At 44.0% G+C, this 143,578-nt stretch overlaps 1 protein-coding gene across 1 annotated transcript; it reads right to left on the bottom strand.

Annotated features, from left to right (window-relative positions):
* Nucleotides 1–24,891: 24,891 nt before the first annotated feature.
* Nucleotides 24,892–128,597, bottom strand: LOC141989498 (cytoplasmic dynein 1 heavy chain 1-like). Its single transcript, XM_074956253.1, has 78 exons — nt 128,330–128,597; nt 118,361–118,448; nt 117,619–117,792; nt 117,107–117,362; nt 112,102–112,288; nt 111,628–111,899; nt 111,293–111,520; nt 109,137–110,213; nt 108,271–108,450; nt 105,313–105,462; nt 100,760–100,906; nt 100,436–100,576; nt 100,044–100,220; nt 99,804–99,914; nt 99,597–99,716; nt 99,036–99,275; nt 98,283–98,438; nt 96,669–96,782; nt 95,557–95,667; nt 95,267–95,476; nt 94,340–94,486; nt 93,837–94,003; nt 92,805–92,978; nt 91,795–91,960; nt 91,518–91,706; nt 91,224–91,418; nt 89,258–89,540; nt 88,696–88,796; nt 87,677–87,836; nt 86,040–86,283; nt 85,646–85,829; nt 83,045–83,257; nt 82,594–82,832; nt 82,298–82,454; nt 71,655–71,882; nt 71,163–71,393; nt 70,862–71,002; nt 70,191–70,424; nt 69,260–69,466; nt 69,056–69,177; nt 65,720–65,885; nt 65,338–65,501; nt 64,870–64,999; nt 63,169–63,302; nt 62,733–62,847; nt 62,412–62,573; nt 62,113–62,327; nt 61,763–61,967; nt 61,415–61,588; nt 61,191–61,310; nt 60,985–61,105; nt 59,127–59,322; nt 58,886–59,003; nt 57,506–57,721; nt 54,464–54,676; nt 54,161–54,288; nt 53,463–53,616; nt 49,899–50,045; nt 49,660–49,810; nt 43,515–43,768; nt 43,186–43,320; nt 42,980–43,074; nt 42,658–42,832; nt 42,042–42,117; nt 40,215–40,375; nt 37,362–37,473; nt 36,835–36,895; nt 36,633–36,756; nt 35,981–36,094; nt 35,441–35,611; nt 34,975–35,192; nt 34,680–34,783; nt 34,013–34,224; nt 32,933–33,086; nt 31,596–31,738; nt 26,445–26,613; nt 25,732–25,859; nt 24,892–25,196 (listed from the first exon to the last, which is right to left on the bottom strand). The coding sequence occupies exons 1-78, from the start codon at nt 128,595–128,597 to the stop codon at nt 25,068–25,070; spliced, it is 13,953 nt and encodes a 4,650-aa protein (XP_074812354.1). The 3' UTR covers nt 24,892–25,067.
* Between the last annotated feature and the right edge of the window lie 14,981 nt (nt 128,598–143,578).

The following is a 143,578-nucleotide window of genomic DNA, read 5'->3' as shown; positions in this document are numbered from 1 at the left end:
AATTACCTTTTCCATAACTGGTGTTCTTCGAGATGCGTTGCTCATGTCTATTCCACATCCCACCCTCCTTCCCCTCTGTCAGAGTTGTCTGGCAAGAAGGAACTGAGGGTGGGGGGAGCGTGCAGCTCCCCTTATACCATGCCAGGCAGGCACCACTCGAGGGGCCGCGGGGGGCGCTCCCCCCTGTGGGTACTGCTAGGGGAAAAATTTCCGGCACCGGTGCACATGGCGAGCACGCACACCGATTGTAGTCTTTTCTTCACTGCCATTTTCTGTAGAGGGTTGTAGAGGACTGTTCACAGGCTCGCTCGCTGTCAAGTAAGTGCTAGTTATAGTTAAAATCATGTGATCAGAAGTCCAGCGTTTGTGGTACTGAAACCGCTATGGTGACAGTACTTTCACACCAAAATGTCACTGGGCATATAATCACCCTTGCCAAAATAACTTACTGCATCCTTGGGTCTGCTTCTGCTGGTACTGATGGCAAACAACACCAGAGATTTTAAGGGAAGCCTGCATTAATATTGTAACCCTAGCTATTGTTCCAGTACTGACTGAAATAACTGATGTTTATTTACAAAAGAGCTTATCAGTTCTTCATATTTGCAGTGGAAGTGATAATACAGTATTTGTCTCATTTACTTAGAGCTATTTTGTTGTTACAGTTTTTAGATCCGTATCGTGGTTATTCAGAAGACATGTCAACTCAGTCAGATTGTAGTTTGAATTTCATTAACAACATAAATTGTAGAAGAGTTAACCGTTGGCTGACACACAAAATACCAGAGATGGTAGCTTTGGAAGACATCTTCCCTTCGGAAGACCAAGAGTTCCTCCATACATCTTCAAACTGGGTGTCTCCAGCAACAGAAACCCATGGTGATGTTTCTATGGAAACAGTAATCGATTTTAAAATGCCAGGGGATACAATCAGTAAAGAGAAGAGGGATTTTCCAACAAGATTTGTAATGCCATTTGAACTACCTAGGAACTCTGAAGTAATTGCTGATGCAATGTGGCTGACACCTGATCATTCCTTACTTATGGATATTGGTCCTTCAAAATCCAGGGGATTCCTAGAAAGCTCAGTCACAGCTGCTCTGCAACAACCCATGCTAACAGAGTATGAGGGTGACGTTACCATGTGTGAGCAACCAATAATCAAGAGCAAACAAGTATTTCCAATTCTAGAGTGTGTTGGTGAAAAACTAAGAGAAAAACTGCATGTTGACCTAAACTGAGGTATGACTAGGCTAATTATGATCTGGACTTGCCAAAATGTTCCCACTATTAAATATATACTATCAATAATGCAAAAAGATATTTCTAAACAACTTATTCTAGATGTTGTGTTAACCTGTGGGGCATTTGTACTTGGGTAGTAGTATTAAGGCTTTTAGTTAGGGCCTTGCAACCCTTGTGGGTAAGACGAGGTTCTACTCAATTTATGAATTGCAGATTGTAGTCTTAGGTTGAATCTGTACACACAGTCACACCCCCACCACAAAACTAGGACCCTCTTAACATCAGATGGCTTCATGAGGGACAGAACCTGTTCCAGTGTCTGAGAGGTCAGGTGCTCCCTCTCTCCTTTCTCAGGTTTTCAAAGAGATGTTGGTTGTCAGGGTTGGGGGTGGGAGCCGCTGGAAAGTGCCCCAAATCCTATAGAGATTTTTCTGAGGGATTGGGAGCGCAGCTCTGCTGGATTTGGGAAATACTCCCACTGGTTTTTTTGGCCCATTCCTGTGACTAGAAAACAGAGATAGAAATTAACATTCTTCTTTGGGTGGCCTCTGCACATTCCCAGTCATGGGATGCATGGGCTGTGCAGCTCCAGCGATGGAATGTTTCAAAGCAGTGCCCATTGTGGCACTCTCTTGCCCCGTTCGGTCCCTTCCCTCACTGTTTCTTAACATTCTGAGGGCAAGGCTGTAAAAGGGGGTGTGGTGCTCTGGCTGCCTTAGATCCTTCCAAATGGACCAGGAACCCCTCCAGGCTGATCCAATCTCTTCAAAGACCCAGTACCTTAGTTAGATTTCATAGTTAGGTAGGAATAGGGTTTGAAACTTTAGCTTGCATATTTTCTTTAAGAAAGATTTTCTTTTATTCATTTTTATTAGTTCCCACATCTCTGGGTGGGCTTAAAGATCCTGTGGCAGATCCGAAGAGGAAGTGGCCAGGAGTTAAGAGGTGTGCCTCTTATCCTGCTGTATTTCCACTTTGGATGCCCATTGTGACAAAGCTCTGACCTTGACTCAGTGGGTCCCATGCTTCTTGGCGGATTACGCTAGCCTCAAAGGCTCACTGTGACCCTCCACATAGCCCTTCTCTCTCTAGAGGCAAGGGTCACAGCCTACTGAGCCATTTTCATCATAAGCCAGCAAGGGAGGTGAGGAGAAGCTCTCCTCCCTCTCACAGTCTCTGTTGTCTCCCAGTCTCAGTAATAAGTCGGGGAGAGGAGAGGGGAGCCTGGGCCCACCCTCTACTCCGGGCTCCAGCCCAGGACCTGGATAGTAGCAGCTTTTGGTAGCTGACTTTTTGGAAACAGGACAAGTACAATTCCCTGCGTCACTTCCCCACAGCAGCCCCCACTTCCTCAATATCTTCGTCACCCTTACCTCAGGGCCTCCTTTCTTGTGCCTGATAAGGTTTGTACTGCTCCATTTCTCCAGCAGCGTGGCTCCCTTCTACAGCTCCTGACACACATGCCCCCCACCTGACTAAGTGAGAGGCTTTTAACTAGTTTCAGCCAGCCCCTGATTGGCTTCAGGTGTCCCAATCAACCTAGCTGTCTCCACTACTTTCTGGAAGGAACTTAATTGGCCCCAGGTGTCTTGATTAACCTGGAGCAACTGCCATTTGGTTACCATGGTAACAGGGATTTGTTTAGCCCGGGGCTAACATGCCTGTGTCTCACTACTTTCCTATTAGCCATCTGGCCTTGCCCCGTCACACCATACAAGATACTTGGTTTGCTTCGATGAAGGACACTCTTCTTCCTGGTGCATGATCTGCAGCACTTTCAGTCCAAGAGCTCACAAGGAGCATCAGAGCTGGCTTCAAGCCATACGACTGCAAGAGGCACTCGTGGCCTAACCTTCTGGTTCCATAACCACTTGTTCCATGAGTCCCAGGTGGCCTGTGTTGGCCCTTAGCCCCTCAGGGGATAAAAAGCCCAAGATCTCGATAAAAGTACGCTGCTCCTCTCCTAGAATGAAAACAAAACCTTTGATATTGAAAGATCCTAAGCCATTGGGATCCTAATTCTAGATACAGCAGAACCCCACAGATGTCCGCTTATGTTACCAGAACCAATCCTAGTGGGGCATCTCTTGGATCCAACACCTCTGGTTCTAGTTTGGAGTTTGGTCCGAGATATGATCAGTCCTAGCAGAGCCAAGCACTACTCTGGGTCCCTCTTGGATCCCTCAGGGTCAGTTCCGAAAACACCCTCAGAACCTAGGCTAAAGGTTAAGGCCACAGAAGAGGGAAAATACCTAAAGAAAGGTCATACCCCTAATACAACAAGACTGAGGAGTCGTTTCTGACTCTGATGCTGGCACCGTCTACCATAATGACAGCTGTTCAGGTACATCACTTGGATCAACAATTCAAATCTGATCTGAAGGTTATGAAGATTCCTATGTCCTCTTGGTGGAGTGATAAGGGGAATAAAAGAAACACCACGGGTCCACTTCCTACTCCCACTTCCCTGATGGGAAAAGACAAAAGATCAAGGAGCAGATTCAGATATCCCCAGATGTTTGGCTCCCTACCCCTAGAACCAGGGAGGTCTGTCTCCCCGTTTTCAGTTTTAAGGATGCAGAGTCACTGATTTCCCTTTTATTTATTGAATAGATATTGAATAGAACCAGACCCAGAACTGATCCCAGTAGGACCCCAGGTGATATGCCCTTCCAGCTTGACTGTGAACCACTGATAACGACTATCTGGGAACGGTTTTCCAACCAGTGATGCACCCAACTTATAGTAGCTCCATCTAGGCTATATTTCCCTAGTTTGTTTATGAGACGGTCATGTGAGACAGTATCAAAAGCCTTAACAAAGTTAAGATATACCACATCTACCCCTTCTCCCCATACTCCGTCTAAGAAAGCTATTATGTTGGTTTGACATGATTTATTTTTGAAAAATCCATGCTGACTGTTACTTATCATCTTATTATCTTCTAGGTGTCTGCAAATTGATTGCTTCATCATTTGCTCCATTATCTTTCTGGCTACTGAAGTTAAACTGACTGGTCTGTAATTCCCTGGGTTGTCTTTATTTCCCTTTTTATAGATTGGCAGTATATTTGCCTTTTTCCAGTCCTCTGCAATCTCTTGCATCTTACATGACTTTTGTAATCGCTAATGGCTCAGGTATCTCCTCAGCCAGCTCCTGGAATATTCTAGGATGTATTTCATCAGGCCCTGGTGACTTGAAGACATCTAACGAGTCTAACTTGGAATACCTTTCCAACAATGTAAAGGCAGCCTCCTTGGCACGCCTTAGGCATATTTCCACTGTAGAAATTGCAGAGCTGCAACATGGACCTCTATTCATATGTTCACAAAACATTATGTGATAGACCTAATCAGTTGGATTTTAGAGAGTGGTACTTCAGTCACCGTTTAATAAGGACTCCATGTCCCACCTTCCTCAGATGACAGTACTATTTATCAAAGTATCCCATGACTCTGAATGTGCAGAGGCCACTCAAAGAAGAAATTAAGGTTGCTTGCCTATAACCAGAGTTCTTTGAGAGGGACTCTGCACATTCATACTCCCTGCCTAGCTTCCCCTCTTCCCGGGAGTCCTAATTATAATCTTGGACCTGAGGAGGCAGAGGAAGGAACTCGGGTGGCCAGAGTACTAAACCCTCTTTTATAGCCTCACCCTCAGAATGTTTAGGAACAATAAGGGGAGGGGCGGGAGTGAGCACAAGAGTGCTACAATGGGCACTGCTTGCAGAGCTGCCCCACCTGTGTATCCCAGGAGTGTGAGTATGCAGAGTCCATCTCAAAAAACTCCAGTTACTGGTGAATAACCCTCATTTAAAGTCAGACAAAATCTCCCATATATTCTCCAGGGGGCAATCATTTTCGTGCTCTAGTGATACAAAGAAAAAGCATGTTTTTGAAAATATAATAGCAATATTTTAAACTGTCTTTATAAATGAAGTTTATTTTCCTAGTCAACTTGTGTACTGGGTCATTGATTCATTTCTCAGGTGACAGAATGCTCTCTCTTCCCAGGTTCATTCCCCACAAGACACCCACCATCTGCATTTGTGACTCAGGAACTCATGCCAGGTTGTAGCATTCCCCTTAAAGTGCCAATGGGTATCAGCATATTGCTGGAGTCTTGGCATCTGATTGAACAGTTTCCAGGAAACAGCAAACATGGCACCATAACTAAGCAGAAATGTTAGCAGCAAAATTCTGCATAAGTGATGCTGCATTTTGTAGTCAAACTGTAGCTTAACGGTGTAACTGTTAAATGCATAATGAACAGTAGGCATCATATCACATTTCATTTTACAGTGACCCATCATTCAGATAATCGAGTCCTGAGACTACTATCTGTGGCCACTTCACTCTGGGCATGAATGATCTTTCACAGCTTCAACTATGGATGACTTTTAAAATAGCTCAAATGAAATAAAGCACAAAGAAACAAATAACCCTGATCTAGTCTTATTTTATAGGGATAAACTGATTATTGTGACTAATATGTAATAGAATGCTAATGTATCATTGACTTGCCTTGATGCAGCACCAGATGTATTTTGAATATATTTTTACATATAAAATCCATAAAAATTTGCATGCAGTATTGGATTTACAATGGAAATATCAAACAGCCATTTTGTTACGAGATGTTTACTTTTACTTTTGCTTTGTGAAAATTGAGTAACTTCCCCCTTCCCTGGCCAATTACTAGTAATTAGCTCTTGCAAGCACTTTTCATCTATCTAGGTCAAGTTGCTTTACAAAGAAAGGTAATATCATTATCTACAGTTTACAGGTGGGGAAATGAGGCATAGAGATGTATAAAGTGACTTGTCTGTGGTCACACAGCAGGCCAGCAGAAGATCTAGCAATAGACCTAGTCTAGTGCCCTATCCACTGGCTCATACTGCCTCCCACTAAACAGAAGAAAACTGAGTCTTAACTGGTTTCAGAGTAGCAGCCGTGTTAGTCTGTATTCGCAAAAAGAAAAGGGGTACTTGTGGCACCTTAGAGACTAACAAATTTATTCGAGCATAAGCTTTTGTGAGCTACAGCTCACTTCATCGGATGCATAAAGTGGAAAATACAGTGAGGAAATTTATATACACGCAGACCATGAAAAAATGGGTGTTTATCATACACATTGTAAGGAGAGTGATCACTTAAATTGAGCTATTACCAGCAGGAGAGTGGGGTGGGGGGAGAGAAAACCTTTTGAAGTGATAATCAAGGTGGGCCATTTCCAGCACATTTCCAGGAGTTAACAAGAACGTCTGAGGAACAGTGGGAGGGGGAGGGGGAGGAATAAACAAGGGGAAATAGTTTTACTTTGTATAATGACTCAACCACTCCCAGTCTCTATTCAAGCCTAAGTTAATTGTATCCAATTTGCAAATTAATTCCAATTCAGCAGTCTCTCGCTGGAGTCTGTTTTCGAAGTTTTTTTGTTGAAGAATAGTCACTTTTAGATCAGAAATCGAGTGACCAGAGAGATTGAAGTGTTCTCCGACTGGTTTATGAATGTTATAATTCTTGACATCTGATTTGTGTCCATTTATTCTTTTACGTAGAGACTGTCCAGTTTGACCAATGTACATGGCAGAGGGGCATTGCTGGCACATGATGGCATATATCACATTGGTAGATGTGCAGGTGAACGAGCCTCTGATAGTGTGGTATATAAATCTCCTCACTGTATTTTCCACTTTATGCATCCGATGAAGTGAGCTGTAGCTCACGAAAGCTTATGCTCAAATAAATTGGTTAGTCTCTAAGGTGCCACAAGTACTCCTTTTCTTTTTGAGTCTTAACTGATTATCTTTGCTCATTTTCCTTTTCTCCACCTTTCCTGTAATATAGGGAGGATTTGTGCCATGTGCAACCTAGACTCCTTAGAACTGATTTCTACCACAAAAGACTCTACTTCTTCCATGTCCATAGAATAGAGAAGAAGCTGAGTGAGTTTTCTTTTACAGTGGCAAAGAAAAGGCTTTCCATATCACGTGGGGCCAGATTTTAAAAGATATTTAGGTCCCTAACTCAGGAGTTAGGGATCTAACTACTTTTAAAAATCTGGCTCTTGGTCATGCGTAGTAGTGAGAGGGTTTAAAATTTGCATTTCTCATCTTAGGCCTAACCTTGTGTTGTTTTTTGAATAATCAACTGTCATATTAGCCACCATAATGATATCTAGCTCTTATATAGTGCTTTCCATCAGTTGATCTGGAAGTGCTTTACAAAAGAGGTATTGTCACCCCCATTTTACAGATGGGGAAATTGAGGCATAGAGCAGTGATGTGCCCAGCATCACCCAGTGGCTGAGGTGAAACCCAGGTCTCCTGAACCCCTGTCCAGCATGCTCTTCACAAGGCCACACTGCCCCCCTTACAGTAGATATTGCTAAACATATGAAGAAAATATAAGTCAATAAGAAAACATATTACTCTTAACTAAAACAACTGCAAACTCTATCGTGGTCGCTTATTCACTGTATCTCTTTGTTCACAATCTGGGTGGATTTAGTAGGAAGTCGCATATTCTGAAGAATTTCCTACACCATTAGGGTGACCAGATGTCCCGATTTTATAGGGACAGTCCCGATTTTGGGGGCTTTTTCTTATATAGGCTCCTGTTACCCCCCACTCCCATCCTGATTTTTTACACTCGCTATCTGGTCACCCTATACACCATGCAGGTAGATGGAGACATTTCTGTTACATAGTATGAGTAGGGAGCCCTTTGGTCTTTGTCTATTCCGGCTTCTAGCTTCCACACACCACCATTTTATCTGAGTGCATGTCGAGCAAAAGGTATCTTTATTAGCATGCCCCAAAGGGTTGCCAAAATTCCCATTTGTTTATATAGCTACAGTAACATTGTACACAGTCTAATGTACAGCTTCTTGTAATGAGGGGACTGGCACAACTTGCACCTTTCCCATACACCTTGAATCTTGACACTTGGTAAGACATTTATTATGCGTCACTGACTGCAGGAGCAAAACCTCCCAGATTTGAAATGCAATTTTTCTCTAGTAGGTCACCAGAAGAGTCCAGCCCAACAATTTACACAAATTATATTAATTTCTGCTATGAGGCTTTATGTTGGGTAAGAGGCCTCCACTGTGGAGAAGTGAAGGCCACCTGAAGGCTAGTTGTATTTATATTGGACTTTTAACCAAGTAACTTTTGAAGAAACATCAGTTATCTAAAACTTCCTCTTCAAAGCCATTATGCTTGTAGCTACTACCACAGACAATTCCACTAATGGTTTTTTAAGCAAAAAGTCTGTACTTTCTGCAGAAGCTGATTTACCAGCACACAGCAGTGATTGTGCCCAAGGTCACCCAATGGCATCTGGAAAGGTGGCTGCAGTTGTGTCATAGTTTATATTTTAAAAGTCAGCTTTGTTTATATTAGGACTTTGTCTTTGTATGACACACACACAGTTTAGTGGTCAGGTCCAAATTACTAACCTGTCTGACTCCTCCATGCTTGAGCTGGTCTGGGCTTGTGTATGTTACATCTGTTTCCAATGAATTCAGATAATTGTGATGCATTACGTTGTCTTATTGTGCCTCATTGTGCACTTACTGTACTTTTACTGCAGTATAGACCCATTTTACAATTTTTTAAAAAGTGCCATGATGATGAATGGCAGATGTATAAAGATTCCTAATACCTGATGAGCACAAGAAATAATGGTATTCAGCACTACATCAGGGGGACTGAGAGGAGCAAGTCAGTGCCAGCCCTGCTATGTGAACCAGTAGACAAGTCTCTTTTAGCTCCAGTCCATCTGTGAGGGGCCCTATGATGGAGCATACACACATGCTGTCTGTAGGTTGATGGGGAAACAGTTAACCTTCTTAGCAGAAGGACCACAGCAGGATAGCAGCTGTGAAAAGTTAATTTTCCAGCATACACAGTATACATGACCTGGCCTGAGAGGAAAGGGAGAAAGGAGCTTTAGAAGTTGCTGCTGGTGTCATTGAAGTAGTCTGGATTTTATGTGGGGAACTGTGGCTAAAGAAAGTCTAGTAATGCTTAGGCCTAACTTGAAGACAGAAACATGTTCTGTTTTCTTTACAATAAAGTACATCTCCCAGCTCTTTGAATTCTCTCCAGCTCGATGAATCCTTCCTTGACCACTTCTTCTTGGCCTGCCATAGACCCCAAACCTGGTTACCCACAGCCAATGGTTGATGAGTTGTGTAAGGAGTACTAAAGTTTTAACATCATGCTGCACCTTAAGAATTCTTTTTGTGTGTGTGTGTGTGCGCGTGTGTGGGTGGAGTGGAAACAAGCTGTCTTTGAGCCCCTTGCCTCCCAAACAGATAGTGAGTTGGAAGTCTTGTTCACTGTTATGTCTCCAGGTACTAATTAAGCCAAAACATGTTCCTTTAGTAAAACTAAATGACTTTAATTGGCTCAGCAAAACAAACAAGGCAACAACAACAAACCAAGGTCTCAAGTAAGCACAAATGTAACATTACAAGTTGCCATTCAAATCCACTCTGAAAGGCTTCAATTGGGACCAGGGTCCCACTGCCTTGGTATAGACATGGAGGGAGACATGGTCCTTCCTGAAAAACGTACAGTCTAGAGTCAGTCTCAGCTGCAGTTCTGTTAACTCCTACCTCTCAAGTCTTGAACTCTGCCCTCCAGCCAGTTCTAGAGCTGCAACTTGGTGCAACAGCACAGATAAAGTTAATTTCCTACAGCTGCATACATTACCTTCCTCACTGCTTGCCTTTCATAGTAGGCAGACTAACATCATACAGATAGCCTGTATGTTTAATGTGCCAGATACTGTTCCATCAAACCAAGGGATACTCTACAGCTGAGGCACAGCTGTGCCATATTTCCAGTAAGCAGAGTGTGATGATCCATGTGTGTGGTGTTCAAACAGAAAGGTGCAATGGAAGTTGTAGTTCCAAACTGGACCACTGGGAGAGCTGTTCCTTGCAGTTCCCATCTGTCAGACCACTCGGGGAAATATGGGGAGGTAACTGGTTTGTTCAATGTGACTGGGGGACTTTACTGGCTAGGCTGTTGGAAAAGCAGAGAGTACCAGGGCCAATCATGGTTGACAGAGCTCTGTATGGAGAGGACAGTCCTTCCCAGTCCCAAGGAAGATAAGGAACCACCAGGAGTGACAGTAAGTGATTGTTTCAATCTTATTACTACCATAATTTTCGGTGCAGCTATACAAAGTGTTTCTGTGCCTGTATATCCCTGCTAGCCCTTCTTTCTGCTTAGTAGGCAAAACAAAATGCCATGATGCAACCCCACTTTATTTCAGTTTTGACCCCTCTACACTTGCAATTAGGACTTTTTTAAGAACCGGTTTACACGGACCAGTTGCTGACAACTGTTTTCACAATAGATTAGCTACCTACTGTAGACAGATCTTGTGAGATTCAGATAAACATTTTCACACAGAGCTGCATGACTGAAAGAAGAATAGTTGTAATTACAAACTTACTGAAATCAGCTGTAGGTCAAAGCACTTACCAGGGCATGCTTTAGCTCCCATATCCCAGCCTTGAGCCAAATTTGGGTATGTAAGTAAGTCTTGTGAAGGCTGCTTGCTAGCTGCTCCATCCTTGTTATTGCTTCTACCATCTCACCAATCTCTATGTTCCTGTGAAAGTAGTCAGAGAATTCAGAGGTGCAAAAGCACCATCAATCCAATCCCTAACTATTGCAGAAGGGGAAAGAGAAAATGGAGACAGAAAAGAAAGGTATAGGGGGAAGAAGAGAGATAGAGGCAGTGAGAAGAGCGGAAGGTAGCTGGAGGTCAGTTGGAAAAGGGAATTGGAAAGTGCAGGGGGAGCTGGGTAGAAGGAAGAAAAGAAGAAATGAGTACAAGGAATTAGAAAAGTGGCATGGTGTACATAGCTATGTGACTGTGGTATTCTTTTTCTGTGAGCTTCCCCTTTAAATTCCTAGTGAATTGCTGTCAGCAGCAGCCATTTTCAAAAGCAAAGTCAGCTGATCGGTACAGAGGGTGGGATCCAGGAAAGTACTGAAGCACCCCTGTCCCATTTGGGGTTCACTGTGATCTACAGAACCTGCCCAACCCTGTAGGTGCCTAAATTTTCTAGAATAAAAGTCTCCCAGATGCCTGTGTTTCTGCCTCTGGTGCCTCCTGCTAGGTGACTAGATGCCTGTCTCCCACCTAAGTCCCTGAGTGATCCATGAACCAGGGGAAGATGGCATAGGTGCCCACTCCGTGGGTGCTCCAGGGCTGCAGCAGTCATGGAGGGGAAGGGTGGGTGCAGGCACCCACTGGCAGTCCCCCTTAGGGTGACCAGAGGGCAAGTGTGAAAAATCGGGATGGGGGTGGGGGTAATAGGAACCTATATAAGAAAAAGCCCCAAATATCAGGACTGTCCCTATAAAATGGGAACATCTGGTCACCCTAGCCCCCCATCAGCTCCCCCCTCCCCCCAGCGCCTCCCCCCTGCTGGTGGGCCCTGCCAATCAGCACCTCCCTCTCCTTCCCAGTGCCTCCCACCCACCACGATCAGCTGTTTCGCGGCATGCAGGGGGTGTTGGTGGGGAGGGGGAATAGTGAGGGCACGGCGCTCAGTGAGGGGCTGGGAAGAGGTGAGGCAAAAAGAGGCATGGCGGGGGCATGAAGAGGCAGGGTGGGGTGGGGACCTTGGGGGAAGGAGTCAAGTACCCCCTGGCACATAGGAAAGTCCCTGCTTGTGGAAGATGGGCATTCATGTGTGGAGCCTGATCTGATAGGTGTGCTCAGAGCCCATCCAAAATCTAGAGTGGAGGCGCTACCCTTCACTTTATAAGGTGTAGCCCAGTGGTTAGAGCCCTCCTCTGGGATATGGGAGACCCAGGTCCAATTTCCCCCACTCTGCCAAAAGGGCAGAAAGGATTTGAATAAAGGGCTCCCCCCTCACAGGAGAGGGCTTTAAGCACCAAGCTACGGGATAGGCCAGTGTGGGGCTCCCTCAGCCTCTCCTGTTGAATCCTCTGTTGATAAATCCTTAAACGGTCGTTGGGCCAAGGAGCAGGAAGGACTCAGTATCCCAATGGTTAGGGCACCCACCTGGGTGGTGGGAGGTCCTGGGCCCAGTCCCCCTGATCTGCCACTCTTCATTACTTATCCACAATGGCTCCAGGCAGCAGGTGCCCATTTGTGGATCACTAGCAGGTGCCATCCTAGAGCCTGGACTTATGCAGCTCTCTCTGAGAGAGGGGCAGGGCAACCCCTTTTGTTGGCATTTCCCATTGGTTGGTTTAGGCAGATTCCCAACAAGCTTGCTGGCTTTTTGGTTTGCATTCCTAGGGTGACTGTCTCTCCCCATTCATTGTGTAGGAAACCGAGGCACCTAACTTGGCTTTGTGGATCACAGTGTTGTTCCTGTGATTTTCTAGACTCCTGAAAGTTAGGTGTTATGATGTTCAGCACTGCAATGCCTAAGTCCCTTTGTGGTCCCATCCAGAGTGAGACACAAAGTGAAGAAACTACTCTAAGGCAAGTTTCCTATCTAGTGAGAACGAACAAGAATCTGAAATATATTTGAAGAGACTTGTGCCCTGATCCTGCAGTGAGGTTCCAAGGGGGTACACAGGTCTCCTTTGCTGAACTTTTTGCAAAATATGGATCATGCAAATGTTGTAGAAAACAGTAGCAAGAAAAACAGTCTATTTTCCTAACACTAATGAGAAAGGTGTGCAGTACTTAGGCAATCAGCTGGGATAGATTTCAAGGACTTAATAAAAGTGCTTAGAAAGCATTATGTGCCAAACCCAAACTTTCTATCTGTGCAGATTTTCTGCAAAACTGAGCTTATATTAAAAACATATGGGGAAGAAGTGTGATGCATGTAAATATGAAACTGCAATGCCTTTTATTTTCTGTGTACTTCATCCGTGTATTACAGGGGTTTTCTGTCTTCAACAGCCATTTTCAAAAGCAGGGTCTCCAGCCTTTACCAGTGACACACCCACTTTGCGGTTTCATAGAAAGACTTCATTTTTTCCCCTTTTCATTGCTTCAGCTTACTCCAACCCCTCAGACAGAGACAAACACCTACAAGATCAAGATCGAGGGATCCAGATCGAGGGATGTGATCGTTCCCCTCTATTCGACACTGGTGAGGCCTCATCTGGAGTACTGTGTCCAGTTTTGGGCCCCACACTACAAGAAGGATGTGGATAAATTGGAGAGAGTCCAGCGAAGGGCAACAAAAATGATTAGGGGTCTAGAGCACATGACTTATGAGGAGAGGCTGAGGGAGCTGGGATTGTTTAGTCTGCAGAAGAGAAGAATGAGGGGGGATTTGATAGCTGCTTTCAACTACCTGAAAGGGGGTTCCAAAGAGGATGGCTCTAGACTGTTCTCAATGGTAGCAGATGACAGAACGAGGAGTAATGGTCTCAAGTTGCAATGGGGGAGGTTTAGATTGGATATTAGGAAAAACTTTTTCACTAAGAGGGTGGTGAAACACTGGAATGCGTTACCTAGGGAGGTGGTAGAATCTCCTTCCTTAGAGGTTTTTAAGGTCAGGCTTGACAAAGCCCTGGCTGGGATGATTTAACTGGGAATTGGTCCTGCTTCGAGCAGGGGGTTGGACTAGATGACCTTCTGGGGTCCCTTCCAACCCTGATATTCTATGATTCTATGATTCTATAAGAGCTCTATCAAGCATTCTTACAATGACAATACCCACCTGCTGAAGTGAAGAAACAGATTGACAGAGCCAGAAGAGTACCCAGAAGTTACCTACTACAGGACAGGCCCAACAAAGAAAATAACAGAACGCCACTAGCCGTAACCTTCAGCCCCCAACTAAAACCTCTCCAGCGATCATCAAGGATCTACAACCTAACCTGAAGGACGACCCATCACTCTCACAGATCTTGGGAGACAGGCCAGCCCTTGCTTACAGACAGCCCCCAACCTGAAGCAAATATTCACCAGCAACCACGCACCACACAACAAAAACACTAACCCAGGAGCCTATCCTTGCAACAAAGCCCCGTTGCCAACTGTGTCCACATATCTATTCAGGGAACACCATCATAGGGCCTAATCACATCAGCCACACTATCAGAGGTCGTTCACCTGCACATCTACCACTGTGATATATGCCATCATGTGCCAGCAATGCCCCTCTGCCATGTACATTGGCCAAACCGGATAGTCTCTACATAAAAGAATAAATGGACACAAATCAGAGGTGAAGAATTATAACATTCAAAAACCAGTCGGAGAACATTTCAATCTCTCTGGTCAATTGATTACAGACTTAAAAGTTGCAATATTACAACAAAAAAACTTCAAAAGCAGACTCCAACGAGAGACTGCTGAATTGGAATTAATTTGCAAACTGGACACCATTAAATTAGGCTTGAATAAAGACTGGGAGTGGATGGGTCATTACACAAAGTAAAACAATTTCCCCATGTTTATTTCCCCCACCCCCCTTACGGTTCCTCATACGTTCTTGTCAACTGCTGGAAATGGCCCACCTTGATTATCACTACAAAAGGTTTTTTTTCTCTCCTGCTGGTAATAGCTCACCTTCCCTGATCACTCTCATTACCCTGTGTATGGTAACACCCATCGTTTCATGTTCTCTGTGTATATAAAATCTCCCTACTGTATTTTCCACTGCATGCATCTGATGAAGTGGGCTGTAGCCCACAAAAGCTTATGCTCAAATAAATTTGTTAGTCTCTAAGGTGCCACAAGTCTCTAAGGTGCCACAAGTTCTGTCTTAAAAGCAATTTAAGTTGAGGTACAGTTTTGCTCTTTGTGTATGGAAACTGGTGGAGAGGTAGAGGAAAGCTGTGATACACAGGAGGAATGGTAAAGGAGATGGCTCTCTCTTTCAGGATCAAATCACTGCTTGTTTCCTGAAAAATTCTCATGAAAATTTGTTTATGGAATTTAAGGGTGGTGGGGGAAAGTAGCTGCAAGCATTAGGGAGGGGAGGGGCATGGCAGAAGTGGGAGGGGAAGTCATGCCTATAAAGCAGGAGTAGGTTGAGGCTGCTTGGAGTAGAATGGCTTCAGTGGAGAAAAGGCAAAGGAGAAGGAAGAAGTGCTGGGGTGGACAACCCAGAGCAGGTATGGATGGGGTTAGGATGATCCTGGAAAATGGAGTTATAGTGATAGTGGGGATAGAGACAGAACAGTGCAGCTTCCCTAACACCCCACTTTCCTTAAAGGCAAGTTTGTATTGCTGTTAACAGGACACACATCCAAGCAGTTTATTCTGTCTACTAGAGAGGGCAGTGGTACTAGTAAATATTAGTTTATTGCAGTTTTATATAAAAATGATTCCTTGCTTGCATTTCCTGCTAGTAATGTCCTATAAAAGTGCAATACCTCGCATTCACAAGCTAGAGTGGGCTGAAAATATGAGAGCTACAACTAATTCAAAACATGGCTTTACTTGAGCCTGACTGAAGAGTTCACTTGGGGAAGAGAAATGCCTTCTGTCTTATCTGGCTTCCTGGGTTAATGCAAGTTTTTCTCCACCTTCCAGTGATATACAATGCTTAAAAACCATGTTGTGCCCAAAATGACAGTCTTTGTGTCTTTTTTCTTTCTCATAACAGGATGATTAAATATTGAATGTCCTAATTTTTTTCCTTGCGCTATCCTCTTGGTAAGATATGAGATTTGTGGATGGTCACTGCTTTTAAGCTGTAGAAGCCAAACTTTATTAAATATTTAACTTAAAATGCAATTGTTAACATGGTAGGTAGATGTGTTTCTAGTATTAGGGGAGTTGCCATGTCTGGGTATCCTCTATTAGAAATGCTTTTCTAACACAACTTGTCTTTCCCCCCCTTTGTGGTAGACTCCTGTGATCTGATGGATTCTGATAAAAGTTCAGACTACGTAGAGAGACTAGCACACAAATACATGGTAAAATTTCTCTTTAAGTTATTGGCCTTTCTGATACATGTGTGATTCTCTAGCCTAAGATTTCAGACTAAATAGCTAAGTTGGAAAAATGCTGCCTAATGAGCATGTGTGGCTAATTGTCTGTGTTGGTAAATTGACACAAACTGATTCACCTGCAAAGAAATGAGGGTGGGTGGAAACTGCTTCTGATTTAACTCCTGTTACCACCTGCAGCGTGAAAAACTTTTTTTTTTTGGTAGTTTTGAGTAAATACAGCAGACACACTGTATCCTTTGGAAAAGCTGTGGCTGGGGGTGTTATAAATAGCTAAACTACATCTATAACTTGGATGCAATTTAACTTGATTTTTCTTTGGCCATTATTTTAACAAAGCTGAAAGTGCTGTTTCTGTTGCAGGCATAACTCTGAACCACTCTTTCTGCTACAACTTAAAAAAAAAAAAATCCCCTTGACCTGAAATTTCTTAGGTCAGCACAGATTTCCCCTCCTTCCCCCTCAAAATTTGAGGTTTTTCAGACAAGTTAGCTTTGTGTAATGGAAGTCTAGAAAAATACAGCATCAGCAAACTTCCTAAGTATATTAGAGAATATGTCCTATTTATAATGACTTCAAAATAAGCCCTGTGCTGTTTTATATTTACAAACATCTGGTTGTCCCCTCTCCCCCTTCTCTACAGCGAAAATGCACAGTGGAGTCCAGTACAGAGTCAGAATCTGAATCCAACAATGAGGTAATTTCTTTTGCTGTTTGATCCCTGGGGGCTGGGGTTCTCCTCTCTGACTATATGAAACAATGTCAGGGGACTCTCTCTCTCAGCATGTTGGCTGTGCTCCTTCCCACCTTCCTGCAGACTCTGTAGGGGAGAGAAGGCTTTCTTCACAGCCACCATTGTCTTCCCTTCAGAGCATCCTATGGTGGGGTGGTTTTTGGTGTGTGTTGTTTGTTTGTTTTTTTTTCTGGAATGGCTGACTTGGGGAGGGAGGCTTGGTATTGACAACAACAAATGTTTGGGGAGCTGAATGTAGTACTAGAGTTTCTCTGTTAAAAGGTACTTACAGCTGAACTGGGTTGTCTCTGAGGAGGTGACTGTTTGTTTTTTCCCTTAAGAGCTCAACTCTTGTGCAACTGGGCTCCAGCATGTTGTAGATTTCCTGCAGATAATTCTTGCATTATATGCTTTCAATGCATATTCTGTCATCAATAGAGTGCAGGAGAGAGTGGATTTGACTTTCCTACTTGCTGCAACAGTTGCCCCAAATGTCTGTCATTCAGCAAAGAATGTTTCCATCTACTACTATGTTGGGTACAACAAAGAAAACAGTAAACCCTGTGTTGTTGTGATGGTGTGAATATTTATCTGTGGGTATAGCACTCCAGAATCTAACTGTAAAGGTCCACCAGGTAAATATTGCCCACTCTGTTGTCTGGGGATGTAGTAGGTGTCTTGCTGCAGTCTGTCACCTCTTCCCCATGCTCTGTGGAGGGTTGCTGAGAGGAGAGACTGGGAGGAAGCAGAAATGAGTTCTACCAGGAATCTGACCAGAGGTAGATGACTTCTCTCTTTGAGAGCAGAAGATACAAAAGCTGCTCTTCTATGCAGCCATCTGTGACTGCTTCCATTGAGAACCACAGAAGCCCACAGTTTGGGCCATGGATGATGATAGGGATGGCTGAGGCAGACATGGTTGTCCACTTAAGAGAATTTGCACACTTTCATTGGAGCAGAAAGTGTATTTCCTCTTTGATATTCCTATGTTTCCCCACTTTTTTTTTTTGTTTTGCAGTACCTCCTCAGAGGCCCCAAATCAAAACAAGACTTGTTGGTGCCAAAATCCAGCTAAAAGTCACAAACAGACTTTGATAGGAATTTTCTGAGGTAAAATTTTTCAGAATAGGGTTTGAAAGGTCTGAACTCCTCTCCAGGCCTAAATAGGTTGGACTTTAGAAGAGACTTCTCTGAAAACATCCACTCAATGTGCAGCGGCAGTCAAAAAGGCAAACGGAATATTGGGAATCATTAAGAAAGGGATAGATAAGACAGAAAATATGATATTGCCTCTATATAAATCCATGGTACGCCCGCATCTTCAATACTGCATGCAAATGTGGTCGCTCCATCTAAAAAAAAAAAAATATATTGGACTTGGAAAAAGTTCAGAGAAGGGCAACAAAAATGATTAGGGGTATGGAAGGGCTGCTGTGTGAGGAGATTAATGACTGGGACTTTTCAGCTTGGAAAAGAGATAGAGGTCTATAAAATCATGACTGGTGTGGAGAAAGTAAATAAGGAAGTGTTGTTTACTCCTTCTTATAACACAAGAACTAGGAGCTACCAAATGAAATTAATAGGCAGCAGGTTTAAAACAAACAAAAAGAAGCATATTTTCACACAACGCACAGTCAACCTATGGAACGCCTTGCCAGAGGATGTTGTGAAGGCCAAGACTATAACAGGGTTCAAAAAAGAACTAGATAAATTCATGGAGGATAGGTCCATCAATGGCTATTAGCCAGGATGGGAAGGGATGGTGTCTCTAGCCTGTTTGCCAGAAGCTGGGAATGGGCGACAGGGGATGGATCACTTGATGATTACCTGTTCTGTTCATTCCTTCTGCGGCACCTGGCATTGGCCACTGTCAGAAGACAGGATCTGGGCTAGATGGACCTTTGGTCTAACCCAATATGGCCATTCTTATGTTCTTCTCATGACTTTCTGTGGTGGGTTTCTTTCATAGAGACTAACAGGTACTAATGCTTTGCAGACGAAGGCTTGTCTGTTTGAGCTGCTGAGAAGGAAGAGTAATAGTGACAGCTCCTCAGTGGAGTCTAGTCTGCAGTAGTGACTGACAGAATTAGACCAAGGAGAGACTGAAGATTGTCTAGGGTGCATGGGCTTGCCTGTGAAATACAATTGCTGCTGACAGTATTAGTTTTTAAAATGACAGAGCACTATAAACACCACTGGAGAAAAATCAGTTTTACAAACAGACTTTCCTCAGGAACATACCTAATTGTTTCCTTGGATCTGCACAAGTTCATATTATGCACACAGGAGATAGATGCAACTTGCTTATCACTGAAATGATTGTTAGGACTTGATTTAACTGATCTGACTTCAACAAAAATATCAACTCCTAGGTGGCAGCAGTATTTAATGTTATGGAGCAGCTCACAAGGGAGATAAAAGGAAAGAGAATGTATAGTTTCTAGCTTCTCTTAAGTAAGTTTCAGGGCTATAAAATACATTTCTCCACTTCATTCCCTCAAATATATTCTGTACAATAAAAAATACAGTACAAACACCCACAGTTAAAGTAGCTTAGATAAAAGGTTGTTTTTTTTTTTTTTAAATGGTACTTCACTTTCTTGTGTTTGACTAGACTCTTGCAGAAATTTTTAGAGCACTTAAACTGAATTCCAAGAGATGTCCAATGCTAGTTAAAACAAGAAAAACATCTCTGCTCTCTACATAAAAACGTCCAGAGAGAACTTGTGGCAACCATGTATGAGACCATTTGTAAATACATATGTCTGATGGGAATACTTCTTTAAACAGGGCCTGCCTAGCACACTTACTGAAGGAGTCTTCAAGAAAGCAAGGGACACGCTACTTCAGGTAGGTTTATTCACTTCTGCCATTTCATTATGTAGCGGCCTTGTTTAAATTTCCTTAAAAATAAACAGTTGTTCAAGTTGTGGAGTGGGTGGATGTGTTGATTCTAAATGATGCTGTTGCTTATGTTTTTCCAGTGTGATCTCTTAGTATTGCAGCAATGAAAGGTTGTGGGGAAACTGGATGGTTACCAAACTTTTTTTTCCAGAGAAATGTCAAGAAAAGTACAGTGGATAACATAGTGATCTGCTTTATTTAGACCTATTTGTTTTAGTTTTTAGATCCATATGATGGTGATTCAGAAGATGCATCAACCCACTCAGACTGTAGTTTGAATTCTCTTAATGATATAAACTATAACAGAGTTACACCTTTGGTGCACAATTTGCCAGAGATGGTGGAAGACATTTACTCTTCTGAAAACACAGAGTCCCTACATATGTCTTCAAATTGGGTCTCCCCAAAAACGGAAATCTGTGATGTCTATATGCAGCCAGTAAATGACCTTAAAATACAGATGGAAGTTATCACTAAAGAGAAAAGTGATCTTCCAATAAGACTTGCCAGGCCATGTGAACGGTCCGGAACCTCTGGAGTACTTGCCTCTGCAATGTGGCTGACATCTGACTGTTCCTTACTCATGAGTGTTGAGCCTTCAAAATATGCTGGAGTCCTAGAAAGCCCAGTCACCACAACTCTGCAACAACCCATGTTAGCAAAGTATGATGGTGAAAATACAATGTGTGACCAATCAATAATCAAGAGAAAACTAGGGCTTCCATTTCTAGAGGGTGTTGGTGAAAAGCTAAGAAGAAAGAAATTGCGTTCAACCTAATCTAAGGTACGTATAGGCTAATTATGATCTGGAATTCCGTCTGTTTAAATGTATATTATAGTAAATGAGAGATAAGACTTCAAAATGTCAACTAGGACTAGCAGTATCCTACAGAACATTAATGCTTATGTAGGGGAATTGGACCTAATTTAGAGCTGTACCAGTCATTGTGATCAAACGTGATCCCTTTCAGCATACAGTACTTTGCCTTCAGTCCTGTTCTTCCCCAGCAACCCAACTCCTGTACCTGTGGCCAAGTAATTATGCATTTCTTTAAGCAATAAGCAACAATAGATACTATGCCTTAGCATTGTATACATGCCTATGCTACTGCTGCAGGGGTCAGGCCTTCTCATGACATGGTGGTTGGAGAAATGCATAGCATCACAAATAACTAAACTGTAGGGTTGATAATTCTGTAAATGCAGAATAAATAGCACTCATCATATTGTTTCACCTTCACAGTGAGTGCACCATCTTCGGTGAGGTCTGTGCCTGCTTCCTGCAGCTGCTTTGTTCCCATCGTGAATGGTCACTTGCAGGTTCAGCCTTGGATGACTGCCAAAATAACTCAAATCACACAAACCAGAAGTTTGGGGGAGCAGATGATAATCCTCATCAACTTTCATTTTGCAGGGTCAAACTTACTTTCCCTTTTATTTGGTGTTGACAATCAACTCAACAGAGCCTGTTTCTCTAACCTTCTCTCCAGTACTGTGCATGCCAACGTGGTTTTATAATGTAAATACTAACAGTTGAAGTTCTTCTACAATGAGGGGTTTTTATTTTTCCTTTAGGAGAATGATTTTTCTTTCTCAAACCCGCTGTTAAATAGAGTGATCAGGGCCAGGAGAATAAATAACCATTTTAATTCACATGGTTACCTCTTTTTGTCTTCCCTTCCATATGGTATGGGGTAGATTTTGGGGGTGGGGGGAGTAATCTAGAGAAGGAGAAAGGGCTCCATGGAGCCCTGTTGCTCAGCACTAGTAAAACTGTCTCCTACTGAACAAATGTAGAGGTGTCGGACTTGCCTATAAGCAGGAAGAGAGTGGGAGAAGGGTATTTTGTTGCAGCACCACCCAGAGCTACAGGGATGTTTGTTTAAACTTCTTTTCAAATCTACTATCCCAGTATATAACCTGTTTTTTAGTACAATTGAAATAAACTACTTTAAACCAAGCCTGAACTTTATTGCTCTTCCTTATTAACTGTATGTTCTCAAGGTGGAGATGGGGGGGAGGGAGAAGTGTGGCAAGTGAAACATGTAAAATAAACCTACATCAAGTGTTCTATTAAACATCATCAGTTAGAACCTTTGTCTAGGTCCCTCTGTATCCTATCCCTACCCTCCAGCATATCCACCACTCCTCCCAGTGTCATCTGCAAACTTGCTGAGGGTGCAATCGACGCTATCCTCCAGATCATGAAACTGGCACTAGGATTAGTGCCTCCCACTACATCTATGGAGTATCTCCATAGCAGCATAAGCCTTGTTCTTTAGTCAGTGCTACATAAATTTTTTTTCTAAATTCCTCAATGTTTTTCAGTTCTTCTGTAAAAACTTTTTGGACGCATTTCGTTTTTTGCTCTCTAGATTTCATCTCAGACAAATTAGAGGTGGAAAAAGACCTTCTATGTCTAGCTCGCTGGGATTTATTTCTACAACTGCTAGTAAGCTGAAAGTTGCTACTGGAGACAGTGAACAAACACTCTTGAAATCTGGACCTCAGGGTCCGCCTTTTCAACCTGCCAAAGGCCAAAGCTGGGGCACAATGTCTGAAAACCCCTGAAGGGTGTGGTGAACACTATTTAAGCTTAAAATGCTGGAGGATTTCTCATAGCATAGATCAGTATCTACCTCTACCAAATCCTAGCCCCATGTTAAACAGAAAAAATTCAGAGCCCCCATCTAGCCATGTAGAATAGAAATGGGCTCAGGAGACCAGTAGCTCTGTTCATGACCCCTCAAGGCTGGCATTAAACATCTTTCAGCTTTTTGCTGCTGATTATTTTTGTTAATTTTAGAAGTGCATGTAACATAGATAACAGTGAGTGAAAAGAGTTATAGTCCTCACTTTTAGGGTCATTTGACACATGCAAGCCCAGATGTGTCAATCAGGGAAGGGAAGTAACCCAATCTCCTTCCATCTCTCCTGCATTTTATATCCATAATTGTGTCAGGGCTTACCTTTGATTTACTTCAACAACTGCATGAGACTATATATTTCAGGGTGAAGCTTTTCCTCACTTTAAATTATTTTCCATTTCACTGCCTCTAGCACCACCCTAAATAAATATTCGTGGATAGCCTTTAATATACTGTCAAGTGGTCTGAAACTCATAAGTTATCTATACAAGGCCTACATTTAACTTACAGCAAGGATCAGTTTAAGTATACTACAGCATCTTTAACATGTAGTTTAGGGGTCTATATCATGGCAGGTGTGAATGCACAACTCAGCTATTTTAATGGAAGCTGAGAGACTACTGACAGAACCTAGCTCTTAAAGCCTTTTTTCATTGGAGCTCTAGAATCTCTAAAGCAGTGCTCATCAACTGAATCGTAAAAGGGTTTCAGCTCAATTCCCCTGTAATTTTTTCTAAGTCTGGCACTCTGGAGAAAGTTGCACTTTCTTCATTCCTCCCTCAAGGCAGCAGGGCTCAGAGTCCTCACATAAGAATCTTAGTGAGGCTCCACCGAAAGCGGATACTACCCACCCTCCCAATGGAAGACACCCCGCACTCCAACAATCAGGCTGCTGGTCAATGACATGCTACTTGTACTGTTGCCAGAGTTGGCACACAGGTCACAAGCCATGTGGTGCCATCAGTCTGAGGTACCATTTCCCAATACAGTGCAGGTTGTGCTTTTATCCCCCAAGTATACTCCTGCATATGTACCTCTGTGTAAGCATGGCTCATTGAGTTCTTACACCCACATGATCAGCCCATCCAAGACCTGTGTTTCCCTGTGTACAGGAGTTCAGAGATCTCAAATGCCAAATGGGAATACAGAACAGCAAAGCTCTTTAATTACTAATGCAAATTTTGTTTGATATTCAAATTACCTGAAGACCACAGGAAGTTTAGACGGATACTCCATGTGGCAACATTCTGCAGTCCAAATACCAATCTCATTTGATGAGGCTTTTAGAAGGCTTAGGGGCCTTCTCGTAAGCTTTAGGGCACAAGGAAGTCATGTACTTCCCTGGAAGGAATGTTAGAGGCAACATCCATGTTCAGAACTCGCATCCCACAAAAAGCTCCTCAGAGGCAGAGAATGGCAGATTCTATGCATGAGGAACAGCGATCAAGTGAGACAGTATTCAGAAATTGCAGGTTGTTTTGCTGCCCTAGAATTTTCTGAAGATAAAGGAGCCAAACAAGTAAAAATCTAGTAAAGATGTATTTTGAGAGCAGCAGAGTTTTAAATGTTAGCAACTACTGTGTAACCAAAAGCTATTTGGTTGGGTGGGTCAGATTTTTGGGTCTGCCAGCTTTAAGTGTCCCTTTAAGGAATGAACAGAATAAAACCACTATCTTTAGCATATGCTATCAGAAGAGAGACACCTCAAGGTATTTGCCATAAGAAGTTTGGTAGGGCTATTCGCTTATGTCAATGCCGCCGCTCTCAGAGGTGGAAATAATACCCATTCAAAAAAAATCTCAAGTGGATCTAAATTCAAGTGTCTGCAGGCATGTTGATATTAATGCAAAGTTACAGTAATCAGCACAGTGGACATGTGTGAGGAAGTATCACTGGAGGTGATGAAACTGTTCTGAAAGTTAGCATTCTGTGTACAGGGTAGTTCTCACTTAAGTATGCAGGTGGTTCATATCTATTCCATGTAGATTAAGCAATGTGTGCAGTTCATCACGCCTGTGTAATAGTAATATTGGCATAACCTCTCCCTTGCGTTCCTTTTTAAAACCAGTGTTTGCTCAATTTCAACTTGTTCCACTGAATTAATTTTGGCTTTTCTTGTTTCTGGTTACAGGTGATTTATACAGGAGATCTGCAAGTTAAGTATCACAAATGGTAAGACTGGTTTCTTAGTAAGTTAGCATCATTCATTATTGAAGACCTGGGTAATGCTTCACCATCATTCTCCATTCCTTGAACATTTAAAAGCATTAATGGAAGTAATTCTCTAGAGCAAGTCATGGCAAGAACAATGCTTTTAGAAATGAAATAAAGAACCACAAATCATGCTACAGAATTTATTGAATGTAGTAGGAACCATCAAACATTACCACATGTAACTAGAGCCATCTAAAAACCACATCCAATTCTCCCTCAAAACCATCAGTATCACCAGAAACCCTGCCAAGAAGCCCAGCCTCTAGCAAGTCAACTTTACACCAATCCATCTGACAACTTAACCATGCCCTGGAGGTTAAAACTAACACTGTGGACTAGATTAAAGACACTGAATTTTACTACTGTTTATCAGTTAGAAAATGTTATTTTGTTACTCTGTGCAGAGGACTGCAACACCACGTTCATAGAAACTGCGAGGATCTTCCTTGGTGGCTATTTCAAAGTCAACAGTGAAGATCAGATCAGCACGGGTGAAGTTCAGATAAACTGGTAATGTAACCTGGAAAAGAAGTTAGGCATTTATTAAAATGTGGATAAGACAGATGAATGCAAGATAAAAGTCAAAGGGAAGACAGCAAAGGTCCCCACCACTGGAAATTATGAAGAGACATTCCATATTGAACTTTGCCCATCCTTCCCCAACCAAGATCAACTGTACTCCTAAAGAAAGAACTCCCAGCCTGCCAGGCTAAAGTGTACTTTTTATAATACATTTCTAAGGTGTTGTTCAGACTTCTCAGGACCCAATGCTTCATGAGTTTACATTTCTTGATACCCCCCAGCTAGTCACAAAGAGAGGGTGGTAGCAATACTGGATCTGTTTGCCAGACTCCTAGGAATTGTAACCCCCAGGTTGAAAACTCATATTGGAAAGGAACATCTGTGGTACCGCAAAATATGTAAGACTAATGAAATGGAAGCAGGTATTTCCCCATTTTTATTCTAGGGCACCAGAGAAAGTAGAATTTAAAGCTGATGAGCCACTACTGAAAGGAATCACAGAATAACAAAACATATGTCTCCACATTACTTACCACATTAGCCTTTTTATCTGCATTTGTCTCCTTGATCCAGCGAAGCTGTGTTATGGGCAATATAGTTGATATAGCATTTGAAAGGGACAGTTTATTGTTACTGCATGTAGCTCCCTGAAGCTTCAAACCTATGATTTAAGAAGTATGAAAATATGAGGTCTTTCCTGAAAGTAAAGTGTATGCACATTTAAAGGAAGTTTCCTTTTCCACTCCATTTTCAAGTCCAGAGGTAGATTCACCCATCTAAAATGTGGTAATTGATATTTAGACCTACTGTTAAAGTGGGAGACCTAATTTATACAAATGAAAAAATACTCCAGAAAAGGTAACAGTGAAGGCTACTAGAGGAATAAAAAAGCCACCAGAGCGCTATCTATCTCTAACATATTGACTGTTAGTTATTTGCATTTATCCATATTGCACTACTACTGACAATGTTCATTCATAAGGATTCTCAACCCCTATGCACTAGCATAGCAAAGTTTTCCATTAACGTGTTTTTAAATAATGCAGAATCCCCCCTAGAAATTGACTTCCAATGCTACTTCTAGTGCAACTGCAATCAAACTTTCACTGTGCTTGTTAACTCCCCTCGGTGTTATGTATCTGATATGGTCTGTACCAGCATTTTTACAGAAGATAAATACCCAGCGTTAAGGGCTAATAGCACCTATTTCCTTCTCTTCCACCTTGTAAAAAGCACATCAGCTAACCTGTGACTCCAAAACTGCAAGCATCCAGGACTGCATTCTGAGTAGTTGTAACATTGACTTCTAGACAAAGTTCTTCCAGGGACCAGCTGTTTGCTTGAGCCACATATTGTCTTGTAGCAGTAATATAAGCCTCAGGTACGAACAAGCCACCCAGGCACACATGGATGTTCTATTAAAAGAATTGTATGTTTTAGAAATTTCTATAATAGCTACTGCAATGGCACTTAGCTGCATTCAATATCTATTTAAACAAAAAGTTGCACTAAAATATGGACCATCTTGCAAACTATGTATGGCATGTTTCCTCAGATGAAGATTTACCCTCAAAGGGATAGTTTCCTACTAACATACACATGTAGAAACAATTTTATGAATCCTAAAGTCTGTTTTATAGGAAAAAATTAGCAGTTTCAGAAGAGTTCAAAATTTGTATGTAATTCTATTGCGTATATATAAGTAGAATTAGAAATACAAATTTCCTAATGTGTCAACATTTCCCACAAGGCTGTGCTATAAGGTATTGTCTTCTTTGAGTACATGCAGCGTATTCCATGCACGTGCCCAGCGCACCAAAGCCAGAGAACTTTGCCTAGCAGTATCTATAGAGGCTGTGCTCATGCCTTGGGACACCTCCTCTGGGTATTTAAAGGCAGCACCTCCCTGACCCTCCTCAGTTCCCTCTCACTGCCCATGGCTTGAATCGGAGCTCTGAGTGTTGTTCTCACCTCATGTTTTAGTATCAGTTTTCTGAGCGTTATTTCTTCTAGATCAGCGGTTCTCAAACTATGGGTTGGGACCTCAAAGTGGGTAGTGACCCCCTTTGAATGGGGTCGCCGGTGCTGGCTTAGACTTGCTGGGGCCCTGGGCTGAAGCATGAACCCCACTGCCCAGGGCCGAAGCCAAAGGGGCTCAGGCTTCGGTCACCCCTCTTGGAGTTGAGAAGTAATTTTTGTTGTCAGAGGGGGGTCACGGTGCAATGAAGTTTGAGAACCCCTGTTCTAGATAACAGTAGCTTAGATTTTGTTTAGTGTAATATAGTGTTTGAATAGCAGGCTGCCCCGTGTGATGCCCTCACCAGGGTTCAAGCACCATCTGTCATGTGAGGGGCCATCCTCACACAAAGTGTTTGTGGTGTCTCAGTGAGGGACACATTATGGACTAGTGCTCCATTTGTAAGGTTTTTGGGTTGTTTTGTTAAAAAAAGGATTCAGGTGGCGAGAGACTTATGGCGGAAGCAGCACTTTCTCGAGCAGGCCTTGAGGCCCTCTTCAGCACTGAGGCGCTTGTCTGATTGGTGGTCACCTTCGTAACTAGCAAGTAACTGTGCTCCATGTTCGGACTCTAGTGTTTCACTCAAGAGGAAGAGGAGTTACTCTCCATAACACTAATTGGGACCACTTCAGGGCTCAGGGAGACTCCTCCTCATCTTTTAAGAGGAGTGCTAACTGGCATCGTACTCCTGGCATGCAGAATGGAGCAGGTCCATCTAACTCAGGGGTTCTCAAACTGGGGGTCATGACCCCTCAGGGGGTCACAAGGTTATTACTGGGGCGGGGGGGGGTCGTAAGCTGTCAGTGTCACTGCAAGCCCCACTTCGCCTCCAGCATTTATAATAGTGTTAAATATAAAAAAATGTGTTTTTAACTTATAAAGTGGGGGGGGGGTCACACTCATAGGCTTGCTGTGTGAAAGGGGTCACCAGTACAAAAGTTTGAGAACCAATGGTCGAACTGCTCTCTGGTACCACGCTGAGACCAGCAAGAGCCTCTACCATTGACTCTGATTCTGGCCATGGGGTGTTCATTGAGTCCAGTACCAATGATGTCAGGACCGGAGCAGATTGTCTCCGTGCTGGTAGCATGTCAGGCAGCATCAGACCTGCTTTGCCTCTCAGTCCCTGACTCTCCACTAGTTCAGGAATTTTTCTGGGGCCGTAGCTTTTAATGCTTCGTTCTCAGTGGTGCCCATGGCACCTTCTAGCTGGGTTGCAGAACTGTTGGGTTTATTGGCAGTGCAGCTTGCACTGCCCATGTCCCAGACTGTGGAATTGAGGCAGATGCCATGCCTGGCCCCAAAAGCTCCCCGTCAATGCTTGTGCGCCGTTTAGTACAGTCATTGCCCTGACAATAGATCCTGTTGTTGACTTCAGTACCGCCCTTGACCTCAGTGCTGGCACCTCTTGTGGTACCGGGTAGGATTGTGTCTCATTCAATACCACCAGTGCCCAATTCCCCATTCCTCTTTAGTACTGATGCTGCCCCCGTGTTGGGACGCTATCAGTACACCATGTTCCCTTTTGCTCTATCTTCCACTCCCTGGGTTTTTAGCAATTGTATGATTGTGGTGACAGCATATCTCAGGAAGAGGGGATTTCATATCTTCCTGCATCTGGATGATTGGTACAGAGATGCAAGTCCAGAGAAGAAGTCCTCATGTTCAGTTCACACTACACTTACTCGATAGTCTAGGTCTCATCTTAACCAATGGGAAGTCAACACTGATTCCAGTACTGAGTTCACTGTGGCCCTGCTAGACTGAGTTTGAGAGCATTTCTGCCGACCGACTGATTTTGCATTATTCACCACCTGTGTCTGGAACTGCAGTCTCAACCCTCAACCACAGCCCAAGTATGCCTGAGATTGCTAGGCCATGTGGCTACATACACACAGATAGTCCAATACGTCAGGTTACACCTTTGTCCTCTTCAAATGTGTTTGACCTTGATCTATCATCTGAACCATCATCTGTTGGACAAACTGGTCTGACTTCCTCTGCCTGTCCGGACTCCTTATGGTGGACAACTGTTCAGGGAACGTGTGCCAGGGTGTTCCCTTCACCCAGTCCCCATCGAGCAGGACTACTGTCACTGATGCACATCCTTAAGAATATCACCATGATGTATTATGTGAACAGACGGGGGTGCATACTCCAATGTGCTGTGTCAGAAGGCGATCAGACTCTGCCAGTTTTGCATCAACAAAAACAATCACTGTGGCCTGTCATTTACCTAGGATCCAGAATCATCTGGCAGATCCCCTCAGTAGAAAATTTCTCCTTGAATTACAAGTGGTCTAAAAAGCCCTGTGTCCTGCGGTACCTCTTTGCAGTTTGAGAATTCTGATCTGTTCAAGACAGACAAGAAATGCCATCTATTTTGCTCTTGAGGGTGTGGGTCTCAGTCCAGGCCCCTGATTGATGCTTTCCACCTGATGCTGGGAATCAGCACTCCTGTATGCCCTTTCCTCCAATTCCAATCATCCTGGAGGTCATTCTCAAGCTGAAACTGGATCGTGCCAAGCTCATTCTCATTGCTCCAATGTGGCAGAAACAATATCAATTCTCTGACCTCAGGTTATTGTCCTCAGGTTATTGGTTTGGCCTTCCATATCTCTTTCTCTTCACCCTGACCTCTTTCTTTCTTCCTTTTTGTCAGAAAGCTCCTTTCCTTGTGGCAACATCATCTGCTAGGAGCACGTGTGAACTGCAAGCTCTGATGGCGGAGCATCCTGACACACAATTTTCCAAAAACAAAGTAACCCTGCAGTCACACCATAAATTTTTATCTAAAGTGGTTTCTCAGTTTTACTTGAAACAAATTATATATCTACCAGTGAAAGTGGCAAAGAGTCCTGTGGCACCTTATAGACTAACAGACATACATGACATGCACCTGAAGAAGTGGGTATTCACCCACGAAAGCTTATGCTCCAATACGTCTGTTAGTCTATAAGGTGCCACAGGACTCTTTGCCGCTTTCACAGATCCAGACTAACACGGCTACCCCTCCAATACATATCTACCCGTGTTCTTCCCTGAGCCGAATTCAACCTCAGATGAACAGCATCTTCACACGTTGGATGTCAGGTGATGTTTAGCCTTTTAGAGATAGAACTAAATGTTTCCTTTCTTCATCTCATCTGTTTCATATGTGAACCAAATGAAGGGGCAAGCGGTCTCTTCACAGATGATCTCAAGGTGGATTACTTTCTATATCATGACAGCATATGAAGCAGCTCAGATTGGGCCTCCACAAAGGGCCCGGGCAATGGTGATGGAATTTCCAAGTGATGCTCCTATATTAGGAATTTGCAGAGCTGCCACTGGAGCCTGTGTACATATGTTTAAAACCACTATGCCACTAATGCTAAATCCAGATCAGATGAAACCTTTGAGAAGGTAATCTTGCACTCTTTGTTTAAACATATTCCAAGCCCCACCTCCTGCAAATACTGCTTGAGAGTCACCTACACGAAATTCATGGCTGCGACTACTTGAAGAAGGAATTACAGTTCAGGTAAGTAACTGTTTCCATTCTTCTAGATGTGATGCAGATGTGTATTCCACAACTCACCCTCTGCATTGGAGTCTGTACTCTTGATATTTGGAGCAAAGGAAATGAGGGAGGTTGGGGGTGCACCAACCTTATACAGCCACAGTAGAGGCTAGGTTCACAGGGCATGAGTGCTGCCCCTACATGTACAGCTAGTCAAAATTATTTGCTTTGGTGCTCGGGACCCACACGCACCTACATGGAATACATGGCTGCATCACATTTTGAAGAACAACAGTTACAGAATAGTAAGTAAGACTACGTCTACACTACCACGGTAAGGCGACCTACACTACACAACTCCAGCTATGTGAATAATGTAGCTGAGTCGACATACTTTCGGTCGAGTTACCACAGGTCTACACCAGGGCAGCGGGGGTTGATGTCAGAAAGCCTCCTGTCAACTTACCTTACTCTTCTTGTAGAGTACAGGGGGTTGACTAGAGAGCACTCTGCTGTCGATTTGGCAGGTCTTCGCTAGACCCGCTAAATTGACCGCTGGTGGATTGATCCCGGCAGTAGTGTAGACATAGCCTAGCTGTTTTTTCCCATTGCAGCAACTATTCTGTGTGCATGATCTGTAGCTAGGTTTGGAAAATGGCAATTTTTAAACACAGGAAGTCATTCTGGTACACCATAATATACAAGCACGTTTGAAGGGGTGTCCAGGTAAGATTTCTGATAAGCTCCTTAGCTAAAGCATTTCAATGCTTTTTACACTAACAGTTAGATATAAGCAGTTACAGACTCATGTAACCCTGATTTCTCAGAATTCAGAAAAGCCTTTAATGAGAAAAGGCAACACAACGCAAGATAGATACCTTTAGTTCTTTTGCTCCACCAGAAGCAGCTGCCTGGGAAATATTCTGTAGTTGTTTAATGCGTTCACTGAAGTCAGACACCCACTGAATAACAGTCATGCCAGCAGGTACAGTGTAATGAGACCAGCTACGAGGCAGAATACCTAGAGAAGACATATCCAAGGTAAGAGCTCTGTATGGGTATGAGTTGGATTACACACTATTTCCAAATGCAATTTTACCCTTTCAGTGGCAGCCACTTCGCTATTACTGTGTTTTACAACAGATTTTTTTATACCACCAAGCACAATGGGGTTCTAACCTAACTGGGACCAGAGAGTACAAGTGTAACACGAACTGAAAGACAAACAGAATTTCATGACATTATAGAAAGCTACCTAGTTTTCTAAAATGTGTTCTTCAGATGAATATTTAAACAGAAATTACTGTCTGAAGTACAACTTACTAACAAATCCTGGAAGACATTCATTAGTAAGTTCAACTGCATATACACATCAGGTCTCAAAATAAACCACAGCTAATTTTACAATTAAGCCTTCTGCAACATGGAAGACACCAATTTTAAGGAGTTACTGCACAGGGTACCACCACCTTTATCCTTGGGTCACAAGGCAAAGAATATTTTATTAATTCAGTGTACAATAGTTCTGCTTAAATCGGTATCTCAACCACCAGCATATTCCACTGTATTGGTACAAAATGTCCCCTTTTCATCATACTGCCAAATGTATGAGCAGAGAAAATCAAGCCAGGGTAACTTTTGGAGTTCCTCTGATAATTTTGTTACAAGTGAGTGCTTAAAACTTAAGGTTTAGATGGAAACTGGTTTACGGTCAATTAACACCAGGCTCCAACTGTTTGTTTCAAACTCAGCAAAATCTTATTTTTTGATACCAGTCTCAGTTTTAGTGCTGCCAACTCTCAATTCTTTTCCAAGTCACACAATATAGATGTCCTACTTAAATCTCCAGCTCCTGGACAGTAACATGAAAGTTTCATCTTTCATTTAAATAGTTTCTAGCTCCCACAGTTGCAGAACAAGGTTAAAAACCACAATGCAAATGAACTCCAAAGGCAAAAAACCTAGACTGACTTGAAAAAAAATAAATCAAATTTTTAAGCCAATCTCATGCTATTTGAATGCTTAGGTTGGCAATACTGCAGTTCATATATGTCACAGGACCAACCTCACCATTTTGACTTCAGAATTTTGTATTAGGCAAGAATAGTGTTTTTTCTTTCACCTGGTCAGTGCTGGAAATGAGAAGACATCAGCTGATGTAACAGGATTACTGGGAAAGCATTCTAAAAAGAGAAGCTTGTTTGAAGTCACATACCTTTTACCAATTCGTTTATAAGTGTACGCAAGTAGTTGGTCTGTTTCTTCTTGCCTTCACAAACCTGAAGCACATCGGCAAGATCCTGATGGACATTCTGAAGTAATTTGGCTCCCATTTTCACCTCTCTCTCAAAGAATCGGAACAACGGATCCTTATTTAAGCAAGAAAAAAACATGATGAGCATCTTCTGGTGGAAAAACTAACTTAGGCATGCAACACTGAAGGGCACTAGTTGGCTGCCCAAATCCCACATACATTATCATCAGCTGTTAAGGTCTCACCGTAATGTGTTTTTTACAATGCAGTCACTTCCTCCACCCACCCCAAAGATGCAGCTGCCCCACAGATAGTAGTTTAAGGGAAGCGAAGCAAGAACTTCATTCCCTACTGACGCCAACTGCAGGTGGGAACAACAGTGTGCAAGCTGCCTGCTGCAGTTTGGTCTGATTACTACAAATTCCTATTCCTTTCTTTATCTACATCCAGAGCTCAAGTCCATAATATGATCTAAATAGAGAAGTTTAGTATATAATCCACGTCTAAATCATTCAACAACCTGGAAACTGAGACTTTCCCTAAACTCTCTTGCTTGTAAAACAACCTGTCTCATACTAGCCCTCAGAGCTTTATGGCTCCCTTTCATTATTAGTCTCCACTCCCAATTAGCAGAAGCCTCAGTATTAGCTACCACCCATCTTTCCAGTGAGGACCGACCAGTGATACTACCTTTGAGCCAACATACACTCTACAGTTCACTTGAGTGATCAGACATGTGGTGTGTATGATGCTGCACTTACAGCACTCCTGGCTCAGGAAGCAAGAGACTAGAAATAAACTCTTCTAAATGATACCTTCCCAACCAAATGGAAGTGTTACTCTGTTATAATTTCTTTAACTGAATTACAGCAAAGAAAAGGAAACACAGCAAAGAAAAGGAAACAATACCTTGTTTCAAAGTCTGCTGTACTACTTGGATCTAGAAAGACCATTTTCAGGCTGCAATCTGAGTAGGATACCTCACCCACATTTGCATAACCCCTACTCTTTTACAGACCAAAATATGTATATGGCAATCACCTTAATATTTTCCACTGTTCGTTTAAGAGGATTTAGAGTTTGTGGGATAAGATGGAACCAGTTGGAGGCTGTGGTGTGCAGTGTCTTCATCCAGGATGGATGACCATCTGAAGTTGAATCTGTTCTTGCCTTCTTCTCAGTTTCTGCATAAGCTAGATCATCCTCATCCTCTAGCATCTGCATTTTCAGCATTTTACTGATCATATCAATACCTGAACCAAAGAATAAAGGAAGCAAAGCCAAAAAAAAAAAAAGTGAAGAAAAGTGTTGGGATATCAGTACAAGGAAAGTTTGAAAGAGGCATTAGTGGATAACATTTAACACTTCTGTGATTGCCACTTATTTAAAAATAATTCTTAAGTATATTATTAAACAAGAGTAACCTTCCTTAGGACTAGAGCTAAAAGTCATAGTCTCACTTGTGTAGTATCTTCCTGTCTACTGCTGAAATTCTAAGCAAGTTACTTTCAACCTTAAGAATTCATAGACATTTATTCATTATTTTGTGGAGGCTGATATTGTTAATACACATTGAGATACTTATAACTTTACTATTTAGTGTAACTCAAAAAGATACTTGTGTCTCATCTATTTTGAGCATTTAAAAAAAAAAGTTTGAAGTTTACATAACCTGTAAGCACACAAGAAAGTCAAATACAAGTTTTACCCTGTGTGGTGAGAAGAACTTTTTCTGCATTGTTTGGTAAACCAAGCCAGGATGGGGTTTGTGTGTCTGGCAGCAACTCAACCCATTGGACAAATTCTTCACATCTGCAAGTGAAAGTTGTGGCAGTAAATTGAACTAAGTTAATTATCCATAATCTCACGTATTTTAATAGGTGACCAGGAATACATTGCCTGGCTAAATACCAATGCAAAAAATACAACTTAGAGTCCAGCTTCTCAGAAGGAAAGCAGGCTACTAGGGTGAGACCAACTGAAATTTGAGGTTGAAAAAATACCTGATTCCATCTGGCATTTGAATATCCTTATGTCCATCAACCTTGCAAGCCAGTTTGAATTCACTATCAAAGCTCAAAGTGGTAAACAAACGCTCCAGGAAAGTGTTTAGCAAACGCTGATCAAATTCATTATCAATGCGACCTCCATAAATGGACTGTGCCATCAATGTCTTCAGAGCAGACCATGGGATCTTATCAGGTGAAATGTTTTGGCGGCCCTGACAGTAAAGACAATTTAATTAGAATGTGAAGATTCCCCAAAAAATAGGGAAATCGAGTTTGGACAGTTTGTTTGATTTTGGCTTTCATTAAACAGTTTGAAATTTTGTTTTGGATATTGCTTGCTTTCAGCTAATCTCATCAGTGTTTCAGATTAATTTGCCCTTCATTGAACAGTAACCACAAGTAATCCAAATGTTACTCTGTATTTAAAAAAAGATTATGAAAGAGCAAAAAATTCAATTACCTTTGCTGTGTCATCCAGCCATGTATCTATTGTGTCACAGGCAGATCTCAGATCAGATTCACCAAATTCATATTTCTTGGACCAGCCCAGGGGAGCATATCGCAAACGTTCTTGAACGATGGCATGGAACCAGGCAAGGAGGAAATATAAACGAGCACGTTCGTTTGGAGACTAGCATGGGGAAAAGAAAATGCATTATTTCTCCACACTAAAACCAAAGTGATCAGAATTTATTAAAAAAGAAACCTGGTTTGCTATAGTGCTGGTGAATGTCAAATGTTTAGTAAACACAGCATCTCCAAGTTTTAATGTATCAGATCACAAAAAGCTTAACATATTGCTTCCTTATACGCCATGCATGTTTTAGTCAGGGTAAAGTGAAAGCCTCTGAAAAGCTGGTTGCTTTACAGTAATATCAGAAGGCATAACATCAGTTTAATGTATGATAGACCAACTGAAAGCTATGAAGTTAAAAAGAAACTTTCATAAACAGTTTTCAGTTTCTGAGTTCCCATAATTATACAGAAACCATCGCCTCACCTTGCGTATTCTAGAAACAGGAATACTACTGAATGTCCTCAGCATGTTCACCTTTACACCAGGAGGAGGTTCAAACACAAAGATCCGACCAGCACGTAGCAAATTCACCGGCACCTAGGACAGAAGCGCATCAACACAAGTTACACCCTGAGGAATGCTCTCTTCTATGAAGAATGTGATATTTGGAACAAGTTTGTTAACCTACACTAAGTTTTTTATTATAACAGAGTATCCTCAGTCTTGCAATAAAATGCTGAAACTACCAGGACTATGGACTTATAACAAGAGAATCATATACTTTAGCATGAATTATGTACTAAGGGCCAATTACTTTCTACTAAGAAATAGGAAAGGATGGGAAGATGTAGGAAGACTTTTCTTCCCTGCGTAAGCAGGGAGACAGGATATTTACAAAGCATTTGACATTACTAGGAATGGCGTGAGCAATACCCTAGAAAGCACCAGGCAGGATTTTGGGGACATTTGTTCCTGCTCCTGCAGATGCATTCCAAAATGCACCCTTTCCCCTGTCAAACTAAGGCCATCATGGGGAATGCTGCCCTGGGTGGTAGGATTCTTGTAACAGTGGACACTGGAACAGCACTACACACCACTTGCTGTGCCAGTCGAAGCCGAACCTGGTTTCAGTTACCTTGGGATTTATCTCCATTGTAAGGAAAAGTCGGAAGCAAGCATGAGGTTGTAAAGAATGCAGCTTCTTCTCTAACTGCATCAACCAACCAGGAGCCAGATGGACATTCTTTAGCATCACCCACCTACAAGAATATATTAACAGAACAGTAACTAACCTGTTATTCGCAGTTCTACTACATAAGAAGAAGGACAGAACATACCTGCCAGATTTCACTGCTGTGTTTATTGCCTTATCTGCTTGATTAAATCCTTCAGCAGAGCCTACAAGCAAAAGTTTATGGTTAGCTCTAGAAACTTAATTGGCTTAAATTATGTTTATACGAGGTGGTAAGAAATAAGACAAACATGATAACTGCCTGGAACAATTTGCTTTTTTTAAATTAGTAAATGTTAATTTCACCATGTGCACACACAAAGATGAAAAAATATTTGAATCAATAATAAACATTTACAGACAGGCAAACAATAAAAATGCTGCTTGAAGACAGATTTAAGGATATTTACTTTGTATATTTTGACAAGTGATGTTGACAATTTGTGTTTATGATGATAAAGCTTTAACTTTTTGAATCCCAATGTCTGTCGTTAAATAAAGTGTCTCCCCCATGATTTCCCTCCACTGAAAGTTTTAAACTGTTAAGTGTTCTTAAAAAACAATCAGTATCTGTCAAAAATTATAAAAAATGAAAGTCAAGTTCTGCCAAACCTAACAATAATGTATTCTTACCTATAGCAATAGAGATAATCTGTGTGTTTTGTTCAGCTGCAAGATCTTCAACATGGCCACTGGCATCATAGCCAGGTACAGAACACATCAGTACAGGAGTATTAGGTTTCACCTACAATCCAAGACGTTTAAACAAAACATTCACAATTATCATAAGAGTAAGCCATATTGATAATTATGCATCTCCCCCAGATCTGCATGGAGAAAATAAATTCCCTTCATCCCTTATGCTACTGTAATAAACTGTTCAGCATAGCTTGTAAGTTGCGTTATATTGCAATACAGGTGAGTTGCATCATACATGCGTTTAACTTATGCAAATTCAACTATACACACTCAGCAAAAAAAAAAAGAAAAATAACAAGATACCTGTAAATAGTGTGGGCGATTCTGCCCACCATTCCACTCAATGAGCGTATGCCCCGGAGTGAGCATGAGATGGGAGACGTGAATCTGCTGTTCCCTCAGTTGGTCTCAGTTCCAGTGTGCCTCTCATAGTGTGAGCATGTCGCCGCGCTGAGTGTGATTTTAGTGTTTAAACATACTGTACCTATTTTTCATACAACATGACCCCTTAACGCAAACCAACTACTTCATCTGGTGCTCAGCTGAAGAAACAGCGATCTGTTCCAACGCTGGAGGAAAAACTGGCTGTGTTGCACTTATTGAGAGATGATATGTTGGTCTCCAACGTGGCGCGTAAATATGGCCGCAACTAATCTAGCATCCGTGCCATCAAGATTCGAGAGAGAGAAATTTGTCAAGCCGTGGCATCAAGTGCTCCAATAACTGCTAACGTGACGAGCCAGGTGCGTGATAAGACTTTAGTGAAGACTGAAAAGGCATTAAACTTATGGCTGAAAGACATGAACTGTAAATGTGTGCCTATCGATGGCAACACGTTGCGAGAAAAGGCTCTTGGCCTCTACGCACTGTTCAGATCTCCCTCCGAAGAGGGACAGCCTTCTGATGAGAAGGAATTCAAAGCCAGCCAAGGTTGGCTTAACAGTTTTAGGAACCGCTTCAACCTCAAAAACGTGCAGACTACTGGTGAAGCTGCATTTGCCAATGAAGAGGCAGCAAAAGCCTACCCCGAACAATTAAAGAAAATCATAGAAGAAAAGGCCTACCTTCCGGAACAAGTTTTTAATACTGACGAGACTGGGCTCGTCTTGAAAAAAATGCCCAACCGCACTTACACTTTCAAATCAGAAAGACAAGCCCCTGGCTTCAAAGCAGCTAAAGACCGTGTGACTGTGTTGTTTTGTGGCAATGCGGCTGGGCATTTAATAAAGCTGGGCTTGCTCTACAGAGCTGCAAATCCCCATGCCCTAAAAGGCAAGAACAAAAATCTCCTGCCTGTGTTCTGGCAAATCAAATAAAAATAAAAATCAAATCAAAAACAAAGGCTTGGGTGACGGCAGCATTATTTCGGGATTGGTTCCACAAGTGTTTCATTCCGGAGGTGAAGCGGTACCTCGAAGAGAAAGGACTTGACTTTAAAGTGTTGCTGATCGTAGACAATGCTCCTGGCCACCCTGCGGCACTCCGGTTTGCGCATAATGACGTTGAAGTCGTCTTTCTCCCCCCCCCAGTACCACCTCCATTCTTCAACCTCTCGACCAAGGCATGATTCACTGTTTCAAGGCCGTGTATACGAGGCTTACGTTCTCACGGATATGTAGCACTATGGATGCTGATCCCAATTTTAATGTGATGGAGTGTTGGAAGTCCTTCAACATTGCCGATTGCATAACTTATATTAAACAGGCAATAGATGCAATCAAGCCTGAAACAGTCAATGCATATTGGTGAAACCTATGGAAAGACTGTGTGAATGATTTTAGGGGTTTCCCGACCATTGACAAAGAAGTGAAACTCATTGTTCATGTGGCCAGGCAAGTGGGTGGTGATGGCTTCGTCGACATCCTTGAGGAAGAAATTGAAGAATTAATTGAGAGCCATTGAGAAACATTGACTAACGAAGAGTTAGAAGAACTGATAAAATCATCTACAGAAGACGAAGATGATGACGATGAACAGGAAGAGCCAGCAAGTTGGAATCCTCATAATTTGCTGAAGTGTTCCAAGCAGCGAAACACTTGAATGATTTAATTTAATGATTAATGATCCCTCTATGGAACGAAGCCTCAAAATCACACGTAGTATTATGGACGATTTGAGACCATATTAAGAAATGTTTGAGCGGCTCAAGAGACAACAGCGACAGTTGCCAATCACCATGTTTTTCAAGGAAAAACAACCAGCAGTAGGTGAGCCTACACAATCAACTTTTTCAGCTGAACCAGAGCCAACCACTTCGTCTTCGACTCGCTCTCCGTCACCCAAGCTCTCTGTCACCTCCGTCTCCTGGATCGACATCAAGCCCTGACAACCCCTTGTATTTACCCCCCCTGCAATTACCACATGTAATTAAAAATACAGTACTGTAAAATTATATTTTGCATATGTACTCTTTATTCTATACTGTCCATTACTGTATACATTATACATTTACACATATTACTGTACAGGGTTGTATACACAAAACCATGTACAGTACACTGTACTTTATGGGCAATTTAAGGGATTTTCAAGGGTAATTTTGAATATATGTGATTTTCGCCTTACGAGCTGACTTTAGAACCTAACCCCTGCATAAGATGCAACTCCACTGTAGTTTTAGCTAAAAAGGATCCTAGGAATACTGTTCTCTCAGTGCTGAAGCCTATAACGGACACCCATCACCACAAATTGAGGCAGAGCAGTCTGATGGGCCACCACCAACAGAAATGTATGCCCTCAATACGATGACATGTTTTAAAGAAAAGTATTTTCATTCCTATAATTTACCTCAGTATCTACAATGTGTGTCAGATCTAATGGCTTCTCCATAATAGACATAAAGGATTCACCAAGGTTTGCTGAAACAAAGGCAAGTGCCATGGCCAGCAGACGATCTGGACGGAATGCCTGGATCAAGAGTAAATGATGAACGGCCTGCCCAATAGGTGCTAAAATGAGAAAAGAAGACAGTGTGTGTTATTGTTCCTGATGCTTAACAGGTCATAACTCAACATTTTGATCTTTCCTTCCCAATTCTTGAACTGTGTTAATCAAATAACGGAGAAGAAAGAAAAGACTTAGCAAAACAACTACAGCTTTTAAAGACTGAGATACAAGCTGCTAAATGCAGTGCTCTAGATTGAAATTCACATAATGGTAATTGCTGTTAATCAATCTGACAACCAAAACAACCTTCTTAGGACAGAGTTAATCTTAAACTGACCTAGGCATATTTATCAATGTGACCATTAGGCTTACACACAGTACTCTTTTCAGGTTGTGAGCTCTTCAGTGTCTAGTACAACAGTACCCTAATTTGATTAGGGCCTTTAAATACTTCCGCAATGAGTTCATATACAGAATCTAAAGCCTATACAAGTGTTGTCATGAAGTCTCTAGGGATTTCAGAAAAAAAAACAGTAACAACAACCCCAAAAAACACGCTTTCCTGCAGCATCTGCAACTAAAGTGTTGCAATATTGTGAAATGCATAACACATGAAGAATGCTAGACTATTAAGGCAAATAACTAAGCTGTTGTTTGTAACAGAAAACTTTTAGCTTGACAGTATCCCTTGTTAAGATTTTGTCCAGATCTACTGACTGTTTACCTATCATTTGAAACCTACATGCTTCAGTGATAAAAGCACCATGGGAAACTAGTGTAGTTTATCTTATGCAAATTCTGATCCCATAGCCAAAGAGTTTTACAGCAGCTACTAAAAGTGAGCTTAAAATCCTCCCTTTAGAAAAAAAATGTTGGTTAGTAACAATTTATAGCAATTAGACAGCTGTGTCAAAGAAATGCTCATGATAAATAGCCTATTTCAAACAAATTTTGCATGCAAGTGCTGTCCCATGTGATCTTACAGATGAGAAAGATTAAGCAAAAGAGTGGCAGTTTTCTTTTAAGTTTTCACCAATCCAGAGCTTTAGTTTCTTTCTAGCCACCTATAAATATCTACACTTCGCATGAACTGTCTTAGTTTCAGTTAATACAGAAGTTGAGGTGGGGGTGGGGGGTGGCAGGGAGGGGGAAGAGGTAGCAATAGTCCTAGTAAGAGACCAGGCAGGGTCAGGAAACTTGTAACAAGAGAGCCTTTTACAGAGTACTGTTACAGAGCACTGAGTTAGACCAGGCTGGCAATGACAAAAAGGCACAGATGCCCATTCAACAGTCTGTGTACAGTGGACTGTAGGATAGTTTGTTCCTGTTGTGGGACACCACACTGACTATACTGGAACCAATTTTAACAGTGTTTTGAAGAGACTATTTGAATGTGCCTCTTTTACTTATATTTGCAAGGAAACTGCACTCATGTAAACATTCTGATACCAAGTAACTGACACCTTTTTGTGGGCAATCTGAGGGGGATATTAAGACAATGCCCCATTTTGGGGCAAAGACCCCATGGTAGGGTAGAGCCAGGGACAGGCTGCACAGTCATTACTCATGCTGCAATTGTTTTGTGGATTGAAAACTTCCATTTTCAGACCTATCATATTTGCAGTTTTCATAAGTGCTAAGTTCTAAGACTTTAATGAAGGTCTATTCTATTCAAGACTTAAATTGGTAACAAGGCAATTGCCAGGGTAAGAGTGCAACTGAACTTACTTGCAGGTTTTTCTTCAGACCAAACGTATGGCACAGTCTGCTCTGGTGAACTGCTCTCCAACCAGATACAGAATTGCTGTATTGAAAGAAATATTAATTATGAAGCATTGTACATGACACTTAGGATTCCATTCCAGCTGTAAGATCTTTGGTATGGGGACTTTCTATACACGTATTGATACAGAGCCTACCATTATAAGGTCTTGATACTGACGGGGGTGTTTACTGCAGCAAAAACCCCAACCAAAACTAAAAACATATACTGCATTTTACTGAAGATACTGGATAGTCAGCTTGAGTAAAATAAAACCCAATGCTTGAAACTATATATTAGTTTCTACAGAGAGGGGGAGACTGATCCACGGGGTTATGGCACTAGCTTGGGAAAACCCAGGTTAGAATCCCTGCTCAAAGTCTTCCTGTGTAAACTTGGCAAGCCACTTAATCTGTGGCTCAGTTCCCAATTGTAAAATGGGAACAGTACTTCCATACCTCAGAGGAGTGTTGTGAGATTAGCTACATGGTGAGGCACTCATAGCAATGGGGGCCATGCAAGTACGCAACATAGGTCTAACCTAAATTTAGTGCAGTGACAGTGCTTAACCAGGATACTTGCCTCATCAGCTTGAACCTTAGAAACCAGGTCCTTAAACTCAGGAAGGCAGCTCAATCTCATCATAGCTTCTATTTGTTCAGTTGTAAGTCCACTGATCTTTGGGAGAGATGCTGTGCTGAGTACAGTTTCTTTTCCTCTTAAGAAATGTTGGAATTCTGCATCATATGTAGGCTCCCTTAAATTAAAAGTAGAGTAGATTTTAGCCAAGTATCTGTCTTCAACTGAAGTAGTGGTTAATTTTAAGGCACCAAACACAAAGCTTTCATGTATGTAAATGGGAAAACTGAGATGCATCTCAAAAAGCAAAGATTCAAATATTTACCCAATTGTGCCTTTAAGTTTAATTCTGGCCAACAGCATAGCAAAGGTTATGTGATCCTGATGTAGCATGCCACGAGCTACTCTATTGAAAGCCACCTAGCGAAACAAAATGTAACAGGTTAGTTGTATTATAAAGAGCCTTAATCAGATTTCCACAGGACAAGACCCTTTGCTAAGTACAATGTCAATGAAAATTCTATACTGAACCTGGAAGAGGTCTTTTGTGATGATTGAGAGACGCTGGGTATGGTCTGTAATTCCCTTCAAATTTGGGTTCTCGTACAAGACATTATGATAGATATCCAAGAAAAACTGGAGAGAATACTGGTATAAGAAGTGTATCTAAAGAGTAAAAAAAAAAAGAGTTTAGAACTTATGGCCCTACTGTTTGTCAAATGCTGAGGTTATTGCAATTCGTGACGTACTTCTGTAGTCATAACGGGAATTTAAACAGTACAGCATGACTTTGGAAAAATGTTAGAGTACTGAATATTTCTGGTGAGAAGAAAGGGATTAAATTTGATTCTTTATCTAACCTGTTTCAGTGACTCCATTGTGAAGTAGATACTACTGCATGCTGTAGAAAGTGGCAGATACTGCTGAGATACAGTTTCCACCTCTTGCATGACAATATCAGTCTCCTCTACTTTTCTGGTGACCTCTGCTGCTTCCTTCTTTAGGTTCTCCAAAGTAGTTATGATTGTGTCATCATCTAAAATACGTCCCTTCACTTCATTGAGAGCTTGTAGCAAAGATTTTTCTAAATGCCGCAAACGCAGCTGGAATTCACCTTAAGTAAAACAAATTGAGATCTGCGATCACATGCATTGCATATAATCTATAGAAACATTTTATTCTATACAGTTTGTCATATCTCCTATATGCTTTGAAAGAGGAGTTACTCACCTTGTGCAGTAACGATGGTTCTTCGAGATGTGTGTCCCTATGGGTGCATCACTTTAGGTGTCTGTGTGCCCCTACACCTCTAATCGGAGATTTTTGGTAGCAGTGTCCCGTTGAGCCCGCATATGTGCTCTCCCTCCTTTGTGGTCTGCCTCGATGCTCTTTAACACTGCACAGGCGAACCCCCCTCATTTCCTGCTCTACCACAGAGCCCTATAGAGAACTCCGAAGTAGAGGGGAGGAGGGCGAGTTGTGGAGCACCCATAGGACACACATCTCAAAGAACCCATTGTTACTGCACAAGGTGAGTAACTTCCTCTTCTTCTTTGAGTAGCGTCCCTATGAGTGCTTCACTGTAGGTGACTCCCGAGCAGTACCCAACACTGGAGGCTGGGACTTTGGAGTGGAGTCTTTTACTACAGAGAGTATTGTGGAGTCAAAGATGGTGTCAGCAGCCAAATCTTCAGTGATCACATAATGTTCTGTGAAAGTATGGGCAGAGGCCCAAGTCGTTGCTCTATAGATTGCTGAGATAGGGGTATCCCTACGGAATGTGACTAAGGTAGAAACTGATCTCGTGGAGTGCGTATGTAGTCTGGGTGGAAGCAAGTTGCGGCCTTGATAAGTGATTAATTCAACTAGAGACCCATTTGGATAGTTTTTGAGGCAATATCACAGAGCTTTTGGATCTTTCTGTGGATGAAAGGAAGAGTTTAGGGGATTTCCTGAAGTCCCTAGTCCTGTCAAAGTAGAATGCTAATGTCTTTCTAATATCTAGCATATGCACAATTGTCTCCCAGTTGTCACAATGTGGTTTTGGGAAAAAACAGGGAGATGGATCTGTTGATTCATATGGAAAGTGCAGAAAAAGTAGGGAGAAACTTGGGATATGGCCTTAGAGTTACTTTGTCTTTAAAAAAAAAGGGCTGTGAATGATGGATGTGCCATCAGGGCCGCTATTTCTCCTATATGCCTAGCTGAGGTGATGGCAATTAGAAATGCTGTCTTCATGGACAGGTGTAAGAGAGAACAAGTTGCCCTGGACTCGGAGGGAGGTCTAGTCAAAGCCCTGAGAACAAGGTTAAAGTTCCAGGCTAGAGCGGGTGGTGTCATATGGGGGAAGACATTCCAAATGCCCTTAAAGAATCTATGTATTAGTGGGTGAGCAAACACCAAGTGGGAAGCTGTTTTTGCCACAAGATGTACCTTAAGGGAGCTAAGAGAGAGTTTAAAATGTAGTTCAAAATCAGAGGGAGGAAAGATGAAGTTGGGTCTGTGTATTTGGAATGACACAAACTTGGAGTCGTTTCCATTTTGTAGATAAGTATGTCAGGTGGTCAACTTGTGGTTGTGTTGCAACATGTCTTTCAGTTTGTCAGAGCATTCCGCCTCTCAGCCTTGGTACTAAGAAGGAGCCAAGCCTGGAGGCAGAAGACCTGCAGGTTGGGGTGAAGGGTCAGCCCATTGTTTTGAGAGAGTGGGTGAGGAATGGGCTGAAGAGAAACAGGAGGGCATATTGTCATCTGTGTCAGGTAAGGGAGCCAGACTTGTCATGGTCAAGAGGGGAAATCAGAAGAACTCTCACTTTGTTTTGTTGAATTTTCAACAGAATCTTGGATAGAGTAGGAAACTGGGAAAAGACATAAAGTGGGCCCTGTCCCATGGGAAGATGAGGGCAACTGCCAGTGAATGTTTCCCCAGGCTGGTCCTGGAGCAGTAACAAGGACCTTTCTTGTTCTGTTAAGTAGCGAAGAGATCCATAGGCAGGGTTCCCCAAAGGGTGGCTATATCTTGAAGCACCTCTGAATTCAGTACACACTCATTGTCATGAGAAAATTCCAACTGAGACTGTTGGTTGTCACATTCTGTATCCCTGGTAGATAGACAGCTGAGATGAGCACATTGTGATGGGTGCATCAGTTCCAAAGTTTGACTGCTGTCTTGTAGAGGCGAGGGAGATCTGGCAGCTCCTTGATGGTTTATACAAAACATACAGATCACATTAAGTCCCATCATGAACTTTATGTGTTGTTTTTGATGAAAGGCAGAGAGTGTGCACAGGCACTCCTGACAGCCCTTAGCCCCAAAAGAGTGATATGGAAGGTCATTTCTGTGGAAGGCCATTTGTTCTGCACCTCATTGTTGTGCAGGTGAGCTCCGCAGTGTATTAGGGAGAAATGTCCCAGGTTGGTGAATGTGGGTAGTGAGAGGAGTACGCTTGCTTGTACTGCAGCAGGTTGGTGCTGATAAAGTCCAGTCACTGTACCAGGGCTAGTATGCCACTACAATGGAGAATACCCTGTGTGGAGCAGTCTGTACTGATAATGATCCTGCCCCAAAGGTAAGCAGTAGGAAATCTCCTGTACGACGGTTGTATTGAGATATGGAAGTAGGCACCCTGTAGGTTCAGGGCTAGAAATCAATCTCTTTGCTCTAGAGCTGATCCTAACTGCTGTGAAGTAGGGTAAGGTGACTTCTGAGAGGCGTGACAGGTGTATAGATGGCAACTGATGCTGTAAGGTATCATTGGTCAGGCCCTTGACCACCTCATCAAAAGTGCTTATAAGAGGCAGTTTGAGAGGTCACGGACTGGGGTGCAGACTGCTCCCACTTTTGAGCCCTGGGCCTCTTACACTGTGGCTCATAACAGCACTGAGATGGGGGTATTGAGAAGATTGTGACCTGTGGTAGGGTATATCTTCTCTTCTGTCCCACAGTGTAGATTCCTAAGGAGAGTAACGTGGTCCGAGAATCCTTCAGGATGTGGAGAGAAAATCTGTCTTCTCCGCAAAGAGTTGGGCCCTTCAAACTGGAAGTCTGTAGCTCTTTGGGCAATCTTGAGAGGTGTAGCCAACAAAAAAACCAAACAAACCACAACCTGCCTCAGCACCACTGTCATGGAGACGAGGCAGGCAGCTGTAACAGCTACATCCAGTGGTGTCTCTAGGACCAGTCTGCCTATTAACTGACTGTCTCTAAGAATGGTCTGAATCTGTTCTTTTTGTGTTTCCAGTAATGTTCCAGAAACATACTGGGTTTCCCATAAGTAATAAAATTGTATTTGGCCATGACAGTTTGGTAATTTATGACTCTAAACAGTAATATTGTCGATGAATAGGTCATCTTGCCAAGCCTGATTGTATGGAATTGACTTGGCATTATGTTGCTTGCTTCGTGCATTAACCACATCCACTATGATGGAGTTGGGTTGCGGATGTTGAAAACAAAGTATGCCTCTTTGGGTAGAGATGTAGGGTTGTTTTTGTTTACACTCTGTTGCAGGTCGGTGCGATGGAGGCTGGTGTCTGCCAGATGACTTTGTTAGGATCTAGAATGACCTCATTAATTGGGAGGACAATTCTAGATGAGAAGGTGGTGTGTAGAATTTCCACCAACTTGTGATGTGTATCTGCCACCTCCTGTAGGGGAATCTGCAGTTCGTCTGCCACCCTCTTGGTAAGATCCAGAATGTTCTTAAAATCTTCACCTAGTGATGAGGGTTGGGCAGCACAGCCTCATCTGGGAGAGATGAGAAGTGTGCTGGAGGGGTAGCTGCCTATTCGGGTTCTTTTTTCCTGTTCTGAAAAAGCTTTCTCCTGCCCTGGCTCAGGTGCTCTGGACAGCCAGGTTGTAGCAAACCATCTGGTGGACTCTCCCTGAGAGACAACAGAGACGGTCGCGACATGTGTGTGTACATCGCCAAAGAGTTATAGTATGGCCTTGGCGGGGGAGAGGGAGGAAGGTGGGCATGGGCGGTGGGCTTACCTCAGGGGGCCCGTACCTCGATTGTAGGTTGGTGTGATGGGATTGGGGAGGACCCTTGTAGTGTGATGGTGGGCCACGACGAGGGGCCAGGGAATGATTTCCTCCTGGCCAGTGTCAGATTCGCCAGTGGGTAAGGGTGCAGCTGACTAGGGTATTGGCAGTATACAGCCCGGTGCCAAGAGTGATTCTGAGTGCTGGGATGTGCTCGAAACCGGGGTCCTGGCACCAACTGATGGGGATTGTGGTTCTTTCCCAATCATCAGGTCTCCAGGGTACCAGAGCTCAGGCAGTACCATGGGTTCATTTGGTACCACAGAGGAGTGTCCGTGGTACGTTGTCAGTACTGATAGTTGGGCAGAGCACTCCCTAAATGAGAGTGTTGTTGTGCCACTATTTTAGAGATGGTACGGTAATTGTCTCTCCCTGGGTACTGAGGCCACAGGTCTCCAGAGTATCAGAGCACATGTGTTACCATGGGCTCACGTGGTACCACAGAGGAGTGTCTGTAGTGTGCTCTCACTATGGATGGTTGGGAAGGTGCAGAACACTTCCTAGATGAGAGTTTTGTTGTACCTGGTACCAAAGGGTTTCTCTGTTCCGCTCTTTTAGAGATAAAAAGAAAAGGAGTACTTATGGCACCTTAGAGACTAACATATCTATTTGAGCATAAGCTTTCGTGAGCTACAGCTCACTTCATCGGATGCATACGGTAATTGTCCCCTCTCCTTAGGGGGCGGTACCCTTGCCTGAGACCCTGACTGCGGAAGCCCCTGGAGTGGGGACAGTGCCAGAGCAGAGCTCAGAGCAGGGCAGAGCTTACAACAGGAGACCCCTTCTCAGGTTCCTGCTTCAGAGCTGTGATGCCGAGGGTGCCCTCCTGCAGCAGAGCTCACAGCAGGAGGTCCCTTTGCTGGTATCTCCTACTAAAATGGCGGCTCTGGGGAGCCCCACTGGCTGGCCAGCAACTCGGAACCATGTGTTGGGATCAGTGCCAAGATGGCTGCACTGGGGAACCCCTCTGGCTGGCCAGTTGCTCAGAGGAGTTCTTTTTACCAGCCTTTCCAGGGGGAGTCTGCTGGTGGCTTTGTCTTTCTTTCTTCTCTCTCTTCTTCTTCTCTCCTCTTCACGACTCAACCCCTTTTGAAGTGAAGGCTCTGGGGATGATCCGGGGTCAGCACCCACCGGAGTCCCCTGCAGACTGAAGTGTTTTCTCCACAGGGAGGAATTTTAACTTCAGCTCCCAGCTCCTGTGAGGCTGCCGTTTTAGATGTGGCAGGTAAAGCACTTCTGTGAAGGTCTCCCAGGCACAGTGAGTGTCTGGCCATTACAGGAACTGACTCCTGGCAGGAGAGGCATGGCTTGGAGCAGAGAGAGCCAGACAAGCCCCTGGGCAGGGGGTTGTCATCCTCTAGCAGGGAAGAATGCAGAAGAACGTTGTCTTTACTTTTTTCTTTTTTTTTAAACTGGAAAAAAAATTGAATCTACTAGATGCCTGGGGGTGGGGGGGAGGAATGCCCCCAGACAGGGCAGGAAAGTGAAGTTCTTTTCCTTTCTCTCTCTTTCTTTTTTTTTTAAACCCAAAGGTATAAAATAAAATAAAGAAACACTAGCCTAACTACTTTTAAGGAGAAGAAAGATAACAAAACAAACACTACTTATGCTAATGACACAGATGAGGAAGGGACAACTGCTCATTCCCTCAGAGGCCAAAGGCAGTAGAGAAGGAAGTGAGGGGGGTTCCCCCCCTTGCAGTGCTAAATAGCAGGAAGGGAGAGCACATGCCAGGGCTCTACCAAAAATCTCTGATTAGAGGTACTGGGCACACAGACACCTAAAGTGATGCACCCACAGGGACACTACTCGAAGAAGAACAGAACGTTCCAAAATATCACATTCCTCAACTATGAAAAGAATAGCTGTATATTAGTAAGAGAGTGACAGTCAAGTTTATTCTCTTCTAATTTTCTAACTAATTATGACTCATTTTTATAGTTTGATTTTTCAGAAACATACCTTGAAGTTTAAGGAGGTCAGAACGTTTTTCATCAACATCTGGTCTTTCAGCTTTCAGGACCTCATTCAGACACTGGCTCTGTAAACTACTGCGAGTTACTGTGAAATTGACAAACGTAACACGAGAGCAGAGATCCGGGGGAAATTCAACCTATCAAAATAAATATCCGGATCATTTTGTTGGCTTAATTTATGTTCTGCCCTGCTGAAAGCTAAACAAATTTGTACGAGTTCCTTACGGTTGGATCTCTGGTGGAGAGGAAGATGATAAAGGATGGTGACAAGTCAATATCTTGGTCTCCCAGAGTAATAAGCACTCGACCTCCAGTTCTCCGGACTTCACGATTCAGCACAGGATTCAGAACTGGGTCATAGCTCTCCACATCCTAAACAGCAATACAATTGAGAGTAATGAAGAGAACAGTAGCTAAAAGAAGTAGTGGGGGAAGCAAAAGTGGATGGGAATCTGGGAGGCAGTGACCATGAGATGGTCGAGTTCAGGATCCTGACACAGGGAAGAAAGGTAAACAGCAGGATACGGACCCTGGACTTCAGGAAAGCAGACTTCGACTCCCTCAGGGAGCAGATGGGTAAGATCCCCTGGGGGACTAACATGAAGGGGAAAGGAGTCCAGGAGAGCTGGCTGTATTTCAAGGAATCCCTGTTGAGGTTACAGGGACAAACCATCCCGATGAGTCGAAAGAATAGTAAATATGGCAGGCGACCAGCTTGGTTTAATGGTGAAATCCTAGCGGATCTTAAACATAAAAAAGAAGCTTACAAGAAGTGGAAGGTTGGACATATGACCAGGGAAGAGTATAAAAATATTGCTCGGGCATGTAGGAATGAAATCAGGAGGGCCAAATCGCACCTGGAGCTGCAGCTAGCAAGAGATGTCAAGAGTAACAAGAAGGGTTTCTTCAGGTATGTTGGCAACAAGAAGAAAGCCAAGGAAAGTGTGGGCCCCTTACTGAATGAGGGAGGCAACCTAGTGACAGAGGATGTGGAAAAAGCTAATGTGCTCAATGCTTTTTTTGCCTCTGTCTTCACTAACAAGGATAGCTCCCAGACTGCTGCGCTGGGCATCGCAACATGGGGAGTAGATGGCCAGCCCTCTGTGGAGAAAGAGGTGGTTAGGGACTATTTAGAAAAGCTGGACGTGCACAAGTCCATGGGGCCGGACGAGTTGCATCCGAGAGTGCTAAAGGAATTGGCGGATGTGATTGCAGAGCCATTGGCCATTATCTTTGAAAACTCGTGGCGAACGGGGGAAGTCCCAGATGACTGGAAAAAGGCTAATGTAGTGCCAATCTTTAAAAAAGGGAAGAAGGAGGATCCTGGGAACTACAGGCCGGTCAGCCTCACCTCAGTCCCCGGAAAAATCATGGAGCAGGTCCTCAAGGAATCAATCCTGAAGCACTTAGACGAGAGTAAAGTGATCAGGAACAGTCAGCATGGATTCACCAAGGGAAGGTCATGCCTGACTAATCTAATCGCCTTCTATGATGAGATTACTGATTCTGTGGATGAAGGGAAAGCAGTGGATGTATTGTTTCTTGACTTTAGCAAAGCTTTTGACACTGTCTCCCACAGTATTCTTGTCAGCAAGTTAAAGAAGTATGGGCTGGATGAATGCACTATAAGGTGGGTAGAAAGTTGGCTAGATTGTCGGGCTCAACGGGTAGTGATCAATGGCTCCATGTCTAGTTGGCAGCCGGTGTCAAGTGGAGTGCCCCAGGGGTCGGTCCTGGGGCCGGTTTTGTTCAATATCTTCATAAGTGATCTGGAGGATGGTGTGGATTGCACTCTTAGCAAATTTGCGGATGATACTAAACTGGGAGGAGTGGTAGATACGTTGGAGGTCAGAGATAGGATACAGAGGGACCTGGACAAATTGGAGGATTGGGCCAAAAGAAACCTGATGAGGTTCAATAAGGATAAATGCAGGGTCCTGCACTTAGGACGGAAGAACCCAATGCACAGTTACAGACTAGGGACCGAATGGCTAGGCAGCAGTTCTGCGGAAAAGGACCTAGGGGTTACAGTGGACGAGAAGCTGGATATGAGTCAGCAGTGTGCCCTTGTTGCCAAGAAGGCCAATGGCATTTTGGGATGTATAAGTAGGGGCATAGCGAGCAGATCGAGGGACGTGATCGTTCCCCTCTATTCGACATTGGTGAGGCCTCATCTGGAGTACTGTGTCCAGTTTTGGGCCCCACACTACAAGAAGGATGTGGATAAATTGGAGAGAGTCCAGCGAAGGGCAACAAAAATGATTAGGGGTCTGGAACACATGACTTATGAGGAGAGGCTGAGGGAACTGGGATTGTTTAATCTGCGGAAGAGAAGAATGAGGGGGGATTTGATAGCTGCTTTCAACTACCTGAGAGGTGGTTCCAAAGAGGATGGTTCTAGACTATTCTCAGTGGTAGAAGATGACAGGACAAGGAGTAATGGTCTCAAGTTGCAGTTGGGGAGATTTCGGTTGGATATTAGGAAAAACTTTTTCACTAGGAGGGTGGTGAAACACTGGAATGCGTTACCTAGGGAGGTGGTAGAATCTCCTTCCTTAGAAGTTTTTAAGGTCAGGCTTGACAAAGCCCTGGCTGGGATGATTTAATTGGGGATTGGTCCTGCTTTGAGCAGGGGGTTGGACTAGATGACCTCCTGAGGTCCCTTCCAACCCTGATATTCTATGATTCTATGATTCTAAATGAACCTGTGCTGGAACAAGCTGGAATAAAGTTTGATCTGGATCACATTTTTCCCTCGGCTTGGGAAAAGCTCTAGTAGTAATCCACATGAAGTTTTGGTCATGTGTGTAACTGCTGATAGTCCAATGTTATTCCCCATACAATAAGCTATACACAGTTTAATTTTTACTATCAAATACTATTCAGACATTTTGGATGATGGATTACATACCTAAGTAATGTTTCAGTTTGGCTTTCTTAATTTTGCTGTTTTCTTGTGTAGATATCAGATTATAAGTAGCACCAAGAGGCCGCAATCAGAAGTGATGCTCCCATTGCTCCAAATATTAGACCTAAATCCTGCCTCAAACAGCTCACAATTTAAGAGCACAGGCAATAAGAGGGTGATGGAGACCGACACCTTTGGAAAGTAAATTAACCTGTGCCTCAGTTTTACCCATCTGTGCTATAGGGATAATATATCCTTATTTCTTAAGGTGTTGTGAGGTGCTCGGATACTACAGGAATGGGTACCATCTCTAGACAGATGTACTTTCATACATTTGCCTTATTTTTTGTATTTTCATCAAGCCAATCTGGCTTCTCCCATCTGCTCCAATCTAGCTATTTCAACACTGACTATTTACTGTAGACATCCATAGAAGTGAGTTTTAAGATTTTTTTTAAAAAACAGGAGCATTATAGATCAGTGTAGGAACTGTTCTACGCAGGAGGGATGGTGTGTGAAGAGTCACGGAAGGGGAGTGGACAAGCAGACTGGATAGTCAAATCACCGGTGAAGCGGAAGGGGCACAATAGGTGACAAATTATTAAGTAGCAAGGGGCACAGCTGAGAAAGGCCTTTAAATTTGACCTTGATATGGTAGGAGAGGGGGAGCAATGTAGTTAGAACAACAAGTAAGGGAGATGATCTTTGCTGCATTTTGATCCATTGTCTACACAAGGACCTTCATTTATTTAATTCCTGAAAAGCACAGAATTGCCAGAGTAGCAATAAAACTAAGCCCCAGCAAGTGAAGATTTCAAGTGTACTTCCTGGGAAATGTAACCACAATTTTTTTTTCTAATTTATGTAAACAAGAGACTAACCTGGATGAGTAGAGGGTTACCAAACCTCAATGCACTTTCCAAGTTCTTTCTGAAAGCATCATCCAAAAAGCTAGTACGAGTGATCTTACGGTCCTTGTATTCATTCATAATGAACTCTGTGGCTTGTCCAGAAGGATCAATGATCAGTGGATACCTAAGTTAGTGAAAAAATATTTCCATTGTATGACTGATTTAAGGCTTCTGATACAAGGCATTTAGTCCACTCAGGTTGAGTTAATATTCTAAATCTTTTTTGGAGAATGTGGGCTCATGAAATGGAATATGGAGGATCACTGTCATTGTTTGGAGAAGATAACAGTTAATGATCTAACTAGATATAACTATCAAAAGGATACTTTAACGTTTCAGTCAATACAGACTGACTAACAGCTTCAGTTTGAGCTAAGTTGGTATAATAGTGAAGTACACTAAAAATGCAAGTTGTTTTGCTTACAAAACACAATGGAAGGAGATTATTAAGACTTGAATTTAATTTGCTATCATGGGTACTATGTAGATGCCAGACAGCGCTCAAAATCTCTCAAAGCATTTATATTCAGTTTGATGATAAAGTTTCAATCAAGTTTTCCTTTTGATAGGTGTGTGCAAATTCCATTGACTTCAGTGGGAGTTCTGTGCACCGATCCATTGTTAAGTTTATCCCCACGCATTCTGTACTTATTGTACAAATGAAGTACCTATTAAACTGCTTAAGCATGATAGCGTTTTCTGTGCACAGGTCATCTGCAGGTAGAGAACTTGCTTGCCAGCGAAGACGCTCATCTGCATTGGAAAGGTATTCTGTCCTTGCAATGTCTGTACGGAACTGTAGAGTAAAACATTATTATTATTTGCCCAAAGAGAGCCCAAAGTTTGATCAAATTTGATCTTTATCTTTTGTGAACACCTTGTGATTTCTCATTTATGAAGCAGTAACTCATTACAATAAATGTTAACACCTGTGGTAGTCATGATATTAATAATTGTGGATCAATCTTTACCTGGATATTTGCTTGCTGCAAGTGATGGGACCATGTAGTGAACAGGTTCTGTCGCATCTGCTGATCAAAGTAACCAGCATAAGCAATAAAAGCCCCTGAAAGCAAACAGTCTCCTGCAATAGCAAACATCTGGTTCTTGAAGGTTTCACTTGTCTTCTCCCATCTTTCACGTTCGGCAGACAGACTTTTTAAGAGAGCTGTGCTACGGTTTACCTAGAAATTAAGGAATGGTCAATATAATATATATCTTTATTCAAAATGAAGGCTCCCATAATTATCGCATTTGCAACCTATATGGAGAAACAAGTTTGCCCAACACACCAGGCTTTGGACCCAAATTTTCAGAATTACGTATGTCCAGAAAACAACTATGAGTGCATGTACAACTCTGGAAGTTTGGTTGTTAGTATTCTTGGTCTGTGAATTACAGTTCTGGTAGTGGAAAGGGACAGAAGGGTTGCAAGCATTTTGGAGAACAGGATTAGAATTCAAAATGACCTTGACAAATTGGAGAATTGATCTGAATTCAACAAGTGAAATTCAGGAGGGGGGAAGGAGAAAAAAATAAAATGCAAAACACCTGCAGAACAGGGAATAACTGGCTAGGACAGGGGTGGCCAACCTGAGCCAGAGAAGGAGCCAGAATTTACCAATGTACATTGCCAAAGAGCCACAGTAATACATCAGCAGGCCCCCAGCCCCCATGAGCTCTCCCCCTACCCCCCGCTCCCAGTGCCTCCTGCCCACTGGCAGTCCTGTGGATCAGCGCTTCCCCGATCAGCTGTTTCGTGGCATGCAGGAGGCTCTGGGGGAGAGGGGGAAGGAGTGAGGGCACGGCAGGCTCAGAGGAGGGGGTGGGAATGGGTGGAGTGGGGGCAGGGCCTGTGGCGGAGCCAGGGGTTAAGCAGTGAGCACCCCCTGACACACTGGAAAGTTGGCGCCTGTAGCTCCAGGCTCGGAGTTGGTGCCTATACAAGGCGCCGCATATTAACTTCTGAAGAGCCACATGGGGCTCCGCAGCTACAAGTTGGCACCCCTGGGCTAGGATCTAGCTCAGAGGTGGGCAAACTATGGCCTGCGGGCCACATCTGGCCCACGGGACCGTCCTGCCCGGCCCCCGAGCTCATGGACGGAGAGGCTACCTCGGCCCCTCCCCTGCTGTTCCCACTCCCCCACAGCCACGCCGCCAGTGCTCTGGGCGGCAGGGTTGCGCGCTCCTCCAGGACAGCATATCTAGCTCCAGCCGGATGGCGCAGCTGCCAGACATATTGCTCTGAGCAGCATGGTAAGGGTGCCAGGGCTCGGGGCCAAGGGATAAGGGGCAGGGGTTCCCGGGGGGCAGTCAGGGGACAGGGAGTAGGGGGTGGTTGGATAAGTGTGGGAGTCCCGGGGGGCCTGTCAGGGGGCGGAGGTATGGATAGGGGTTGGGGCAGTCAGGGGACAGGGAGCGGGGGGTGGTTGGATAGGGGGTGAGGTCCTGTGGGGGTGGTTAGGGGGCAGGGGTGTGGATAGGGGGCGGGGCAGTCAGGAGACGGGGGGTTGGATAGGGGGTGGGGTCTCAGGGAGGGCAGTTAGGGGTGGGGGGGTCCCAGGTGGGGGCGGTCAGGGGTCAAGAAGCAGGGGGGTTGGATGTGTAGGGGATTCTGGAGCGGGGCAGTCAGGGAGCAGGAAGTGGGAGGGGGTCAGATGGGGGCAGGGGCCAGGCTGTTTGGGGAGGCACAGCCTTCCCTACCCAGCCCTCCATACAGTTTTGCAACCCCTTGGGCCAAAAAGTTTGCCCACTCCAATCTAGCTGGCTAGGCTGAAGAGGATCTGGGGGTTATAGTGGATCACAAACTGAGTCTGAGTGAACAATGTGATGGAGCTGCAAAAACAGGTACTATTCTGGAACGTATTAACAGGAGTGTTTTAAGTAAGACACAAGGGGTACTGGTCCCAATCTATATAGCAATCAGGGCTCAGCTGGATTACTGTGTCCAGTTCTGGATACCACACTTCAGGAAAGATGTGGACAGGTTGGAGAGTTTCCAGAGAAGGACAACAAAAATGATTATATGTTTAGAAAACCTGACCTATGGGAAAAGATTAAAAAATTGGGCATGTTTAGTCTCGAGAAAAGACAACCACGGGGAGAGCCTTCCAATATATTAAGCGCTGTTCTAAAGAGGACTCATCAATTGTTCTCCATGTCCACTTAAGGTAGGATGAGAAGTAAGGGGTTTAATCTGCAGCAAGGGAAATAGAGATTAGATATGAGGAAAAGCTTTCCAACTACAAGGAGTAGTTAAGCACTGGAATAGGCTTCCAAGGGAGATTGTGAAATTCCCATCATTGGACGTTTTAAAAAACAGATTGGACAGACACCTGTCAAGGATGAACTAGGTTTATTTTACCTTGCTGCAGCCCAGGGGGCTGGACTCGAGTTCCCTTTCAGCCCTACATTTCTATGATTCCATCAGTGCAGCTCAAGGAACCAAAAAATAAGAGGACATTTGTATGGACTGTTTGACCTGACTTCACTAGTCTTGTCTGAAGAGAACATTAATATAACAGTTACCCTGCAAGATAGTTTTAAAATATGAGAAAAGGCAGACACTCAACTTTTTGTTAAAAGCATTAAGTAATCAAAATTCCTCTGAAACACATTTGAGACTTACAGAATTGATCAGTCTAATGCGTGAATTTTGTGCTTGTGAAAAAGGACTGGTTTTACCTATCCTAGCTTTCCTTGGTTTTGAGTAACATCCCACCTGCTAGCCTCGTCCTGATCAGACAGATTGCCAACTTAACTGGGTGGCCAGCATGAGGCAGTGACTGGAAGAGTAATCCTCACTCTGGTCTGTTTATCAATGGTCTGCAAAGCTCTTTGTAAAAAGTCCAAAGGATGAAACATACTGAAAAACAAACTGTTGTGTAGAGAGACCATTAAAGCCTTTTGTTTTAGAAAGGTATACAGAATGTTTGAAAGCCACTACTCCCACCCCCTGAAACATCAAAGAGAAGTCAATAAAATGGACAAAATGGTACATTACGTATTCTCACTTTTGCTTCAACTGCAGTCAGGTCTGCCTTAATTGCTTGAGCCTCTGAAATCAGCACTGCATACTCTTCCTTGTAGAGAGCAATACTGGCCTCGAGATGACAAATCATCTGTTCTACCTCATTAGCTTTCTGTTGATTGTCTTTGGCATCATCCTCCAGTTTCTGTAGTTCATTGCGGAGAGGTTCTACTCGTTTCAACATATCCGCATAATTCAGCTGTGAAACATGTAAACGGTCAGTTCTAGATACTTTCTAGAATGGAATTTACCACGTGACTTCGGACCATGTAAATCAGCAAGCATAATTTTTTATGGATTGAGGGCACCCCTCAGGATTTTAGGTATTCAGGATTTCATTTTAAAAAGTTTAATTTTCTAGTCTTCTACTTAAACTGATTCACTATTCTGAGTCTGCAGGTGGCCTAAAACAGCCAAGAGGTGTGGACTGCACTATTCATCTGACTGAAGTGAGACTGAAGTTCTTTGGGAAGCCTCCAGATTTTGATCAAATTTCAAATTAAATCATGCAGTGCAGAGACAATTGCCTGTGATGCCAGAGCTCTCTCTCAGGGCGTGTAGGATGAAGGCAGGGGAGACACTGCAATGAGTCTGGAAGGCTAGAAGAGGGAAACTTACCATTTGGGGGTAAATACCAAATTAGTGTTTCCTTTTCCCTGCACACTGGGATTAGCCTGCCCCTGCCCCCACTGAAGGAGCCCTCCTGTTTTCCCATAACAGCACTCTACTCAAGCTTCTAAAATCCCACCTGTAAACCCTCGGCCAAAGTCGACACCCACAAATAACCAACCTGGGCTTTGGATAGGGCTGGATGAGATGCTGTCTGTGCTTGCCATTGACATTACTTCAGAGCTAGATGCCCTCCCCTCAGTAAGACACGATCACACTGCTCTACAACATTCCCCACCCTTGTCAGGTGGGAGAAATGAGATCAAACCAGGCAACAAAATCTGGTCTGTGTGTACACAAAACTGGCTACAGAGCAAAAAGACCAGCCATTAGTCACGATTATTAAAACAGATATTTTCAATGGTCTTTTGAAAAAGTAAGTTGTAGGGTTGCAATCATTACATACAAGTTCTTATGAAATGTACTGCAGGATCCTGTTAATCATGGAACAGTTAACCGAGTATTCAACAACACTCAACACCTTACTCTGCACGTTCACTTGAGACCAATTTCTGTTTTTACCTACAATAGCAAGCTAGACAAGATGCCACAGATCTTTGAGTGATGGAAGTCTGTGGATTCTGAGTCCTTGCATATTTCCAGCACTGTAGAACTAGTACTGATCACTAGGTGTTTGATTTCCCACATAACACTGAAGCATTCTACATTGGCGTATCTACTGCAGAAGAGTTACCTGTGCAATTGCCCATTTTACCATGGGGCCACACGCTAAGGATGCTCGGTTTACGATTTCATAATTGTAACTTGGATTTGACATGTAATTCTTCTTCATCTTTTCCCAGATGGAGTCACTGCAAAAGAAGAGGTACCCTGTGTGCTTAACACAGCCATGTGTGCAAGTGTTCAATCTGTCAGCGCACAGTTACTGAGAGGAAATTGCCCCTTTACGACAGTAGATAAACTAAAACTAATACCTGAGATCTTCAGTATTAAAGTTGACAATGCTGCTGATGAAATTATCTCTGAGAATAACTGGTCTGATCTTTTTCCAGTCATTTGTCTCCTCACCCAACAAGAGACAGATTGATTCTAAAGTCAGTTTTACTGCAGCAGGAGGGTTGGCCATTGCTCTTACTTCAACAAGATGCTGCTTCCTTATAGAGCTCACAGCTATTAAGGGGACAAAAAAGGTATTTTCAGGGATTTAAGGCTACTGCTGGGAAATAATGAAAGAAATTTAAATTCAATTATTGGGAATAGTCTATATCCCAGTGCTCTGATGCCAGTATGTGCCACTCAGACTATACTTTAAAATTTATTTTAAGAGCAAAATTTAGCCCTGAGATGCACATCTTCTCCCTGATAGATCATCTTCATGAATATATGACAGAGTTTGATATTTTGTTCACCACATAAAAGGTGGAGATTCTGCATATGCATACGAGATGAATTCTGCTTTTTGTGAGGTAGAAAACAAGCCCTAACATCACCAATTGTGACTACTAGTAAGATTTCTATTGTGAAAATCTTGTGAACAATTTCTTTCTATTCCCAGCAGTAGCTTGGTACCTGCAATTATTCACCTGATCTCCTCAGCAGAAAAGTTTACAATAGTTGGAATGAAGTTTTCCCTCAAAATGATGGAACGTATCTATTTCCAGTCAGTTGTAGACAGATGGACAGATGGACTCTAGTGCTAGCTTCACTGCTGCAGGTGGGCTGGCCATAGAACGGACCTCTACCAGATGCTGCTTCTTTATTGATTTTACAGCTAATCACAGTGGTCAAGCCAGATCGAGCAGGAGAAAGGAAGGGTATTGATTGGGGAGAAAATGGAAGAAAAGACAGCAAAATAGTAAGACAGGAATTAGCAAATCTTCATTGAGATTGTTGAGAGATTTTTAAGCTTCAGGTCATATCTAAAATGAATTAAACCTCTCTTGTAAAAACCAAATGCTTTCCACATTTTGAAAACTCTCCACCAGTATTCTCACTTGAGTGACAGCAAGCTGAACTATCAGAAGCCTCCAAGCACTACTACAAGAGCAAGAGTTTGCACCTGGCAGCTATGTTGAGTTCACAAGTTAAGGAGCCTAAAAACAAGGCTATGCCTCTACAGTGAGTGACTGTATACCTAAGCAAATAGTGAGTTAGAAGTCCTTCCTCCTCTTACACAACCCACTGATAAGCCATTGTAACTAACTCTTGAGTAAATAAGTTGTAGGTAGTATTTCCATTCATGATACTTATATAGCGTTTATTAAATCACTAATTCCATGAACTGGACACTGCTATCTCTTAAGAGGCAGCACCAGCAGAGACAGAACACATTAGGGGCTTGTCTAGAAAACAGTGAGCAATAAGCTGGGGTGTAAGTGCACAGCAAGCTAGTGTGCTGTAGACTAACTAACTATGTGAACCATACTAGTGCACACCAGAAATTTCCTAGTGTTTGCTGACCTACTCCTGTTTCAGGAGTTCCTATTTTAATGTGGCCTGGTATACTGAAAGATAGTAATTAAGTAAATCTAGCAAAGCTTGACAAAAAACAGTGAACCATTAAGACACTTTATTGCTCAAAGTTTAATAAAAATACGGCTTAGAATGCAAGTCTACAGTAGCAATAATGGGAAGTTTGGAAGCTCAGTAGTGCTAGTGAACTATTTTATTTCTATTGCTTCCACACTAAAGATTAAGATACTGCTGATAAAGGGAAGGACCCAAAGTTCACTGAAGCAAATGGAAGCACGCCCACTGACTTCAAGAGCCTTTGGATCAGCCCCAAACCCCTAAAGGCAGGCATGCTGTAGTTATTTATCAGTGCTGACTTACCATTCTGAGCTTCAATGACAGCAGGCTCGACTTTGTCTAGATCCTCCTTCACCCTCATTTGCTTATCTGTAATTACTGCTTGCTGTTTGTGCAGCTGCTCTTGAATGTCTTGGCTCATAACCTAAGAGAAAGATTGTGCAACCCGTAAGATGTTATTTCTGAATATACTGCACATGTACAAAAGGTAAAGAAAGCTTTGATTTCACCTTTTTCTTCTCAGCTTGTTGCTGATGCTCCACCATTTTTTTCAGCTTGTCATTAGCTGCTGCATTCTTTACTTCCAACTCCTGGCTCTTTATTCTCAAGTCCCTACGCAGTTCTTCCACCTGTCATGAATTGTAAGATTAGAGTCTATAGAGACTAAACTCAGTTTTAAAATGTTTTAATAGCTCTAATTTTATTTTAAAAAGCAAAGTTTAAAGCTATGTACCTGGTCAACAGTTTCCTTGATCTTTCGAAGACCAACATTCAAATGCATCTGCTGTTCCTCCAGCTCACTCCTTTTCTCATTGAACAAGTTGACATAATGGTTGAGGAAGTCCAAGTAGTGACGTGGTGTGATGGCCATAGTTCTGCCTCCCCGTTTTGCTAGACGAGCGTTAGCCTTTCCAAAGGAAAAGGATTTTGTCAAAAGTTTGTATACGTAAAACATTAGGATTATATAATATCTAGATTTTTTTAAACTCAATATTGTCACAGGGGCAACATTGTTTTACTGAACTTATGTCAGTCTACTAGAACACGGCACTAGAGATCTGAGTAGCATGGCAGAACACACCTGATGAAGGGTCTGATGAACAAATACACAGCTATTTACAACAGCTTCCCGATGTGATGGCGGTTGTGGTAACTTGTCATACACAACTGGCATATAGTCTGGCACAGTGTAGTTTGGCTTCTCCAGATCCATTTTGCTTGTAAACTCTTTGCCAACTTGGTACAGTGCTTCAGCTGACCAGTCTCCAAACCAGTTCAAGACACACCTGCAGACAGGACAAGACAGACATTAAAGCCTCCAAAATTTCTTTTTTTAAGAGGGTATTAACAATATTCTTAATTAAAAAAGACAGACACAAAGTGTTAAGATACTTTGTTGTAGTTAGTTTCCAAACACAGTAAGTTAATCACTTGTTGAAGAGAGCTGGAGAAGTAGCTGCTCTGTCCTTCAGGCCCTCAGAAGATGGGTTCATGGTGAACACAACATGGAGATTGCGAATAACTTGACTGGTGAACCATTTGTACAATTCTTCATGGGAATCTAGCATTAAACCTTCTTTCTGTGCTCCCTCTTTACATTGAGTCATAAGGGTGGCATATTCATCTCCTTCAAAGAGACCAGGAACCTAATCCAGGAAATAAGTATATTTTTCTTAAAGGCTTGATTTTCCCTGCATAACTGCTGCTTTATACACATTTACTCAAGTTACCTCTCCATTGGCCAGAAGAGTATTCATTCTCTCCAGGAATCCAGAACCCAGTACATTTGACTCATCCATTATAAATGCTATTTTCTCATTCTTGCAGCCAGAACGTCTTAAGACCATTCTCAGATCTTCATCAAAGTCTTCACCTGTGTATTTTCTATGAACCTATAAAGATTTAGCAATAGTTACTGATCTTTTTTAGCCCTTATCCTCCCTCACAATGACTTATGTTTATACATTTATCTTACCAAAGATAGAATATCTGTAAGACAACTGCAAGCTTTAACAGTCAGTTTTTTTGTTGAGTGATTGAACTAAACCAACCTTTATTTGGTAAACACTTAAACCATTCATCCAAGCCACAAATCGTGAGAGAGTAGTTTTCCCTGCTCCACTAACTCCAATGAGAAGCAAATGACCCTGAGGCTGGCGGAAGATTCTGAAAGAGATTGGTACTTCAAGTAAATTTATTGCTTGATAAATTGTGAATTAGCCACCACATTTCCAAACCTCCCTTCCTTGCAAACTTAACCTGCATTTTTTTTTAATACTGTGACCGGTTCGGGGGTACACTGAAGTGACTATTGTCAATATTTCTCAGTCTACTGCTATAATTCCAACCTTGCAGTGCCCCCTTTACAGAATGCCTCTCCCAAGTAGAACACCAGAACAAACTGGTGCTCCATTCTGGACTAGTCTGAATACAGATTTGTTTTATAATTCAAACTAGACAAACCCAGGAGTTGGAAATTCAGTTTACCGGTCAATTCTTAGCACATGATCCAAAACTTCATTGAACAGCACTAGTGGCACATCAAGTTCTTCCTCATAAAACACTTTCAGCTTGGCTTTTACATAGTCTCTCAGCTCTTCCTGATCCACTGGGATATAATCCTAGAATAAGGAGGCCAAAATGTAAGCAAGAGATCTAACCGTCTAGAATTTAAGATTAAGGGAGAGATTATCCAGCACAGAGGGCTCAGCAGGGTGAGAAAGGGGCTGGAGCGACAAATTCCCAACTCAAGAATTGAGGAGGATCGCCACAGGGACCCCCTCAGACTTTGATGTAGCACGTGCCATGGGCAGGGCATGTAATGTTACATGCCACGGCAGCAGTGCTGCCCAGAATTTCTGCAGGCATCTGGGAAGTGGCTTGCACGATTTAGACAGCCCATTAAGACTCAAAGCTACCTTAGTCCCCACCCCACTCTCCTTTGGCTATGAGTTCTGTGCTGTGCCTCTTAGCAGCACAGTTCAGACTTTCACTTTAAGTTGAAAAACCAGTTTCCACACCAGCTCGGATGCAGCACTAAAATCTGATGCATTTTCTATTTGTACATCATGTCCGCAGAGCCACTGTAATGTAAGGCATTTAAAAGGACCTACTGATTACTTTAAGAGGCAATATAAGTCAGTATATTCATAGGTGCCAGAAAATTCCCAGGTAGATAGGTATTTGTGCTCCTCCTTGGCACTTTTACCATCACTGCAAATTCCTGATTTGAACACACATATGGCTCAACTGGTTTGAGTTACGTTATCTAACACAGGGTGCATGTATGTTAAGTGCATTTTCATAAGTCTAAACAGACGGGAGAGCATTTAGCCAGCAGGCACAGAAGTAGATTTATGAATACCTGCTTGGACACTGAAAAGCAAACCCTAAAACACTCAGAGCAACGAGCTTTACAACCACATGTTAGCATTACACAATTGTTTCTTGAAGTCAGCTGCAACAGTTGAGGTCATATAAAGGATTGGTTGCGGGGGGGTGTCTAAGGCCATGAACAGTTTATTGATCAGACACTAATGTTTGTTATGAGATGACTATAGGCATTTATTGTTCTGAAAGCATACAGCTAGATACAAGATTGAGTATGCTTGTACTCCACAATCATACCACCTTGGGTCATACCTCAGATCAAGCTACACAATGATCTGACTAACACCACTTGGGAGACCCAGGATGCTAGGAAGTGAAGCTTGTGACTCAGTGGGTGGCACTTCTCCTTTGGGTCATTAGTTAGCCAGTGTGGTTATGGACACCACTGGCTTATTTGTTAAATAAACCAAAAAGACAACCTACATCTCCTAACTGCACTAGTCCAAGACCCCGGGATACTTTCTGCAATGGTTACCCTTGGTATTCTAGAGGTGTCCCTGTTTGGGTATATGCTCTGCCTTCAAATTCACAGTTCTACTCCTTTGATACCCAGATAGATTCTGCTGCGTGCTGGATACCCATCATGGCATGCTGCATCAAATGTGTTTGCTTACTAAGTCCAAATGGTTAGCAATCCTTATTGTCAACGGTAAATCCTATCATAGCATGGACTGCGCTTAGTACGCTAGAACGAGTGCTGCCTAAGAGAAGTGATGGGCAAAGATTCACTCTCTTAATAGGATACTTAGTGTCTGCAGTAGTCAATGGCAAGGCTTCGATTGAGATATCCCTCTTTACCTTTGACAGCCAATTGCTGTACAAAATGGGTCTGCTCATAGCTTTCTCTTTGTCTATGTTGGGGAAATGTTTCAGAGCTACCATATCAATGTTTTCATCAGTCCAACGTCTCTCCTCATCTTCCACAAGTCTAGTTAGAGAGAAAGACAGTTACAAGCATGCATGCAACACCTATTAAAAACAGATATATGTGAAGGACACGCTAAGTACTATAAATAGCAAATTAAGGCAAAGGATAATACTATTGTAAATATGAGTCAGTTCTATCTACTTGCAACTACTTAGCAATCCAACAGACACTTCTCTTGCCCTGAGCTTAGAGGACTAGATTTCAAATCCACAAAAATATTATTCTTCATATTTTGGTTATGTGTATAAGCCTTTGAAGGTGGCACTTATTTTATGAACTTAAACTTTTGTTCATTTCTACAATTTGTACTTTTAATACTATTTCCATAGTTTCTTTACCTGTCTTGGAAGAGACGCAAGGCTTCGTGTGCCCAAATCCTAATAAGGCCTTCAACAGGTAAGGTTTCTAATGGTCTTAAGGCTTCAAAGATACCTATCACCCATCGAGTCATTTCACGAGGTGAATAGATGTAGTGTGGTTGTGTGTCTTGGGTGAACCTTTCCTAAAATTCAAAACACTGGGTATAGTATCTAATGGGATAAAGTTGTGCAACAATAATTTACATGCAAACAATGCTTCTCATGCCCCCATCTCACAACTGCTAATAAAAACAGGGTAAGCAGGCCAAGACAAAAAGCACTGGGATTTATCTAAAGTGGCACAGTAACAAGGAAAAAGCACTAGTCAGTAGAAGTTGGGATAGTGTGTAGATCAAGTTACCTGTGACATTGTGTAGAACTCTACCATGGCAGCAGTAAGAGGTTCTACATATGTGCGGAGCGATGGGATAAGCCTCAGCATTGCACGATTGAATGTTCCATATATCTGAGTAAGGGAAGCCGGTCCAGGATAGTCCACATACACCACAGGGACGTGGCGTAAAAATCTGAAAGAGGTCCAATAGCTTAATGTTCATACCAGGAAAGACTTCATCCAAGTCAGCTAGACTAGACCTGACCGATCTATTTTCAAGATTCAAAACAACTGCCATCCTTGGTGGAGATTTCATCTCAAATTAAGCCACTAAAAGTCAAAGTAGGAGAGTCAATTACTGACTTGTACTCTGCAATATCACATCATATTGGTTCGTTTCTGATCCAAGCTGCTTGTTTCATAGGGTAAAAATAACTATTAATTTCACAACAGCATTCTCAGCCTCTGAAATGAGTGATGTTCAGCACTCACATTAGCCACCACCCTGCTGGCTAATACAAAGTCCTCTTTGAAGTACAGGGATGTGAATGGAGTACAGTCTGTGTTGTTCATAGATTCTAAGGCCAGAAGAAATCTTTCTAATCTCCCATATAACACAGGCGGTAGAACTTCCCCAAAATAATTCCCAGGGCATCTTTTAGAAAAAAATGCTACTATCTTGATTCATAGGCACCAACTTCTCCTAGCGCCGGTGGGTGCGTGACCCCCCCCTCCCTGACCCATGCCTGCCCCACCTCCTCCTGCCCCTGCCCCACCCCCATTTCAACCCCTTCCTTAAAGTCCCCGTCCCGACTCCTCCCCCATTGGACTCCTTCCCCAAATTCCCGCCCTGGCCCTGCCTCTTCCCCGCATCCTCCCCTGAGCGCGCTGCATTCCCACTCCTCCCCCCTCCCTCGCACAGCTTGTTATGCTGAGAAACGGCTGTTTTGCCACAGCAAGTGCTGGGGGGAGAAGCGGGGCATGGCGCACTCAGGGGAGGAGGTGGAGGTGAGGTGAGCTGGGGCAGGGAGCTTGGCTGCTGTGGCAATTTTTCCCTGTGGGTGCTCCAGCCCTGGAGCACTCATGGAGTCGGCGCCTATGTCTCGATTTAAAAATTGTGAACGATGCAGAATCCACCCTCGGTAAGTTATTCCAGTGGGTAACTACTCTCACTGTTAAAAATGTATGCCTTGTTTCCAGTCTGAATTTGTCTAGCTTCAGTCTAGCAAAGAAAGGTATAACATGATCCAGCGGCTGGAAGCTGAAGAGCCCATTATTAAATATTTGTTCCCTATGTAGGTACTGTGACAGGGTCAGGCCAGATGCCTACAGGAGAGTGATAGAAGGTAGATATATTAGCCCCAGATTAAGCAGGTCCTTTTCCCCTGAGTAAGATAATGGGCTGTTCCAGAACAATCAGGAAGTTTCTGGAACCAATTAAGAAGCTACCAGAATCAATTAGGACAGGCAGGCTAATCAGGGCACCTGGTTTTAAAAAGGACTTCACTTCAGTTAGTGATGTGTGTGCGAGGAGCTGGGAGCAAGAGGCATGCAAGAAGCTGAGAGTGAGAAGGTGTACTGCTGGAGGAATGAGGAGTACAAGCATTATCATACATCAGGAGGAAGGTCCTGTGGTGAGGATAAAGAAGGAGTTGGGAGGAGGCCATGGGGAAGTAGCCCAGAGAGTTGTAGCGGTCACGCAGTTGTTACAGGAGACACCTTAGACAGCTGCAATCCACAGGGCCCTGGGCTGGAATCCAGAGTAGAGGGCAGGCCCAGGTTCCCCCCATCTCCTTCAACTCCCTATTTGATACAAGAGGAGGTGACCTCGACCGTGGGTTCCACCAGAGGGGAAGGTTCCTGGCCTAGCCCCCGACCCACTAGTTGGGTCAGCAGAGACTGCAGGGATTGTTCTCCTCCCTTTCCCCATGCTGGCCAGTGATGAGGTTAGCTGAGTGAACGGCAGGTTTGAGCCACTAGCAAAAGTGGCCAAACTGAGGGCTGCCGTGAATCGCTGAGGCGAGCAAATCCGCCAATAAGCGCAGGACCCGCCAAGGCAGAGGAGGAACTTTGTCACAGTACTTACAGACTAATCAAGTCCCTCCTTAACCTATTCTTTGTTAAACTAAATAGCTTGAGCATTTTGAGTCCATCATTATAAAAGCAGGTTTTCTAATCCTTTATCATTCTTGTGGCCCTTCTCTGAACTCTCTTCAATTTGTCCACATCTTTCTTGAATTGTGGGCATCAGAACTGGACACAGATTCACAGTGGTCACATCAATGCCACAGTGGCCACACAGCAGTGGTCACATGAGTGCCAAATACAGAGATCAAATAAACCTCTTTATTCCTATTTGTGATCTTCATTTAAGCATCCTAGGATTGCATTAGCTCTTTTGGCCACAGCGTTACATGTTCAGCGGGGAGCTCAAGTTCAACTGATTATCCACCATGATCCCCAAACCTCTCTCAGGATAGAGTCCCCCAGCCTGTAAGTATGGCCAAGATGTATGTATTTACATTTAGCTTTATTAAAATGCATATTAACTGCTTGTGCCAAGTTTACCAAGTGACACAGATTGCTGTGAATCAGTGACCTGTCCTCATCATTATTTACCATCCTCCCATTTTTAGGTCCTCTGCAAACAATCAGTGATGATTTTGTTCTCTTCTAGGTAATTGATAAAGATGTTAAATATCATATGGTCAAGAACCAGGCCCTGCACAACCCTACTGGAAACAAGCCCACTCAATAATGGCTCCCAGTTAACAGTTACATTTTGAGACTTATCAGTTAGCCAGTTTTTAATCCATTTAATGTGTGCCATGTAACTTTTATATCATTCTAGTTTTTTGAGTGTTTTTTTAAATCAAATTGTCGTGCAATACCAAGTCAAATGCCTTATCTAAGTGAGTATATTATGTCAACGCTATTACCTTTATCAACTAAATTTGCAATCTCATCAAAAACAACAAAGTTAGTTTGACAGGATCTATTCTCCATAAACCCATGTTGATTTGTATTAGTTACATTGCCCTCTATTAACTGTTTAACAACCAAGTCCTGTATCAGCCACTCCATTATTCTGGCTGGGATCTAGGTCATCCCATTTACCCTTTTTAAAAACTGGCATTTTAGCAGCTTTCTTCCAGTCTTCGGAACTTCCAGTGCTCCAAGACTTATTGAAGATCAACAGAAGCCTGATGGACTGTTAATGAGCAGCTCATTTGGATGCAAGGTATTTTTAAACCAATATTTGATGCTACAAAAACTGGATTCCAATAGTAGAATGTAAAGGCATCAGATACTCCATTTTGCAGATCAGTACTATAGTTTTAGTAGCTTCAGAATAGTATTTACCTATGTGAAAGTGGTTTCCTTCCAGGATCAGTAGGGGAGTTACAAGCTCCAACAATCTGAATCCTCTCTAATTTCACCCAGGTCTGATCCGATGTACGGTAGAAGCCTCCATGTTCCACCATCTGAATGAGGGAATTGTTTTAATATAAGAAAGTTTCCATAATAGCATAACAGTAGAATCCTTAGTTTCACAACAAAACAAACCTGTCTAATGAAGGATATGACTCTCTGCGTGCCATACTTATCCATATCTGGCAAGTTGATTTCGTCACAGAACAGCACCAGCCACTTTCCTAGCTGCACAGGAGCCAGCACCACTCCATTAGGTGTACGCCTGTACTCACAGTAATGATCAAAAGTTTTCAAAAGTAGCTCTGGAGTAGTAGCACTAGAGAAGTTAAGTCCAACCACCTTTAAAAAAAAAGGGGGTGAAAGAGGTAAATTCATGAAGACATTTGATATATTTTAATAGCTTGAAGTCTTAGAACCAAAGTTTCAATAGATTATCATTCCTCAGTAACAAATATATGTTACAATTTGGCCTTCAGATTGAAAATATTTGCTGTATGTTGACTAGATACTGATCACTGGATGCTGTTTACACAAGTATTTGGGTCACTACAGATATGTAAAATTCCTTATAGACTTTGCCATCAAAGTCTGTTATGTGCCAGGAGTACCCACCTGTTATACATACTGTCTCTCATCACTGTTAACAGGTTTAAACACTCATATACCAAGACGGAACAGCTACCTGAACTCAAAATACTTTTGATTTAATACTGAACAAGTGGAAAAAAGCCAGTACTACTGGTGCTAGTTAGAAAGGAAGAACAGATGGCCTTGAAGTTAAGGGACTCCTGGAGTTAGGAAGAGTCTAGATCTTCCTGGTGACTATGGGCAAGTCACTGATTTCTGCTTCAGTTTCCACTCCCTTTTACAGTTCATGTTTCTACTTCACAGAGTGTTATAAAGATACATTCATTTAGTTGGGCAAAGAGCTCTGACACAATGAAGTTTTTGCCATGCAAGTAGAGAGGTGTTGCTGTAATCACGAGAGTGAACCTTGTAGGCAGCTTTTACTTGTTATAAATTTGCTATTATTCAATAACCCACACATAAACAGAATAGTTACCTCCATATCAGGGAGGGCTCTGAGAGCACTGAAAAGGCTCATAGTCTTTCCAGAACCTGGTGGGCCACAGAGCACTAGGGGTTTGTGTTCCGCTAGACAAGTATACAGCAAAGCTTCATGCCGGACGGTATCTAGGGTTGGTACTACAACATCAAGAGCAGCAACCTTGTGTGTCTCAACTTCAATCTGAGGAACCTTGGACTGCCATGGGACCCATTCACCTGTAATTGACACCTAGGTGAACAGAAATAGTTAATGTACAAATTTAGTAGAGAGATGTTTTTCAATGGGGTTCTCATCACAACCCCATCGTATTTTACACAACTTCATGCTTTAATCTGTGAACTCAGCTAGGCTTTTAACACCTGCAGATTTAATTCTGTGGGACTAGTTTAGAAGAAGCTTGGACTACACAGTACATTATGTACCAACTGAGCAAAACAAATAAAAAATAAAATAATCAATCAAATTTAGAGTGGCTTGCCTTGAGCTAACTTGTGAGATACTAATTTACTCCCATTGAGAGAGGTTAAGTTAGAAATAGTGGCAAAGAGTCCTGTGCCATCTTACAGACTAACAGACATATTGGAGCATAAGCTTCTGTGGGTCATTCTGGTTTTGTTTCTTTAGGAATTAGGTTTGTAACTATACAAAGTACAAGAGGCTATTACCTCATAATCAATTATGGGTATGTTGGGTGCTGTGGGCAACGGTACAGTGGTAATTCTCCTAATGTATTCTCCCAGCTCTGCTCTCATTTTCAGTCCGCTGTCTCCAGAGAATGACCACAGTATTGCGTAGACCAGGTATCTCTGATGGAAGACAAGAGAAAGATTAGTCCACACAAATGCAAAAAAGTATTACTTGTGTTCGAAGGACAGCTGAAAAAAATACAAGGAGACTATTCAAAGAGTCTGGTAACTGTGTTCATCTTTAGGCTTTCAGATCACTTTGCTGCAGTATTTACTTTACCTGGATATAACGCTCCAGTTGCTCAATCTGCATAGGGAAGTCGGGATGGTTTGCATTGTACTGGGCTACATTGCGGCAAGCCTGATGCAACATAGAGAACAATGAACCAAGACAGCGCAAGCGAGTGAGGTCCATGATATGCTCTAACTTGAAAGCATGTTCAAGAGCTTTAGTCACAAGTCCATTTGTTGTGAAATAGGGCTGCATAATTGTTGCTGCATCTCTTTGAATCTGTTGGTAAAGACATTAGCATTGTTGAAGGAACTTGGTTTGTAGTCTTAAGTCATAACACTAGATTTTAAAATAAGTTTGGCAATAGTATGGGTTCAAAGTGTCATACTTTAATTGGGGAATACAGCACGCAAGTTATATTTTGTTAACTCAATCTCTATTTATATTCAGTACGGCCGGTAAGATAAGCTTTTAAGGCACTTCCTACTTTTAGTGGGTCTGGTGTCAGTCCACAGTATTACAATCCATTCCAAGTTATACCTGCAACATTGGAGAAGCTGCTTCTTCACCTTCATCTTCTTTGTCCTTTCGCCTGCGCTGAGCTTCCTCTTCATCTTCATCCAGAGGGATGCTTCGTAGTCTGGCCAAGAAGTTATTGAATATCATGTCAGTGCTTAGAACATCTTCACTGAACCAGACCATTCCGCACCTTGACACTGTGGCCAGAGTAGCATATTTCAGATCCTGTACTTCAAACATGATACGCACCTAGAGAGAAAGTGCAGACATTTAAGAGAAGTTAGATTTTATGTTCTACTGAATCTATTACAGTAACTCCTCACTTAACATCGTCCCGGTTAATGTTGTTTCATTGTTACGTCGCCGATCTGTTAGAGAACATGCTCCTTTAAAGTTGTGCAATGCTCCCTTATAATGTTGTTTTTCTGCAAGCAGTGGACAAAGCAGGTGACTGCCAGAGCTAGCTGTTGGGGGCTTGGAACCAGGGTGGACCAGCAGCCCCACTATCAGCTCCCCTAAGTTCTCTGTGAGACAGCCATCCAGCAGGCTATCAATTGCTGGGCAGTTCAGGTATCCCTCCCGCCACTGCCATGTGCTGCTCCTGTCCTCTGCCTTGGAGCTGCTCCCAGGAACCTCCTGCTTGCTGTGCAGGGGGTGGTGGGGTAAGGAGGGGTGCTGATGTCAGGGTGTCCCTGTACGTGTCCGTATATGTGAAAGAAAATGTAGAATCAAATGAAATAAAAATCTTAAATGAATCCACATGTTCCATAGAATCTGTACGTATAGTAATTCCATGCTCTAATAAGAATATAACAGTAGGGATCTATTATTGACCACCTGCCCAGGACAGTGATAGTGATGATGAAATGCTAAGGGACATTAGAGAGGCTATCAAAATAAAGAACTCAATAATAATGGGGGATTTCAATTATCCCCATATTGACTGGGTACATGTCACCTCAGGACGAAATGCAGAGACAAAATTTCTCGATACTTTAAATGACTGCTTCTTGGAGCAGCTGGTACAGGAACCCACAAGGGGAGGGGCAATTCTCGATCTAGTCCTGAGTGGAGCGCAGGATCTGGTCCAAGAGGTAACTATAACAGGACCGCTTGGAAATAGTGACCGTAATATAATAACATTTAACATTCCTGTGGTGGGAAGAACACCTCAGCACTTTTCAAAGACACCATAATAGAGGCCCAACTTAAATGTATATCCCAAATTAAAAAAGAGCTACTGTGGCTTAACACCATGTAAAAGAAGCAGTGACAGATAAAAAGGCTTTTAAAAAGTGGAAGTCAGATCCTAGTGAGGTAAATAGAAAGGAGCATAAACACTGCCAAATTAAGTATAAAAATGTAATAAGAAAAGCCAAAAAGGAGTTTGAAGAACAGCTAGCCAAAAACTCAAAATAATAACAAAATGTTTTTTAAGTACATCAGAAGCAGGAAGCCTGCTAAACAACTAGTGGGGCCCCTGGACGATCGAGATACAAAGGGAACACAAAGATGATAACGTCATTGTGGAGAAACTAAATGAATTCTTTGCTTCAGTCTTCATGACTGAGGATGTTGGGGAGATTCCCAAACCTGAGTCATCCTTTGTAGGTGACAAATCTGAGGAATTGTCACAGATTGAAGTGTCATTAGAGGAAGTTTTGGAATTAATTGAGAAACTTAACAGTAACAAGTCACCGGGACCAGATGGCATTCACCCAAGAGTCCTGAAAGAACTCATATGTGAAATTGCGGAACTATTAACTATGGTTTGTAACCTGTCCTTTGAATCAGCTTCTGTACCCAATGACTGGAAGATAGCTAATGTAATACCAATATTTTAAAATAGCTCTAGAGGTGATCCCGGCAATTACAGACCGATAAGTCTAACGTCAGTACCAGGCAAATTAGTTGAAAAAATAGTAAAGAATAAAATTGTCAGACATATAGTAGAACATAAATTGTTGTGCAAAAGTCAACATGGTTTCTGTAAAGGGAAATCATGTCTTACTAATCTATTAGAGTTCTTTGAAGGGGTCAACAAACGTGGACAAGGTCCAGAGGACACAGTGTACTTAGATTTCCAGAAAGCCTTTGACAAGGTCCCTCACCAAAGGCTCTTATGTAAAATAAGTTGTCATGGGATAAGAGGGAAGATCTTTTCATGGATTGAGAACTGGTTAAAACAGTGGTTCTCAAAGCTGGTCTGCCGCTTGTTCAGGGAAAGCCCCTGGCGGGCCAGACCGGTTTGTTTACCTGCCGCGTCTGCAGGTTCGGCCAATCGTGGCTCCCACTGGCCGCGGTTTCCCCTCCAGGCCGATGGGGGCTGCGGGAAGTGGCGCGGGCCAAGGGATGTGCTGGCTGCCCTTCATGCAGCCCCCATTGGCCTGGAGAGGTGAACCGTGACCAGTGGGAGCTGCGATCGGCTGAACCTGCGGATGCGGCAGGTAAATAAACTGGACCAGCCAGCCAGGGGCTTTCCCTGAACAAGCAGCAGACCGGCTTTGAGAACCACTGGGTTAAAAGACAGGGAACAGAGGGTAGGAATAAATGATAAATTTTCAGAATGGAGAGGGGTAACTAGTGGTGTTCCCCAAGGGTCAGTCCTAGGACCAATCCTATTCAACTTATTCATAAATCATCTGGAGAAAGGGGTAAACAGTGAGGTGACAAAGTTTGCAGAAGATACGGAACTGCTCAAGATAGTTAAGACCAAAGCAGATTGTGAAGCACTTCAAAAAGATCTCACAAAACTAAGTGATTGGGCAACAAAATGGCAAAGAAATTTAATGTGGATAAATGTAAAGTAATGCACATTGGAAAAAATAACCCCAACTATACCTTCAATAGGATGGGGGCTAATTTAGCCCTGGTCTACACTAGGAGTTTAGGTCGAATTTAGCAGTGTTAAATCAATGTAAACCTGCACCCATCCACATGATGAAGCCCTTTTTTTCAACTTAAAGGGCTTTTAAAATCGATTTCCTTACTCCATCCCCAACAAGGGGATTAGCGCTTAAATCGGCCTTGCCAGGTCGAATTTGGGGTACTGTGGATGCAATTTGATGGTATTGGCCTCCGGGAGCTATCCCAGAGTGCTCTATTGTCACCATTCTGGACAGCACTCTCAACTCAGATGCACTGGCCAGGTAGACAGGAAAAGGCCCGCAAACTTTTGAATTTTAATTTCCTGTTTGCATGGTCTCCTGCAGCTTGCCACGCTGGCCAGAGCTCATCAGCAGAGGTGACCATGCAGAGCTCATCAGCAGAGGTGACCATGATGGTCAGCAAGTTAAGGAAGTATGGGCTGGATGAATGCACTATAAGGTGGGTAGAAAGCTGGCTAGATTGTCGGGCTCAACGGGTAGTGATCAATGGCTCCATGTCTAGTTGGCAGCCGGTGTCAAGTGGAGTGCCCCAGGGGTCGGTCCTGGGGCTGGTTTTGTTCAATATCTTCATAAATGATCTGGAGGATGGTGTGGATTGCACTCTCAGCAAATTTGCGGATGATACTAAACTGGGAGGAGTGGTAGATACGCTGGAGGGGAGGGATAGGATACAGAAGGACCTAGACAAATTGGAGGATTGGGCCAAAAGAAATCTGATGAGGTTCAATAAGGATAAGTGCAGGGTCCTACACTTAGGATGGAAGAATCCAATGCACCGCTACAGACTAGGGACCGAATGGCTAGGCAGCAGTTCTGCGGAAAAGGACCTAGGGGTGACAGTGGACGAGAAGCTGGATATGAGTCAGCAGTGTGCCCTTGTTGCCAAGAAGGCCAATGGCATTTTGGGATGTATAAGTAGGGGCATAGCGAGCAGATCGAGGGACGTGATCGTTCCCCTCTATTCGACACTGGTGAGGCCTCATCTGGAGTACTGTGTCCAGTTTTGGGCCCCACACTACAAGAAGGATGTGGATAAATTGGAGAGAGTCCAGCGAAGGGCAACAAAAATGATTAGGGGTCTAGAGCACATGACTTATGTGGAGAGGCTGAGGGAGCTGGGATTGTTTAGTCTGCAGAAGAGAAGAATGAGGGGGGATTTGATAGCTGCTTTCAACTACCTGAAAGGGGGTTCCAAAGAGGATGGCTCTAGACTGTTCTCAATGGTAGCAGATGACAGAACGAGGAGTAATGGTCTCAAGTTGCAATGGGGGAGGTTTAGATTGGATATTAAGGAAAAACTTTTTCACTAAGAGGATGGTGAAACACTGGAATGCGTTACCTAGGGAGGTGGTAGAATCTCCTTCCTTAGAGGTTTTTAAGGTCAGGCTTGACAAAGCCCTGGCTGGGATGATTTAACTGGGAATTGGTCCTGCTTAGAGCAGGGGGTTGGACTAGATGACCTTCTGGGGTCCCTTCCAACCCTGATATTCTATGATTCTATGATTTATGGAGTCCCAGAATCGCAAAAGAGCTCCAGCATGGACCGAATGGGAGGTACGGGATCTGATCGCTGTATCGGGAGAGGAATCCGTGCTATCAGAACTACGTTCCAGTTTTCGAAATGCCAAAACATTTGTCAAAATCTCCCAGGGCATGAAGGACAGAGGCCATAACAGGGACCCAAAGCAATGCCACGTGAAACTTAAAGAGCTGAGGCAAGCCTACCAGAAAACCAGAGAGGCAAACGGCCGCTCCGGGTCAGAGCCCCAAACATGCCACTTCTATGATGAGCTGCATGCCATTTTAGGGGGTTCAGCCACCACTACTCCAGCCATGTTGTTTGACTCCTTCAATGGAGATTGAGGCAACACAGAAGCAGGTTTTGGGGACGAGGACGATGATGATGATGAAGTTGTAGATAGCTTACAGCAAGCAAGCGGAGAAACCGGTTTTCCCGACAGCCAGGAACTGTTTCTCACCCTGGACCTGGAGCCAGTACCCCCTGAACCCACCCAAGGCTGCCTCCCGGACCCGCCAGGTGGAGAAGGGACCTCTGGTGAGGGTACCTTTTAAAATACTATACATGGTTTAAAAGCAAGCATGTTTAATGATTAATTTGCCCTGGCATTTGCGGCTCTCCTGGATGTACTCCCAAAGCCTTTGCAAAAGGTTTCTGGGGAGGGCAGCCTTATTCCATCCATGATGGTAGGACACTTTACCACACCAGGCCAGTAGCACGTACTAGGGAATCATTGTAGAACAAAGCATTGCAGTGTATGTTTGCTGGCATTCAAACAACATCCGTTCTTTATCTCTTTGTGTTATCCTCAGGAGAGTGATATCATTCATGGTCACCTGGTTGAAATAGGGTGCTTTTCTTAAGGGGACATGCAGAGGTGCCCATTCCTGCTGGGCTGTTTGCCTGTGGCTGAACAGAAATGTTCCCTGTTGTTAGCCATGGCGAGGGGTGAGGGGCTAGCCACATTATGGGGGGAGGCAAAATGCGACCTTGGAATGAAAGCACATGTGCTGTGTATGTAATGTTAACAGCAAGGTTTACTGTGAAAGAGTGTAGCCATTGTTCTAGAAAATGTGTCTTTTTAAATACCACTGTCTCTTTTTTTTTTCTCCACCAGCTGCATGTGTTTCAAGGCTCACAGGATCTTCTCCTTCCCAGAGGCTAGTGAAGATTAGAAGGCAAAAAAAACACACTCGTGATGAAATGTTCTGTGAGCTCATGCTGTCCTCCCACACTGACAGAGCACAGACGAATGCATGGAGGCAGACAATGTTAGAGTGCAGGAAAGCACAAAATGACCGGGAGGAGAGGTGGCGGGCTGAAGAGAGTAAGTGGCGGGCTGAAGACAGGGCTGAAGCTGAAAGGTGGCGGCAGCGTGATGAAAGGAGGCAGGATTCAATGCTGAGGCTGCTGGAGGATTAAACCAATATGCTCCAGCGTATGGTTGAGCTGCAGGAAAGGCAGCAGGAGCACAGACCACCGCTACAGCCCCTGTGTAACCAACCACCCTCCTCCCCAAGTTCCATAGCCTCCTCACCCAGATGCCCAAGAACACGGTGGGGGGGCCTCTGGCCACCCGGCCACTCCACCCCAGAGGATTGCCCAAGCAACAGAAGGCTGGCATTCAATAAGTTTTAAAGTTTTAAACTTTTAAAGTGCTGTGTGGCCTTGTCCTTCCCTCCTCCACCACCTCTCCCAGTGCTTCTCTCTTCCACCACCCCTCCTGGGCTACCTTGGTAGTTATCCCCCTATTTGTGTGATGAATGAATAAAGAATGCATGAATATGAAGCAACAATGACTTTATTGCCTCTGCAAGCAGTGATCGAAGGGAGGAGGGGAGGGTGGTTAGCTTACAGGGAAGTAGAGTGAACCAAGGGGCAGGGGGTTTCATCAAGGAGAAACAAACAGAACTTTCACACCGTAGCCTGTCCAGTCATGAAACTGGTTTTCAAAGCTTCTCTGATGCGCACTGCACCCTCCTGTGCTCTTCTAACCACCCTGGTGTCTGGCTGTGCAAAACCAGCAGCCAGGCGATTTGCCTCAACCTCCCACCCTGCCATAAATATCTCCCCCTTACTCTCACAGATATTGTGGAGAGCGCGGCAAGCAGTAATAACAGTGGGAATATTGGGTTTCGCTGAGGTCTAACCGAGTCAGTAAACTGTGCCAGCGTGCTTTTAAACATCCAAATGCACATTCTACCACCATTCTGCACTTGCTCAGCCTGTAGTTGAACAGCTCCTGACTACTGTCCAGGCTGCCTGTGTATGGCTTCATGAGCCATGGCATTAAGGGGTAGGCTGGGTCCCCAAGGATAACTATAGGCATTTCAACATCCCCGACAGTTATTTTCTGGTCTGGGAATAAAGTCCCTTCTTGCAGCTTTTGAAACAGACCACAGTTCCTGAAGATGCGAGCGTCATGTACCTTTCCCGGCCATCTCACGTTGATGTTGGTGAAACGTCCCTTGTGATCCACCAGTGCTTGCAGCACTATTGAAAAGTACCCCTTGCAGTTTATGACTCGCCGGCTTGTGCTCCGGTGCCAAGATAGGGATATGGGTTCCGTCTATGGTCCCACCACAGTTAGGGAACCCATTGCAGCAAAGCCATCCACTATGACTTGCACATTTCCCAGGGTCACTACCCTTGATATCAGCAGATCTTTGATTGCATTGCTACTTGGATCACAGCAGCCCCCGCAGTAGATTTGCCCACTCCAAATTGATTCCCGACTGACCGGTAGCTGTCTGGCGTTGCAAGCTTCCACAGGGCTATTGCCACTCGCTTCTCAACTGTGAGAGCTGCTCTCATCTTGGTAGTCTTGCGCCTCAGGGCAGGGGAAAGCAAGTCACAAAGTTCCATGAAAGTGCCCTTACGCATGTGAAAGTTTTGCAACCACTGGGAATCGTCCCAGACCTGCAACACTATGCGGTCCCACCAGTCTGTGCTTGTTTCCCGAGCCCAGAATCGGCATTCCACCGTATGAACCTGCCCCATTAGCACCATGATGCCCACATTGCCAGGGCCCGTGCTTTGAGAGAAGTCTGTGTCCATGTCCTCATCACTCACGTCACCGCGCTGACGTTGCCTACTCGTCCAGTATCGCTTTGCCAGGTTCTGGCGCTGCATATACTGCTGGATAATGCGCGTGGTGTTTAATGTGCTCCTAATTGCCAAAGTGATCTGAGCGGGCTCCATGCTTGCTGTGGTATGGCGTCTGCACAGAAAAAAGGCATGGAACGATTGTCTGCCATTGCCCTGACACAGGGAGGGGCGACTGACAACATGGCTTACAGGGTTGGCTTACAGGGAATTAAAATCAACAAAGGGGGTGGCTTTGCGAGAAACTGAATGGCCCCCTCAAGGATAGAACTCAAAACCTCAAGGATAGAACTCAAAACAGGGCTTAGCAGGCCGTTGATTTCATGGAGGGAGGGAGGGAGGAAAAAGTGAATACAAAACAAATCTGGTCTATTTCTTGTTTTGAGCCACTTCATCTTTCTTTATACATCTTGCTGGCAGCAGACTGTGCAGTACAACTGCTAGCCATCATCATCTCCTGGGTGGTCGGCAGAAGACAGTGCAGTATGACGACTAGCCATCATCTTCTGCTAGCTGGAGGTTAAAAGACAGTGCACTGCCGGTAGGACTCAATCGCCACGAGTCAAAACAAGGGAAATGACCTGGCTGAGTCACTCCCATGTTTGCCCAGGTGCCCGGTTAAAAGAGCACCCAGGACTACGTTGATGACGGCTACCAGTCATACTGCACTGTCTGCTGCCAAAAGGCAATAAACTGCTGCTGTGTAGCAATGCAGTACCACGTCTGCCAGCACCCAGGAGACATACGGTGATGGTTAGCTGAGCAGGCTCCATGCTTCCCGTGGTATGGCGTCTGCACAGGTAACTCAAGAAAAAAGGCGCAAAATGATTGTCTGCCCTTGCTTTCACGGAGGGAGGGAGGGAACGGGGGCCTGATGATATGTACCCAGAACCACCCGCGACAATGTTTTAGCCCCATCAAGCACTGGGATTTCTACCCAGAATTCAAATGGGCAGTGGAGACTGCGGGAACCGTGGGGTAGCCACCCACAGTGCAATGCTCCAGAAGTCGACGGTTGCCTTGGTACTGTGGACACACTCCGCCGACTACATGCACTAAGAGCATTTGTGTGGGGACACACACAATCAACTGTATAAAAACACTTTCTACAAAACCGACTTCTATAAATTCGACCTAATTTCGTAGTGTAGACATACCCTTAGCTACAACTAATCAGGAAAGAGATCTTGGAGTCATCGTGGATAGTTCTCTGAAGAAGTCCACACAGTGTGCAGTGTGCAGCGGCAGTCAAAAAAACAAACAGGATGTTAGGAATCATTAAAAAAGAGATAGAGAATAAGATGGAGAATATCTTTTTGCCCTTATATAAATCCATGGTACTCCCACATCTTGAATATTGCATACAGAGGTGGTCTCCTCATCTCAAAAAAGATATGCTGGTGTTAGAAAAGGTTCAGAAAAGGGCATCTGAAATGATTAGTGGTTTGGAACGGGTCCCATGTGACGAGAGATTAAAGAGGCTAGGACTTTTCAGCTTGGAAAAGAGGAGACTAAGTGGGGATTTGATAGAGGTATATAAAGTCATGAGTGGTGTGGAGAAAGTGAATAAGGAAAAGTTATTTACTAGTTCCCATAATATAAGAACTAGGGGCCACCAAATGAAATTAATGGGCAGCAGGTTTAAAACAAATAAAAGGAAGTTCTTCTTTACATAGCGCACAGTCAACCTGTGGAACTCCTTGCCTGAGGAGGTTGTGAAGGCTAGGACTATAACAGGATTTAAAAGAGAACTAGATAAATTCATGGAGGGTAAGTCCATTAATGGCTATTAGCCAGGATGGGTAAGGAATGGTGTCCCTAGCCTCTGTTTGTCAGAGGGTGGAGCTGGATAGCAGGAGAGAGATCACTTGATCGTTACCTGTTAGGTTCACTCCCTCTGGGGCACCTGGCATTGGCCACTGTCGGTAGACAGGATACTGGGCTGGATGGACCTTTGGTCTGACCCAGTATGGCTATTCTTATGTTCTTATGTCCCCTACCCCCGGCTCCTGTACCCCATCTCCACAGAGCAGGGGAAATGAGGGGACAGGACATGACTCAGGATGGAGGGGACTTGCTGGCAGCAGCTGCTGCCTCAACTTGCTGATCTACTTAAAGGCAGTGTACTTAGAGTGGGCTCAACGTACTTAAAGGGGCAATGCGCTTCACACACATGGTGTGTTTGTCTGTGTGTCACAGCCACCCATGTGGTGTGTCTGTCATGTGTCACAGCCACCCATATGGTGTGTCTGTCTCACACACATGGTGTGTGTGTCTGTCTCACACACACATGCACCTCTCCCACCTGGCACTTTGGAACGTGGAGGTAGTGGTGCACTCCAGTGGAATAGCATGAGTTCATCATGTTCAGTTTCCACAGGGAATGTTTGCAGCCACTGCCATGCTGTGTCTCCTCCCTTCATATGTGCTGCCTTGTAGAGTGTGAGGCTACATTAACAACAATGTGTTAACCCTTGAGGGCTCAGCCGAGTGCTAGTTCATCATTTAGCAGGAAGGCATTCTCTGGGAAATATCCCATCCTCTGACTTCACCACCTCAACCAAGCTTCACAATGTACAGTATTCAATTGTTTGTTTAAAACTTATACTTAAACTTTTGTCTGGCGAAAAAAAATTTCCCTGGAACCTAGCCCCCCCCACTATTTACATTAATTCTTATGGGGAAATTGGACTCTCTTAACATCATTTCGCTTAAAGTAGCATTTTTCAGGAACATAACTACAACGTTAAATGAGGAGTCACTATAAAAGCTCAGTTAACATGCTTCTCTAAACTCCCCAAAAGCCAATCGGTGTTATAAAAATTAAGTTTTATCTTAACTTCATCAGGTATTTTATATATTTAACACCTAATTAGACATTTATGCATGATCTAGTATTTCCTAGTCTGGTAGGGGCAAGGTAAACCTGACATGACAAACTCCATAACCACAGAAGGGTTTTTAAACAGTTGAACCAGACCATTGCATAAGATCACTTTTGCTCTGATGCAATATTAACTTTAATCTGTGCCCACAGTGTGTGATAAGAGCCTGTTCATGTCAGCTACCAAAAGCAGCAGAGCTATCAAATTTTCAGTAGATTAAACTATTTAGAAATGCTAAAATGTTTGTAAAAACAAAAAGAACTTTACATTTGGTGGAAGGCTGAGACGTTCTCCATTGGGCAGAGTCAGCAGTTTGTTGTCATCCAGCACGGAGTTTAAGTTCTCCACCCATTCAGGATCTACATCCCCATCAAAGATGATCCACTGTCGTTTTTGCAATTCACCTCTCACATTGTCTATGATCCTAAATTCAGGAAAGCATTTAGTGTAGGTTAAAAAACAGTAATATTCTCTTTCCTCAATCCTCCATGGCAATGACAACATCCAAGGATCTCTCTAATAGCCACTTCTTAACTTATATGCTATTAATGTTTAAGACTCACTTTCTCAGGACATGTGTAAACAATCCATCTGTCCATTCTCTGGTATTTGGATCCAAAGTACCATAGAGGTGATCTTTGCTGATTGCTTTTGGATCAATGATGTGAGCAACACCTTCTACACCCTCTAGCCGCTCCAGAGCTTTTAGCAGCACTCTCCAAGCCATGCTCTTTCCACTTCCAGAAGGACCCACCATCATCAACCCATGATTGATCTGGGTAATTTGATAGAGCTGAAGAACCTGTGACAGAACAGATTGATCTGTCATTTAAGACTTCCATTTATTAAGATTCAAACATAATAATCCGGAATCACTTAAAGTTGAAATGTATTTTAGGTATTCTGTCTATTTGGGGAGCAGTTATATTTGATTTCTGTATCACAGAATATGGAAAGTGCTACATGTACTTTTGTCAACTCCACATTGTAAGATTTACAACTATCACAATGTACCTTTTCCACCCACATGCCACCAACTTCTTCTCCATCACCATAGGTAAGGTACATTTCCTGACACACTTTCTTAAGCTCCTCTCGCAGGGCTGTCATTTCACCACAATGATACTGTACTCCAGGGAATACATCAGACAAGAGACTGAACAGCAATGGGATGTCTTCTGCAACAAGTTTGGGTACCATTGTTTCACACACACTCTGGATCAAAATCTACATGGAAAATTTTCATGCTTTGATTAGACAATACAAGGCAAGCAATGAATATCTGCATTAGTCACATTGGTGGAAATATTTCAAACAGGTCATACTGAATACTCAGACTGCAGAGTATATTGACATTTGCTAGGTTTGCATTTGGCATTCTTATTCCCTGCAAAACTTATTTGATGTTGAGTTTTGTATTTGTGCAAGACCATTTATAACAGTGCATTATGAACTTGAAGTGATGCTATACAGGGAATACTTAAGCTATCAGTATATCAGTATACTGTATATCAGTATCAAGGTCAGCTCCCAGACTGCTGCGCTGGGCATCACAGAATGGGGAAGAGATGGCCAGCCCTCTGTGGAGATAGAGGTGGTTAGGGACTATTTAGAAAAGCTGGACGTGCACAAGTCCATGGGGCCGGACGAGTTACATCCGAGAGTGCTGAAGGAATTGGCGGCTGTGATTGCAGAGCCCTTGGCCATTATCTTTGAAAACTCGTGGCGAACGGGGGAAGTCCCGGATGACTGGAAAAAGGCTAATGTAGTGCCAATCTTTAAAAAAGGGAAGAAGGAGGATCCTGGGAACTACAGGCCAGTCAGCCTCACCTCAGTCCCTGGAAAAATCATGGAGCAGGTCCTCAAAGAATCAATCCTGAAGCACTTACATGAGAGGAAAGTGATCAGGAACAGTCAGCATGGATTCACCAAGGGAAGGTCATGCCTGACTAATCTAATCGCCTTTTATGATGAGATTACTGGTTCTGTGGATGAAGGGAAAGCAGTGGATGTATTGTTTCTTGACTTTAGCAAAGCTTTTGACACGGTCTCCCACAGTATTCTTGTCAGCAAGTTAAGGAAGTATGGGCTGGATGAATGCACTATAAGGTGGGTAGAAAGCTGGCTAGATTGTCGGGCTCAACGGGTAGTGATCAATGGCTCCATGTCTAGTTGGCAGCCGGTGTCAAGTGGAGTGCCCCAGGGGTCGGTCCTGGGGCCGGTTTTGTTCAATATCTTCATAAATGATCTGGAGGATGGTGTGGATTGCACTCTCAGCAAATTTGCGGATGATACTAAACTGGGAGGAGTGGTAGATACGCTGGAGGGGAGGGATAGGATACAGAAGGACCTAGACAAATTGGAGGATTGGGCCAAAAGAAATCTGATGAGGTTCAATAAGGATAAGTGCAGGGTCCTGCACTTAGGATGGAAGAATCCAATGCACCGCTACAGACTAGGGACCGAATGGCTAGGCAGCAGTTCTGCGGAAAAGGACCTAGGGGTGACAGTGGACGAGAAGCTGGATATGAGTCAACAGTGTGCCCTTGTTGCCAAGAAGGCCAATGGCATTTTGGGATGTATAAGTAGGGGCATAGCGAGCAGATCGAGGGACGTGATCGTTCCCCTCTATTCGACATTGGTGAGGCCTCATCTGGAGTACTGTGTCCAGTTTTGGGCCCCACACTACAAGAAGGATGTGGATAAATTGGAGAGAGTCCAGCGAAGGGCAACAAAAATGATTAGGGGTCTAGAGCACATGACTTATGAAGAGAGGCTGAGGGAGCTGGGATTGTTTAGTCTGCAGAAGAGAAGAATGAGGGGGGATTTGATAGCTGCTTTCAACTACCTGAAAGGGGGTTCCAAAGAGGATGGCTCTAGACTGTTCTCAATGGTAGCAGATGACAGAACGAGGAGTAATGGTCTCAAGTTGCAATGGGGGAGGTTTAGATTGGATATTAGGAAAAACTTTTTCACTAAGAGGGTGGTGAAACACTGGAATGCGTTACCTAGGGAGGTGGTAGAATCTCCTTCCTTAGAGGTTTTTAAGGTCAGGCTTGACAAAGCCCTGGCTGGGATGATTTAACTGGGAATTGGTCCTGCTTAGAGCAGGGGGTTGGACTAGATGACCTTCTGGGGTCCCTTCCAACCCTGATATTCTATGATTCTATGATTCTATCACCTAATACAATTGCCTTAATTGAGGAGTGACAGCTGTACTTGCCTACATAACATTTATCTGAAAGTGATGTGAACTACAGAGGAGTTCATTCAGAATGTCTACTCCACTTGGAATACAGTCAGGACACCACTCGTTTTATTGGAATGGTGAAAGTTTGTAATGATCACAAACCATCAGGTGCTTCTGTTTTATTGTAAGAAAGACATTTTCAACAACTCAAGCACTGATTAAAACTCCATTCAATCTGCTGAAACCACCACTTCTGTAGCCTAAAGTACCAAGACTTCAAGTAAATATGACAACTTGTGAACTTAAATAGATTACGTTTATGCTAGATACAGCAGGTGCTTTACTGTAAGTGCTCATATACATGCATATCTACAGTAATCACCCTTTTGCTGTGAATCAATATAAAAAATCTGTATATGTTTTACCTCTTGTTCAGGTAGGTTCTCAGCAATTTCCCCTTCATCAACAACTTCACCACGCTCTTCCTTCTCCCGCTTTATCTTCTGAATCCTCTCCCTCTTCACATTTCCTGCACTAATCAGTACACCCTTCAAAGCTCTTAAGCCAAAGTCATAATGACTTTGAGAGGAGAGCTGCTCATCACAGAGTCTAAAGATAAAAGACATCAGAGTCAGTTTTAGACATACTAAGATCACAAAACTAATGTTCAATCGTAAAGTGTCAAGCATGCTTACTGTACTATGTTCTTGCTATGGTAGTTTCAAAACTACCTACAGAGCCATTTTAAGTTCCACATTTAAGTACACAAGTGATCTTTTAATGGTCTGGGCCAGACTTGTTTAAGGGACTATTACTTACTTGAAGAATGGGACAATCTTATTGGCAAGCACTTCAGCAGTACGGAAACCCTGGGAGTACAACATGACCTGGGCAATCAGCTGGCGGTCTGGCTTTGTCATTGCCAAGCTACGGAACAGCTTCTTCAAGTTGTCTGGAAGATTTGATCTACCCGCATAACCAGGATTCATGGTGACGAAGATAGCCATGTCTGGGCTCACTTTAACTTGTTTATTCAGCAGCTCACAAGTAATAGGTGCAGAAGCTAAAAACAGTTCACACAAAGTATTTTTAGTTACAATTGATTTTGTCTCAGTCAAATCAGCTATCAACTACAGTAGTTGAAACTTCACTTTTAGTATCCTGTATAGTTTTGTTTACGGTACAGTAACTCCTCACTTAAAGTCGTCTCGGTCATTCCAGTTAAGGTTGTTTCGTTGTTACGTTGCTGATCAATTAGGGAACATGCTCGTTTAAAGTTGTGCAATGCTCCCTTATAACGTTGTTTGGCAGCTGCCTGCTTTGTCCACTGCTTGCAGAAAGACCAGCCCAATGGAGCTAGCTGGTGGGGGCTTGGAACCAGGGTGGAACAGCAGCCCCCCATCAGCTCCCCGTTCCCCTAAGTTCCCTGTGCGGCAGCCGCCCAGCAGGCTATCAATTGTTGACAGTTCAGCTGTCCCTCCCCCTCACTGCCATGTGCTGCTCCTGCGCTCTACCTTGGAGCTGCTTCCAGGAGCCTCCTGCTTGCTGTGCGGGGGTGGGGGCAAGAGGGGGGCTAATATCATGGTGTCCCCGTCCCCTCTGCTTATCCCATTTCCATAGAGCTGTGGGAGGGGACACTACGGGGCTCAGGAGAGAGGGAGAATGCTGGTAGCAGCTGCTGTCTCAACTTCCTGGTCTACTTAAAAAGGCAACCTACTTAGAGTGATTCAGCGTACTTAAAGGGGCAATGCACATCTCTCTATCTCACACACACAGGGTGTGTGTCTCTGTCTCTATCTGCCATGCTGTCTCCCCTCCCTCCATTCATGGTGCCTTGTAGAGTGTGAGGCTACATTAACAATGTGTTAACCCTTGAGGGCTCAGCTGAGTTCTAGTTCATCATTGAGCAGTAAGGAATTCCCTAAGAAATATCCCACCCTCTGACTTCACCACCTCAACTAAGCTTCACAATCATCACTGCTGTGCACAGTATTAAATTGTTTGTTTAAAACTTATACTGTGGGTATACATAATATAGCCTTTTGTCTGGTGAAAACATTTTTCCTGGAACCTAACCCCTCCATTTACATTAATTCTTATGGGGAAATTGGATTTGCTTAACATTGTTTTGCTTGAAGTTGCATTTTTCAGGAACACGTTACAGCGTTAAGCGATGAGTTACTGTACAACTAGTCAAACATTTTTTCTACCACTACACTAAAGTTACACAATGTTGAAAGTGACTGCATATCTGTTGAAAGCTATTTCCTTTAATTGTTTAATGTTTAAGTTACATTTTCAAAATGTAAAAAAAAAAAAAAAAAAACCTCTGGCCAATGTGGGAGTAACTGATCAAAGAGATTTCTCAAAAAGGACCTATTTCAGACATGCAAGTGAGGGCATTCTTTTGACAGAACAGCTATACAAAACCATTAGCAATGGAAAAAATTGCATACTCTTGTCATAGTTTGGATTGCAATGTTCTCGCAAGGCTTCCTGGATGCACTGAACCTGCTGAGAAACAGCAGAAAGCATACGCTCCTCAAGTCTGTTGAACTCATCAAAGCAGCCCCATGCGCCCACTTGGCAGAGCCCCACAAAGATGCGTCCCATTGCCTGTAGGCAGAGAAAAAGAGAAGATAAGCTTTATGTATACATACACACACACACACCACACACACACACACACACACACGTTACCTTGGATATTCTTCCCTGTACACAGTGGAACAGGTGTAGACTGGACAGGATTGTGGTTACATATATTAACCCCCTATTTAATGTGTGTGCATCTTTAGGCTGAGAATCTTTATGCTTTCAACAGAAACAACTACTTCTCTACACACCACTCCACTCTTCTCTACCTACTCACACCACTCTTGCTTCTCAGAGGTTTCAGTTTTTGAATGCCAACTTCCATGTTCTAGAATGTATAAGGCACTACTAAGCAACTTCCACTCCTCTTTAGGGAAGTCTGTCACTTAATTCTAAAATCTCTGCAAGCACACTCCTAAACCTGCAGCAGAATTGAAAAGTAGTTCCGATGCTGCAATAGATCAGGCAGTCCATTGACATAAGGAGTATGTGCAGCAACAAATCCATTAGGAGTCAGCCAGTCACACCTACTTGGTTTCCACTAAAGTAGGTCTACTGCAGTTGGTCACACAATATGACTGGGGGATGGTAATGGAAGACTGTAGTTTGAAAAAATTTGAAGTTACCTTCCTAAAGCTTGCAGTTCAGTTCTTCTCTTGCTAAATTACTATCTAAAAACAGAGCAGGCAGCTTCTAACCCAATTCTGCTTTAGCTGGTAGTGAGGTCCAATGAAGCACAGTTCAGTAACCAGAATCTATTTTGCCAGATACAGGAACAAGCTTTCAAACATGTTTTGAAATCTACAAGCTTAAATGGCATATTAATGAGATCTTAACTTAAAATGAAGAATGTTCTCATGTTAAATTAAAGATACTATACCTGGAAGTCAAACGTTTCACTGCAGTTGAAAACCAGAACAAAGCGGCCAAGCTGGTGTCCAAGGGCCTTTACAGATTCTGTTTTACCAGTACCAGCAGGACCTATTTTTAGAATGGGATAAAAACATTAGTCTCTTCCTAGGCACTAAACTGTCAATATTAACATCTAAAGTCTACGGGCTGAGCTACAGTACCACAGTAATAACGTAACTGAAGTTGATGTAGCTTAGGTCGACTTAATGCAGTGTCTGCACCGCACTGTGTCGATGGGAGATGCTCTCCCGCTGACTTTCCTTACTTTTCTCAAGGAGGTGGAGTACACAAATAAGTAGGAGAGCACTCTCCCATTGATTTAGTGTGTCTTCAACAGACCCGCTAAATCAACACCTGCTGCATCAATTACAGCAGTGCAGATCTACTGGTAAATATAGACATGGCCTAAGTGTTGCTCATTTTTCAAAACTGGAGTCTCAACTACGGAAGTTACTTTATTAATTTTATAGCTGATGAACATCAATCTTTACATTTAACAGAAGACACATATGGAATAAGTACAAACTTACCAAACGGTGAGCCTCCAAGTCTTGCCTCCAAGGCTTGCGTCATTGTCAGGTAACAGCGGTCAGTAAGAGGAGTCTGAACTAGTTTATCCTGAACACCAAGATACTCAAAGCCGTAGTTGAATTTGGCATTTGCCATCTGAATGGACAGCTGCTGCAACACATCTGTCTGTTTTGGGTCAAAGTAGAATCGCATCTGGCTGAGCCACTCAAAGGATTTGGAGTTGTCAATCTTGCTTTTGATCAGTGATCTTGTAACATCTCTTTGGTGCACTAACTCTGTAATCTGGAGAACAAACATCTCATTAGCAACCACAATGAAAAAAGACCATGTACTCTAATGAAACTAACAATTTTACTGCATCTCAATGCACCTCAGCTTATGAAAAGCCATTGCTCGGTGCTAGACGGCATGATCTAATATCCATCCTCTAGCTTGCAGAAAGGAGGAGCTAGTAAAAAAAGTCTGTTGCTACAGGATCCCTCTCAGTCAAGCTTCAGGCCAAGGCATGGTTCTGAAATCACAAGAACTGTCCTTATAGACAACCTTTTTCTGTCCACAAGCAGAGAAAGGAAACACATTCATACTCATCCTGGTACCATCATCTGGCACCACACACTGTTAGTCACCAGATATTCTTCTCTGCCTCCAATGATGAATGAAAGTGCTCTTAAACCAGTTCACATTTTCCTCTAAGAAACCCCAAGTGCTGTAGAGGGACAGTGTTTCTACATCCCTGCCCACCAAGAGCCCTCTCCTCTGAGGTCCCACAAGCTTTAATCCTCTACACAAGTTATTCAAAGTCGATATATTTTCAGCCACCAAGAGAATTGGTGAGACACTATGGGCTGAAATCCCAACAGGTACAGACCAAAACTGAGCTCTACATCTCCATTCCCAGCTTTCAGTAGCTAGAATCAGCAGCTGAATTAACCCAGCCAAGACTGAGATGCTGGTAGATAAAGAGAAATGTTTCCAAGAACTTGCTTCCTCTAAGAATTAACTATGGAGGGCACCTTCCCCTCAGATTATCACGAGCCTTCAATCCTTTTGGATGCCCAAGGCACAATAATGTCAAATTTCATCTGCAATAGGCCAGAAATGGGCACCTCATTGTATCAGCACAGACTCGGACATGGTAAGGCTGAAGGTCCATAGATTTGATTACTGCAAGTCATGACTAGCAGTGAAGCCACACCCCATGTGAAAGCTCCAGCTTGTACAAAACACAGGACTCTAGTTTCTTGGCAGCACAGACTGCCACAAACACCATTCTGTGGCTATGCACTCTACACTTGTTCCCCAATTAGAAGTTTCGTTCAAGGTTTATTTTACGGGAGCCTTTCAACAACGGGACAGATTGTCAGTTGCACTCGTCTGGTGGAAAGTAGAGCTTCTTAGGAGGAGCTGGAGTTATGCTATGAATTCAGTGGGCAAGAAGTGATAACTTAAGACTTTCGTAGCTAAATGCAAAAACCCTTCAGTTTAGCTCTTCTTTCTTCAGAAAGTTCTTCACATGACTATGACAGCCCCTCACACAAACACAGAAGTTTTAAATTAAACTATTTCTCATGTAAATGGTTTCTATTTTTAAACAGCTGAAGGAGCTCAGACACTATGGTTATGGGAGCCATGTACATACATAGATGATAAAAGTTAATATAAACTCTCGATTTATAAATCTTATCTACTCTCAGAATAGGAGATTGGGTGGTATATTCCAAGAGTTTTCTATTCACTAAATAATTCTTCAGAATCTTATGCTACATGGACATTTAAGTTTATAGACGTTATTTCAAGTCAGGCATATGTAATATCTACAGAAACAGATGTTCCTCAAGAAATCTTGATGGGAACATTTTAGTTTTCCCTAGGTGTCACTTCCATGATTTGAAGATGGACAGATTGTGTTCAAATTTTGTAAGAGACCGAATGACTACTGAGGATGGGGAGGAGAGTATTACTTACCAAGTGTTCCAATTTCCTTCTGCGGAGAGGTGGCTGTTCCATCAACACAGAGTCTGCTAACACATTCAGCGTGACCTCAACATTAGTCAGCACAGAGTGCAGAGGACTGCTGTCTCCTCCACCAACCATTCCATTCAGAGCAGATTCCACATTCTCTGACCATGCAATTTGGGCTGACAGGACAACAAGCTGGGCCTGAACATTTAAAATACAGTTAGATTTTTGCTAAGAGTTGTTCCTCCCACAAAAGTGTATTATATAGTTTGGTTAGACAAACGTGAATAAGATGGATACCTGATATTTGTCAATCCAAGAAATATAGAGACCGGGATCAACTGAAGTTGCTTTACCAAAGATTTCTACTTCAGTAACAGACTCGGCAAGCAGCTTTGCAAGTGTGACCCTCATTTCTTTTTCAACAGGTGTGAGCCGTTCATTGATCTTAGGATGTTCTGTGATAGAGACAGGTGTTTTGAACAGTACCTGAAACAATTACATTTAAGTGTCATTTTAGTTTTAATTTCGACCAGGTTTGTAAGTTTGCAAAAAAACCCCGAAGACGCAGCTTTACCTCCTCTCCTTCACGTGATGAGATCCCCAGAACAACAGTGTTATCTTCATTCAGGATGATGCTAGAAACTCCAGCAAACATTTTCTTGAAATGTTTCTTCAACTTAACTACATTCTTGCTGTTTCCTATGATTTCGAGCAAGTCCTCATCACCAACGAAGTAGAACCTGGTATTAGAGATAAGGTTAAAGCTGTTTAAAACAACTGACCACTGAGGTGAAAGAATTTTTTTTTAACACTTAATTGAAGGCCCAGAATTAATGTATTTACTTGAACCCTCTATAACCCTTATAAAACTGGGGAAATGTCTGCTAGTTTGTGCAATGCTGCGTAATTCCTTTCCTCCATAATTCTGTTAGATCATAGTAAAAATACCTGAGGGCTTATTCTCTGCACCATTTTTAGTCTATCTAGAGTTTTCTTCCCACTTTAACACCTCATTAACAGATAAATGCTAAGTATTGAAAGATTATGAGACAGCAAAACTCCCACTCTGAACACATGCTTGACATGGAGGTTATGTTTAGATCTACAATCCAAAGACCTCACATACTAATGAGAATTGAAGGTGAAACAGAATGCAACATGATTCAAATATAGAATGATACAAGTTCTTAAGCTTTGGTATTTGGTTAGAGAGATTCCAAGGGTTCATTTAGTTTAATGGAACAAAACTAATTTGAGAATTTCATTATTCAGTACCAGGTGAAACAGCCTATTAAGCAATATTTATATTCAAATTATGCTATTTAAGTTACTAATCACAAGTGACCCACACAAAGAAATTGAAGGTTATCACTTCCCAGGAAATGGGACCATAAAATGACTAAATTGTTTAACCTTTATTTTTTTATGATTCCAAAGCATTCATGTTTTGATATCTGTGTATGCACTAAAAGATTGCTAGTGGAACACAATAAAAGGAAGTACTTAGGCACTACCATGCAACCAAACACAATTCCTATTAGAGTTTATTCCAGCACAATTGGTCAAGGAGATGAAATTCCTTACCGAGGAAAGGAGGATCTCTCCCTCTCCAGGTATTCTCCCAATGCTTTCTGGATCTTTCCAAGCAAGTCTGCTAATCTCTCCAGTGACCTTTGTACACCTTGGATGTTAAGAACATCCATCACAGGGGGAGATTTGGATACCTTTTTCATAAGTGCCAGAAACTCAGTACTGACGCTGTAAGTGAGAGTGAGAAAAATATTAAGCACATTTTAAATGAGAGATACAATAATACAAGTTCAGTTACTGAGCGTGAAAAAGGGTGATAGCTATTAATTTTATTAATATTGTGCGTGAGTATTATGGTGTGGCTGGCTTTATGCTACACCAAAGACTAATTCTAGTTGGAGCTCTCCACATGGTACCCAAGAACCAGACAATGACTAACTCAATTGCCAGTGCTCAAATGCACCATACAGTAAATCCACTGCTATCGTGTACCTCTGACTCTCTGGGGAGGTGCATATGTCTGTCCTGGGACACCTCAACCTATTCAAAGACTTTGAAATGGATAAGAGACTGCTTGTTAGCTCAGGGTAGGAGACATCAAACGAAGATTGGACACAGGCAGAGACTGCAAAGGTGAAATCTACCTGCCTAGCCCAATGCGAGATGATACGTGGGACAAGAGGGGCTACCTAAACTTGCAAGGAAAGGCTAAGGTCTAGGTAACTTATATGTCTACAGGTCTTTTATTGTTTTAACCTTTTTTTTCCTTTGTACAAAACAAAACTTTATCCATATGAACAAGCTGTTTTGTCACTGCACTCTCATACTGGTCATAGGCTTCCAAAGTCTGCAGCAGGGGCCAAAACCCAGATAGACCTGTTGAGAACACTGTTGGTGAACAGGACTATTTTGCTCTGGGTCACTAGAACAGAAAAGTGGGGGCAAATCACAGGATTCACTGAGAGAAGTGCAGACCTATCACTTGAAAGGGATGCTCATGCGCGGGCAGGCAAAGGAACAAAGTCAATGGTGCAACTTGCCCTGAACTGTAACTGAGAATTTCACACAAATCTAAAGTAAGTATACCTTTGGAACCTCTGGGTTTCAACAGGCAATAAGTGCTTAATATCAGCACTACCAGTAAAGATACCCTCCATGTAGACCCATCGCCTTTGGACATCTATCCAGACATCAAAGAGTGCAAAGATACGATTCAATTTGTCTTCCCAGCTAAGGGCATCTTCTTCAAACACCTAAATGTTACAAAAACCATTAACATTCAGTTTACCGTTAAAAAAAACAAAACAAAACAAAAAAAACCACTTCACCTACAAGTCAGTATGATTTTAAGAAGTTGGACAAGTAACACTAATCAAGCTAGTTTAAGAACTGAATTGGAAATAATTTTGTAAGTTTGGTTAAAGCTATAAAAAGGTATAATCCACTTATACACCTAGCAATTTGCCAAACTTGGCACACAAGGTGCCAGCTGAACAAACGTACACTAGGAAAAGAATACGAAAACAAGGAGGGAGATATTTAATATCAAAGATAATTGAAAAGAAAAATAAAGTAATTTTACATTATACCTTGTAGTATGGTGATAACTTCATGGCAGACACACTGTTAATGTGCTCCTTGACCTTATTGAAGAGATCATCCCAACCACGAATCAAACGACATTTGTTCTGATAGTTAACCAAATCCAATTCATAAGTGTTCCACACTTCTCTTATCTTTAAGAAAAAAAGAAGTCAGATTATGAACACGTGATAGTAATTTTAATTCTATTACATTTATTTCATTCTGTAGTGTAGAAATGTAGCTACATGAGCTTGATTCTTATCTTTTTACAGAGCACATGAATCTGCAGGCCTTGGATTGCTGTGAATCATATGGTGGGAGATTTCATAATTATGTCTTGTGGGTCAGAGTTAAAGTTATTGCAACTCATAAAATGAAATTACAGAAGGAAGTTTCCAGTCTTCTACTTAAAAAGAAAAGGAGTACTTGTGGCACCTTAGAGATTAACCAATTTATTTGAGCATGAGCTTTCGTGAGCTACAGCAAGTGAGCTGTAGCTCATGAAAGCTCATGCTCAAATAAATTGGTTAGTCTCTAAGGTGCCACAAGTACTCCTTTTCTTTTTGCGAATACAGACTAACACGGCTGTTACTCTGAAACCAGTCTTCTACTTAGAAATTTTATAATAGTAACATACTAGCTATATATTTTACTTGACTTATCTTTAAGTTTAAGTTACAGTACCTTCAGTAAACTTCCAAAGCTTTTAATAAAACCCCTAAACCTACGGGTTTCATGTTGTGTCAGTTTGTGTGTTTAAATTTACTCAGTTATTTAGAACTAAAAATGTCTGGTGGAGCTCTAAAGCATTTCATTTTCACCATCCTGGGTATCTAAAATCCAGCGTATTACATAGCTGTCAGCAAATTAATTTACACCTCTAAAATCTCTCCTGGATAACAGGTCTAGTATATATAATGATAGATACTAGCCTGTTTCAAGAACTCTTCCAAAGCCATCTCTCCCTGAGCCACAAGAAGTACATCTTTGACAGTTGCTTCATTCTTCTGCAAGTCAACATCCCAGATCTGTCCCAGGGTTAGTTCAGAGACAACCCAGTTAACGTGAAGCCTCTTCATCAGCTGCTTCCAGTGACGAGCTTTAAGAGCCTCAGATTTCAGTTCAATCACCAGCATGTTTATCTAGAACGCGAGACAGCACATATTAAGTTAATGGATGCACTTACCCTTGATAACTAATTAAAAAATTATGTACAGCTTACCTTCATGTAACCCTTCAGAAGTCTCTGAACATATTCATAGGAGGCATACTGCCGCAAACGAGCAGGGAAGTTTTTCAACTGGTTCAGTAAGCCATCCAAATTTTGTCGAAGCTGTCAATAAAATACAGAAGCCATGAAAGAATTCATCTACCAGCAACATTATGATAAACACAATCACTCTAGTAAACTGGATATTACAACAGTTATCCGTTTTACTTACAGTTTGTCATCTTAACACTTTTATTCAACTGTTCTTTAAGAATGGGAGAATCACCCTTACATAATATTGATCATACTTTCCTATGCTGCATATATTGAATTTTGCTAACACTAAGTATAGCTGTATACAAGGCAGGCAAACCATATACTAGATGTATGAAAACATTCAATTGTCCCTCAAAACCTCATCATTCCAACAGATTCTCCATGCTTTTGTTGATATATTCCACCTCAGCAGATTATGTGGAGTCAACAGTACTGCTTTAAGATTAATTCACGACTGTTGGCGCAATACTAGTTTTTTCTATCCCTTGATCATTGGAGTAGCACAGCATGAAGTAATTTTATACTAGATCACAGTGGTCATGAAATTGTGACATTCTTCCTTACAGACAAGAGGTAGAAGCCTCGTTTCAGGTTTATGTATCCAAGAAGCATCAGCTGGGCAATAGCTTTTCATCAGTGAAGCTGGACAAGTGTTTGAGAAAAGTGCTATTTAGATCAACTTAATTTCAAGAAACAGATAGAGCATCAATTCTTGTCCTCTGAAGACGTAGCCTATAATTAAATATATTTAAGGTTGTGCAGTTTCTGCAATCCTGACAATTTTTCAAGTTTTGTTTTGTAAGCCTTACCCTGTTGAAGCTTCAGTTAAGAAGAAAAGTTATTTCTGCCGTTCAGTGCTGCAAGTTAGATTAAGATAGAGGCTGCATTCTCAGTTATAAATTCTATTTTTCATATGCCAAAAAGACCCAGGTACATAAGCACCACGCCATATATTCTGGCTCGTTTTCAAGTTGTTAGAGAATTTAAATATATTTTTATCTCGAAGGCCAAAAGGCGAATAATACAGTTGTAGTTATGCTTTCTATATACTGAATAAAAAAAGGTACCTTGCGAGGCTGTACTGAAACCCATGGCTGTTCCTTCATCTGATCAATCTGGTCCCAGACCTTGGAAAGCTCAGACCAAACTCCTTTGAGGTCTTGTAACTCTTCTAAAGCTACCTACAGTACAAAGGGATACATCAAACTTTGGACAGTTATATAGAAAAAGATGGTAAATATCTGTCCTAAGTTAGACAGAACTTCTTAAACAAATCATTGGGATAGAAACTTGGTCAGGGTACAGGTAATTGGACAGAGACTTGACCCTAGCTTGCCTAGCACGTCTCTGGTGGCCCAAAAGGAGTTACTATATGTTGGCTGCTCAGCAGCTTAAGTTAGGACTTGTCTACATAGCAAGTTACTGCACAGCACGCAAGAGTGATCACCTACAGTATATCAAACTTGCCTTGCAGTAACATCTCATGTGGATGCTGCTACAGTGCAGTGAAAGTCCTGGAGTGTGGCTTAGCATAATATGACTTAGAACAGCATTTCTCAAACTGGGGACCATGGACCCCTGTGGGTCCCCAAGGGTCCACGGGCCCCGCTGATCAACTCAATTCTCCCCATTCCTCCCAGCGCCTGCACGCTGGGGACCAGCGCTATCTCCTGGAAGCTACTGAAGCTAAACTTGGGAGATTTTAGGCACTAAAAGTCCAGTGGCACAGGGGGGCTAAGGCAGACTTTCTTCCTCCCCTGGCTCCGTGCCACTCCCTGTGGCCTGGGGGGTGGGGGTGGGAGTAGAAGAGGAACAGGGGGTCTCCGCATGTTGCGTCGGCCCTGAGCACCGACTCTGCAGCTCCCATTGGCCGGGAACTATGGCCAATAGGAGCTGCGGAGGCGGTGCCTGCGGGCAGAGGCAGCGCACAAAGACCCGCCTAGCCCTCCCTCCTAGGAGCTGCTGCCAGAGAGATATGCTGGTCACTTTCGGAAGCCACCCAAGGTAAGCGCCACCCGGCTGGAACCTGCACCCCTCAGCCCCTCCTGCACCCCAACCTCCTGCCGCAGCCCAGAACCTGCACCCACACCCCATCCCAGAGCCCACATCCTGTACCCCATCCCGCACCCAAACTCCCTCCCAGAGCCTGCACCCCCCCCTGCACCCCAACGCTCTGCCCCAGCCTGGTGAAAGTGAGTGAGGGTGGGGGAGAATGAGTGACAGAGGGAAGGGCGAATGGAGGGGGCAGGAGTGGAATGGGGGCAGAGCCTGGGGCTGAGCCGGTGGGTTGGGGGTCCCTGAAATTTTTTTCACTCAAAATGGGGGTTCTCGGGTTGCTGAAGTTTGCGAACTGCTGACTTAGAAGCTACTTGTCACGTAGACAAGCCCTTAGTTTAATGGCCAGATTTCTACATCTTATAAAGCTGCCCTCAAACATCTGTGGTTGCAGTCTCAGTGGAAAAGCCAAGGGCTGAATGGATATTGAGACTGAGTTACTCACTCCTAAGGCTGGACCATCCCAGTTAAGGTTAGGGCACAGTGATAGGGCAGCATGAAGGGAGAACCACTGACTGCTATGCCTTCTCTATGAATGAATTGAAGGACTTCTGCCTGCAAGAAGTCATCTGTCCAGAACCATTTACAAGCACCAAATTCATGGATTTTTAAAAAACAGTCTGTACCTGCACACGTTCTTCACTGCCACTGAGTAGTCCTGTATCTGTTAGCTCAAGAGCTTCTTTGGCCTTTGCACATTTCTCACGATCATCTTTCAACCTACCAAATTTCCCTTCATAAATGGTAAGTGCTTGAAGAGCCTCCTCAGGACGCAAGTTTCCCTAGAAAGAACCACATGAAGGACAACATGGCACAGATGTTAAGAGTTAGGGTTTAGCACTTCAAATCTGTGCAGAAACTACTTCTGATTAGCATCAGACACTAAGCCATCTCTTCTGCTTTAAGGAATTTACAGTTTCCTTGGCAGACCTTTAACTCTGGGTATACAACTTACTGATCCCTTGTCTGGGTAAGCATCTAAAGAATCATCTTGGCAGGAGAGATTTTTTAGCAGACACTAGTAACTTTTACTTTAGGACACAGGCTCAGCAAGATTCTTCCTCTTACCAAATGCTGTACAAAGTGCACACTCCTTATTGCTAGTTAAATTTGTAAAAATCAAGTTACAATAGAGGTGTTTCCGTTTTAAAATGCAAGTCAGGGAAAGTGCTGGAATTTTAAACCAAGAGCAAAAGCAAGCTACACTTTCTGCCAAGTCACTAGGAAACCCCCTAGAGAGGATTCATATTTCTGCATCAAAATCTGTAAAGGTAACAACTATGCCCCCCTGTCTATTTCAGGGTTTACTGAACAACCTGTTTATTACAGAATGCAAACTTTCTATCGTGAGTTCAGCAAAGAGACCTGAAAAAACTCACTGTCACAGGCTTTGTTTTCTCCCAGTCAGTCAGCAGGTCAGTTGTACGGCTCTCCACTGCTCGATCCTCTTGAACTATCTTCATTTGCAAGTTTGCTACTTGTTGCTGAATGGCAGAATCTTTGCGACGCATTATGTCATTGAAAGCACCCCACTCTCCTTCAATGTTGTCAATGTATAACCAGGAGGAAGGGAACTGGAACCTCTGTTTCTCCAGCAAGCGCTGACCATTGCGGTAAAGCTACAGTCCACACAAACATTGTTAGAAGGTAACCTACTTGAATTTCTAAAGTTCAATTCGAAATTCAGATAGCCAGAAGTCTAAAGAGAAATCAGCAATAAATCAGCCTAAAGAACCCTCAGAAGTATAAAGTAACTCAGTAAGGCTCACTATAGAATCGTGGTTTGAAAGTGTTTATCTAGAAGAGTTACTAGGACAGGAAATTAGAGGCAGGGTTTCTCTTAGCAGGCTTAGACTGGTCATGATCAATTGTCCCCTCCCTGTAGAAAAGCTTTTACGGATTTCCAGAAACAAGATGTTAGTAAGAAAGTGACAACTTACCTCAACTTGTTTCTCAAACTGCTTGATTTTACGTTTCAGGGATTGTACATATGTGATGAAGGTCACTGCATCTGACGTGCTCGCAGTGTCCACTGAATGCTGCTCCAACTCTTGACGGGACTGTTAGAGGGAAAAAACCCAGTATTTTAAAGGTGGATGTAGTAAGTTGATTTTGTAATAAGGAATCATTGTTTGGACTATTCTTACCTTAGAAATTTGTGAATGGAAGTCTGTCATGTTCTGACCTAGCATTTGGCCAAATTTACTGAGTACTTCCTTATGCCAAGAGTCATATTTCAAGTTCACCTTAGATTGTACCTGCAATCAAGAAAGTTTACCGAGTATTACTATTAATTATGAAGTCTCATTTTATCCTCTATAAGCCCATTCTGAAGTTTATTTCTGCAGGTTACTTTTACAAGATGCGTGAAAGTTTCAAGTTCTTACCTTCCCATAGTCTATGATAACAGGTCCAAATTCCTTCCTGGTTTCTGCATTGTCAAAGGTTCCTCTAGCCTTCCTTATCTGAACTAAGAGGGCTTGCCACTTATTTAAATCTTCTCCAAGACGGTTGTATATGTTTTCAGCTTGCATATCCCATAAGCACTGGTATTGCAGCCATACCTATTAATAAGTACGTTAAAAAAAAACTCCACGTAACAGTGAATTTTCAGAATGTAGATACTTTCCTTATTTACATAACTGAATTAATGAGGATTATAGTAAACAGGTAACATTGATGGGAATTACCTTTGATTAAAGATATAGAAGAGCTCTTCTAAATCCAACAAATGCGTTATTCTACAATTTCAAACTGAAAATCAGAATTCATATCCTACCTTAACATACTGTTCGACCTCTGTCACAATGCCCATAACAGCTGAATAAGACTCCTCCAGCGCTACAGGACCGTCAGGCATCCGTGTTAAGGCGTTCCGATAGAACTTCTCTTCCTCAGACAACTCATAGTGTACACCCACCTGACAAGACCCACAATTAAATACAAGTTGCATATACCAAGTTCACAATACATGGCCAGTTCTCGTTTTCAAAAATTGCTCCTTCATAACCATTAAAGATTACATTATCTGTATACAACTGCAATGCAACAGTTCTAGGTAGAGCCATCTTATTAGATTTATAAATACATTTATTATGCTTACCTGGTATCTTTGACTTTGAATTCTGGGTAGCGATAGTATTACCATTTTCCAGGAAAACATTTCTTGATAGAGCTTATATCTGCATTCTTCAACTGGTGGATTCAAATAGATCACCTGGTTGGTTATCCTCAGTTCATGTACAACATTCTACAGGCATAGAAAGACACCACATGCAGTTTCAATTTTGCTAAATAAGAACCTGCTGGGCCAGCTAAAGATAAACACAAAATACATTTTAGACAAAGGCTGCAACCTCTTCTTCTTTGAGTGATAGTCCCTATTGTATTCCACTGAGGGTTAACAACAAGCAGGGTGCGAGGAAGATGATGGAACCATGGAGTGGAGCACTGCCATGCCAAGCGAGGCATCCGTCGCAGAGTCTTGCGCCAAGACGTAAAGGGAAAAGAAGGTACATACCGAAGTCCACTTGACCGTCCTACATATGTCTGCAACTGGTACATTGTGAAGCGCAGTTGTAGTCGATGCTTGCACTCTCATGGAGTGGGGTGGGGACAATCCCTATAACTGACAGTGTAATGCACCCCAAAACCGACTTAGAAATCTGCTGAATGGAGATCACTTGCCCTTTAATCCTTTCTGCTATCGTGATAAAATGTCTAGGGAGACTTCCTGAATCATCTCATCCTCTGAAGGCAGAAAGCCAGGGCACAGCAGAAGTTAAGGGAGTGACGGCACAGTTCCCCCACGGAGGCGTGAGGTTTCAGAAAGAAAGCACGTAAGTGTTTGGGTTGGTTGAGATGAAAATGGGATACAACCTTTGTCAGAAACTTGGGGTGCAAGCATAGGGAAACACTGTCCTTATAGAACATGGTAAAGGGGGAGGGATCCGTCACCATGACCCTCACTTCTCCAACCCAGAAGTAATAGCTACCAGGAAAGTGACCTTCATGGAGAGGAGAGAGGGAGGTGGCGGCCAGAGGTTCAAAGGGCAATTTCGTCAACACTGTGAGGAGAAGGTTGAGGTCCCATTGGGGAAGCAATGGATTGAAGGGGAGAATAAGTCCATTGGAGGTCCTTCCAAAATCTGGTAGTCAAGGGTGAGTAAAGAGAGTGCCCCTCCACAGGAGGGTGAAAGGCACGGATAGTGGTTACGTGCACCTTGATGGAATTGAGCGTGAGGCCTGATGTCTTCAGGGAGAGAAGACAGTCCAAAAGAAGACGGATGTCCACATTTTCAGGAGCAAGACCCCTCTTGTTGGGTCCATGAGGTGAAACACTTCCACTTGTCCCTATAGGACTGCACTGTGGACTCTTCTCTGCTATTCAAGAGGTTGTCTTGTACTGCTGATGAACATTCCTGCTCTAGTGAAGATACCCATCCAAAAAACAAGCTCGGATGTGAAGAGTCTCTGGAGTGGGATGCTGGGTCCTGCAGCAGTGTCGTTTGAGGAGTTCTGGAAAAGCTGACCACTGAAGCAGGGGGATACGCTGACATGTGGAGAAGAAAGGAAACCAGAACTGGCAAGGCCACAACAGGGCAATCAGAGTGACCGTCATTCTCTCCCATTAGATCTTGTGTAGGACACATGGCAGAAGCTCTAGGGAGGAAAGGCATAATTGATCTGGTCTGACCTGCACAGGACTAGGGCATCACCTTGGGAAAGGTCACTGAGCCCCCCCAGTCTCCCATAGGAATATTAGGTGCATTTGCTGTTGGTGTGGGAGATGAAGAGAATCTCTTCTTCTGGTCAGAATCCCACAGCGGTTAAAAATGTTGGTGACCACGGTGTTGTGGCACTCCCATTCGTGATCCATCATGAATTTCCTGCTGAGAGAGTTGGCACTTAGTTTGAGTTCCAGGAAGGTATGCTACTGACAACAGGATCTTGTGAGCAATGCACCAATCCCAAAGATGAACTGCCTCCGTACAAAACGTAGGTGACCTCATGCCCCCTTGTTTGTTGAGTTAGTAAACAGGGATAGTGTTGTCTGACATGAGGAGAACATGACAGGAATGAATTAAATGTGAGAAATGTGCGACATGCTCTCCGCATCGCCCAAAGTTCTAGGACGTTGATGGGCATCCAGGATTCCTGAGCAGTCCAAGACTCCTGAGTCATGTGCTCGCCCATGTGGGCACCCCATCCGACAAGTAACACATCTGTGATCATCGTCATGCTTGGAGGACGGAAGGAATGATGTTCCGGTTCAGACCTGACCTGGATCAGTCCACCACTAGAGGGAGGAGAGAAGCTCTTGGGGAACTGTCAGTAGAAAGTCCGTGATGTAGTTCATGGGAAAATAGATCCTCTGGAGGCACAGCTGTAGGCAACGAAAGTGGAGACAAGTTAAGGCAGTAATGTATGTACAAATAACCCTGGCCAGAACAGAAGGACTGGAAATTGCAGTGGAAATCAGCTCTTGTAGGGCTCTGGGAGGTGGGCACGTGCTAATATTGCATTGATACAGGCCCCAATGAATTCTAGGAACTGTGTGGGATCCAACTGATTTTCTGATGTTTACACTCACCACCAGGGAGGAGTGGAGTGTAAACAGCATGGAGGTCAAGGAATGCCCCTCCCCTTTGGCTGCTAGCAGCACAATCAAATAATCAAGGGAATATAAGGACCCCTTGGCAGTGGTCCACCGCTCCTGAGAAAACTTTGGTGAAGACTTGTCAAGCAGTGGTGAGTCCAAAATGTAGAACCTTGAATCTCAGGAAATGTCTGTGGGTAGGATGGATATCCATGTGGAAGTAAGCATCCTGCATGTCGAGAGCTGTAAACCACATGCCTCTTTCTAACAAAGGAATGATGGTTGCTAGGGTGGCCATATGAAACTTTGGCTTGCATATGAAGTGGTTGAGATGATTGAGGTCTAAGATTCACCTCCACATGCCCCTCTTGGGGACTAGAAAATAGGTGGACTAGAACCCTGCACCCTGATAGGTCATAGGAACAGGTTCTATCACTCCCCTTTGCAGGAGAGAGAGTCCACTTCTAGGCAGAGTAAGACTTGCACTTGGTTGCTGGTGCATAGATACCCAGTGATCGCAGAGCAGCTCTGGAGTCTTTGAGGGAGTGGAGGGAATCATCTGTCTTCTGACTCAAGAAATGAGACCCATTGAAAGGGAAGTCCTCTATGGTGTTCTTTACTTCCCTTGGGAAACCTGATGAATGCAGCCATGACTCCCTCCACCTGAAGATCCCTGAAGCCATAGTGAGCGAAGTACTGTCTGCCACATCCACAGCGGCCTGGAGCATTGTCCTTCAACTAGTTTCCCCTCCTGTAGGATAGCCTTGAAGCAGGCTTGATCCTGCTGGGGAAGTTTGTCTGAGAAGTCCTACCTACTTGCCGTAGGTAAGAAAGTCGTATTTAGCAAACAGAGCCAAGTAATTGGAGATGTGAAATTGGAGGCTGGCAGAAAAGAATACCTTCTGACACAAAATGTCCAGTCGCTTGCCCTCATTATCTGCTGGGGGAGAGCACCAGCATTGCTGCCGAGCCCGCTCTGTCACTGCCTGTACGATGAGGAAATTGGATTGGGGGGGTGGGAATCAGAGAACAGAAAAATCAGACCCCTTTGCAGGTACACAATACCTCTTCTCTGCCCCCTTGGGGGTAGGTGTGCAGGTGGCTGGAGTGCGCCAGACAGTCCAGGCCAGTTGAAGAAGAACAGCATCACTAATTGCCAGAATGGCTCTACCAAGTAACAAGGTGTGTAGGATATCAGACAGCTGGTGCTGTTTGTTCTGTACAGTGGAAAGAGGAGGGTATTAGCCACCCAATGGAACAGTTCTTGGAACTGATGGTAGTCATCCGGGTACGAAGAGGGAGATGAAGACACTACAGCATCTGGAGATGATGAAGGGAACTGCTCTGGTTCCAGCAGTACTGTCAGAGTTGGACTAAGAGGAGCATCTTCCAACACTAGTTCAGAATACCTACTCTATAACCGTCAAAGATGCGAGGTGGGGGAACTCCTCTCGAGCGTAGTGGGAAGGTTACAAAGGTAGATACTGACACCACAATGCCCAGGATGGCCAACCAGGCAGATCCGTTGCTGTGGAGGGCCCCAAAGAGCAGGGTACCAATGGTTCCGTAGCTGGGGAAAGGGAGGGTACTGCCATTGAGTCTGCGGAATCTTAGGGTAGTCATATTGGTTATGGGAGGGGCAGATCCTGCACTCCATCCAAGTCCTCCAATGCCAAAAAATCAAAGCCCAGGTCGAATGGTGGTGCCCTCAAAACGGGGGGATCCACAGGAGCCATAGGGAAATGGGCGGGAACATGGCCTGAAGGACGAAAGTCTAATGTAGAAAGGGGGACTGCCTCGCTACCAAAGGTTCCCTTGACTTCAGCGAAGCAAGGGCGTATGTGTGGACCAAGAGACACTACTACTTTCAGAATCTCCAGCTTCTCACGCATGGCGCATGCATATAACCCCCAGAGGAATACAAATCGGGACCATGACTTGAAGAACTTACATTATACAGCAATATGTACTATCAGAGTATTTTTATTTCTACTCAAGGTTCTGTACGGTCTTATTTTAGCAAAAAGCATAATGAGTAACAGTCAAATGTAACTTACTTTGATCTTTGGCTCCCCACCAGGCTTGTGACTGACTTGAGGTGCATCTGTATCCATGTCAACTTCTGCTTTATCATCAGCTTGTCCAAGAAGAACTTGGGTCCAAGTTCTCAGCCCAGCCTGTAGACGAACTCCTAGTATTCGTTCAATCTAAGGGAGGAAGAAGCTATATTGAAAACAAATACAAAGACGCTTATATCATGTGTTCTCTCCAAAAGATTCCCGCACTTCAAGAAATCCCTGAAACTTTCAGATACAGCAGGACTCTTAAAGGATGGAAATTCAGCCTTACACTTTAGAACAGGAGTGGGGTTTTTTTAAAATTAAATGAACACTTTTAAAGCAAAGGAAGTTTAAGTCAACATGCTAGGCTACTGTTTAGAGTATTTAAAAAAATCCATGTTTTAGGAGGGGATCTAAATGTCAGATTTACTGCCATGTTATCCTAAGTAAGAGACTTCACCTTAGCATTAGGATTATTATTGTCCATATTAAGGTACTGATGTTCACGCACATTGGAGAACCTGTCCTTACCTTGCCATATGTAGCACACAGGATTATTTTGCTAGCTATTATATTTTATTAATCCAGCCGGCAGTATCAATTAATAGGTTTCTTTTTCTGAAATTAATCCATTTTATTTTATCAGTATTAATTCCTTGGAATTTAGGATATGTTGAGGCATGTGTTTCCTAATAATAAGTTTTGCTGAAATGCAAGAAGCCTACCGGTCTGTAAGATCCGGTAAGATCTGCTACATAGCAAAAAGTATAATCAGTTATAAATATGTCAACATAGAAATTGGCAACCTTTGGCCAAGATAAGAATGGTCCCTAAACTTTGGGGAACCAAAGGGAGGAACTATCCACATCACATCACAGATTTATCCGGCTTCTACAACTGGTTGGTAACTGCAGGGTACACCACAGCTTGGAGGTCATCAAGAGAGCCTAGGTTGGCAGTTTAGGGAATGAGATAATCCTTAATATATTTAGAAAATAAGTGTCATAATCCACTAACCTATAGGAGAAGGGTACCCATAAAATTCTTAGGGTTCGGAAATAAGATTTGGGCATAGTAGGTTGGGCCTAAATTACATAGGTTAGGATCCTATAAAATACCTTGTAAGAGAGCTCTTCGGGAGTCGACTCCAGTAGTGAGCAGGAGCCAGTTCGCGCGAACCGGTTGTTAAATTTTCAAGCTGTTTTAGAACTGGTTGTTAACCCATTTCCCTGCAGGCGGCGCTGAGGCTTTGATGGGCTCCGGCCGGGAAGTGATGTAATTCCTCTTCCGGCCGCCAGGGGTACTGTGCTGCGGGAGCCACGTGGGCTGCCGCCTGGCCCTGGGCACAAGCCCTGTTGCTGCTGCTGCTGCTCCCCCAACCCCTGGCCCTGGGGCTCCCGCTGCTGCCTGGTGGGCCACGTCCTGCTGCTCGGGCTGCTCCGAGCCGCTCTCCCCATGAGTACCCACCATCCTGCCCACAGCCAGCCCCTGTCTCCAGCCACCCCCACAACCCTGCCGGCAGCCAGCCCCTGCCACACCCCCTGCCCGCAGCCAGCCCCTACCTGCAGTCAGCCCCTGCCCTGCCCGCAGCCAGCCCCGCACCCCCTGCCTCCAGCTAGCCCTGCCCCACGCTCCTGTCTGCAGCTGGCCCCACGTCCACTGGTGCCCTGCAGTTCCCAGGGCAATAACCCTGCACACCTGCTTCAGTGAGGGGGGCATGGAGCAGTTGGGACCCACACATGTGCACACCCTAGGGTAACCAGACAGCAAGTGTGAAAAATCAGGAGAGGGGGTGGGGGGAGGGGGGGTAATAGGAGCCTATATAAGAAAAAGTCCCAAATCGGGACTGTCCCTATAAAATCGGGACATCTGGTCACCCTAGCACACCCCCAGGGAGTGGTGGGGACCCACACATGTGAAACGGAGCTCATTTCTAGTTCAGGCCCATCTTTTTTAAAAAAAACTTTAGGCAGGGTTAACATACATCCGTATTTTCCCGGGCAGGTCAGGGTTTTTGGTTCTTAAATCTCCGGCTGGGAAAATACGGACGTATGATAACCCTGTTGGTACAAAAAATACATACTGGGGCACATCCCTTACATGAGAACTTTTTATAGGGAACCGGTTGTTAAGATTTTGGCAGCTCATCACTGGTCAACTCTATTCTAAAACTCTTCCTTTGATTCATTCATTCATTCATTCATTTCTCCTATACTATATAGACGATCACGTTATCAGCTCAGCTTGTGCAGTATAGTGTAACTACTCAACATTCCTAACCATTGGGGAAGCCAGCACCTTCGCGTAATCGGACATGCCAGGAGTGAGGATGGTCCTTCACCTCCTATTACTGTGTCCTCAAGGAGGGGTGAGAGTATGTTAGGTTAAGGTACTTCTAATAGAAATGTTACCACCAGGAGTTTTGGAATTCTTTTACTGTTTTGCAGTTATAAGTTTCATTGCATTTCAAGAAAGGTTTTATCAATTTGGTATTGTCCTCAGTGTACTTTTTCTTGTCAAGCACCCTGAGAATCCTCTCCCGTTATAGAACTCATTGAGTTCTTGAACTCTGTAGTCTGAATTGGATAAGAATCTATAAATATTCTGGTCAGATACGATCAGTGGCGAGCCATTAAACTAACCCACTAAATTCAGGTCAACGCATATTCAACCATCTATTAAGCCTTTAGCTATTATCCTGTCAGCTAAAGAGCTAACAAGTCCCCCCTGGAATCCATTAATTCCAGTCATTGGGAGCAAAGCACTTTTATCTGTCTGCCTAAGAGCCTGCCAGATGTCCTAAATGGCATTGGTAGAGATATTCAAGCAACTGGCAAATAGATTGGAAATTCTCACTCTAGGTCACTTGAGAGTGGTAGACCACGTTGTTAGTGACAAATTACTTTGCCACCTAACACCTTTGAAGGCTACATTCACTTTGAGTGAAAGACCTACCTCCATATCCAACTTATTGACCCAGATAGGCAGATTGGAATATGAATGAAGATTCAAGTCATCCACAGCTTTTTGAACTCTGTTCAAGATTTCTGAAAAAGTCTTATGATCATACATGCAGGTTTCCAAGGATCGAACTTCCAGGTCTATTTTTTCTTCAATAATGAGCAGATCATCCACCTAAGGGAACATTTAATTTTAGTACTTTGCTGATAGCAGTCTGCCATGTTGAGGGAAGTGATAAAACATCCCTCTCTCACAAAAAGAGCTACATCCATTCTTTCAAGGGGGATTGGGGGGGGAGAGTAATTATATTTTCATTCACTGAAACTTACTGAAGACTCTGGGAACTTGCCTGATAATGGAGAAGTCAGAATTTGACTAAATTAGCACAAAAATTTGGCTAATTCCCTTAATCTAAAAGGGAGATACTGAGAAACATGCACGCAGGTTTTTAAAAGGTAGCTGATGCTATACGAGAATATAAAGCATTAATACAACGCGTGTTCATGTTATAATCACTAACTAAAAAGGTTCAGTAGCTACTTCACGAAATTAGCATTTTTTATAAGATATGGTTTCTCTACCACCCCCCAAAGAGAACATTTGCCACATTACCAGGTAATAATCTGAGAGCATACATCTTATCAATTCTTTTTCTATTCAGCGACTTCTTCAATACTATAAGACACTGTGGAATCTAAGCAATAGTTGCATACAGTAAGATTATTTTCCAAGAGGAAGACACCGGTTGTCCTGAATAGTATACAATCCAAAACGAAAATATTTTGTTGCTGATAAACTCAACTGCCACCGATATGTGCAGAGTCTCCCTTGGAAAAAAGAACATAATCAGTAGAACAAACCTTTTCTTGGAAGCTGAAGACAGTCTCTGCTAGGCGTTGTACATAGGGGTCAAGTTTGTATGACTCCCACACCAGGGCAATACCTTCTCCAATCAAAGCCTGCACTTCCTTCTTTAGACCGGCTACCAGCAGAGAAATAGTGTTACGCTCTTCCACCTTCTCACAGGTCCGTTCATACGTACGGACACTTTCAATCAGAGAAATAGCAAAAGGATAGAGCTGGTTTGCTTGGTGAGCTTTGTTGACAATTGCAAGTGGAACGCGAAATCCAAACCACTTAAGGTTGCGGACTTCTTTTGAGAGTGTAATTATTTCTGGGAGAAAGTTGACCTTTAGTTTGAGGACATTTCCAGTTCGGCCTCTAACACGAGTGCTTTCAATAGTGAAGATACGGCCACACACACCAAGGTTGCGCTGCTGAACCTTCCTTGCCCAATCATCAAATATTTCTTGAGTGTTGAGCTTCATACGGAAGCTGTCTCCATCTTGCTTCAGCTTCTGGCCTTCCACATGATTCTCCCAACCTTTGCCAAGCACATCTTCAACACGCTTCATGTAGGCTGTGAGCTGTCGATCAATCTGTTTGGCCCAGATTATAGACCCAGACACAGGAGGCAAGTCGCGAACATGACTCATTTTGCAAGCCTGACTTTGTGGGTATTGTACCTTGAATTTGTCATGAAGAGACTCAATATCATCTTTTACACGCTGGATCAATTGTGTTTGATATTCACGAATAGCACCCCGAATGTGAGGTCTGACAAACAAAGCATTGAATCTGGAGAAGATCCTGAACATTTCATTTGCATTCTTTGCTGTGCCAAGCTGGTCTCGTAGACGAGCAGTTATTCTTGTTTCAACCCTATCAATTCTTTCGTCATACCGTTTCATTGCTGCCTCCCAGGCTTCTGTACCTTCTTTGGAAACATCTAAGCCATCTACTTCTTTAACATTCTCATAAGCAAGATTCACTTCTTCAATAGCATTAGCGTCTGCAGCATCAAAAAGGACTTCTGCTACCTTCATATCCTGGGGTTCAGGTACATCTCCTTGATTCTGCTGGGCAACAGCAGTGACCTGCATAAAGTCACAGAGTTTAGTAAAGACTCACCGATCTAACCGTTTCTTTGTCACACACATGTTCACAGTGAAGCATTTTATGTACACACTGTAAAAAGACACATGCAATTACTTTTTGCACTGTACTTACAGTTGACTAAATCCTTTGGAACCTAAGGGTGCTAATTTGGTTTCTGTAGGGTATTAATCTGCAAATGAGATGAGGAAAGTATATCTTCTGCTGCACGCTGTTTAGCAATAATGAGAGATTCTCCACTTCAAACTTGTGCTGTAGTTATTTGCCAGATTCAAAATCAAGCGATCCAAACTTAAAGCAAGTTATTGTATGCAGGATCCATTTTTTCCAATCACATGGAAAAACAAGCCAGCATTAGAGTGCTTTTATTCATGGATTTAAGTATGGACACTTTAGCCTTATTATTAAGAAAACGTGGAAGAATGTAATACCATTCTTCTCATTAATGTCTGTAAGCAAACTGAAAAATGATTACATATCTTTCACTATTGTCAGGGTATAAACACTGAATAATTGAATAGGACTGCTCCTATTGGAAAACTAAAGACAATTTAAAAACATGCCCTCAAGGCCTGAAAATAAATCCCCAGATTCTTTTTCTTTTTGAAGAGAGATTATACAGAGAAAAAACATTGCTGTTTGCATGAATACAAAAGTGATCAGTTACAGATTGAATTGGTACTGGTACATTTCTAATGTAGCTGAAAATGGGTCTTTACCGCTATGTCACAGATATCAAAACTTTGAAGTAACTGTTTAACTTGCTTCAGATCCATCAGAGGAGCTCACAGCTATGAGAGTGATTGTATATTCCTTTCCATGGTGGATTTAGAAAGCTTCTAAGAGTTCTACCCAAATTCTATTGGTTATGTTTTGCACCTGTGGTTCCTTTAGTCGGCTGTTTGCAGGGGAACACGAGTAAGTTTGCTTTTGTGAGTTAATACATTTTAACATGACTGGCTTGTGTCTGCATGTAGACTTTCATCAAGAGATGGGAAACTGCTATATCTTTACCAGATGTATAGGCAGTTACCCCAATTAGAAAGGAGTGGAACGCTACCTGAGGTCTTAAGACTCTCACAATCACTGCTCTCAGCTGCTCATGCTGGCGCCTGAACTTCCTCATTTGATCAAGACGAGCCTGCAGTTTCCTGTGGGCAGGATTGATACGCCACACCATCTTCAGATTCTCTTCTCTCTTTCTCTTCACAATATCTCTCAGCAACACTTGTAATTTCTCATATTCATCATCCCAAGTTTGGAAGACTTCAAAACATGCAGCCATAACCTGAAAATTTAAGAACGTACACTTGTTTGACTCTCAAACGACATGCTCTCATAGTTGCATTCAGTGTGTTACGTTAGCTATTACCATATTTGACATCCTAGACGTACCTTTTCAAACTCTTCATAGGCAACATGCATCAGTTTTCTGGTTCCCAATACTTTCAGTAGCTGAGAACTCAGGTCTCTTGAAATGGCTTCCACTAGACGCAGCGCCCTCTGAATGGGGTACTTCGTATTTCTGATTTTTCTCAGGTGGGTGAATATTGCCACAAGTGCCTGTCTTATTTTGTCCAGTTCAGTAGCAGACAACAAGTCATTCAAAGGAAAGTCTTTCATCAGTGGATTGTAGTCATTTACAGTTTCCAGTGCCTGTTTTAGACCTAAATACAATACAAGAGAGTTAAATTTAATTGACCTCATTGTGTCAGTTTCATCTGGCCAGTTTAAAGACAATAGTTTTCACTTCTTACAAGGTGAAGCTTTTTGATTGTGATATTGACGTTTAACTTGTGTAACTATATCACAAGAGCTAAACTTCCACAGAAACTGCTCATGAAGCTACAGCACATTGTAATTTCTTACCTGTGTCCGTGTCAAAGCTGACAGTAGCATGAAAACGTTTGCCATGTTTCAAGATATCTAGTGTCAGGAAGACTTCTGGGCTTTCACGCTTCTCCTGAATGCGGTACAGGGCACGTTCCAAGTTCAGCCAGAAACTAATTTCCTGTAAAGCCGTGCCTGACGCAGGATCTCGATCCAGTTTGGTCACCTTAAAGACATAAATGAAATGTTGAAGAAAGTGACATGCTTTTGTTGTGTAACTGTTTATTAATAGAAGTGCAAACCTACCTAAAAACAATTAACTGACTCCACACAACTTTAATAGTTCAACATGCCAAAATGGAAAGTTCTAGTCTACACGAGCCCACTGCAAGCAATTCACCAACAACTGTAATAGTGAACGTTGCATGCAGTAGCTGTACACAAAAGGTGTAAGTTAAAAAATGTTCCTAGGGTAAAAGAAGATCCAAATTAAAGTGTTTTCACAGGTGAGCAAACATATTTCTTTAGGCTTCTGGAGGTACCCTGGAGAAGGTGCAAAGCTGTTGCTGTTGACGCCAAGTGGAAGTGACCCCGTATCTACCTGGGGTAGACTGAACTCATTTAGACATAGGAGCTGTGGTTGCTTTAAAAAACAAGTGTAGTTGGTACCCTATCTCCATTTGGTTTTAGTCACCGTGAGTTATGCAGAAGGGCACTGACTACAGCCCCAACATAAGCCATGCTCGTTGGGAACCTGCTGGGTGTACTAAATCAGTCCCAGAATCCAATGACTGCAGGAGCTGGCAATAAAATGAAAGAAGGAAGCTGTGGCCTCATCCTTTGCCTCAGTGTACCCATGCAGGAACACTGAGAATTTGGTCATGAAAAAGTAAAAAGCCAATATTTCATCGTTATTTAGATTATGCCTGTGTGTGTAGGAGCAAGTGGTATGCATGCATCCTATGAAATCTTAAGGTATAAGTTTGCAATGCATTAAGGATAGAGCAGCCAGCTTTGCTTATGTTTGTCTCAACTATAGCATCCATCCTCAAATTATTTCCAGAAGTAAAAATTCAAGTCTTGACACAGATATTTCAAGTTAACTAAGTGTCACTGTATAGTAGCCTCTTCAAAGTTTATCTTAACCACAGCTTGAAAAAACCCCACTCCCCTTTGGCAGACAGATATTATGCCCATATAAATAAGAAGAAAACAAAGAAAGAAGAAGTGGCACCGCTAAACACTGAGGATGGAGTGGAGGTCAAGGATAATCTAGGCATGGCCCAATATCTAAACAAATACTTTGCCTCAGTCTTTAATAAGACTAAAGAGGATCTTAGGGATAATGGTAGCATGACAAATGGGAATGAGGATATGGAGGTAGACATTACCATATTTGAGGTAGAAGCGAAACTCAAAAAGCATAATGGGACTAAATCGGGGGGCCCATATAATCTTCATCCAAGAATATTAAAGGAATTGGCACATGAAATTGCAAGCCCATTAGCAAGAATTTTTAATGAATCTGTAAACTCAGGGGTTGTACCGTATGATTGGAGAATTGCTAACATAGTTCCTATTTTTAAGAAAGGGAAAAAAGTGATCCGGGTAATTATAGGCCTGTTAGTTTGACATTTGTAGTATGCAAGGTCTTGGAAAAAATTTTGAAGGAGAAGGTAGTTAAGGACATTGAAGTCAATGGTAAATGGGACAAAATACAACATGGTTTTACAAAAGGTAGATCATGCCAAACCAACCTGATCTCCTTCTTTGAGAAAGTAACAGATTTTTTAGACAAAGGAAACGCAGTGGATCTAATTTACCTAGATTTCAGTAAAGCGTTGGATACCGTGCCACACAGGGAATTATTAGCTAAATTGGATAAGATGGGGATTAATAGGAAAATTGAAAGGTGGATAAGGAATTGGTTAAAGGGGAGACTACAATGGGTCCTACTGAAAGGTGAACTGTCCGGCTGGAGGGAGGTTACCAGTGGAGTTCCTCAAGGATCGGTTTTGGGACCAATCTTATTTAATCTTTTTATTACTGACCTCGGCACAAAAAGTGGGAGTGTGCTAATAAAGTTTGCGGATGATACAAAGTTGGGAGGTATTGCCAATTTAGAGAAGGACAGGGATATCCTACAGGAGGATTTGGATGACCTTGTAAACTGGAGTAATAGTAATAGGATGAAATTTAATAGTGAGAAGTGTAAGGTCATGCATTTAGGGATTAATAACAAGAATTTTAGTTATAAGCTGGGGACGCATCAATTAGAAGTAACGGAGGAGGAGAAGGACCTTGGAGTATTGGTTGATCATAGGATGACTATGAGCCGCCAATGTGATGTGGCCGTGAAAAAAGCTAATGCGGTCTTGGGATGCATCAGGAGAGGTATTTCCAGTAGGGATAAGGAGGTTTTAGTACCGTTATACAAGGCACTGGTGAGACCTCACCTGGAATACTGTGTGCAGTTCTGGTCTCCCATGTCTAAGAAGGATGAATTCAAACTGGAACAGGTACAGAGAAGGGCTACTAGGATGATCCGAGGAATGGAAAACTTGTCTTATGAAAGGAGACTCAAGGAGCTTGGCTTGTTTAGCCTAACTAAAGGAAGGTTGAGGGGAGATATGATTGCTCTCTATAAATATATCAGAGGGATAAATACCAGAGACGGAGAGGAATTATTTAAGCTCAGTACCAATGTGGACACAAGAACAAATGGATATAAACTGGCCACCAGGAAGTTTAGACTTGAAATTAGACAAAGGTTTCTAACCATCAGAGGAGTGAAGTTTTGGAATAGCCTTCCAAGGGAAGCAGTGGGGGCAAAAGATCTATCTGGCTTTAAGATTAAACTCGATAAGTTTATGGAGGAGATGGTATGATGGGATAACACGGTTTTTGTAATTAAATATTCATGGTAAATAGGCCCAATGGCCTGTGATGGGATATTAGATGGGGTGGGATCTGAGTTACCCAGGAAAGAATTTTCTGTAGTATCTGGCTGATGAATCTTGCCCATATGCTCAGGGTTTAGCTGATCGCCATATTTGGGGTCAGGAAGGAATTTTCCTCCAGGGCAGATTGGAAGAGGCCCTGGAGGTTTTTCGCCTTCCTCTGTAGCATGGGGCACGGGTCACTTGCAGGAGGATTCTCTGCTCCTTGAAGTCTTTAAACTACGATTTGAGGACTTCAATAGCACAGATATAGTTGTGAGGTTTTTTGCAGGAGTGGTGGGTGAAATTCTGTGGCCTGCGTTGTGCAGGAGGTCAGACTAGATGATCATAATGGTCCCTTCTGACCTAAATATCTATGAAACAGAGAAATGAGCCAACTCAGGCAAGGGAGTCAGTGGCTCCTTTGGAGGAAGAGTGGTGCATAATTACTCCTGAAAGAGAAGGGGAAGAGACGTGAAACACAGCATGGCACAGATGCTGCTTCTCCTGTGGGAGGGAAGAGCAGAGATGCTGGAAGCCCTACTGCTTTTCACAGAAAGGAGGAGACTGCCAGAAGGGGCCTTGCTGGGAAGCCAAGGCCTTACTAAGTACCCCAGAGGAGGCCTACAGAGCGGCTGGGTTGGGCATAAAACTGATTAATTCTTACTTAAGTACATTTATTCGAGATGTCAGTTCAGGGCATCTGCATCTGTACTTCCCCCTCACTGGGCCAGCAAGGGCTCTTACTCCCAGGTTTTAGGTCCCCTGCTGTTGCCTCTCTTGTCTGGAGATCCACATCTCTCCCCCTTTTAACTCAGGTAGTCCCAGGCTGCCTAGTTCCCTGCCTTCACTGTTTATTTCCCAGCACAGACAGGTTGCCAAGGATACCTGCTTGCTTTCTCTTCACAGACTGATAACAGAGTGATCATCAACACATAGTACCACACAGGTCTAAGCAAGCCAATCTCATTCTAAAAAATCCCCAGAGAGAAACCATTTCAAAATAAAGTGCTAAAAACTTATGAGGAACCTAAACCCTAACATGGACTCTGTCAGAAGCAGTCCATCAACCCCTGCACAACCTAGAGGAGTCCTTCTGGTTATCAGCTCATCACAGCTTCAGCTCAGAACCAGCACACAGCCTCTTGGGGACTCAGTAAGCAAGTCCTTCCAAGCCTTCCCTGAGGACCAGGGCCCACCATGAACCCAAGGTCCTGTCCGCTAGCTGGATCAGGAAGTCGTCCTCAATCAGTTTGAACTCATGCTATTCATCGAAAGGTCTTCTCTTTGCTAGTCTCTCGAGAATCCGGTTTGAACTATATCTGGGGACAGGGATGTGGCTTCAAAGGGTTGCTAACCAGATGAATTACACTACATTACCGCTCCCCTCCTAGAGGAAACCCCCTTAATCTTAAAACTTCACATTGTTTCAGAAGGATCTTTGGAGAGCCTTACAATCTCTTCCAGAGATTGAATTAATCTTGGCTTCCTGCTAAAGAAGTCCCAAGTAATCTCACAATAGTACATTTGCATTTTTAATACGATGAACTCCAAAGATGCTAAAACTACTTCAATAAGGTTTAATTTAATTCAGTGAAGATCATTCATGATACTGTTAGTCTTTCACAATGGGTTCGGAACTTTACTTGGAGCAGAGTTGAGTTACTGGGGGAGTAACACTATGGCAAGGCAAAGTAAGCTGCCACCCTCACCAAAGCAAAGCATGTGGGGCAGAACTTTTATACATACTAGTAACAACAAACATTTTCCCAGACCTGCTCTACTCAGTACCAGCCTTCTGCACCAGTCCCTTTAAATTTCAGTCATTTTTTACTACCTGAATAGAAAGAATGAAAATTAGCCAGCATTTTATTAGTAACAATTTACTTGAAGGCACAGAACGTGAGCCAGGTTCTCAGCTGTACACTGGTGTAGCTCAGTTTACGCTGGCTGAAAATCTGGCCCTGTGTTTAGAGTTTCCTGCATGGAGTAAGATTTTACTACACGGTTAAGGGGCCAACAGCAAAACAGGAGGCTTTCACACCCTTAAAGAATGACACAGGAGTTTCTACCGTGTAGTCTGACATTTGGTTCTGCAATTTTACCTTCTGTATTTCTCTAATCCATCGATTAACTCCAGACTGTAGCTGGTTGAGAAAAGTTGGGTCCTCAACCTTGTCACCGAAGTCAGTAACCTTTGGCTTTTCTCCATGCTCATAACATTGCTTGGCAACATTAGTAATAATTGGATGAATTGGCAAACTGATCTCTGGAATTTCAATATTCTGCTGCAAGTGCAGCAGTCCCATTTCAAGTTCTGCAATTTTCTTCTCAACTGATGGAGCCATTTTATCACCATCCCTGGGGGGAAAAAACGTTACCAAATGAAAAGCGAGACCAACAGGCATATATGAACACAAGTGCATGTAATTTACGTAACTTGAACTACATCCCCAACAAGCAGCACCAATTTGTGACAATCTCATAAGCAATAGCCTAGCTTCAAGATCATTTTCCTCTTAAAATTGTTTCAAGTCCTATTTACCTCACCCCACATTCTTTTTGATCCATTTTTCATTAGTACTGACAATTTATTATTTGCATTTAACAGAATTACCTGTCTGCTTTGCCAGACTCTCTGATATAGGACTTAAAAAAGGGAGCAACAGCATTGCTAATGAAAGAATGTAATGTTTCGTAAGGAGAATCTTCACTAAGAGTAAGCACTCTCAGTTGGGAGGACACTGGTTTGTCAGCATCGATCACTGGTGTACGCTTAATGAATGCCAAACTGCAGAGCAAAGAAAAAAGTTAGTTAACCATAAGACATTTAATTCCAGAATACAGTAAATTACAGTAGCTCTACTATTACACAAGATTAGGAGGTGTATATCAGACGTTACATGCTAACATGCTTTACCGGGGTACACTTTTGAAAATGTGAGAGCAAAACTTGTGCTTCTGCTTTAAAACTATTACTAGTAGCTGAATGTATTAGGTTTTTGTATGCATCCATTTTAGCCTGACAGAAAACTAAAAGCAATCAAGTCTATAATCATGGTAATTGAAAGCACACCATTTTCTGGTGTAAGATTGCTTCTTAAATATTTTAGCTTCATGGAGACAAATGTGTGCTAGGGCTAGACAATGACAAGAGACAAATATGCAAGCATATGAGAGAGAGAGAGAGAGAGAGAGAGTGCATGCTGTTGTGAAGCTAGGTGTTTGTAGAGCACTTTGAACATCAAAAGCACTATATAAGCTCTACATATTACTATATGTGTTAGCCTAAGGATTATAGGACTACCTTTTCCTAGTCCTAAAACATTCATATCAGATTTCAGTGAGACTGCACTCACCTGTTTGACTTTAGCCCATAATGAACGTCAGTGTTAATGCTATAGGATATGAACTCTTTTTCCTCTTCTCCTTCATCATCCGCATCCTCTGCAAACAGAGTTTGATATATTAAAAACCTCTAACATACACTTAAAAGCCTATGAACCCATCCCTCTCCACCCCATCTACCTCATACCTACTCGTGTAGGAGTGCATTCATACCAACCTCTCATCTAGGTTTGAAACTTTACACAAAATACCGTGTGCCATACAGCTCAAGTTATATTTTTAGGGGTTTGAGATACTATCTATAATAACCAGATAAGATAAAAACTGGTGGAGCCTTGTTACTTAGCTTGAGAATTGTACAATCAGTCTGATTTTTAATCAGCATTTCCAAGGCAACTAAATTAAAATCATACCCAGAATGATTTCATTTGTTGTCAGCAGAGTTGGACAGAACATACCAAAATATATTTTCATTTGTACTAAACCATGACTTAGAACCCAGAAACACATGACTCCTCAAGACAGAGGTTTTTATGGATTTATTACAAGCTATTAGTTACTTCAGGACCACTACTGCTCCCCTTTTTTCTAGGCTGCCTCCTGTATGAATTGCTGTAGTGAAAGCAAATTACAAGCCAACTCCTTACATGCTGATTTCAAGAGATAGAATTGCAGTGTTTCCCCACAATACAAAGCCTGAGTTATGGCTTGTTAAAACTACACAAAGTTTAGTTATCTCAGTATACTTAAAGACCTGAAAGAAAACATGTCACAAGATTGTCAGTTTAATTCCTTTTCATAACTCGCCTTGATATTTTTCAAAGACTTCAAATTATATTAACGAAAAGAGGAGATTAAAAGTACAAAGTGTAAGAGAAAATGACGGTTTCCCTAACTTAGCTAGTGAGTCACAAAGTGATGTAAGCATTGGGCATGCTGGCACTTCTGCAGTGAAACCACTGCAATGCAGCACAAAGCTATCTCCATCTGAGGAAGACACACCCAAGTGAGAAAAAGAACAAGAGCATTACTCTCCTGTTCTCCCAATGCCTCCAAAAGATAAACTACCAGAGTTTTATTTTGTATTACTGTAGCACCTAAAGCCCATGGACTAGTAGTAGCCCATTGTGGTAGATGCCCTTGATGTCCAGATGAAACCAACCACTTAACAGCACACAATTTATGTTTGATAAGATTAACTGGTGAATCTTCATGATCTGAAGTCTGGCTCTTCTTCTAAGAGTTGATAGTAGTCAGCACTGGGTGCTTTACATTTTCAAGTCAGAGTAGAAAAGTCAACACTTAACATTTTAACTTCGTAACAAAGCAGGAGCGCTGGAACTGTACCCATTGCACTTAAAGGTATTTAACCTCCTTCCTACTGTATTAGTTGTGTAAAAGCTCTGATAATCCAGCACCATATTTCCATTAGAATACTACTTCCAATAGAAGTAAGTTCTCTTACCTCAGGTGATGCTGACAGGATGCACAGCTCTAGTGAGCTCATCAGTACTATATTTCCAGCACACTTTTTCAGAATGTTTGTAATCATCCTTTAAAACTTCAACATATGAGCAGTCAGGCTATTAATTTTTTAGTGGCTGAAGCTGACCAAGAGTGTCCATAAAAGTCAGGTGGATCAGTTTTAAAAATATTAACAAAACCTTTTCTAGAATGTGGTATTTTAAAAATTGTTGTTTAGGCTATTAGTGTAGAACAGATTCCTTTTTGATGAAGTATTTAAAACAAGATTTAGAATTTTAGCAAAACTTCTCTCCCCATATAGAGGGTTCACCTTTGTCTGGTTCCTCTATACCAGGGGTGGCCAATCTGTGGCTCCGGAGCCACATGCGGCTCTTCAGAAGTTAATATGCGGCTCCTTGTATAGGCACCGACTCCGGGGCTGGAGTTACAGGCGCCAACTTGCCAATGTGCTGGGGGGGTGCTCACTGCTCAACCCCTGGCTCTGCCACAGGCCCTGCCCCCACTCCACCCCTTTCTGCCCCCTCTCCTGAGGCTGCCCTGCCCTTGCTCCTCCCACTCCCCCCTCCTAGCCTCCTGCATGCCACAAAACAGCTGATCCGGAGGTGCAAGGAGGGAGGGGGAGGCGCTGATCAGTGGGGCTGCCGGTGGGCGGGAGTCGCTGGAAGCGGGGGGAAGCTGATGGCGGGGGAGGGGGGGTGTTGCGGGGGCTGCTGATGTATTACTGTGGCTCTTTGGCAATTTACATTGATAAATTCTGGCTCCTTCTTAGGCTCAGGTTGGCCACCCCTGCTCTATACAAAGAAAGCATCTGAGGGTATGTCTACACTACAATTAAAAATCACCCAAACCCCCTGTGCCTAAGTGAAGGGGCTGTTTAATTGCAGTGCAGACAGGTTTGGGCAGACTGAGCTCTGGGACCTCCCACCTCGCAGGCTGGAGCTGGAATGTCTAAATAGCCCCTTAGCCACCGTCAGCTGGCACAGGCCAGGCACAGGTGTCTACTTACAGTAGTATAGACATACCCTGAGGGAACAACAGTCCTTTGCAGACCCCAAAAGATCAAACCTATTCCTGATCCATAAAAAGAACAGGAGTACTTGTGGCACCTTAGAGACTAACAAATTTATTAGAGCATAAGCTTTCGTGAGCTACAGCTCACTTCATCGGATGCAAGTGAGCTGTAGCTCACGAAAGCTTATGCTCTAATAAATTTGTTAGTCTCTAAGGTGCCACAAGTACTCCTTTTCTTTTTACAGATACAGACTAACATGGCTGCTACTCTGATTCCTGATCCAGACACTCCATATATTTCAGAGACATGCTATCCCCACTAAAAACACCCACATGCACAACATGACTTGTTGCAAGCCTGAAGTGGACGATCAGATGGATCAAGCTCCAATAAAAAATAAAATAAAAAAAAGCTCCAGAGGAACAGCTTGCCATTTGACTCCTCTGCCCTTCCTTAAAGAGATTCTTCTGCTAGTGAAGAAAAACTAATCCTGCTGAAGCCTTGTTTGAGATTTGTTTTTTTAGGGGATGGAGGTGGGGGGAGCAGGGCCAAACAAGTTTGCCAGTAGCCTTCTAGTGGTTATCCAATGGCTTGGAGCAGGGGTCTAAAGTTCCTATGAAATGATGGCAAAGAAGAGGTCCCTCAGCCTGCTGTTTCTCTTGACAGGTGTTTGGGAACATGGCAGTCAAAGCTTCACACACTAGTTATTACAAACCAGATCAGAAATTTTATTGCAAGTAATGCAAATATTTTCCTAGGGCATCCAGGAAGAGGCTGGACTGGATAGTGTGGTAATGTAAAGGGTAGCAAAGGGATAGGTGTGAGTAGAGAGTGGATTGAGGGCTCAAAATCAAAAGACAGCTGCTGGTTTATGTAATGACATACCAAGATAGGAAACATGAACACATTTAAGACCAGCACGCAATAGTGCATTTGAGTCAGTTATTCTGAAACAGTTGCATAAGTTTCCCTTACTGTACAACATGTGTGCTCATAGTCTCTCGTGAAAGAGGTACCATTACTCAAGTCATAGACACTTGCCAATTGTCACAAGCTATTAAAAGGAGACTACTACTAAAATTAATATTTACATGTTAAAGTCATTAGTCTGAAGTAAACTAACCTAGCACTTGGGTATGCCAGTATAATATCTGACCATGTTGCGTGCAACATGCACACACTCCGGGCTGCTTTGTCAAAGCAACTGTTAAGAATCACCCCAGGCTAGTCATGGAGGCCATGGAAGTTTTCTAAAAAGATTCCCACATTGACATTAACACCAATTCAGGTATACTGATGTTCACTCCCTTACTTGGGCAGCCCACCATACTGTTTTAAGCACTACGTTGTTTGGATTTGGAGGTCTTCACCATGGTGCTTAAAAAGGTCTGGCCAGTTAATACTGTCTACACTTAGCATGAAGTAGAACTTCTAGAATTGCTTCAGCTGAACATTAGCAACAGTGGGAAATGAAGAGAGAGTTTCCCTACTGCAGGCAAGGCTGGGGTCCAATAATTACATAAAGCAAGAATGTCATAAGTATTCTTTTGGAACAGTTTACAGTTATACAACTGCTGGAATCATTTGCTCTTTTTACTATGTTAAATAAAACCCAGGATGTTAAAATGAGCTATTTTGCCCATTCAAGATTTCGTGGTGCTGAATTTAACATCCAATTAACTTACTACTGCTAGAAGTATCATGAAATGGCAATTTGTTTTACCAGGGTTTGCAGAATCAGCCTCTTGGTATTTGGCCTAAGGCACATTTGTTGGGTGAAGTTTAGGTAGAGCAATGTCCTCAAAAAGATTTATCCTGTCAGGAGTGAGGAAATGTATCCATCACAGAAAGGAATGAGTAATACCAAAATGTTCGCAAATTGCTCTCAGAGCACTTTCTCTTAGACGTAACATGATGTGTACAGTAAAAATAGTCTGCCTGCAATATTTGAACATGCTGGGGTAGACTGAGGACCAAGTGCACCAGGGGTACATCTACACTGCAATAAAATAACTCACTGAGCAGCTGTGGCTGGTGCCCATCAGCTGATTCAGACTTGTGGGGCTTGGGCTGAGGGAGCTAAAAATTGCAGTGTAGACATTAGAGCACAGGCCTTGTGCAGGGCGTGGGTCCCAGAGTCCGGTCTCCTGCCTGAGATGAATATTTAAACTGCTATTTTTAGTCCAGCAGCCCAAGCCAAATGACTTGGGCTCTGAGACTGTACCACAGATTTCATTACAGTGTAGACATACTAGGTGTCTCTTAAATGGGGCAACTCGAGTTAAAGCACAATTGGCTTATTTTTTGTGTGTGAGTTTAAGGACTTTGACTTCCCACTCTCACCCCACTTCTCCACCCAAACTATTGCAAAAAAGCTTTGATCGGGGTTAGACATACCAGACCACCTAACTAACTGTCAAGGATTTGATATCTGTTATTACATCCCCATATGTCAAGGTTCCTTCCCCACTCTGAACTCTAGGGTACAGATGTGGGGACCTGCATGAAAAACCCCCTAAGCTTATTTTTACCAGCTTAGGTTAAAACTTCCCCAAGGTACAAACTATTTTACCTTTTGTCCTTGGACTTTATTGCTGCCACCACCAAGCGTCGAACAAATATAACAGGGAAAGAGCCCACTTGGAAACGTCTTTTCCCCCAAAATCCCCCCAAGCCCTACACCCCCTTTCCTGGGGAAGGCTTGATAAAAATCCTCACCAATTTGCATAGGTGAACACAGACCCAAACCCTTGGATCTTAAGAACAATGAAAAAGCAATCAGGTTCTTAAAAGAAGAATTTTAATTAAAGAAAAAGTAAAAGAATCACCTCTGTAAAATCAGGATGGTAAATACCTTACAGGGTAATCAGATTCAAAACATAGAGAATCCCTCTAGGCTAAACCTTAAGTTACAAAAAGACACAGAAACAGGAATATACATTCCATTCAGCACAGCTCATTTTATCAGCCATTTAAACAAAACAGAATCTAACGCATATCTAGCTAGATTGCTTACTGACTTTTCACAGGAGTTCTGACCTGCATTCCTGCTCTGGTCCTGGCAAAAAAACCCACACAGACCGAGAGAACCCTTTGTTTCCCCCCCCCCCGCCAGCTTTGAAAGTATCTTGTCTCCTCATTGGTCATTTTGGTCAGGTGCCAGCGAGGTTATCTTAGCTTCTTAACCCTTTACAGGTGAAAGGGTTTTTCCTCTGGCCAGGAGGGATTTAAAGGTGTTTACCCTTCCCTTTATATTTATGACACCATATCTGAAACTAATGTAGTTTTTATTCCTCCCTATGAGCAATTCACCCATAAAAAAGTTACTAGATACTATACAAGGGGGAGGGGGGGAACAATGTAAATACCTTACACAGAAAAAAGAAAAGGAGTACTAGTGGCACCTTAGAGACTAACCAATTTATTTGAGCATAAGCTTTCGTGAGCTACAGCTCACTTCATCGGATGCAAGTGAGCTGTAGCTCACGAAAGCTTATGCTCAAATAAATTGGTTAGTCTCTAAGGTGCCACAAGTACTCCTTTTCTTTTTGCGAATACAGACTAACACGGCTACTACTCTGAAACCTTACAGAGAAAAGTACACAAGCCAGGTTTTGAAACATTTATTCCATTTTAACTGAATGTCACTGGTATTAATATAGCTCAGTTGCTAGGCCATAACATCACACATCCAAGTCCTTCAACAGCACTGGCTCATACCCACTGTTTATACTGCACTGCAGTACTTTGCAACACTGTGGCAGGTGCAGTCCTTCAGATGAAATCATTGGGAGATTCCTTCTGCCTGCATCTGTGAACTAGCCACGTAGAAACTAATGATCCTTGGGAACATTTCAACAATTCCCTAACTGATTTCCCCCATGGGGTGGAACTGGCTCCCCCTGTAACCTCCTGTATTGGAATAGAGCGAAGAAGAGATGCTGTGACCCACAAATAACACCCCTGTCCATTCCCACAGGAAGGGAATGTACCATAGCCTTGGTCCTGAAAGCTAACTCAAAACCTATACAGAGAGGCTACTAACATGTCTATGCTGTGGGAAGAAAAAATAGCCAGAAACTGGTACTTCAGTTTTAAATTACCGAGATCAAGAAAATAACATTGGTCTTTGAAAAAAGACATGTGTGGACACTGCCTTATATGAACTTTGGCTGAAATCAAAGTTGAGGTGATAAAACATTCCCTTGAGCTCTGCATTTATTGTTTGTCAAGTTTCTTTCTTGGCTTTGCAGCACTGGAGTGCTTGGAAACCTTGAACTTGGACCTCCTTCACAACAGCATCTGACTTTATTGCTGTGTTGTGCCACGTATCATCCCAATGCTCTTTATAAACTAAGATGTAGACGCTGGCTCAAAGGTCTTATGTAGGTAAATACAACAGCTGTTGTGCCTTCACATAGACTTCCCTGTTGGTACCTGACTTGAAAAGATACGGGCATGATGTTAGGATTTTTCTTTGGTCAAGTTAGGGAATTGTTGATGGGGCTGTCTCCCCTCTTCCTGTTGCAGTAGGGCATTACAGGGTACACTACACCGTGCATGTGGGGTCAGCATATCTCCTGGGGGCAGGGTGGGGATACAGGGGGATCACAGACCCACCCCCACTGCCTGTATGTGTATATGGGGGGAGTCACAGGCCCACCCCTCACTTTGTGTGTGTGTGTGTATGGGGGGAGGTCACAGGCCCAACGAGCCCTGTCACAGGGAGCAGGGGAACAAAGGTCACCATGGCGCACAAAGCAGCAACTGCCGCCAGCTTGGCAGCTACCATCTGCAGCAAAGGGAGGCTCCGCCCAACCCAACCCCCTCCTCCCAGTACCGGGTTTACCATGGCGCCACCAAACAGCTGTTTGCCAGCACACCCAGAGGGAGGGGGAGGAGCCAGAGAAGAGGCGGGGACGGGGCCTTGGGGAAGGGGGAGGAAATCAGGGCAGGCTAGAGCCCCTGCACTCCCCCTACAAATACCCCCTCCAGCCCCCTGCCGTGAGCTGCTCAGGGCAGGGGGCTGGAAGCACCCCCATGACCCCAGCCTAAACCCCCAGCTCCCTGCCCTGACCCCTGCTCCCCCCTCACACACCCCCATGACCCCAGCCCTGACTCCTGTACCCCCCACACATACCCAGCCCCCCCACACCCCATGCCCTGACTCCTGCACCCCCCACATCCCCAGCCCAAGCACCAAATGGGAGCTCCTGCACCCCCCACACACGCATTCCCACCTGCACCCCTTGCACCAGACAGGAGCTGCCCCAGGTAAGTGCTCCACACCCCAACCCCCAGCCCCAACCCTGAGCCCCTCCTGCATCCTAACTCCTGGCCAGACCCTGCACCCCAACCCCCAGCCCACTCCTGCACCCTAACTTCCTCCCAGACCCTACACCTCCAGCCCTCACTCCTGCACCCCCTCACACACCTCCAGCCCCATGCCCTCCCTGACTCCTGCAACCCCTCACATACACCCAGCCCTGACTCCTGCACCCCCCTTACACACACCCAGCCCTCTGCCCTCCCTGACTCCTGCAACCCCTCACACACACCCAGCCCTGACTCCTGCACCCCGTCACACACACCCAGCCCCCTGCCCTCCCTGACTCCTGCACCTCCCCCCCCACATTCCCACCTGCACCCCTCGCACCAAATGGGAGCTGCCCCAGGTAAGAGCTCCACACTCCAATCCTGAGCCCCCTTCCTCACCCTAACTCCTAGCCAGACCCTGCACCCCAACCCCCAGCCTGCTCCTGCACCCTAACTCCCTCCCAGACCCTGCACCCCCAGCCCTGAGCCCCCTCCCACACCCTAAGTCCTGGCCAGAGCCCGCACCCCAATGTTTTTTTACATTTTTTTTATAAAGCGCTCTTATCCCAAGCGCTTTACAATCGTTAGCTAACAGTACAAACAATATTTGGAAAGAGCATTAAGTGGTCCGCCGAGACCCGCAGTGATTTTCAAGTGGTCTGTGGAAAAATAAGTTAGACTACAAGAACAATCAAGGTACCTCACTTTATTTTCATTTACTTACAAGAGAAGGATGAAGAAAAAAAGAATGAAAAATGGGGGCAGGGGGAGATCAGAGAGAATGTTCTTTTTCTTGGCTGGGTCCCAAGGAGGGGCCCCAAAAATGAAGCTGAGCACAGGGCCCCACTAACTCTAAATCCACCTCTGGGGCTGACCCCTCCCCCACAGCTCCCCATGCCGCAGCCAGGGGCTGACCCCCCCCCTCCCCGAGCTCTGCATGCCGCTGCCAGGATAGGGGCTGACCCCTCCTTCGCCCCAGCTCCCCGCACCACTGCCAGGAGCTGACACCCTCCCCACACTGCCACCAGGGGCTTGGGCTGGCCCTTAACCCCGCCAAGCTCCATTCTGGCTGGGGCTGGGGCTGGGGCTGGCCCCCAAAGCCCTGATGCCTGACACCTTGCGTCGCCACCCCCCAAACACATGTTCCTCCACGCCCAGCTAGGGGGGCGCACCAGACTTTTTTGGCAAACTGGGCATTTGTTCATTTGCTCTTGCCAACTGATCAGTTGGCAAGAGCAAATGGGATAAATGCCTGTTTTTGGTCAAAAAAAAGTTGGGATGGCCGGGACAGAGCTTAAAAAGGGAACTGTCCTGGCCAAACGGGGACGTATGGTGACCCTATCTCCAGGCAAGTGGGTCCTGAGGGAGTCCGGCGAGGGAGGGGCAGACCCTGGCCTGGCTAATCACGCCACTCCCGAGAGGCCGGAGTGATTCCCCACCCTGGCACTGGACCGGCCCCGGCTGCGCTGCCAGCTCAGCCTGCAGACGCAGTCACCTTCCAGCAGGGTCGGTGAGTGGCCAGGGGGCAGGGTGTGAGGGAGTGGGTCTCTGGAGGTGTGTGGGGGGGGGGCTGCTGGCCAGTGGGGGGAATCTCTTGGGGGGGCAGTGGGGGAGGTCTGTGTGTTGGGATGCTGGGCAGTGGGGGGGTCTCAGTGGGGTGCTGTGTAGTTGTGGTGGTGCGCTGTGGGGAAGTGCATTGGGCAGTAGTGGTGCAGCTGTGTGGGGTGGTGCGGGGCAGGGGTGGTGGTGGTGTGCAGGCCACTGTGCTTTTGTGATGGAGGGTCTGTGGGCGGGGGGGGGAGATACTGGGCATAGGGAATCGGAGGCTGTGTGGCATGGCATAGGCCCACCCCTGAGGGGAAGGGGCACGCTGGCAACACAGGGCTGGGCGGACCAGTGTGCATCTGGCAACTGCTGGTTTGTATCCAGTGCTCTTGCACTGGGCTGGGTGGAGCGGGGCTGGCCCCACCATGCTTTGCCCCATTGTCCCTTGCTCTGGGGACCAACTTCCCCCAGCCATGCTCCTCTGCCCCTATGGGGGCCCACAGATATGTTTGGCACCAAGCCCACAAAAGGTTAATCCGGCCCTGCCACCCCCCCCTTGCCCGGCAGCTGCCCCACCCGGCTCTCCCCACTGCAGCGGCTCGGCACACAGCCTGGCTCTCACCCTTGAGCATGGAGCGCTCCACCAGCACGGTGTGCACCTGTGGGTCGGAGAGGAACTTGTGCATCTGCTCCAGGGTGCCCTTCTCCTCCAGCGCTGCCTCCAGTGCGGCCGGGGCCTCGCCGCCGTCCTCCAGCAGCAACGGCACCAGCTTGCGCAGGTGCTTCTGCAGCACCGAGACGTCGGCCACATTCTGCACCGCCGAGCCCGGCACCTGTAGGCCGCCCTCCTTACTGCCTCCGCTGGGGTCCCCGCTGGCCCCGTCCGACATACTGAGACAGCCAGACACAACTCAGAGCCTGCTTCGGCTGCTGAGCCACTGCCTAGTACTAGTGAGCCGGCCGCACCCACCACCCCGCCCTGTAATCATCTCCCGCCCCACCCCCTGCTGTGGGGAGGCCTTGGAAGTGTAGTCCGCACAGCCTGGATGCGCAAGATAGAGCCAGAGAGAATGACTACAAATCCCAGCATGCAAATTTGAATGGGGGGGGCGACTCTGCGACTCAGAGCATCCTGGGAGCTGTCATTCACTGAGGTCACAAACCTGACGAGAAAGGCGACCGACAAAGGCGTCAAATCCCGCTTTGCCTTCGGCGGGCAGATCAGCGATGGCTCCCAGAATGAACCTTTCAAAGTACAAACAGGAGTCAAACAGGGCTGTATCATCGCTCCAACCATGTCTGCAGTTTTTATTGCCGTTATTCTTTACCTAATTGCTGGGAAGTTTACAGCTGCTGTTGAAATCATTTACAGAACGGACGGAAAGCTGTTCAGGGTTAGCAGGCTGAAAGCCAAGAATAAGATCTCAGCAACATCTCTTGTGGAACTTCAGTATGCTGATGACAACGCAATCTTTGCTTACCCTGAGAAAGACCTTCAAACTTTTTTGAATTTGTCTGCCGATGCTTATGCAAGTCTTGGTTTCACTCTTAATATCAAGAAGACTAAACTGCTCTATCAGCCCCCTCCAAATGAGGTATTACATGCCCCATATATCAAAATCAATGGAGTGGCAGTGGAGAATGTCGATCATTTCCTCTACCTTGGAAGTCATCTTTCATCCAAGGCAGATATTGATGCAGAAACTCAACTTCACCTGAGCTGTGCCAATGTAGCTTTCTCTCGTTTACGGCACAGGGTTTTTGAAGATCACGACATTCGAACAGACACCAAGCTTCTTGTTTATCAAGCCGTTATTCTCCCAACACTCTTGTATGGGTCCGAAACTTGGACAACCTAGAGACACCACTTGAAAGTCCTTGAGAGGCACCCTCAAAGCTGCCTTCGGAAGATTCTGAAGATCAAATGGGAGGACAGGTGCACCAGTATTAGTGTTCCGGAAGAAGCAAAGACCACCAGTATCGAGGCAATGATCATCCGTCAGCAATTCCGCTGGACGAGTTACGTTGTCCGGATGCCAGACCAGCGCCTCCCAAAACAGGTCCTGTTCTCTCAGCTGAAAGAACGGTACCGTAACGTGGGTGGACAATGGAAACATTATAAGGACTTCCTGAAGGACAACTTTAAAAAGTGTAATATTGACATTGACGCTTGGGAGACACTTGGAGTGAAGTCCTATGTGATGGTCCCCTGCATTTTGAACTTGCTCGCCGACAAGCTGAGGAGGACAAGAGGCGCAGGAGGAAGGAGAGACTGGCTTCCAGTCATGGTCAACATCCTCCTGCTGAGCCTGAAAACACCTGCCCTCATTGTAATAGAACTTGTGGTTCAAGGATTGGCCTTATTACCCACCTGAGGACCCATAACTCCCATGGAAGATGATCATACTCGATAACAAGAGATCACCCATCACTAACCTGTCTGACTCCTCCATGCTTGAGCAGGTCTGGGCTTGTGTATGTTACATCTGTTTCTAATGAATTCAGATAATTGTGATGCATTACTTTGTCTTATTGTGCCTCATTGTGCACTTACTGTACTTTTACTGCAGTATAGACCCATTTTACAATTTTTTAAAAAGTGCCATGCTGATGAATGGCAGATGTATAAAGATTCCTAATACCTGATGAGCACAAGAAATAATGGTATTCAGCACTACACCAGGGAGACTGAGAGGAGCAAGCCAGTGCCAGCCCCGCTATGTGAACCAGTTGACAAGTCTTTTTTAGCTCCAGTCCATCTGTGAGGGGCCCTACGATGGAGCATACACACATGCTGTCTGTAGGTTGATGGGGAAACAGTTAACCTTCTTAGCAAAAGGACCACAGTTGCACCTGGTTAGTGCAGGGTAGCAGCTGTGAAAAGTTAATTTTCCAGCATACACAGAATACATGACCTGGCCTGAGAGGAAAGGGATAAAGGAGCTTTAGAAGTTGCTGCTGGTGTCATTGAAGTAGTCTGGATTTTATGTGGGGGACTGTGGCTAAAGAAAGTCTAGTAATGCTTAGGCCTAACTTGGAGACAGGAACATATTCTGTTTTCTTTAAAATAAAGTACATCTCCCAGCTCTTTGAATTCTCTCCAGCTAGATGAATTCTTCCTTGACCACTTCTTCTTGGCCTGCCATAGTCCCCAAACCTGGTTACCCCCAACCAATGGTTGATGAGCTGTGTAAGGAGTACTAAAGTTTTAACATCGTGCTGCACTTTAAGAATTCTTCTCCTTTTTTTTTCTTTTTTCTTTTTTTTTTGGTGTGGGTGGAGTGGAAACAAGCTGTCTTTGAGCCCCCTGCCTCCCAAACAGATAGACTCCTGCCCAAACCTGTAGGTGCCTAAATTTTCTAGAGTAAAAATTCCCCAGATACCCGTGTTTTTGCCTCTGATGCCTCCTGCTAGGTGACTAGATGCCTGGCTCCCACCTAAGCCCCTGAGTGATCCATGAACCAGGGGAAGATGGCGTAGGTGCTCACTCCGTGGGTGCTCCGGGGCTGCAACAACCATTGGGGGAAAAGGGTGGGTGCTGAGCACCCACTTGGCAGCCCCCATCAGTTCCTCCCTCCCCCCAGCACCTCCCCCTCCTTCCCAGTGCCTCCCACCCACCACGATCAGCTGTTTCGCGGCATGCAGGGGGTGCTGGCGGGGAGGGGGAATAGTGAGGGCACAGCGCTCAGTGAGGGGGTGGGAAGAGGTGGGGCGAGAAGAGGCATAGCGGGGGCGTGAAGAAGCAGGGTGGGGTGGCGGCCGTGGGGGAAGGGGTCGAGCACCCCCCCTAGCACATAGGAATGTCAGTGCCTGTGGAAGATGGGCATTCATGTGTGGAGCCTGATCTGTTAGGTGTGCTCAGAGCCCATCCAAAATCCAGAGGTGGAGGCGCTACCCTTCACTTTATAAGGTGTAGCCCAGTGATTAGAGCCCTCCTCTGGGATATGGGAGATCCAGGTCCAATTTCCCCCACTCTGCCAAAAGGGCAGAAAGGATTTGAATAAAGGGCTCCCCCCTCACAGGAGAGGGCTTTAAGCACCAAGCTACAGGATAGGCCAGTGTGGGGCTCCCTCAGCCTCTCCTGTTGAATCCTCTGTTGATAAATCCTTAAACGGTCGTTGGGCCAAGGAGCAGGAAGGACTCAGTATCCCAATAGTTAGGGCACCCACCTGGGCAGTGGGAGTTCCTGGGCCCAGTCCCCCTGCTCTGCCACTCTTCATTACTTATCCACAATGGCTCCAGGCAGTAGGTGCCCATTTATGGATCGCTAGCAGAGCTAGGTGCCTTCCTAGAGCCTGGACTTATGCAACTCTCTCTCAGAAAGAGTTGGGGAAACCCCTTTTGTTGGTATTTCTCATTGGCTGGTTTAGGTGGCTCCCCAACAAGCTTGCTGGCTTTTGTGGTTTGCATTCCTAGGGTGCCTGTCTCTCCCCATTCATTGTGTAGGAAGCTGAGGCCCCTAACTTGGCTTTGTGGATCACAGTGTTGTTCCTGTGATTTTCTAGACACCTGAAAGTTGGGAGCCATGATGTTCAGCACTGCAATGCCTAAGTCCCTTTGTGGATTCCATCCAGAGTGAGACACAAAGTGAAGAAACTACTCTAAGGCAAGTTTCCTATCTAGTGAGAATGAACAAGAATCTGAAATATATTTGAAGAGACTTGTGCCCTGATCCTGCAGTGAGGTTCCAGGGGGGTAAACAGGTCTTCTTTGCTGAACTTTTTGCAAAATGTAGGTCATGTAAGTGTTGTAGAAAACAGTGGCAGGAAAAACAATCTATTTTCCTAACACTAATGAGAAAGGTGTGCAGTACTTAGGCAATCAGCTGGGACAGATTTCAAGGACTTAATAAACGTGCTTAGAAAGCATTATGTGCCAAACCCAAACTTTCTATCTGTGCAGATTTCCTGCAAAACTGAGCTTATATTAAAAACATACGGGGAAGAAGTGTGATGCATGTAAATATGAAACTACGATGCCTTTTATTTTCTGTGTACTTCATCTGTGTATTACAGGGGTTTTCTGTCTTCAACAGCCATTTTCAAAAGCAGGGTCTCCAGCCTTTACCAGTGACACACCCACTTTGTGGTTTCATAGAAAGACTTCATTTTTTTCCCCTTTTCATTGCTTCAGCTAACTCTGTCTTAAAAGCAATTTAGGTTGAGGTACAGTTTTGCTCTTTGTGTATGGAAACTGGTGGAGAGGTAGAGGAAAGCTGTGATACACAGGAGGAATGGTAAAGGAGATGGCTCTCTCTTTCAGGATCAAATTACTGCTTGTTTCCGGAATAATTCTCATGAGAATTTGTTTATGGAATTTAAGGGTGGTGGGTAAAAGTAGCTGCAGGCATTAGGGAGAGGAGGGGCAGGGCAGAAGGGGGTGGAGGAGTCATGCCTATAAAGCAGGAGTAGGTTGAGGCTGCTAGGAGCAGAATGGCTTCAGTAGAGAAAAGGCAAAGGAGAAGGAAGAAGTGCTGGGGTGGACAACCCAGAGCAGGTATGGATGTGGTTAGGATGATCCTAGAAAATGGAGTTATAGTGATAATGGGGATAGAAGCAGAACAGTGCAGCTTCCCCTAACATCTAGGATGACCAGATGTCCTGATTTTATAGGGACAGTCCCTATTTTTGGGTCTTTTTCTTATGTAGGCTCCTATTACCCCCCCAGCCCCTGTCCTGATTTTTCATATTTGCTGTCTGGTCACCCTACTATCACCTCCCTTTCCCTAAAGCTGTGGTTCCCAAACTGGGGTTCATGAACTGCCTGGAGTTTCATGAAATGTTACAGGGGGTTCTCGGGGAAAAATTCCCTAATGGCGGACAGAGCTGTCCCTAGGGACCCTGGGCAGCATGGGGTCAGCAATCTGGAGCCCCTGGACTTCCAAGAGCTAAGCAGATCAAAACAAGCATATCTATCACACTGAAGAGATTTAAACTTCAAGACTCCTTATAAGAAATGGAAAGGGAGGTGGATATTTTTTGCTGTTTTTAAAATTAAATAGGCAGCTAGTGTTTTTAAAATTATTATGAAGAACAAGTTTAAGCTTTGTTGTAATGTGTGTAACCCTTCTGCCTGTCAGAGTTGGCAGCAACAAGGGCCGGGTTCAGTATCTAGGGGTTCCATTCCAACAACACAATGCAAAACCGGCTTGAGCCCCCACCCAGTGACCTGGGACAAATATATACCACCCCCAGTGGGCGCTTCCAAGAGGCAATACTTCCCCTCTCGCAAGCACAGAGTCTGAGTGTAGCAAAAAGCCTTTTAATAACAGAGAGAAACAATGTGGCATTATGTTGGGGAAACACCACCAACAGGATTCATAACACAACCCATGAGCAAAAAACCCACCCCAAGCAAATTGGGGTGTGTCCTTTCCCTTTGGTTCTTGAGTCCAGCAACCCAAAATCACCCAAAGTCCCAAAAGTCCAACTACCCAAAAGTCTCTGTCCCTGGTCAGGGCAGCCCCAGATTTTGAAAGTTTATCTGCAGAGTTTTACCTCCCAACCTGGGTGGAGATTGGGAGGGGGGAGTTTAAGGGGCACCTTATGTGGTCCAAAGCTGATGGCCCCACCTCTACATGGGGCTCCGCTCTGCCAGCCGCCCCATGAGCTGCTCCAGGCATCCAACAAACTGCTCTGCTCCACCAGCTGCTCTGCTCGCCGTCCCGCAAACTGCAATGCTCTGCCAGCCGTCCTGCAAACTGCTCTGCTCCACAAGCTGCTCTGCTCACCGTCCTGAAGCTGCTCCACCATATATCTTCAGGCTCCCCCGCTACTTAACACAACACTCAGTGGTTTCAGCTCTTAGTAAGTTTAGCTCTTTTGTGATTTCAGCTTGTAGTAGTAGAGCCTCAGTGCTAATGCACCATTGGCCCAAAGTGAATGCAGGTCAGCAGCCTGTAACTAGACTCCTAATAGCATCAAAATTAGCTCTGCTATTCCACAGTGGAGAGAGAAGGAAGTGCAATTAGCATGTAAGGCCCTCACCAGGGGGCCCATGCCACCAAGTATTAATACCTGTCCCCAGCCTCTCTCAATTCAGAGTTTTGGAACCCATGTCCCTTGCCTAGCGAGTGCTACTTCATTGATGGCGAGTCCCTCCATCATAACAAAAGGCCAAGTACAGTTCCACTGTCCTTGATTCCCATAATCAGGGTAATAACAATTTATTCTTCCTGCCCCAATAACAGAGACACTGGGGATCCCACAGCAGCCAAAGTGACCATTTGGGCAGCTATGGCCTCATTCTAGGTGGGGTGGGTGTGCCTATGCAAATGAGATCGGCCCCTGAAGTTCTTTTCCACAACTTGCCACACCTCACCACCAGATGTCAGGGTGGAGCTCATCCTGACTCTGCTTACATCCTCCCCCCAAATCATACTCCCTTTATACCAACTCATTGGTTTCCTCCAAAGGGCCTCAGGAAGCCCACTTTAGCTTCCACAAGCCTGTGTGCTAAATGTATTGGCTCCTCACTAGTCACCCCAGGTGCATCATAAGTTAACTGTTTTACTGGTCTTGTCACCCTGTCTCGTCTATTGAGAATCTCTGTTGCCATGGTAGGGGGAACATCCTCTTGAGTGATGGATGGAGAGGTTTCCTTCGAGGGTCCCTCGGCTACTAGCATAGGCCCCTGCACTTCTAGTTCTAACATTGGAGGGTCCAAGGTGCCCAGGACATCCTCTACCTGTGTGTCTCCACTGTACAATAACCTGTGTGTGTCATCACATGGGGGTCCCATCAGCGGCACAGGGGTATCAGAAATGGGCCTAAATAATTCCGCCATGGGGTTGAGGGTGGAAGAGGGGGAACTCTCGTTTGGTTCAGCTGATCGAGACTGAAATCTTGTCTCCATTCCAGGATACACCAGGGTTGTGTCTTCCTCCTCTGACTCGCTCTCGGATGTGCTGCATGGGGGTAGGTTAGCTGCAGGGGGCCGGCTGTCCATGTTGGATGGTGGCTTTGGTCTAGCACCTTTATCCTGCCCGGTTGCCCTGTCATAGCCCAGCTCATAAGGGGTACTTACTAATTCCCCCACAGGGAGCAAAAGGTTTCTATGCACTGTCTTTATTTGCCCTGGACTCTCTTCAGGTCTGATCTTGTAGACCGGCAGGTCTCCCAGCTTTTCCATCACCAAGTAAGGTATTGCCTTCCATCTGTCAGCTATCTTGTGTTTGCCAGCAATACCCAAATTTCACAGCAGGACTCTGTTCCCCTGCTGGAGCTCCTGCGAACGCACTCTAGCATCATATCGATGTTTGTTGCGGTCTGCGTCCTTCCGAGCCGCAGCAGTAGCTAAGTGATAAGCATCCCGCAGCTTTTCTCTTAGTCGAGATACATATTGCTGATGAGTTTCACAGCTATCTCCATCCTCTGATACACCAAAGCACAAGTCTATGGGTAATCTCGGTTCTCGCCCAAACATCAAGAGATATGGGGTGACTCCCATAGCATCGTTCTTTGTGGCATTGTAGGCATGCACCAGAAATGCGACATGCTGGCTCCAGGTTGCCTTCTGCTCTGGTCGCAAAGTTCCCAACATATCTAATAGGGTTCGGTTGAACCTCTCTGGCTGAGGATCACCTTGGGAGTGATAAGGCGTTGTCCTAGACTTTTTAATTCCTGCTATCTTCAGCACCTCCTTCAGAAGGTGACTCTCAAAATCCTGCCCCTGATCAGAGTGTATCCGAGCCAGGAATCTATAGACTGAGAAATATTTGTCCCACAATACTCGAGCGACGGTGGTGGCCCTCTGATCACGTGTGGGATATGCCTGTGCATACCGTGTAAAATGGTCAGTCACTACTAGAATGTTCCCAACATTCCTCTTGTCTACCTCTACTGACAAGAAATCAATGCATACCAGTTCCAAAGGTTTGGTGCTGGTGATGTTCTTGAGATATGCAGCCCTTGTGGGCAGAGTTTTCCTTTGAACACATCGAGCGCAAGTCTCACATTTCCTGTGAATATCTTCAGCCATTCGGGGCCAATAGAACCTACTACGAATAAGTTCCAGGGTCCTCTCCATCCCTAAATGTCCAAAGTCATCATGCAGGGCCCTCATGGCCGGGGCTCTGCACTCTTTTGGCAGTACTAGTTGTGCTTGTTGCTTTTGTAAAGGGTCGGTGGTCATTCGGTGTAGCACTCCCTGAATCAGTTTTAGTTTGGTCCATTCTCTCAATAGTAGTTTAGCCTCCAGGTTAGGTGGGACAACAGCAGCTGGGCTTCGCCCCTCCCTTTTGGCAAGTAGTGTATCACGAATGTCAATATCTTGCCACTGGGTCAGACCAAAGGTCCATCCAGCCCAGTATCCTGTCTACCGACAGTGGCCAATGCCAGGTGCCCTAGAAGGAGTGAACATAACAGGTAATGATCAGTGATCTCTCTCCTGCTATCCATCTCCACCCTCCGACAAACAGGGGCTAGGGACACCATTCCTTACCCATCCTGGCTAATAGCCATTAATGGACTTAACCTCCATGAATTTATCCAGTTCTCTTTTAAACCCTGTTATAGTCCTAGCCTTCACAACCTCCTCAGGCAAGGAGTTCCACAGGTTGACTGTGCGCTGTGTGAAGAAGAACTTCCTTTTATTTGTTTTAAACCTGCTGCCCATTTTTTGTAGCTTAATTAGCCCCATATTGTATGTATAATTGGGATTATTTTTTTTCCAATGTGTATTACTTTACATTTATCCACATTAAATTTCATAATAAATAGCGTGTAATAAGCATGTCATAAATGTAAGCAGAGTCAGAATGAGCTCTACCCTGACATCTGGTGGTGAGTTGTGGAAAAAAGAACAGGAGTACTTGTGGCACCTTAACAAATTTATTAGAGCATAAGCTTTCGTGGGCTACAGCCAACTTCATCGGTTGCATAGAATGGAACATATAATAAGAAGATCTCTGTGTGTGTGTGTGTGTGTGTGTGTGTGTGTGTGTATATATATATATATATATATATAAAATACACATACAGAGAAGGTGGAAGTTGCCATACAAACTGTAAGAGGCTAATTAATTAAGATGCGCTATTATCCGCAGGATAATGATAATGATAATAGCTCATCTTAATTAATTAGCCTCTTACAGTTTGTATGGCAACTTCCACCTTCTCTGTATGTGTATATATATATCTTCTTATTATATGTTCCATTCTATGCAACCGATGAAGTGGGCTGTAGCCCACGAAAGCTTATGCTCTAATAAATTTGTTAGTCTCTAAGGTGCCACAAGTACTGCTGTTCGTTTTTGCGGATACAGACTAACACGGCTGCTACTCTGAAACCTGTTGTTGTGGAAAAGGACTTCAGAGGTTGATCTTGTTTGCTTGGGCATACCCATCCCACCTAGCATGATGGGACTGCTTGCCCAAATGGTCACTTTGGCTGCTGTGGGATCCCCAGTCTCTTTGTTATTGGGGCAGGAGTAATAAAGTGTTGTTATCCTGGTTATGTGAATCAAGGACAGTAGAACTGTATGTGGCATTTCATGATGGGGGGACTCCTCCTCAACTAAGTAGCACTTGCTAGGCAAGGGACATGGGTTCCAAATACCAGTGAAGTGAGAGAGGCTGGGGGAGAGGTTTGTGTGCCTGGTAGTGTGGGCCCTATCTGAGGCCCTTAAACACCACTTTGACTGTTTCTCTCTCTATTGTGTAATAACAGAGCTCATTTTGAGTCCATTAGGAGTCTTGTTACATGCTGTAGAGCTGAAATCACTGATACCTAGGTGTAAGCATTAGGCCTACTTTGGGCTAGTGGTTCTGAGTGTGCCAGCACTGCCCCCTCCCCCAGACAGCTGAAATCACTAAAGATCTGAAGTTACTAAGGGCATGTCTTCACTACCCACTGGATTGGTGGGTAGCAATTGATCCAGTGGGGACAGATTTATTGTGTCTAGTCTAGATGCAATAAATTGACCCCTGAGTGCTCTCCTGTTGACTCCTATACTCCTATGCCGTGAGAGGCGCAGGCAAAGTCGATGGGGGAGCGGCAGCAGTCAACTCACTGCGGTGGAGACACCACGGTAAGTCCATCTAAGTGATTCACATAGCTGAAGTTGTGTAACTTACATCGATTCCCCCCCTAGTGTAGACCAGGGCTAAGAGCTGAAATCACTGAGCGCTGTGTTAGGTGGGGGGGGCCTGAAGACATATTGGTGAGTGGCTAGCAGGGGGGCTAGCAGAGAAGTGCAGCTGGTGGTGAAGACTGCAGCAGAACCCCACAGAGAGGCATGGCAATCAGCCATCGACCCAAGCAGTGGAGCAGGTAAGATGCCCCTATACCTCCCACCACTTCCACCCATGCTGGGAGGTTAAACTCTGCAGATGAACTTCTGAACTCTGGGGCTGCACTGACCAAGGGCAGAAACTGTGGGTGGAGTGGCTGTTGAGTTGCTGGACTTAAGACCCTGAGGGGAAAAGGACACTGACAAACTTACTTGCTCATAGTTTGTGTTATGAATCCTGTTGGTGGTGTTTGCCCAACATAATGCCGCATTGTTTCCCTCCTTTATTAAAAGGCTTTTGCTACACTCAGACTCTGTGCTTGTGAGAGGGGATGTATTGCCTCTTAGAGGTGCCCAGGGGGGTGGTATGTAATTGTCCCAGGTCACTGGTTGTGGGATTGAGCTGGTTTTGCACTGTGTTACTGAAACGGAACCCCTAGATACTGAACCTTGTTTCTGCCCATCGGATTTGGCAGCAGGGTTACATAAAAACAAATTTTATATTTCCAAGATCACTGCTTTTATAATTTATACTCAAGTAAAGGAGAAAATCTCTGGAAATATTCATTTTTGGAGGGGGTTCATCAGACTTGATATTTTAGTGAAAGGGGTTCACAGGCTGTTAAAGTTTGGGAACCACTGCCCTAAAGGCAAGTCCAAGCAGTTTATTTTGTCTACTAGAGAGGGCAGTGGTACTAGTAAGTATTAATTAGTTTATTTCAATTTTATATAAAAATGATTCCTTGATTGCATTTCCTGCCAGTGTGCTAGAAATATCCTAGAAAAGTGCAATACCTTGCATTCACAAGCTAGGGTGGGCTGAAAAAATGAGAATTACAGCTAATTCTAAACACAGCTTTACTTGAACCTGACTGAAGAGTTCACTTGGGGAAGTGAAATGCCTTGTCTTATCTGGCTTCCTGGGTTAGTGCAAGTTTTTCTCCACTTTCCAGTGACATACAATGCTTAAAAACCATGTTGTGCCCAAAATGAGAGTCTTTGTGTCTTTTTTCTTTCTCATAACAGGATGATTAAATATTGAATGTCCTAAATTTTTTCCTTGAGCCATCCTTTCAGTAAAATATGAGGGTAAGAGATTTGTGGATGCTCACTGCTTTTAAGCTGTAGAAGCCAAACTTTATTAAATATTTAACTTAAAATGCAATTGTTAATGTGGTGGATAGATGTTTCTAGTATTAGGGGAGTTGCCATGTCTGGGTATCCTCTATTAGAAATGCTTTTCTAACACAGCTTGTCTTTCCATCCTTTGTGGTAGACTCCTGTGATCTATGGATTCTGATAAAAGTTCAGATTATGTAGAGAGACTAGCACACAAATACATGGTAAAATTTCTCTTTAATTTATTGGCCTTTCCTATACATGTATGATTCTTTAGCCTAAGATTTCAGACTAAATAGCTAAGTTGGAATATGCTGTCTAATGAGCATGTGTGGCTAATTGTCTGTGTTGATAAATTGACACAAACTGATTCACCTGCAAAGAAATGAGGATGGGAGGAAACTGCTTCTCATTTAACTCCTGTGTTACCACCTGCAGCATGAAAAACTTTTACTTTTGTTTGTAGTTTTGCGTAAATACAGAAGACACACAGTATCCTCTGGAAAAGCTGTGGCTGTTATAGATGTAGTTTAGCTATTTATCTGTGGTTACAGTGCCATAAACACTAACTCCTCTTTTATAACTTGGATGCAATTTAAAATAATGGCCAAAGAAAAATCAAGTTAACAAAGCTGAAAGTCCTGTTTCTGTTGCAGGTATAACTCTGAACCACTCTTTCTGCTACGACTTAAAAAAAAAATCCCCTTGACCTGAAATTTCTTAGGTCAGCAGATTTATTTTCTGAAAAATTGAGGTTTTTCAGAAAAGTTAGCTTTGTGTAATGGAAGTTTAGAAAAATACGGCATCAACAAACTTCCTAAGTATATTAGAGAATGTGTCCTATTTATATTGACTTCAAAATAAGCCTTGTGCTGTTTTATATTTACAAACATCTGGTTGTCCCCCCTCCTGCTTCTCTACAGCAAAAAATGCACGGTGGAGTCCAGTACAGAGTCAGAATCTGAATCCAGTAATGAGGTAATTTCTTTTGCTGTTTGATCCCTGGGGGTTGGGGTTCTACTCTCTGACTATATGAAACAATGTCAGGGGACTCTCTCTCTCAGCATTCTGGTGTTTTTGAGGTACTAGGATCTGCTGTACCTTCTGCCCCTGTACTGGTGCAACCCAGTATAAGAGATTCTTCTTCATTATGAAGTAGGGTCCTGGTCCCTGGGTTTTCCCTTCCACGGGGGCCCCATCTATTTCAGTCACCTCCTTCCTAATGTCGTCATACCTTGGGTCTTCAGCCTGGTCCCATCCAAAAATTCCTCTCCCGGGGCTAATCTGCCCGAGATCTAGGGGGCCAGTCTCTGTTGCCTCTACTGGTTCAGAGGCGTTAGGATGTGGGCCCGACTCGGGTGCTTCTCCCTCCTGGGTGGCCTCCTTTTCAGCTGCTCAGGTCCGCCTACCTACGAGAGCGACCCTCTGGCTTTGGACCAGTATTCGGATTCCCAAGGCCTTAGCTACCCTTCTTTCTCTTTTCGTCTTTCTACCCTGTCTGGGAGTGAAGAACAAATCTGGGGATATTTCAGAGAAGGCTGGGGGTTGACAGTCTACTGTGGATGCCACACTACTTTCAGGGCTTCCCCCTTTCTCCAATTTCCCTACCAGGAGTAAGTCTCCAAACCCTGGGAAGTCCCTCCCTATGAGCACTGGGTATGGGAGTTTAGGGACTACACCTGCTGCTACCTCAGTGTTCCCTGAATCTTGATTTTTACTGGGATCGTGGGGTAATAACCAACTGTCCCATGGACGCATGTTATCCCCGTACGCTTAGCCCACCGCAGCTGACTATGCTTCACGAGCTTCCCCGAGACAAGCATGATAGCACTCCCCAAATCAACCAGTGCTGTGGTCTCTATCCCATTTAGCTTCACTGGTCTGGTGTACATATGTGGGGTTAGTGAGACCCCCACAAGGTGGATTAGGGAGCATGGGTCTGCCCAGTTCCCCAGGTTACACTGCATAGGCTCCTCGGCATTGGGACACTGTGCAGCTGTGTGTCCCCACTCCCCGCAGGCGTAACATCTGTATGGAGCCCTAGGCATTCCCCGGTCTCTTGGTTTGGGTTGTCTAACATCACGATCCTCTTCCCCCTCAGTGCTCTGACTCTTTGTGGCTTCTGGTGGGCCTTCAGCCCCTCTCTTTTTCCACCTGGGTTCTCCTCGTGGCCCAGTCACCCGGGCTCTAGGGCTTGGTGCTGCTACTTTAACCCGGGGTGCTTCTTCCTTAACTGGTCGGGTCAGCTCCCTCGCCGTCCTTCGCCTTTCTACCAGCACAACAACCTTCGTCGTAAGTGGAGGGTTCGTTCTGGCTTACCCAGGCGCAAAGGTCTGGTGGTAGTCCTCTCATGTACCGGTCGATGACCAGAACCTCTAGTATCTCCTCCGGACTCCAGGACTCAGTTCGTAACCACTTTCGTGCGAGATGGATGAGGTCATATAATTGGTACCACGAGGTTTTGTTTTCCTGGTACCTCCACTCATGATATCACTGGGCCCTCACTGCGGTCGTTACCCCAGATCTGGCCAGGATCTCTGCTTTCAGCTGGGGGTAGTCTGCAGCAGCCTCTTCACGCAAATCATAGTAGGCCTTCTGGGCCTCCCCACATAGGAATGGAGTGAGGATGCCAGACCACTGTTCTTGGAGCCAAGCCTCCCGCAGGGCTGTCCTCTCAAAGGCCAGGAGGTATGCCTCTACATCATCCTCCCACGTCATTTTCTGCAGCCAATTGCTGGTCTGCATGATCTGCGTCCCATCATGGTCACGGTTCAGCTCTGTAAGGGCCTTTACCTGGTTTACCAGTTCCCGCAACATAGCCCGGTCTTGAGCAGCCTGGTCCATCAGCAGGTGATTAGTCTCTTGCTGCAGCCGCACTGCCTCCTGTTGGGCGGCTGCCTGGACACGAGTAGCCTCCTGCTGGGCAGCTGTGGCTTGTATCAGTGCCCTCACTACCTCCTCCATTGTGGTGAAAAAAATAAAAATAGACCCTCTTCCCTCTTTTTTTTTTTTTTCCCTTCCAAACACCCTCCTTCTTCCGCCGCGCTGTGGACACCAGATCCCACTGCTGACACCAGTTGTGACAAAGTTCCTGTGCTACCTTGGTGGGTCTTGTGCTTATTGGTGGATTTGCTCACCTTCGAGCTTCACAGCAGCCCTCAGCTTGGCCGTTTTTCTGAATTCACAGTCCAGGTCGACTCCTCCTGCATCTGACCAGGAGTTGGGAGGATTTGGGGGGAACCCGGGCCCGGCCTCTACTCCGGGTTCCAGCCCAGGGCCCTGTGGAATGCAGCTGTCTAGAGTGCCTCCTGGAACAGCTGTGCGACAGCTACAACTCCCTGGGCTACTTCCCCATGGCCTCCTCCCAACACCTTCTTTATCCTCACCATAGGACCTTCCTCCTGGTATCTGATCATGCCTGTACACCTCAGTCCTCCAACAGTCCACGTTCTCACTCTCAGCTCCTAGTGCCTCTTGCTCCCAGCTCCTCACAGCACACCACAAACTGAAGTGAGCTCCTTT

This window comes from Natator depressus, chromosome 6, assembly GCF_965152275.1.
Source record: "Natator depressus isolate rNatDep1 chromosome 6, rNatDep2.hap1, whole genome shotgun sequence".
NCBI classification, from domain to species: Eukaryota; Metazoa; Chordata; order Testudines; family Cheloniidae; genus Natator; species Natator depressus.
The sequence above is the reverse complement of the archived record's forward strand: the minus strand, read 5'-3'. Positions and strand labels throughout refer to the sequence as shown.

Excerpts from the sequence above, each read along its gene's own strand:
- LOC141989498 (XM_074956253.1), bottom strand. The coding sequence starts at position 128,597 with ATGTCGGACGGGGCCAGCGGGGACCCCAGCGGAGGCAGTAAGGAGGGC. Across the intron at positions 111,900-112,101 it reads CAGCTTTGACACGGACACAG|GTCTAAAACAGGCACTGGAA; the intron begins GTAAGAAATTAC and ends TATTGTATTTAG. Across the intron at positions 62,574-62,732 it reads TAAGTGTTTACCAAATAAAG|GTTCATAGAAAATACACAGG; the intron begins GTTGGTTTAGTT and ends AAATCTTTATAG.